General features: G+C 39.8%; 3 protein-coding genes and 1 long non-coding RNA gene across 5 annotated transcripts; 1 reads left to right on the top strand and 3 right to left on the bottom strand.

Annotated features, from left to right (window-relative positions):
* Positions 1–13,671: 13,671 nt before the first annotated feature.
* twsg1a (twisted gastrulation BMP signaling modulator 1a) lies at positions 13,672–33,469 on the bottom strand. The gene is made up of 5 exons (XM_038290894.1): positions 33,121–33,469; positions 31,015–31,167; positions 19,300–19,399; positions 16,780–17,040; positions 13,672–14,157 (listed from the first exon to the last, which is right to left on the bottom strand). Exons 2-5 carry the CDS (start codon positions 31,138–31,140, stop codon positions 13,976–13,978), a joined length of 669 nt encoding a protein of 222 aa, XP_038146822.1. The 5' UTR covers positions 31,141–31,167; positions 33,121–33,469; the 3' UTR covers positions 13,672–13,975.
* Positions 33,470–38,062: 4,593 nt separating this feature from the next.
* Positions 38,063–93,055, bottom strand: ankrd12 (ankyrin repeat domain 12). Of its 2 annotated transcripts, XM_038290841.1 has the most exons (13): positions 92,878–93,055; positions 63,626–63,739; positions 58,429–58,579; positions 52,008–52,079; positions 51,444–51,584; positions 49,613–49,816; positions 49,239–49,381; positions 48,985–49,132; positions 43,613–47,838; positions 42,623–42,721; positions 42,366–42,509; positions 42,187–42,282; positions 38,063–39,212 (listed from the first exon to the last, which is right to left on the bottom strand). In XM_038290841.1, exons 2-13 carry the CDS (start codon positions 63,683–63,685, stop codon positions 39,027–39,029), a joined length of 5,670 nt encoding a protein of 1,889 aa, XP_038146769.1. In that variant the 5' UTR covers positions 63,686–63,739; positions 92,878–93,055; the 3' UTR covers positions 38,063–39,026. The 2 variants fall into 2 exon arrangements, with proteins under 2 accessions (XP_038146769.1, XP_038146770.1); XM_038290842.1 differs by lacking the exon at positions 52,008–52,079 and having other exon boundaries at positions 92,878–93,054.
* Positions 93,056–93,178: 123 nt separating this feature from the next.
* On the top strand, positions 93,179–102,459 carry LOC119787186. Its single transcript, XR_005281300.1, has 2 exons — positions 93,179–96,520; positions 96,727–102,459. It is a non-coding gene; the product is annotated as an uncharacterized LOC119787186 (long non-coding RNA).
* On the bottom strand, positions 100,165–105,896 carry ndufv2 (NADH:ubiquinone oxidoreductase core subunit V2). Its single transcript, XM_038290845.1, has 8 exons — positions 105,740–105,896; positions 105,112–105,174; positions 103,990–104,052; positions 103,449–103,565; positions 102,521–102,689; positions 102,090–102,199; positions 100,424–100,500; positions 100,165–100,350 (listed from the first exon to the last, which is right to left on the bottom strand). The coding sequence occupies exons 1-8, from the start codon at positions 105,779–105,781 to the stop codon at positions 100,257–100,259; spliced, it is 735 nt and encodes a 244-aa protein (XP_038146773.1). The 5' UTR covers positions 105,782–105,896; the 3' UTR covers positions 100,165–100,256.
* Positions 105,897–106,295: the final 399 nt, after the last annotated feature.

Consider the following 106,295-nt stretch of genomic DNA (forward strand, 5'->3'; position numbering starts at 1 on the left):
AACAAAAAAGGAGATGTTGGCTGGCTGACCCACGGTGGAGAGTTTTTTCTTCATCCCTCATGGGAAATATTTGCATCTAGGAACAGAGGAGTGTATAGGAACATCATAAGGTTTTACTCTGTAAAATCCAAACTTTATTAAAACAAGAAACAAGATAAAACTGAATTATATTGCTTTCTTGGATGTTGTTGTCTCATTCCTGGTCTGATGCAGCTTCCTCACAGTTAAGAAAGGATGCGGTGAGAATCCGGAAGCCTACAGCTGCTCATTCTCCTGCAGGTTTAACATGACAGACATCAGTGCCAGATTATTTCGAGCCATTGGTGAGATTTATTTCATCGTTCTCTACCTGACTTCCTGCCTGCCTGATTGCATGACCTGTTCTGTCTCTTCATACCTGAGCCTACCTGACCCCTGCCTAATGTGATTTCCTGCCTGTCTGCCCAACCTGCTCTGTATTCCGATGATCTGATCCAGCCTAATCCCAGTCTGATCTGTAAGCCTGCCTGTTACAGGACTTAGATCTGTACCCTGCCTCTGCCTTGGGTTTCCCTCTGGATTCTCTCTGGACCTCACATCACCCCACTCTGAACCTGGACCTCATCTCTGACTATGGATTCTGGAAATCCTCACTGGACCTCTTGCTACTCATTGTCTTTGCAGTTCTGAAACCCTGTCTGTTCCCTAAACACTGCATACCAGGGTTCTCCTGGTCAGAGCGGGGATCGTTAGCAAGCCTACCAGTTTGAGCCAGTGCTCACTGTTCCCATCAGACCCTGGACTGTGAGAAGAGGATCCTGCCAGAGACGCTGATGATAACACCACCACCTGCTACAGTTTACCTTTTAATAAACTGTCTTTAAAAATTACCTATTTGTTCTGGCTAAATTCTGGGTCCCTATTCTCTGAGCATAACATCTACACTTGTTGAACTGATGTTCAGACTGGATGGTATCACAGCGTCACATCTTACCTGCAGCTCGTTTACAGCTTTGCTACATACCTGCAGTGCTGGACTTGGCATAGCCTCCTCCTCCTCCAGGGTTTTTGACAGTGCAGCAAGCTCCCGCCCCGGCAGCTCTTTCTTCAGGTTGCTCTTAGGGAACTCGCTATCCTCCTGTTGAAGCTGCAACATAGACTTAGAAGCATCAGCTTTGAGGGATGGAGGGGGGAGTGAAGCAGGATGAGGACAGTTTACCTCCTCAAAGGCCTGCAAGAGCGACTATATCTTCTTTGAGCTCATCTGAAACAAGGTCCTTCTCTGCGTAGAACCTCTGTTTGTGGCAAACATCAAAGTCATTAGTATTATCATCAGTGTAACCTTCATCCTGCATCATGATAATTATAAACATCATTCTCAAAGTTATCATACAGATCTCTGAGTCTAATGAACTTCAACTGGAATGCTAATATTTGATGGTGGGAAGCTTCCAAATGAAAGTTTACATGAAAGTGTAAACCCTGGGGAAACATAATTGTTTGTTAGCAGGATAGGGCATAAAACAATTGTGTTAAAGTAACTAAATGTAATGAAGTAAATGCGAAAAGCGGTTGCATAATTTTTTTCAATTTTTTCCTTTCCGTTTAAACTTTTGGTACATAATGCATGATCTAAACAAAGAAACAACTAAAACACAGACGGTGTAAGGATATTTTTGGTGGACTACTCTAAGCATGCCCAAGGAGGACGTCAAAGAAGCAGTTTAACAGAGAGGACGTAAAAATTATCCAATTGGCTCAGAAATTTCATTCAATACTTTTCTAATATGCAGTTATGCATTCTTTGGTGATTCAATTATAGAAATAAGTATTTTTAGATCTATAATTACATTATTTATGGCGACCTGGATCAATATCTGCTTGCACATGTGCAAGTGACAGGACCAAACAGAGGCCAGAAAGAGGGAATACTCTAAATAGATTGGTCATCATGATTGGACTACTTCAGTTTCTGCAAGGCAGATGCGATCTCCTTATTATAAAAGCTGCGCCGCCAAACAGATAAAACAACACTCTATTATAAAATAGATAAATAAATGAATGAATCATAAAAAAATAAATAATATAACACATAAATGAGTAATTAATACATTTTTTAATAAATTGAAGAAAAGCAAAAATATTTTAATTTTTTTTATTTGATGGGGATATTAATTTATTTAATGGAATATCTAGTGACAATTTATCAATAGCAGTATTTATCTAATTTTGAATTAAAGGGCTCTCCATACTTCTATAGTTCAAAGAGCCGCAGGCTGATCCTATATGAAAATAATTCACCAGCTCTGAACAAACAGTTCCCTTCTAAACCAGAGGGTGGCAGCAGTGATCCTCTAACTAGTTGACCTTACAGTACAGAAAGGCACCATTCAAATCAATATACTAACACTAAAGAACTAATTTTGTGTTTTTCTCATTAAGGAGTTGTCTATTTAATTAAAGATTAAGTGCTCAGCTCATTTGTTGTTTAGATTATTCAGAACCGTAAATGATTCACTTAGGCATCATAAATATATGTGCCAGTTTATTTAATCAGGGATTTATATGGTAAATGTTGATATTTTTTAAATCATTTTCCTATTTGTTGATACTGATTAGTGTAGATTTACTCAGGTACCATATCACCTATAGATAATATGGTTATAAACTTTTGGTTCTCTGGTCTTTATGTTCCAGTTAAGCCCAACTGGGACTTTTCCTGTTTGCATTTGGGATCCTTTTCAATTTCTCCAAGGGTAAATAACACACACACACACACTATTCTTGTTATATGTAGTGAGGGCCATGTGTTGACTCACACCTATTTTAAGTCATGCTTAACCCTTTGTTAAATTTTTTCATTACTAGTGCATATTTCACTGGTGAAGATTTTCAATCATCCAGGTCATAGTCATTCCAAAAAAGTTAAAAAACAATCCATTGGACTTTGTTTCCAAGTTTGAAGACGTTTCATCTCCCACCCAGGAAGCATTTTCAACTCAAAATGTCAGAAATAGCTTTGAGTTCGAGGCTTTATGGAGTGGACCAAAAACAGTGCATATTGTGCATTATGTGCAGTATGCGTATATGCAATTTTCAATATGCAAAAAAGTGCATATTTTACTCCAACCTCAACCAGCGTTCAGATTGTGATTACTGTTGAAGTCTCACCTTCCAAGAGGCCCTGATAATCGGGGAGATAGTCACCTGGTGTGTATGAGTGTGTATGAGCGATCACATCTGCTCAGTGGAACCAGGGACCAATCCGATCTCAAATACGTCCACTGTCGTCCCAGATTAGCATCTGTAAACAAGCAGAAGGCTGAAAGGTCATAATGGTGTCTACAGGTGTGTTCCTGTGTGCAATCAATATGAAATAGGCATATATCTTTAGGCCATGGCATATTGAGTTATGAGGAATTTAGGTTTCACCACCTAACTAACAATGTTGTTAAAAGCTTTACTGACAAATCTTACCTTACTGCTTGCATGTGCATAGCGTGTTAAGAATTGCAGCACCAAAACGGACAGATTTATCACTCCTATGAATGTGTTAAACATGTGTCTGACATCCAGTTGTGTTTTTGTGTCTAAAGGTTGAAGTGGGTCATGCTACTTCACAGGAGAGTGAAACACAAAAGGACAACCTGCATCTGCTCTACAGAATAATGCTTCAGAGACATGAGAGAATGAGAGTCCCCTCTAGTGTGTCCTAAGTTAATAGTAATATCACAGTTTTTAAAACATCCCATAATAACCGTCTAGTAGGAAGCAACAAAACAAAGGTATGCTCTGCTCCAGTCTTTATCGTCTAATCCCACAAGGTGAGAAGGCGTCCATGGTTTCATTTACATGCATACATAAAAAATGTTTTATTTAATTCTGCAATTTAACGCCTTATCCAGCAGATGGCGCCTCAGGCAGCTGCTAGTGTCACCTGTTTGCATTGCCTATGGTTAAAGGATTTGGTCAATTTATTTAAACATTAATTTGCTGTACACTGTATATTTATTAGCCTTTGACTGAAGACATTCTGTTCTTCAATGGCCTGATAAAGAGGAGCCTAACTGTTTGCCATAGTGTTCTTTGTTTTATTTAGAATTCTGATTTGTGAAATTTTACCAAATTTGATCTCTCATACAGAATGACTTTAGTCTTCCAGATCATGAAGTAAGTTTACATTTATCAACATGATTTTCATGAGATAGCAGCTAAAATAATAATATTTAAAACTAACAGTTATGTAAAATTACCTTAAACCAAAGGGAAAAATTAGGTTATAAAATCCAATTTCCCCATATTTGCCGACAACGCATTTTATAGTCTATATGGGACATTAAATCTAGTAACAAGAGATGTAAACAATTCTTTTTAATGTTATGTGTAAGTTAGTGGTTAGTGCAGGTTGGAATTCTAAGCTTCTGCTTCAGGAAAAGATCTAAACTATTGATTTAAAGTGTGCATTTACCGGTAACTATTTTTGGATGAACAAAAAAAGACTTATTCTAAAACTTTAATTTCTCCTGTTGTTGTAGAGGCAGTGGTGGACAGTAACCTATGTTTATTTGATTACTGTATTTAAGTACTTTTTTCGAGTATCTTCACTTTACTTGAATATTAATTTGGGGGGGACACTTATAACTTTCACATCACTACATTTCAAAGTCAAATATTGTACTTTTTACATCACTATATTTTTAGGAAGATACTTGTTACTTTGCTTTGTAATCTTCCTTTTTTTCTTTCTTGAAATGCAATTTCAACATGGCAGATAGCAGACATTAAGGCTCAGTTTGGACTCCACTGTGTTAGAGACGTTCCACAAATGTGAGAAACTCAGAGCAGTTATTATTGGTAGTTAATACATTTTATTAAGGCTTTAGTCTTTGCCATGTGGCCAAATTATTTAGTAATTGTCTCAAATCAGAGATGTTGTTTCTTTGTGATAATAGATTCAACCGTAAACCTCTATTCCACAGTGAAAGTGTGAGGAGAATCAAGACTCTTCTGTGTTTTTTTTTTTTGGTTTGTTTCGAACATGAAATGATTGTTTGTGGCATTGTTATGCTGAAGTTCTTTTACAGGTGGTGTAGAATCTGCAGCAGGTGTTTCTATGCATCAATACATCAGGTGATTTGTGAAAGTTACGAGGTTCTTTAAAATGAAAATTCCTATCTGTTGGGCTATTTTTGGCATCAAGACAATTATTCTTTTGCCACATTGCCAGACAGGAAACTGATAATAAAAATAATAAAAAAAATAAAATGAAATTAAAGAGAAAAATACTGATATTATAACATTTTGTTTGTATTTTTGACTACTTCAATGCATTTAAAAACATGTACTTTTAACAACTACAAGTAACTGTTACTTGTAGTTGAGTAAGATTTGACTGTGAGTATCAATTCTTCTACTCAAGTACTACCGTTGAGTACATTGTCCACCACTGCTTAGAGGTAGGTTTTCAGTTTTTGTGTTTAAATTTATGACAATAATGTTTTAACAAGGAATTGGCTCAGGAAAGTTTTGTCTTATTTTCCAATGTCATACATGTTCCAACGCTATTAACAACTCATACTTAGAGGTACTCTTTTTCCCTCTATTTATTTATGCCTTAAACGAGATGTGTGGACTATAGTTTATTATTTAAAGAACACTTCATCTCAATATTCACAGTGCAATGTGAGCCAATGCATCATCTCTTCATGTCAGATGCTAGTTTTTAAACCTCATGATGAATAAGTCAGATGGTTTCTCTCCTTTTTATTTGTGGGGACTTGGTGCTCATTCAACAAACCACAGGATGTTTGTCCCCCCGCTTTGTTCTTGTTCCATCTTCAATGAACCGCAGGTCCAGAGGAGGAAGCAACATGTCAATAGTTTTGTTATGGAAAAAGGCCAAACTTGTGCTGGCTGTTTTAGGGAGACAAACTATTTTAAGCTTTATTTTTTAACTAAAGCTTATCGATATCATTCAGGCTCACAATTGTTGTGAAAGATAAAAACATATAGAAGTAATTAAATAAAATACAGATTTTCTAAAAAATAAAATAAAATAAAAGGATGCCAATGCCATTTAGTTCACTTGTAGCATTTCTTTTTTCTTCATGTTTGATTTCATTCTTGGCTGTGCTCTTATTATTTAAAAATGTTACATTTCCTTTCGTGATTTTGTCCAGTGATGTTTATTTTCCCTTTGTGTCATAGACTGATAGAATAACCCTAAAGCCTATATTCTGACATGAATGCCTCCATGTTATAGTGTAGGTGTATTTTGTCAAACAAAGGGTGTTTTTTTAGTTCCACTGATCCATACCCATTTGTCACTACAGCGTCACTGGGGGCTGGTGCCTCTCTCCAGCGGCCAGTGGGCTAGGGGTGGGGAAAACTGATCGGATTGCCAGACCCTTACAAGGCAATGCATGTTTTTTTATACTGTGGGAAAAGGCCAAAATGCCTGGGAGAAGGCCACACATGCATGGAGAGAAATGTGCATTTCATGCAAGCGTTTCGGCTGCAAGGCAACAGTGCTAACTATTATTCCACTGAGCAGACCTGTTTTCACTTTCAGACAAGCCTTTTATAATCAATCTGTCATGTTACCATAACAAACTCTCACTGTTTTGTTTTCTTTTAAGATTTTATCCATGATTTTGCAATCTATCCCGCGGTCTGCGGAGATTTTAAACAGGTCTAGATCTTTTTGGGAAAGTTTACTTTTTGTTCCAGACTTGAAGATTACAGCAGGCTGTTGTCTCTGATGAAGACTAGCAGTGCTTTGCTGAAATCCTGCAGTTCTGTTTGCTTCTGGACCTTTAAAGCCTGCTTTCCTACCCTGAATAGTGTTCTTACTGTTGCCCCTGTGAAAGAAGAAAGGCCAATTGTTTTTTATTTTTATTTTTATTTTTTGGAGCAACATCCTATTTTTCTAACTTCATAGTACATTTTTTTCTCTCATTACTGACAAAAAACTTTTTACGTAGTTCTGATTTTTTTTTTTCCCTAACATACTTTTTTCAGTGAGACCCTTTGTGGTTTTTCCTGAAGTTGGGTTAATGCCAGGAAACTCTGACTAGAAAAAATGAATTTTAGTTCAAGGTGATTAATCAATACAGCAGCTTGCGTGAGTGAAAGGAATATACTGTCTTGATAAATCCATATCTTAAGCACACACAAACTATGCAACTAGATTAGAACATCTTTTTTTTCTCACTTTCCCTCAACAACTGTTTTTCATCAAAATGTACTGAATCTAAGTCCTATTACAAAGTCAAGAACATATATAATTGATTTATAATGTTTTAGTGTTCTCCTCTGCTCTTTTCCCTGTATGTACACCAACAGCTGCACCTCCAGTCATCAGTCTATCAAGCTTCTGAAGTGTGCGGATGACACCACTCTCATCTGACTTATCTCTGTTGTTGATGAGTCCGCCTACAGGTGGGAGGTTGATCATCTGGCCACCTGGTACAAGGAAAACAACCTGGAGCCCAATGCTCTAAAAACAGTGGAGGTGGTTGTGGACTTCAGGAAGATCTCAGCCCCAGCTATCCCCATTGCCGTCTGTGACTTAACATTTGACAATGTGGAGTCTTTCTGCTTCCTGGGAACTATCATTTCACAGGACTGAAAGCCGGAGCTGAACCAACAGAGGATGAACTTCCTCCAGCAGTTGAAAAAATTCAACCTGAATTTTACAATGATGGTGCACTTCTACTCCTCCATCATTAAACCCATCCTCACCTCCTCCATCACCAGCTAGTACACGTCTGCCACCAACAAGGACAAGGGCAGACTGCAGCGTATCATCCAGTCTGCAGAGAAGGTGATTGGCTGCAATCTTCCATCTCTCCAGGATCTATACGCCTCCAGGACTCTGAGGTGTGCAGGGAAGATTGTGGCTGATCCCTCACACCCCAGCCACAAACTATTTCAGTCACTTCCATCTGGCAGGAGGCTGCGGTCCATCAGGACCAAAACCTCACACCACAAGAACAGTTTCTTCCCATCAACTACCAGCCTTATCAACAAGGCCCACAACCCCCCGTGACACTGACGCTGCCTCTCTCCCTCCCCGTTCAGGACCTGGAAGCTACACCAACAAAGGATCTCCAGACATTCTGTGTTACATTAACCCACAATCATTATATTATATATAGTATTTTGTATGTTTTGTATTGTACTATACATTGCTGTAGATTATGTATTCTGTATATATATCTGTATGTATATATATATATATATATATATATATATATATATATATATATATATATATATATATATATATATATATTTTGTCTGCACCATCAACACCAAGTCAAATTCCTTGTAAATGCAAACCTACTTGGCAATAAACTTCATACTGATCCTGATTAGTGCTCTGGCTCAGGAGCAGCAGAGGAAAAATCAACAATTAAAGAAAATTAAAGAAAAAGAAAAAATTAAAGAAAAAAATATATATAAATGAATTTAATATTTTGGAGCAGGAACTAAGTCAGAGTGGAAGCACTGTTCCGTGCAGGAGCCCAGCCCAGAGGAGAAACGTGCTGAGAAGGAAGCTAAAGAGCATTAAAACAGAGACTCCTTAGAAATAAAGCTGCATTATTAGGGTCTCTGCGTTTTTGCTGTTTTTGGCCTGCGTGAACTTCCTGTCATATAGAGGAACTAATGATGGCTGGACTTACATTGATAGTTGATTAACAGGCTTTTGCTGAACTGCAATCATCAGAATCAGCTGTGCTAAAGCAGAGAAACATCTAAAACCTGCAGGACAGCGGCCCTCGAGGACCGACTTTGGGGATGCCTGTTCTAGCCTGCCTAGTGCGTCTGCAACAAAGCTAGTCACCAGCCTTGCAGTGGTCTTCCTCAGCCATTGCCTGTCCCTAAACCTCCGTTTCATATGGCCATGGATATCATTACTGGACCATCACCATCAAAGGGTTTCATCACCATCCTCACTATAATCGAGCACTTCTCCAAAGCCTGCTACCTCATCCCACTTTTCTATATCCATCCTCACTTCAGACAGCTCAGCTCCTGACTAACCATGTTTTTTGCCTTCACAGAATCCCTTGTGAAATCCTGTTAGACAGGGGTCTGCAGTTTATCTCCTGGGTCTGGAAGGAGTTTTGTACACCTTTAGGGGCCAAGACTGTTCTCAGTTCAGGTTTACATCCAGAAACAATTTGTCAGTCTGAACACATGAACCAGGAGCTTGAGGCATCCCTAAGCTGCCTCTGTTTGTCACACCCATCGTCTTGGAGGGCTGAGTTGCCTGGGGTTAAATATGCACATAATTGTCACACTTAAGTCCTCTCTAGGATACCAACCTCCGCTGTTTCCATTTGAATAGCAGGACAATGCAGTTAACTCCGTCAAACACTTAATTCAGCGCTACAGACAGTCAAGGGAAACAAATTGACATCTGAACAATTACAAAAGGGTTCCTGCTCCCCAGTACTTGCCTTGAAAAAAAGTCTGGCTATTAACTTGTGACATTAACCTCAAGGCTTCTAATCGCAAACTCTCTACAAGATCTATTGTTCCGTTTGAGATCCAGGCCGTGCTCAGTCGCACTGCATTTCCCCTTAAGCTGACAGAGCAGAAAATGGCTCTTTGGTTCACTTAATATTTTAGATAGTAAATAAAAACTATATATGATAAACTATGGACCTGTGTTTTCTGTCATTCTTTTGTTAGGTGCCCCCATTAAATAGACTGGTCCACCTTGGTAAATTTGACCTAGACTTTCCATTCAATGAGATTCAATGATTTTCAGTTGTGCAGTTTGTATCGAGAAATTTACAAAAAAAAATTTTTTTAATTACATTTTAAAAATGTATTTTCTTCAGAGCCTTGGTGTTATCATCCAAAAATGCTTTATTAATTCTTAATATAAAACTAGTGACACTCCTTCAACTGTCTTTTTAAAAAAAACTACCTTTGAAGTAATTGATGTTTGTTGCCTGAACCAGGTGCATCACATCAATCCAATTAAATCATTTACGCAACAGCAGAAACATCCCTACTTTTATGTTTGTAAAGTAAATCCACTCTGACACTGAAAGGTAATGTGACCCACTGGGCTGTGTGGCCATTCTGCCACAGCAGGACATGTAAAAAAAGAAAACAAAAAAAAGAAAAGCTCTGATGTTTGGATTACTTCAGGTTTTACTGCCACGCCTGAGCAACATAGTGATAAATATCCTCTGCATGGTGTCTGGAGGTGTTTAGACCAAGTTTGGTTTGGAGAATGTTTAGACTGTGGTATCATTCTGAGCTTAACTTCACTTTGGATTTCTTTTAAGGGATGGAGCTGTCAAACTGAGTTCTGAGTAGCAGGGCAAACTAAATTTGGTGAAACCATTTGCTATTCTGACTCATGTGTATATTTCCAAAGCTTTGTGGTTTGGATTTGGAGCTGGTGGTCATCGGGACATACGAAACAAATTAGTCCTCTGATGATCTTTTGTTGGCTTGGTCTGTACCACAACCACAGCTGCAGTGTTGAAATGAGGTCAGGACTCTATATAATAATAGTAATAAATAAAAGGGGGGACAAGGTTTCATTGTGCGCCTGCAAGATGAGTCTGTGCACATTGCATGCCAATTGGGAACATAATCAGTGATAGGGCATCCTGCTGCTTTTTGAAAATGTACTGGCACTACAAAGAGCATTTGTGTGCGGTGGGGAGAGATTGGCATCAGGGAATGTTTTCCTCTTGGCTTGCATGAGATGGTCATTGAGAGCTGAACACCTGTTGACCAGAATGAAAGAATAACAACGTTGTTTCCCCAGGAAATGATGCGTTTCCGGACCATTGAAACACTACGCTAGGATAAGATCAGCAGAGTAAGAAAAAAAAAAACTCCACTAACAATGCTACACGCTTTCGACTAATGAGGTTTTAATTAAACAAAATGATGACATATTTTAAGATAATCTTTTAAATGGGACCTGTTGATCAAAATTCAGCACCTATTTGTGCTTCTACTTGTGTCTCTACAGCTCCTAGAAACAAGTGCTAGGAAGAAAAATATCCATCAGTTTTTTGGCACTAAATAAATACTTTGTTGGTCTGTGGAAAATGAACCATTTCAAAACTCTGATTATCACACCACAACACCACCTTTAATATAACTCCAGCAGAAGCTGAGCTCCGCCAACACACCTTTGTTCAGCTGTTTTTACTCACTGATCTCTATTTATTCAATGTATTGCTGCTAGACTGATATAAACTGAGGTCTCCTGCCACCATCTTGGTATTCCCCACTTCCACAGAGTCGCGCAATAAAAATACCTGGAATATAATGTAATTACCATAACAATTTAATCAATGCGTGTATATTACATGTACATCATCAATTTAGCACGTTTGGCACAACATCAGATAGTGTAAATGTAATATTATTAATATCTGACTACAGTATTATGCTCCATTAACACACTAATTTTGTTGTGATGGATTTGCGTAATATGTTATAAAACATGATTTATAAGCTTCATACTTAATATGCAATGTGATGCGCTCATGTTTTACCTTAAATTACATTAATCTACTTATGCTATGAAACAGCAAGTGTGTGTCAAAGTGATGGATTTATCTTAGTATAGAGTACAATATTTTATTTCTGGGTGGATCATCTAAATAAGTGGTCCTCCTCATTATGGTGATATATTTATGTAAGGCCGTCCTATGCGCTCATCCCATTAGCTACCTTTTTCTGCACATGTGCACTTTCAGGCATATATCTGTGGTCAGCTAAGGTATCAGAAAGTCAATAGGATAGCCGAGGGTCTTAAGAAATAAAGAGTCTACGAAGAAATAAAGTGTCTACAAAGTGTATGAGAAGAAAAGAAAGGCCTCAGAAGAGGCAGATATATCCTTGAATGCTTTGCGTGGAGAGCTCTCCTCGCATGGGATTTGCTGTCACAGCGGCCAGCAGTCGCTACCCAACAGCGGTGACTAATAACAAAGATGGCACAGGGAAGTGATCATCTGTCCGAACGGTAAGTTGACTGACTTCACTATAAAGTCCCTGCCCTATTTAATGATTGAGAGATTTAGGGGTTAGGGCGGATGCTGGGACACTGTAAGCTTGTATGAGCTGTGAGAACAGCAAGTTTTAAACAGACCGTGTAGAAGGAGAAATAGGCTTGTGCATACTCTTGCACATGCATTTTTTTTTAAAGTGGAAAGGGCGGGTCTTTTAAAAATACCTTTAGGCGCCCCTGAAAATGAGAATGTGCTCGTTGTTCAATGCTGCGTCGCACATATTGTTTATATTCTGACCGGTCCAACTAGGGAGTACCAGTGTGGCGGCTATGCAATAGCAAAACAGAAAAGGAATTTTTTGTTTACTGAAAGATTTGCATTATAGCCAGGTTCTGTCCCCACTGTTCATTGAAAATCTGTCTTCTGTGTTTTGCTTTGCTTGTCATTTACATATTTGCCATTTAGCACAAGCTAACGCCAACAAAAAATGTACTTACCTTCCAGAATGTGCTTGATGCAACCCTGCTGGTTGTGTGATAGGATCCACTTCTTCTCTTTCTGGGTCTGTACCTATGTGCATCGGCTTACAGCCATTTTCAGGTGACATTGTGACCACTGAGGTGGGGAGTACAGCAAAATATACGCTATTTGCATAAAAGTGACAAAGCTCATTCTAAAAAGTTAGAGCTGAGTAGGTGAAAGCTCAATAAAAAAAGGTTTGGATGTAAATAATATTTTTGCTTTTTTCCTCATACAATTGGGTGTTGGAAAAAACAGTCATTTTAGCCAACTGAAGTATCTGTTTTACCTGTATTTCACAAATGGGTCACTAAATTCCATTAAAACAGTAAAATATCTAAATAAGAAAGTAGTGGATATGAAGCCCATGTCTCCAATTGCTGGAATCCACATAATGTTGTGAAAGACGAACAATAACTAAGGCTCAATCTGAATACCTCAAATCTTTATGCGTTAAAGACACTAAAAGCAATAGTGTGTCACCATAAGTGCCCTCTGAATAGTGCTGGCAGGAAGGAGCTAATACCAAATAGTGTTATAATAATAATAATAATAATAGAACTTTATTGATCTCACTTTGGAGAAATTTACCCTATGCATTTAACCCATGTGCTTGTGAACTATGTGACACAAACAATTATACATTTGTCATTTTATAATGGAGAGCTTTATCTGTTCTATACATTTGCATAACTTTTGTAGTTTTTTTTTTTCCAGAGGGCTGCAGTCCTAATTTGACCAAAGTCATGCATGACTATTAAGACGTCTGGAGGGCTGAAGGGTGTTTGGATTCAGGATAGCAGTCCAGAGCTCCTTTCCTACCCTGGATAGTGTTCTCACTGTTGACCCCATGGAAGGAGAGAAAGGATTAGAGCTAGGAATGAGAGCTAGGAGCTACAATTCGAGGCATCCTAAAATGGAGCCTTTGGGAACTCCATTTCCAAAGGGAAAAGGTAACCTTTTTCTAGTGATAAATGCGAGTGAGGTTTGGTACAGAACAGACATGTTGACTCGAGAACATCAGAAAACCAGACCCAGAAGATCCAAAACAACCAAGTTCTCAAGGTCCTAAATTAAGAACATCGGTTTCAGCGTTATATTGAAGAATCCTTCACAAACTGAAGGACAAGGGTGTGAAATTATTCGTAAGACCAACCTTTAAAACACAAAAAGCCATGTTACCAAATCTTTTCTTTATTCGGTAAAAGACTGGGATTTTGCTGACAATAATTGCAAAAATACATTATTCATATACACCTCTAGTAAAAAACACTATGGAAGACATATCTAAAAATATACAGTAACAGCAGAATAAAAAAATCCTTTGCAGGGATAGGAGAGGGAGGAGGCGGGGCTTATTTTACACGGTTACTGAGGAATGCTAACATATAACAGTCATAGGTTTCTCTTCCCTCAGTCCTCTGGTTCATACCAGACATTTGAAACCGACATGTACCCAGATATGAGATCGGTTCGGGTCAGAAAAGACAGTTCACGCACTTCACGGCCTTGCTGCCGTAGTCCAGGCACTCCGGACCGATGCACTGGCAGCAGGCGTTGTGAAACCAGCGGTACTTTGATCCTCCCATTGACTCACAGTACTGCTTGCACTGACGAATGGACACGCAGTCGTCAAAGTAAACCACAGTGCACATTTTCTCTGGAAAGAAAAGGAAGCAGGTTGAGTCCTAAATCCAGCAAAACATGCTTCACAAAAACACATAATTACCTTTAGCCCTCATTGTTTCCACTTTTACTTAATGGGTTTGCTGTAGCGAAGTGAGACCATGTGTTTTAGGTGGGTGTAATGAGCTAACTGCTCAGCTTTGTGGGAATGCTGTAACTTTATAATCAGCAGTGCTGGTTAAGGGGGAACATAAAAGACATATGAAAACAACAAAGCAAGGAAAGGCATCCAAACATGGTTTCATCTCACATAGTAAAAATGTGGAGCTGATGGATGGTCAGAGCGAGTCCAAGAGTTTCCATATCAAAGCCCTATAATAAATTTTTAAAAATCATATTTGTTTATTTTAAAGCTTCTTAGATATATACTAGCCTGCTTTGTTTTATGAGCCCTTAAACATTTTCAAATATATATATTACAACCAAAAGATTTTATTTAAGATTTTATGTGAGAAGTTTAAACAAAGTTGTGCGCACTTACAAGTGATGCACTGTTAGATATTTAGATTTATACTGTTTTGGAATAAGTCTCTACTAGCTTTAACTAATTCTTCTACAGAGAATGAATTTCACCACTGTAGGTCAATAAAGGATACTTATATTCATATTTATAAACTTTACTGCTTGTCTTTCCCTCCCTTTCCTATATGCATATTTAAAAAATAAAAAAATTATAAATCCACTAGGGGCTTAAATAAAGATTTTTAAATAGGTCTGGACTTTGATTAGGCCATTTTCAAACATGAATATGCTTTGATCCAAACCCTTGCTCTGCAGTTCTCCTCCTTCTTGTAGGTCAATCCCTCTTCTCGTCTCTGAATAGCTTTCTTATCCCCTAAAAGCCCCCACAGCATGATGCTACCACTAACATGTTGGTGGGGGGGTTGTACATCAGGGTGATACTCAGTATTACTTCCCTGCCTGGTTTTATCTGACCAGAGCAAACTCTTCCACATGTTTACCGTATCCCTTAGATGCCTTGTGGCAAACAGCAGCCTTTAATTTAATAAAATTGATTTTAACAATATTTCTTTTTGACAGATTTCAGTTGCTCTAATTTTTACAGCTGAATTTATCAAGTTTTTTTTTGTTCTAATTCAGATTTTATAGAAAACGATAATTTTAACTTAAATTAAGTCAAAAATATGTAAAATTCCTAAACTATGAATGTATATTGAACTAATAGGACATGGAATTTTAATTAAACCTATTTGAATAGACATTCTCATGCAGCTCTCTTAATATATTTGAATCCCTTGCCCTGTTTTTTATTACATGCTTTTCTGTGCCCCCATGAAAACATGCTGCCCCCTTCCTGGACCCCTGGTACATTTGGTCTAGAATATGATGATGAAGATTCTCAGTCACCCAGGTCATAGCTATTCCGAAAAAGTTGAAAAAAAACAATCCACTGGACTTGGTTTCCAAGGTTTGAAGACTGTTCGCTTCCCATCCAGGAAGCTTTCTCAATTCAAAACAGGGCCTTGTATTGCTTGGAAACATGCAAATTCAACCTCATGAGTGGGTCGTTTGGTTCTATTGTTAGCCTGTAATATCTGAAACCTGTCTATGATTGTGAAGGGTCGGTCGTTAAAGGGGGCATTGTTTACCTGGCTGAAGAGAGGAGGTACTCTGTTCACCGGTAATGAGGTGGGGTTTGGGATACCTGGAAGGAATCAACTCAATAACTGAATTGTAAGTTTTTGGAAGCTGGAATCTGAGTCCACCACCTCTGTTTAAGGTTGTTTTTTCTCTCTTGACATAGATGGCTTCCTTCCCGCCCCTCTCAAACCACCTATTTTCTCAATCCAGAATGTGAACATTCTGGTCCACAAGGTGTAGATGTACGGCAGAGTCTTGTCCAGAGGAGGCCGCTCTTCTGTGTTGGGCCATGCGTCTGTGGAGAGGTTGTTTGGTTTCTCCAATATAAAGATCAGAGCATTCCTCGCTGCACTGAACAGCATATACCACTCCGCTCATATTCAGTCTGCGGGTTTTATCTTTAGGATGCAAGGCCTTGTTTTTGGTCCACTATATAAAGCCTCATCTCAATGCAAATCCAGAGATTTTGAATAGAGAAAGCTTCCTGGATGGGAAGCGAAACATCTTCAAACCTTGGAAAGCTAGCCCAGTGGGTTGTTTTTTAAACTTTTTCAGAATTTGGTCTAGAAGTGCCACTGGAATTGATGACTGAAAGACATTATCTGCCTCCATTTAACTGTTTACTACAGTGTATTTAAAGACATTTCAATCAGGGGAAATGAAGAAAAAAAAATAAAAAATAAAAAACCTTTGTGGACCCCCCTAGTCTACTAGACCTCCAGTCTACTAGATAACATACATGGGAGACTGAATGTTTAAATGTGAGAACATATGAATGAAACAATAACTATTAAAACCTTAAATGCTAAAATTTTTCTATTTTTCTAAATATAGTGCTAATCTCTAGTTTGTCCCTTAAGATTATGTATTCCTACTAGTAAATATGATGGGGTAGTATGATGATATGTGTGTGTTTTTTAGCTAAAGTAATCATTCCTCCATCGTTTCATGGTAATGCTCTGTAAGAAAAGGTGAGAATACATTTTGTTTTTACCATGAGGATCAAAGCTGCTGTGGATGCTGTTCCCAGGCACCGACACGTTCTGGGGTTGGCTGTTAAGGGACTCCAGGAAGGAAACCAGGTTCTCGTGGTGCGTGAACTCCTCAGCCACGGGGAAGGAGACCACCATCATGTTGATGGGCGCATCGCCCTCCGTCAGGGCGCGGAAGAGCGAGGGGATGGGGCGGTGAAGCTCCTCCACCGTGCTCTTGGAGGTGGCGGGGGAGTCGCTGTAGTTCTTGGGGTTACACATCCCTGCAGAGAAGCATCAGGAAAAATAGAAATATATTTAAACCAGCTTTAAAAAAGAAGTGTCTTATCTCAGTTGATATAAATGAAGTGTTAAACCGGCCTTAACTAACAGTAGCAATTGTGAAAAAGTCCGCGCATCCCTAGATACAATTTTCCAACCCTGTGCAATGAGTCCAAGTGAATTACAGCTAATGGGTAAATCATTTAATGGGGGACGGAGTTTGACAGAGGATTTGGATTACAAGCCGATGCTAAAAGCAGAGCCAGAGCAGCTGTTTTAGATAAAACACACTCATGGGTCCTCTCTCCCTCACTGCTCCACCCCCCCCCCCCTTTTTTTTTTTTATCCAAGCTTCTCCAATGAGCCTCCTAAATCTTCCTTCCTGCTCTCACTCTCACTTCAAAGCAGTCAGAGTTTGGCACAGATAAGTTGTTTTAAGTGGAAAATGGACAGTGAAAACGGGGAGAAAACATAAATGAAGACGATATATTTGCTCTGAGCTACGACATTTCCTCGATGTGTTGTAAAAGGCCCGTCCAGTAAGAGAATGCGGCTCCAACATCTGTTTAGCAGCAGCTGCAGCAGCATAGAGTTTGGTTCTCAGATCGTTGTTCTTGTGTTCCACATGAAAGCATTTTAATAAAGCCTGCATGTCAGCAAGCACAGCTATATCTGTCAGTCAGAGCTGCTCACTGGTTTGCATCTGTGATCTCCAGAGTCAGAGAAGAACAGACCTCTGCTTGCAGTTAAATCATGTTTGTTTCGGTAAGCGAATCGTTAGAAACGTGTTGTTGCTGCAAAGAACCTGATGCTGTGTCAACAGAGTGGCAACATATGGGTTGCTAAAGCATTCAACTCATCTCTCTTTTTTTAATCTGTTGCAAACAAAACAGCAAAATTTCTTTTGAAAAAAAAACTGCAAAAAGATAAAAAAAAAAAAAATTGGAAAACAAAGCATGCAGAAATAGGGAGGAGCTGAATGACCTGCAAAGTAGCAGAAGGGAAAGAAACACAACAATCCTTCAACTAAATACACTGGAAAATAACAGCAATGAATGGGGGAGTGTTGGCGAAGTGGTTAGAGCAATGCGCTGATGCTCTGAGGTTGCAACCGTGTAAACGTCGCAAATACCTGGTTCGATCCCCACTGCCTCCATTCTGGGTCTCTGAGCAAAACTTTAACCCCACACTGCTCCCCAGGCGCCGCACAATGGCAGCCCACTGCACCCCAAGGGGATGGGTTGAATGTAGAGGTAAATTTCTCCAATGTGAGATCAGTAAAGTTATATTATTATTACGTTGCAGCAGGTCTTTGTCTCCAGTGGCGTTCTGCAGTAGAGCAATCCCTCTACCTACAACTGTTTATTTTATAGGATATAATCGCCAAAAAATGCAGATAAACATCCGTCCGTCCATCCAGCACATTTTTTCCTTTGCTAATGACTAAAAACTATAAAAAGAGACAGATTTCTAAAAGTTTCTTAACCAACATATCCTTTTGAATGAGATATAGTTGGGCGGTGTTGGTTAGAACAGTGCTCTTGTGTTTTGAGAAGGTTGCAAGTACCCGGTTCGATCCCTACAGCCTGCACTTTGGGTGCCTGAGCAAAACCCTTAACCCCACTCCGCTCCCCGGGCGCCACGCAATGGCAGCTACTGCTCCCCAAGGGAATGGGTTAAATTAAGGGATTTAGATACACTCTTCCAGATTCTAACTTTAAGATCTTGGGCTTATGTGGGCTGTATAGACTATTATATATGGTTACAGGCTCTTCTGCGGAATTAGATTAGGAAGCAAAACTCAAAGGAGGCAGGGATGGAAGGATGGAAGAGGATTTGTATTTGTAAATAGATATATGTCTTTGTTTACTGCGGTTTTTCAGACCTGTGAAAATGTCCTGTTACTTTTCCAGACTTCCAAGCATTACTCATACAAACATAGTCCTGCTTTATATATACATCTTCTAACAAACACCTGACAAAACATTTTCTTTAAAAGTTGCTCTATTTGCGGCTTGCTTACCTATTGCGTCTTTACCTACATCAATGATTTAAAAGGAAAAACTAAATAAACTATGCTGAATCCAATGTGATGAACCTGCATCTGGGTCTTTCCTCTCTGATGTTCGGTCAAATACTTTCCACCAGTAGTGTTTCATCAGCAGCAGGCTTTGGGCGCTGTGTAAAATTTTCCGACACCAAAATAGAGCTGACTGACCTTTAAAACCAACGCCTGTAACAAATAAGACTCCTGCACCTACCAACGCAGTCGCAGCACTCCTCCCAGAGGTTCCCCAGACACAGCATGCAGTCTTTACAGCAGGAGCAGTTTCCATCAGAGGGACGGCACTGGCACAGCTCCTGCAGGCGACACGTGGAAACATACGTTAGCAAAACACAACAGCACTAAGAAATAAAACAGACGGTGACTGTTCTGTCTGGATGTAGCAATACTTTGCCTTGTTTAAGGATTGTTAGAACATAGAAATACATTAAAACCCATTAGAGGAATGATGCATTACAAAACAGAGACAAAAAGGAAAAAAATCATTTAATCAACAAAATGGCATGAGCATAAATTCACACATTTAAAAGAAAAATGAACAATAAGACAAAAAGAAATAGAGAAACATTAAGAATAGCTAAAAGCAGAAAGTAACAATAAATAAAAAAAAATCAGCCTAATTTTCCCGCTCAATTAGAATTTAAAAGCCAACTTGAAAAAGGGTTTTTCACAAGGGACCAAAAACCATTGAAAGTCTCAGCCTTCCTCACGTTAAGAGGAAGACTGCTGGAGAACATCAACATCAGCTTGTTCTACTCGCGTCACAAGACGACTTCTAGAAACATCTACAAGCATCCGGAGTTCTGACCTCAAACCACTTCTGGGAGCATGCTGCAGTCAATTATTCTTCAGATAAAGAGATGCGTGACCAATTTAACATATAAATAAATCTAAACGATAAAAATCAGTCCCATAGGGGGTCATTTGCTCAACATGCCTGCTACACGTCAGCAGACCTGAAATATGGGCGGCGTAAAAAACGAAATACTCAAAGATTCCTGACAGCAGTACATGATAGACCTCAGTAAGGCAAGTTGATTTATTTCACACAATCCAGTACAAAGACAATTGAAGGTGATTTACATGAGAAAAAGAGGGGGAAAGGCAGAAAAAAGGAAATAAATATAAAAACAAAACAGTTCGACCACATGCTTAAACTAAGGATACCTCAGTTAACAGTCAAAGGCAGCTCTGAATAAATGCGTTTTTAACTTTTACTTAAAAGAACTCAGTCTTTCAGCACTTTTACAGTCTTCTGGGATTCTGTTCCAGAATAGTGGAGCATAGGAACTAAATGTTGCTTCTCCATGTTTGGTTCTGGTTGTGCAAACGAGGCTTCAATTAGTATCGCTCCATCCGACCCCATACAGGTTTTCATGTAGTTTCAAGTGTTAATGGATGATGTACTGAATGGTTTCCACTTTCCTTGATGGGAAGATAAATCTGAAGATTATCTGTTGATGAGACTTTGTTTCACCAACTGTCCACATATGTAAATAGAGGACCTAAAATGGAGTACCCCAAAATTCAAGGGGCATAAGCAGAGGAAAACTGACTAAACTGGACAGAAAAAAAAAACTCTTCAGTCTGACATGACTTAGAGTAAGATTCAATAACGCATTTTTTGCACAAATGCCATTTTGCACTGAACCACTGCAACTTGCACACTGTCTCTTATCCTCTGCACTGTTCACACTTTGACCACTGCTGCACTTTTTGTATTTTTCTATAACTCGTGCCATTGTGAAATATCAATGCAACGTTCATAAGCTGTATGTAACGCAATTTCGTTCTGTATGCACCCTGTGCATACAAAATGACAAATAAAGAAGTCTAAGTCTAAGTCTAAGTCTAATAAAAAACAGAGACGAGCTGACTCAGATGGGAAAATAAAACATGATCCAGTCAGTGTCTCCAAAGCAACAGTAAAGTCAAACGAGACTAAAACAGCAGTCACCCGAGTCTGCAGTTAAAAGCGGATCATTGAAAACTCTAAGAAGTGCTGTTTCTGTGCAGTGAAACGACAGCCAGGAGACAAGCTGTTCAAACAGGAAGTTTGTGATTAATCCATCAACAGAAAGGACAACCAATCGTTTTTTTTTTCCCAGTACACCAACTATTACAGTAGAGCCTTCAGTGGTACCAAACAAAGAATGCAAGACGACCACATAGGACGGTACCTCAGGTAAACATGAGAAGAAACAGCTTCTGCATCCAAGAATAAAGCAGGTCCAGACTTGTTCGTCTTCATGGTTTTTAAATCCTTCTCCCTTTATGGTGGCTCAGGTCTGAGCTGCGCATTCAGGAACATTTTAAGGAATGCTTGCTTTATATCATGACAATCTACTGCAGTGGGTAAAGCATTATAGACAACAAACATGTTCTCTACATTAAATACAACACGTCTCAATGAGGTAAATACTTCACTTCTTCATGTTCCCAAAACTACCTAACATTAAATTCATATACAACCGACTTAACTGCATAAACATAGCTGTAAAAATAAAGATTAATTTAGTTCAATTGCCTTTCAAGATATGAGAGGGTCTACTTGGGTTTTGGTCTCAATTTGTGGAATAAAACACAAGTAAATTTAAACAAAACCAGGATTTAAATTATATAATTGCACGTTGCAGTCACTTATCTAATCTGTTGAACTTCTTCTAAATTAAAGCAACAAACTTCTACTTTATTCGGATTTTATCTGATAGAATAAGTTAGTGCAGTGAAATTGTAAGTGTATCTAGAAATAGATCATATTATTTTTCCACTCATAAACCTTTAAATAAGATACCTATTCATTAAAAGAGAAGAGTCCCCGTGTGTGTAAATCCAGGCGTTCTGGGAAGAACAAATATCATCATGAGGACCAAAGCAGACCACCAGAAAGGAAGCTTTTGAAATGTTTAAATCAAATATAGTTAATAAAATGATACCTCAACCTTGACCATTCTACAGAGCTCTGTTCAATTCATTACCTTAGTATAGCACAGCTGCAATCTCATCAAAACTAGGCCGTACACCTAAGCTTTTTCAGAAGAGCAGCCAAGAGGCCCACTGTGACTCTGGAGGAGCTGCAGAGTTCCTCAACTATCCGCTGTACACAAATCTCACAGTATGCTGATGAAGATTCTCAGTCATCCAGGTCATAGTCATTCCGTATAAGTTTTAAAGAAAAAACAATCCTCTGGACTTGGTTTCCAAGGTTTGAAGACCTTTCGCTTCTCCTCCAGGAATCTTTCTCAATATAAATGTGTGGATCCGCAGGGAGTTTGAGTCTCATATAGACAAGGCCTTTTATTGCTTGGAAACATGCAAATTGAAACCGACGAGCAGGTCGTTTGGTTCCATTGTTAGCCTGTAATATCTGAAACCTGTCTATGATTCTGAAGGTCGGTCGTTAAAGGGGGGATTGTTAAAGGGAGACAGTCCCCCCCCTTTAACCCATTTAGGCCTAAAACGCCTGGAAAAAACACCTTAAAAACCTATGGCCGATTTTAAAAAATACCCCTAAAACCTGAAGTTTTTCTGTAAATTCAGCAACTGTGTCAACGCCTTAATTATTGATATCTCAGCTTCTGTAGCAGATAGAACTCAAAATATATTTTATCTTTGAAATTCTTCCAAAAAAAAAAATGTGAAAAGCAGTAATCAAAAAAAAAAAAAATTCAACCTTTTATTTTTTCCATATGTGATCAAGTCTTCATTGAGAATGTGCAATATAAAACGTTTTCAAAATAAAGAACAAACATTACATAAATAACTATCTGATGATTACTTATTAACAGTATTATTATGCATAATAATGCATATGTCTGTGTTATAAATTGCATACAACCTACCTCCAGATGGCCACAAATCTGTCCCGGGACATATTTTGGGGGAACTGCGTCCTGAAGAGAGGTTTACATACACAGCCCAATAAATGTCTTCATCTCCGTCACAGTCACGGGTGACCACTTTGCCATCTTTGCTCTTGTTGGAGTTTGGTTTGTTTGGTCACTGTACCTATTCGTCTCGGTAACTAGATGCATCCAAAGTTCTTCATTAAAAATATGCTCAAATGCCTGCAGCGGTGTGGCGTCTGCAGGCAAATCAACTTTCACTCCAGGTGTGCGGTTGAAAACACTCCGTGCATTGCGGTGGTAGTTCGATTGGTTCAGCGCGTTCAAAGTCATCATTTCATCTATACCGTCATCAAAGCCGACACACTCCTCAAAATCACTGCCTTCCGACAACTCTTCTCTGTCAAACTCCTCCATGTTTGCTTGAAAAAAACTTCTTTCTTCTTGCTTGACTTATATGCTCTCCCGGCGTCAATGGTAGAATGACGCAACAGCACCCCCGGCTTGAATGGTAGAAATGCGGTAATGCTTTCCCGGCCTAAATGGGTTAACGAGTGGTTTTTTTAGTAGATTGTTTTTTTTTACTTTTACAGAAATCTCACGGTGTAACTCAACACATGTCTTGGACCAAGCAATGGTCTGGTTAGAGGGGACCAAAAGTGTACTATCTGGCCTACAGTGAGAACACCACCAGGGGTTAAATAATAAACAACAATGAACGTCACCCAGAACATGTCATTCGCTCTGTGAAGCATGGTGATGGTAGCATCATGTTGTATGTGTGCCTTTCTTTAGCTGGGGTGAGAAACTGCTCAAGTTCAAAGACAATATAGAAAAAGACTGTAGCAGAGGCCAGCCTTCTATCAGGACTTTGTGGTGAACATAGAGCCAGGATCGGATCTTCAAGATTTAAGCTCCGAGGTGCTCTGCATTAAATCTGACTGAAATCAAAATATCTTTCAAAAAAATAGAGATATGTATTTAAATTTTTGGCCAGAGTAGGGGCAGGAACTTAATTGTCTAAATATAAAAAAGCTGGTGGAGACATACTCCAAAAGGTGTAATGAAAACAAATGTGGATCTAAAGCAGTGAGTCAGGGAGCTAAATACAAACATACTTTCATTTTTCAAAAATATACACCTCTTGGTGTTAGTCTATCGAATAAAAACACAATATAATGTGAGGACGGGTGTGTTTTTTAAACTGAGAAAACATGGAAAAGTTACAGGTGTGTAATTATATTTCCAAAAGTCTGAATATTTAAACCCAAAGTCAATTATTTCATAAATTCAGATCCACTCTTAGATCTGCAGCTGCAGTCCTTCTCAGCTCCTCAGTTTTGCTCCACTTTACCTCATGAGTCACATCACATTAGTGCAACTTCTTGTTAAACCAAGAAATTCAAAAACAAAGGTGCAGTCTGCAAAATGTGCATGACTCATAAAGCTACAAAAGCCTCTGACTGGAAGTAAGATCAAATAAAGTCTATTGACTGTTTACCACTCAGTCTAAATCACACAGGGATTGGGATGGTTTAAAAAACACAAACCTGTGTATTATATCTTAACTCTAAAGCCTTAAATTCAAGTCAGGAATAAACTTAACAAAGACAGAACATCTTAGCAAGTAAAAAATATGTATATTTAATATAACTTAACAATGTTAAGTTATATTAAATATACATATTTTTTACTGCTTTTTTTTTCATTTGCCTTGTAGGCAAATGAAAAAAACATTTTTTCAAACATTTTTTCATTTGCCTTGTAGGCAAATGAAAAAAACAACAACAGAGTGTATTAAATGTTTAGCTGGATCTGTATCTTTGGTAGATCTAAGCCCTTTTGAGCAGCAGGATCTTTTAAAAACAAACCCTCCTTTTCCCTCTCGACTCAGAGCAGGGAGCACATTCCTCCACGTCAAGGTCACGACAATAATGGGGGAGGAACAGGAGGAGAGAAGGGCAAGAAAACACCTGGAGAACAGAACAGGGCAGAGAGCTCCCCCTCTTAATAACAAGCTTTTCTCCTCCAGAACTGCCTTTCTCCCTTGTTTTGCCCCTCATTTTCTTCACTCTACTTTCTTTTTGGCGTTCCTTCTCAGCACTGCTTCTTTCTCATCTTCTCAGCAACCGTGTAAACACCCTCTCTGCAATGATAAAAGACTGAAATGACTCAGCTGGGAGGGATTGCAAAACCACACACGTCTCACATAATCACCAGCCTCTCTACCTCTAAACCTCTGATAAAGACTTGATCCCATCTCTAATTATAACTCTTGAAGCAGCATTTCAAGAACTCATAAATATTCCTTTTTTCTTTAATAGAGCAGACATGGATGTGTTGTAGGTTTGGTCAGGAAGGGCATAAAAACTTTGCCAGAAATCTGTGAGGCAGTCATATTGGCCGTGCCGGAACATCCGCCCTAATCAATATATAGGGCACTAAATAGTGCTTATGCCATTTTTAATGACGTCTAGTGGACGAAACAGTAGTGGACTCAAAATTTCCCACAGTGCACCTTGAAAAGTAGTGATCATCCATGGTCACAAGATGAGCAGATATATATCAGAATGCTTTTTGAGGAGAGCTTTTCTCGAAAAGCATTATGGGATTTTCTGTCATGGTGGCCGCCCTGGCCAAAGTGTGTCGCTACCCAGTAGCGGCGACAAATAATAAAGATGGCACCATGCGGGGAGGAGAAGTTAAGTGGCCAAAGGGGAGCGAAAAGTAGTGATCATCTCTCCAAATGCTCAGTTAGCTGAGTTCACTATTAAGTCCACTATATAGTCTCCGCTCTATAGAGTGATTGAGGGGTAAGGGTTTGGGGCGGAAGTTCATAAACAGCCATTAATAAGAATTGAACTTTATTCATCTTACACTGGAGAAATTTCCTCCCTGCATTTAACCCATCCCCTTGTGGACCAGTGGGCTGCCATTGTGTGGCGCTCGTGGAGCAGTGTGGCGTTAAGGCCAATTTATACTTCTGACGCATAGCCTCTGCAACTGTCAAATCTGTCGCTGTGCACCTCAAACAAATCCTGACTACACGTCGGACGGTCACAAACCCGCGCAGACCTCAAGCGGAAGTGCGCAGACAAAAAGCAGCTGTGATTGGTCCTTGGTATGACTTTCCGGGTATCTGTGTGGTCATCCTTCTCGATTCGGTGCCGGAGCGCACCATTTTAAAATTAAAAACCAAGGAACAACTACAATAGATACTCTAGATCCATCTCCTTGACCTTGATATCTTCCAGATGCGCCATTGTTGTTTAGGAAAATAAACACTCCCGCTGACACCGCGGAAGAAGTTCTCGTGACCATCCGCTGAAGTTCTAGCGAGTTCTTGAATAGGCCCCCCTTGTGCTTTGGCAGGAAACTGCTGTGCATCCCTAGAAATTCCAAACTGACAGTGCAGAAGCATAGCAGCAAAACTGGTTCGTGACCAGACCCAAGTGACATTTGATGTGTGCGGTTGTAGAAGTATAATCCGCCCTTTAAGGTTTTGCTCAGAGACCCAGAGTGCAGGCTGTGGGGATCGAACCCCGTACGTGGAACCTTCTCAGAGCGCACAAGCACACTGCTCTGACCACTAGGCCAACACTCCCCATTAACTTGCTTTGTCGACAACAAAAAAAGGGGGTAGCTGAAAGGTGACAAATAGTCATGTTAAAAACTGAGTACACCCCAACAACTCCATTTGATTGAATGGGAAACCGCTAGCTTGGTGCACTTAAAGAATTGTACTGAATGAAATTTCATCTTGTATACACCCTGTATGTACAAAAATGACAAAGTTTGTCTAAATCTAAGTCTACATATGTCTACATCACTGCATGAAAAATATAATCAGGGTTGCTTTCTTTTTCAGTTTTGTAGTCTGGAGCAAGGGTTGTGCTGTTGCCTTGCAGCAAGAAGTTCCGTGGTTTGCAAGACTTGTAAGGCTGTGTCCAATGTGTTCCCTATATACAGCACCCTATAGGGGTTATTTTGTTGCTCGTCACTCACAACTGGATTTGGAAAACATTTATTTTCCAGTCAACTCTGCTGGATGTGAAGCAAATCAAGAAAGTGATTTGTCACTGCTCTACTCTTGCTGTGATTGGCTAACAGCTGGAGACAGGTGCCACTTGGTGATTTATCCAATCAGCGTGAAGAATTGTATTGATTATCCCTACCTTGGATAATGGATAGTGTGTTGAATTCAAACTACACACATCAACCTGGCCAATGCCAGATTGGAGACCAGCACCCTTCCAGAAGCACTTATTATAAACGTTCCGCTCTCTCCTAAACAAAAAAGTTAATTGTAATCTTGAATGGAAAAAAAGGTGACAAATTTTGGGACTTCTGTTTTCTTGTTCAGTTTAGTTTTTGTCATCCTATGATGAATTTCTTTCGGACTTCCAGTTGAATATGTTGAGCCTAAGCAACTGAAAAATGAAAGGACAAACTATTCGGCACAAGCAGTTTCCTTGTTGAGACAGATTAGGTTATCTTAAAAAGGTCTTATTTGGCTTCTCTTGCTCTCAAGTGGAAACCCCAGTAATCAGTCAAAGTTCAGCAGCTGCAGGGACAGAAGTGCTTTGGAAAGTGAACGTGTGTCCTGAACGCTTTGAAACCTGCTCCCCCACACCACAACCCCGCCTGGCCTGCTCAGGTTGGGCTTCTTTGCACACTTCTCAAGTTCCAAAAAGTATAAACCCCCCCAAAACACTCACAGACACACACACACCTCCTCCTGACCTCAGCTTCACCTCCCTCCTCCGTGCTCTCCCACCCTCAGGGGTTTTAGAGAATCCAGACAAATGAGTGGAGGTGGCAGCAGAGCGTGAAAAGCGAGCTCTAAACAGCAGAGCCGACTAATCACAAGCAACAAGGACCATCTACAGAGCATCTGGAGGCGGAGAAGTTTCTCCTTCACCACACGTACAGGTCATCCTTCTACCCTCTGGCAATTAACAAGTTAGTGTCGACGGGTCGCCACAGCCTCAGAGCTCCTTACATTGATTAGCAATAAGCCAACTGGAAGAAAAGAAAGCAGTAGGACTGCTGATGTTTCGAAGAAATGGATTGAAGGTGAACCAATGAGGATCTAGCTGGCCAATACTGGCCCTCCTAGTTCCAAGTTTGGCCAATTTCAACTTCTTTCTTAGAAATATTGCATCCAAACTTGTCTGCGGAACGTTTTTGTCAGAGCAAACATTTTTTGGAGTTAGGATTTTGTTAGAACTGGACGATTTTGTCAGACAGACCCTGATCAGTTGAACAGCTGGTCAGAAAACTGAACAGAGAATCTCCTTAAGGCACAATTCTCTGAAAAAATATTCAGAACATAGGGCTGCAACTAACCAGTATTTTGCAAATCGATTAATCTGTAGATTGTTTTTTCAATTAATCGATTAATAATCGGATAGCCAAAGGTTCCTTAAAGAAGATTTTTTAGAAAATCAAACAAAGTGAAACTAGAACTTTCCACTTGAGGAGTTCTGGATTGAAAATATTGACAGAGACATTTTTTTTTTTAATCTTAAATGCAACTTGTTTATATATATATATATATTTTTTTAATTCTTGGCATAATTACAGCTCTAAGTGGGTTCCTCTGTCTACAGGTACGATTTACACTCTCTATACTCCAGTTAACTATGAATTGATTACTAAATTAGTTGATGATTATTCCATTAAGTGATTAATCCGATAAATTGTTTCAGACCTATCTGAACGTTGACATTTTTCCACATTTATATGGACTGACTTACAGGGGATTTCATCTGACACAAAGTAGTCAAAAAAATTAAGTCACTCAATTTATCTGCAAGCAAATAATGACTGAAGGCTGGAGCTCACTCATCAGTTTCCAGCTTTGTAGTGAAAACTTCGTGGAGATTAAAGCTTCAGCACCATCCCTGACAGGCTTCTATCACTTCAGCATTCTGCCACAATTTCCTCTGTGTGCAATGATTTGATGACCTGAGACTTTGTCATACTAACTAAACATTACATCAGAAATATGAAAGTTCACAGCACTCGATAAACTTTAGCAAACAATTACTGTTAAAAATGTTGCACACACTGACCATATAAACTCACAATGTATTGTGCAGCATCCGCTCCCTTAATACCGAGTGCCTTTTTCTTATATACGGGAAAACTGTATGAAAATTTTATAATCCCAAAAAGGTCGCCAATATGTTCACAGCACGATTAGGAAAATCTCTTCCAAGAATGAAAACCTACCAATATGGCCTTTGAAGAAGAGTGCCAGGGAAACAAAGTGAGGTAAGTAGGGATAGAGAGCACAAGCAGATAAAGGTCAGGTGAGACCAAATATTAGCATCACAGCCTTCATGCAAAACGACTCAGAGCAGAAAATAATACCAAGTATTATTGTGAACACACCATCCCCTCTTTGTTTAATGGTAGAGGCAGCATCATGCCGAGGGGCGACTTTGTTCAAGGCACAGGGAAGCTACTAAGAAGTCTCTAAGAGGTCTCTCTGTGTTATGGTCCAGTCAAAGTCCAGACCTTAACCCAATAAAGGGCATACAAAGATTGATTCTACTTCCACAGATAAATGTTTAACATTATGTCTTTTTTTTTAATTCTTTTCAATCATCAGTCTCTATCGCCCATGATTCCGTTAGGCTGTTCATAGTCATTTCTGGTATTTAATCATCTGTATTTTGTTAGACCAGGCGTGTCAAACTGGTTCCAGAAAGTGTTGTGTATCATCAAGTCATTATATTCAGATTGGACTCCCTTGATGAGGTGACTTGAGTCTGGTTTGCTATTGCTTGGTTGGAAAGAAAACCTGCAGCCACACGGCCCTTTCTGGAACCAGTTTGACACCTGTGTGTTAGACCATCACAAGCCTTTACATAGTCCAAGTCAGGCATGTCCAAAGTTGGTCCTCGAGGGCCGCTGTCCGGCAGGTTTTAGAGATTTCCCTTCTTCAGCTCAGCTGATCCTGATGATTGCAGTGCAGCAAAAGCATGCATAAAACCTGCAGGACAGTGGCCTTCGAGGACCGACTTTGGGCATGCCTGATGCAAGCGAACCATGCAGGGCAAAGACTTGCTGCGATTACAGCTGGAGTGCAGACTTGTAACTAGTTCTTGGCTGTGCTTTGACAGGCAGGGCACTTTTAGTAAACTATGTTTAGGCAGATCAGCAGTGTGCAGCTGGTGTATATAATACAGGGTAAACGAGGCAACAGAAATGACCATCCTGTGTTTTAAATTGGAGCCTCCAACTGCACTATTATTTCAAGCTAATTGTTGGGCTTCTAATATGGAGCAAAGGTCGTGTTTTGTGCAGAAATGCAAAAGGTATGATAGTTAGATGTTTGATTAGGGTGGACAAACAACAGCAGCTTTGCTTTAAATAAAACCTGCTATACTTTGCATCCAGAAATGCACACTTCCAGGGCAGGGGGTCAGTCTAAGCTACGAAAAGAAGATTGTGCAAAAGCTGTAGTTAAAAATATGATAATGGGAGAAAGAGGGCTACAGGATGGAGGAAAGGAGGCCAGCAAAGTCTGCAGCAATACCTTCTCTGATTGTTTGCTATCCTTAATTACCAAGAATGCATCAAACTTTCAGTGGCAGAGAGCCGCCTGTGCAGGACTGGATGTTGTCAGCGAGGGAAAAATTGCCATAAATCAAAAAAGGAACCTGGGCTTTAATTCAACAAGCAGCTTAGGTGGAGGTTGGAAAAATAAATCTCTGCTCCCTTCAAGAAAAAAAACAAAAAAAAAAACAAAAAACTCCATCTTGACTTCTCTCCTGCTTATCAAAGGAATTCATCAACATTCCTCCCTGCAGATGTTAACTTTCTTCTGGAATGATGAGAGCGAGTTAAAGGAAGCCCACTGTGAAGTCTTATGAGTATTTTTTTCTCCTGAAACTCTCATGGTAACTCCTCATGCCGAGAGAATCAAGAATGCATGTTTATATAAAACAGCTGCAAAGCCAGAGGAGAAAAGAACAAAACTGAATCCTCTTACTGCCCTGTGCTCGAGCACGGTGGAAGTGGACGTGCTCTGTGGTGTGGATTTAAGCCCTCACCTGGATGAGGCACTTGCTGACGTCGCTGGCGCAGAGGGCTTTGTTGCAGCCGGAGGTCAGAGAGAGTCCTGACAGGAGGAAGAGCAGAGCTGCTGTGGAGGGGAGGATCAGCTGAGCAGACCTCATCCTGACAGTCTCACCGGCACGCAACACCTTAAAGAGAGAAAAAAAAGAACATAGCCCGATTCTAATTCAAGAATTGCTTTTTGCCAAACAGTTCAGAAGCTTTAGGAGTCAAAGCAGCTAAAGTACAAAGAAAGGTTCTGAAAGATCTACATATCTGTGAATTAGAAGGAAAATACATGGATCTCTACATTTATTTTTCCAGATAAAAAAATCTGAATGGTGTCCTGTTTTTTTTTTCCTTTGTCCTAGCATGGTTAAGGTAGCAAAAAAAGCAGCCAACATTTGGACGCTCACGTCGACTGGCTGACCCGTTAAGGACAGCATTAAACTGTCAAAAAGCTCAAAAAGCATTCTGGATCATCAGCTAAAGGGAGGACAATTATTTGTGATGCCATTCTAAACACGCCATCTCTGTTCTGAAGCAAAGTGGTGGCAGCATCATGCTGTGTGGATGATTTTATTATTAATAATAATAAAATGATAGATGCAGCTGAATTCAGGTCAGAAAACCCAGGAGGAAAACAGTTAGAGGCTACAGACAACCTGAGAAGTTCACTTTCCAGCAATCCTTAAAACAAAAATACTTTAGTAATCCCAAAGGGAAATTAAATGTTGCAGTAACTGATAGGTTATTTTTTTAAACAGGTTTTGTAGGTGTTGATATCTGTAGGCAGGAAGGATCTCCATAAAGGATGTCCATAATATTCTTCCCTTTATGAAGACTTCTTCTTTGTAAAATAATCTCCAGACGTTCTAGAGGATTTCCTACAACAGAGTCGACCTTCTTAATTAGTTTGTTGAGCTTTTATAAGTCATTATCTCTTATGCTGTTACCCCAGCAGAGATCACACTCTCCACAACAGACTTCTAGAAGATATGTAGCATCTTACTGCAAACGCTGAAGGACCTAAGCTTCCTTAGGAAGTACAGTCTGCTCTGTCCCTTCTTGCAGACAGTTGTGTCTCCAGTCTAGTTTGTCGTCCAAGTGAACACCAAGGTATTTATACTCCTCCACCACCTCCACTTCTTCTCCCAGGATGTTAACAGGATTCAACTTGTTGCTGTTTCTTCTGAATCTCCAATCATCTCCCTTGTTTTGATGAAATTAAGGATCAGAATGAAAAAAAAAAACTACAGCAAGAGAAACAAAGGTGTCCCTGCTGCCAAGGCCGACAATGAATAAATAAATAAATGGGTGATTAGAGGGTTTAATGGCAAGCTGTTGAGGCAATACAGTCATTGAAACCAAGTCATGTGTTAGAATAGTATAGTCAATTAAAAACTGTCTGTGGAAAGACTTGAAAACTGATGTTTAAAGAGACCAAGACCTGCCACATTGTTTTTTATTTATTTCGCTTTTAATTTCTCCTTAAAAAATGTTATGGTGGCTTTCTAACATCTGGCAGTAAGAGGACTGTAACAGAATGAAAACTTCATTTCAGTTGCTTTGTGGTTCATTTAAAACTGAAAACATAGACCTGGGACTCTTTCTGTGCTAAACCAATCTCCTTGGCATCCATAATCTAACTTTAAATCTGAAAGGTCAAACAACGAGGGCTAATTGCCCTGTAAACGCTCTGGAAATGACTGCTCTGTCATGCAAAACACTCCTTTCTCCAAAGGAAAGGAAAGAAGGCAAAGAGAAGAAAAGGCCTGCAGTCACATCTCATTCAAAGCCAACGCTGCTGTTGTGGAGGAAATATCAATATGCGCAACACATCTGGCAACATCAGCTGCTTTCATCCATTTTCTGCCCGCTTTTCCAAACTCACCCTGCTCTGGATTTCTCTTTTCTTTTGTTTCCACCTAAATGCTCAGATTGTCTTTACTTCACATGAGGGAGAGAAACATGTGAGGGACATTAGCTCCCTCATTCCTCAGCGACTTTCTGTTTTTTTTTCTTCTTCTTCAAACCTCATTTTTAGTTTCACTCGCACGCAAACGCAACACCAGAGAATAAACAGAGAGCTTTGAACTCACCTGAACGCAGCAAAGAAGGTCTCAGTGAGTCCTTTGGAAAGAGACTGAGGTTGTTTTGTTTTTTAACTCCTCCAGGATGGTGATCCGTGTCCACTGTGTCCACAGGGCGTCAGTCTCTCCGCAGCACAAAGCGACAGGCAGGCGGGCGCCTTAAAGGCACACGCTCCATTTTCAAAGGGAACTTCTGCGCAGAGGAAACTCCGGGGCCCCTGGGGCCAAACAGATCCCCAAATCAGCGCACCGAGCTGAGGAGGATGATGCTTAATGAGCGACCTTAAAACCTCTCTGAGGAGCAGCGATAGGAGAAGCGTGCGTAAAACTCGCTCCAACACGTGATCTGGACTGTTTGCAGATCTGGAGCTTCTCCTCCCCGCCTGCGGGGCCCTTTGTCTGCGCTCCTATCAGCGGCTTCCTGGATGCGCATCATTAGGTGAAAAGGGGCCAACCTGGAAGCTGTGAAGCTGACCAGGCGCCCCGCTGAGCGGCGACCCTTGGCTCATTTGTAGCCCACGGACGCGGGGCAGTGATGCCCACTGAGCTCCACAGGTGCTCAACATGCAGCACGTCAGCCTGCAGCTCCAGCATGCAGGACATCAGCCTGCAGCTCAATCATGCAGCACATCAGCCTGCAGCTCAACATGCAGCACGTCAGCCTGCAGCGCCATCATGCAGCACATCAGCCTGCAGCTCCATCATGCAGCACATCAGCCTGCAGCTCAACATGCAGCACGTCAGCCTGCAGCTCCATCATGCAGCACATCAGCCTGCAGCTCCATCATGCAGCACATCAGCCTGCAGCTCCATCATGCAGCACGTCAGCCTGCAGCTCAACATGCAGCACGTCAGCCTGCAGCTCCATCATGCAGAACATCAGCCTGCAGCTCAATCATGCAGCACATCAGCCTGCAGCTCCATCATGCAGCACATCAGCCTGCAGCTCCATCATGCAGCACATCAGCCTGCAGCTCCATCATGCAGCACGTCAGCCTGCAGCTCAACATGCAGCACGTCAGCCTGCAGCTCCATCATGCAGAACATCAGCCTGCAGCTCAATCATGCAGCACATCAGCCTGCAGCTCCATCATGCAGCACATCAGCCTGCAGCTCAATCATGCAGCACATCAGCCTGCAGCTCCATCATGCAGCACATCAGCCTGCAGCTCAATCATGCAGCACATCAGCCTGCAGCTCCATCATGCAGCACATCAGCCTGCAGCTCCATCATGCAGCACATCAGCCTGCAGCTCAATCATGCAGCACATCAGCCTGCAGCTCCATCATGCAGCACATCAGCCTGCAGCTCCATCATGCAGCACATCAGCCTGCAGCTCCATCATGCAGCACATCAGCCTGCAGCTCAATCATGCAGCACATCAGCCTGCAGCTCCATCATGCAGCACATCAGCCTGCAGCTCAATCATGCAGCACATCAGCCTGCAGCTCCATCATGCAGCACATCAGCCTGCAGCTCCATCATGCAGCACGTCAGCCTGCAGCTCCATCATGCAGCACATCAGCCTGCAGCTCCATCATGCAGCACATCAGCCTGCAGCTCAATCATGCAGCACATCAGCCTGCAGCTCCATCATGCAGCACATCAGCCTGCAGCTCCATCATGCAGCACATCAGCCTGCAGCTCAACATGCAGCACGTCAGCCTGCAGCTCCATCATGCAGCACATCAGCCTGCAGCTCCATCATGCAGCACATCAGCCTGCAGCTCCATCATGCAGCACATCAGCCTGCAGCTCCATCATGCAGCACATCAGCCTGCAGCTCCATCATGCAGCACATCAGCCTGCAGCTCCATCATGCAGCACGTCAGCCTGCAGCTCAACATGCAGCATGTCAGCCTGCAGCTCCATCATGCAGAACATCAGCCTGCAGCTCAATCATGCAGCACATCAGCCTGCAGCTCCATCATGCAGCACATCAGCCTGCAGCTCAATCATGCAGCACATCAGCCTGCAGCTCCATCATGCAGCACATCAGCCTGCAGCTCCATCATGCAGCACATCAGCCTGCAGCTCCATCATGCAGCACATCAGCCTGCAGCTCCATCATGCAGCACATCAGCCTGCAGCTCAACATGCAGCAGCTCAATCATGCAGCACATCAGCCTGCAGCTCCATCATGCAGCACATCAGCCTGCAGCTCAATCATGCAGCACATCAGCCTGCAGCTCCATCATGCAGCACATCAGCCTGCAGCTCCATCATGCAGCACATCAGCCTGCAGCTCCATCATGCAGCACATCAGCCTGCAGCTCCATCATGCAGCACATCAGCCTGCAGCTCCATCATGCAGCAGCTCAATCATGCAGCACATCAGCCTGCAGCTCCATCATGCAGCACATCAGCCTGCAGCTCAATCATGCAGCACATCAGCCTGCAGCTCCATCATGCAGCACATCAGCCTGCAGCTCCATCATGCAGCACATCAGCCTGCAGCTCCATCATGCAGCACATCAGCCTGCAGCTCCATCATGCAGCACATCAGCCTAAAGCTCCAGCATGCAGCACATCAGCCTATAGCACAGGGAAATGCCACAGGGAAATAAATTATCTTTTTTATTTTTTTTTTTATAATAATACATTTTCGGGTTTTACATTTAACTTGATTATATTAAACTTATTTTTGGAGATAAATAAAACATTTTGATATAGAAAAATTAGCTTTCTACGGAAGAGGATTAGGGCCTCTGAAAAATTTAAAAAAGTTATCTGATTTTTAAATTTTATTTCAGTATAATATTAGAAAAAAGTCAGAATTCTGCCTTTAATCTCAGAATTCGGCTTTAACCTCAAAATTCTGCCTTTAATCTCAGAATTCTCAATGAATTCTGACAGCTAACAAACATGTTAGCATCAAGCCGTAGCCATGTCTGTTTTAGATACTAAAGTAGCTCTCTTTTTTTAATCACCTTCTGCTCTTCCATTAATGAAATAGCATCACCAGGGATCCCTCGGCACATAAAAAATCACCTAATTCTGTCATTTTCCACCAATGTGTTACTGGCCCTGCCAAACAACTCACATCTTTGTCAGTGAAGCTGAGTGCTCCCACAGTCTCTTCCTTAATGCTGCCCATCTACATTAAGATCCAAAATTCTGAGATTAAAGTAAGAATTCTGAGAAAAAAAAGTCAGAATTCTAAAATTTAATTCAGAATTCTAAGACTTCTATGAAAAAAGTCAAAATTCTGTGAAAAAAGTCAGAATTCTGAGATTAAACTCAGAATTCTGAGGGGAAAAAAAGCCAGAATTTGAAAATTAAAGTCAGGATTTTGAGAAAAAAAAGTCAGAATTCAGAGAAAAAGAAGTCTGAATTTTGAGACTTCTGTGAAAAAAATCAGAATTTTGAGAAAAAAAGTCAGAATTCTGAGATTAAATTCAGAATTCCTATTTTAAATTGAAATAATATTAAAAAAGCAGGTAACTTTTATTTTATTTTTTTCAGTGGCCCTGATCCTCTTCTGTGGCTTTCAGCTAAATATTGCTTTTCAAAATCTCCACCTTCAGAATGCAACTTCATCACTTCTTCAGTTTAATATCAAATCTGTGGGTCTAATTAATTCAATATTGTGCCAAAAAGGACAATTTTTTTATTAATTATTTTCTAAATCATATATATATTTAAATTTGTTAAAAAAATGCCTAAATTATATATTTGGCAAATAAATGAATGATTAAAGCTTTAAATAGCTACATAACTATTTAGCTGAAGGAAGTACCGGTAGGCTATTTAGGTAGATCTTTATAGCCTACATTTATATTTAGTCAAAAACGAATTTGCTGAAGCTCATTTTTGAAATGAAATTCTACATTTACTATCCAAATTAAATATTTGGTTATACATCTAGGCATTTTGAATATTTTTTGAATAATATTTAGCTGTTTCAATTCAGTTTATTTCTATAGTCCCAGTTCACAACACTTGAGGCACTTTACAGTTCAACCGGATCATAGAGTCAGATTGATTCCAAGTTTTCTATCTACGGAAAACCAGTTGATTGCATTGACTCAGACTCGAAGGGAATCCCTCACACTAAGCGTACTTGTAGCGACAGTGGAGAGGAAAAACTCCCTTTTAACAGGAAGAAACCTCCAGCAGAACAAGGCTCAGTGTGAGCAGCCATCTGGGGTTACAGGAGGTCTCCCTCGAAAAAGAGATTTAATCTCAAGGGACTTCCTGGTAAAATAAAGGTTAAATAAAATAAAGGAGACAGAACCAGATACAAAAAACAACTGTAAAAGGATTATGTTGTTATGTTTTATGAGGGCAGTAAAATTGTTTGAAAAGTAAATATTATTGTTAAAACAATTAAATGTTATTCACAAGCAAAATCCAGAATCGTCTGATTTTTTTTTTTTTACATTATACAGCAAAACATTTATTTTTGAGCCACAGGACCCATCTTTCATGCTATTTACAGCAGTCATAATCTAGGAATTTTGAGACAATGAATTTTGCTCATTCTAGCAAAAATAAATGTAAGGATTCCTGCTAAAAACTACTTACATTTAACAATAAACCAGTTGTATAGGTGTGTGTTGATGCCCCTCATCCCACTTCTCATTCCTTAGTTTCAGCTCATTAAAGCAGATCTGTTACACATGATCTTTAAATTTAATAAATTTCCATATTTTGGTTAAAAGTAGGTTACTGTTAAAAATTGAAAAACATTTTATTTTTAAACTATTTAAGAATGATTTAGATGATTCATGAACGTAAATATTATTCTTACAGGCTTGTGTATACAATGCATGATTTTGAATCTACTTTTATAGCATCTTTATAAGGATTAACCACACCACAAGTTATCCACCTGACTTATACACATTGTTGCCTACACTGACCCCTCCTGGCTGAGCAGGATACTACACACAGTCACTGACGGCTGATTTTCAGAAAACAACCAAAAATAAGGCCAAAGACAACATGTCATTTCACAACGAATAAAATTTATTCAATTATATATTACAAATATGTACAAGTCATGTAACAAGTAAATATTAAAATAGACATTTTTTTAGAACTATCGTTCAAAAGGCATTATGTTGAAAAAATAGGATTTGTTGTGATCTCACGTCGAAACTGTAAAAGTTTTTTTCTTTTTTTTTGTTTTGTTTTCTTGGAAGCCACAACAGACTTTAATGTGCGCAACACACACTATGGACAACACATGAGGAGTGAGGCCGCTAAAAGAGACAACGTTTGGGAGGAAAGAAAATCTCCAAAAAGCTGGAACACTTCTGTAAACCTCACAAATTTAAGAGTCCACGGTACAGCTTTGTAAGAGAAAGAACATCGCAACGCATGCACAGCATCAAAACTGCCAAAGTCGAAGAACACCAGCTGTGGTGTAAAGCTCCAGATGTGGAAGAGATGAAGGAAGAAACGACTGGAAAGAAAGGAAAAGGAACAGAAGCCAACGACAACAATGAGAACATCACGGACAAGAGGAGACTCGATATAAAAAAAGACGACTTTGGTCCATTAAAACATCAGACAGAACAGTTTACAATCAAAATATCTATTACTTTTTGTTTTTACAGGTTTAAAACAATAATTACATGACTATGTACAAATGCACATTTTTTATGTATAAAATAAGTTAAAAAATTAAGAGCACAGTCTGTACACAACGTATGAACACTTTGAAAACATTTGAAATCTTTCAGGTGTGACTGCTCTGCTCCACCTGGCCCAGTTTCTTCTTCTGCAGCCGGGACCCTGTTTTTTCTTTTTTTTTTTTGTCCTCATTTGACTCTTTAGAAAGAGCTCTGGAGTAAAAGCCACCTATGCTCTAAGTGCTCCTCTGTGTGATCGCCACATTCTAAGTGCTTCACATTTCCTTCTCTGTCCCTACGAAGACATCAGCCACAGACCCGGGCCGTTCCATGGCTCATATCGGGGTCAGGTCGAAGTCGTCGTTGACCTCTACTAGTGGGATGTAGAACTCGGGGATCTCAAAGATGCTGGTGGACTTGTAAGTGGCCGGGTCCAGCTCCTGCAGCTTGAGCTGCCACTCGAGACGCTGCACGGCGTTCAGAGCCGCCGCCTCGTGCTGCTGCCTCATCAGGAGACAAGTCTGTGGAGAAAAGGAATGTGATAATCTAAACCACAATCAGATCTACTGATCTATGATCTATTTAGCATCAGGAAACAGGAGCTGGACACAATGTCCAAAGCCAGCTTAATTAACTATACGGCCCTATTAAAGGAACACTAGAGCTGAAAAGCTTTTTATGGATTCAAGGAACCAAAGTGAAAATGACGAGACATCTGCTCCTTGTTAAACACCAACCACCTTTACTTCCAGTGAGACTAAATCATTGCTAAAAATTGCTGCTTTAGGCATCATAATTGAGATTGCAGTTATGCTAAAATAGTATCATAAATGTAATTTTACAACAAATTATTCAAAACACAGTAGAAAATATATATATTTTTTTAAAAGAGCTTCTTCTGTGACTGACTGCTGCACCTTAGGTGCACAAATGAGTGTCATCGTAGATCCTTCCTCCAAGCTACAGCTAAAACTTCCCCAGATCTGCTCCCAAGAAACTCAACCTTATATTTTTGGACAGTTTTTTTTCCCAGTTCTTGGGAATCTGTTTATGAAAAAATACACAAATATATTTCTTCGAATATGAATCTGCTCTACATCCGAGGTCTAACCCAAAGAGCCCTTTTTACCCCGAGCTAAATAAAAAACGTTAAGAGCCACAAATACTACATGGCCTTTAAAAAAAACAAAATTTATTGTTTTATTTGCAATAGAATATCTGTTGCCAATTTAAACAACAGTTTATTTGCATTTTTAGTTTGTAAAATAAGGGCAACGTGAAAGAGGAAACATTGATTGTAGATTTTGTTCTATAGGATATTACAGGTGCTGGTCATAAAATTAGAATATCATGAAAAAGTAGATTGATTTCAGTAATTCCATTTAAAAAGTGAAACTTGTATATTATATTCATACATTACATACAAACTCATATATTTCAGATGTTTATTTTGTTTAATTTTGATGATTACAAATGACAACAAATGAAAATCTCAAATTCATCATATCAGAAAATTAGAATATTGTGAAAAGGTTCAAAATTGATGGCCCCTGGTGCCACACTCTAATCAGCTAATTAACTCAAACCACCTGCAAAAGCCTTTAAATGGTCTTTCAGTCTAGTTCTATAGGCTACACAATCATGGGGAAGACTGCTGACTTGACAGTTGTCCAAAAGACGACCATCGACACCTTGCACAAGGAGGGCAAGACACAAAAGGTCATCGCTAAAGAGGCTGGCTGTTCACAGAGCTCAGTGTCCAAGCACATTAATAGAGAGGCGAAGGGAAGGAAAAGATGTGGTCGAAAAAAGTGTACAAGCAAGAGAGATAACCGCACCCTGGAGAGGATTGTGAAACAAAACCCCTTCAAAAATGTGGGGGAGATTCACAAAGAGTGGACTGCAGCTGGAGTGAGTGCTTCAAGAACCACCACACACAGACGTATGAAAGACATGGGTTTCTGCTGTCGCATTCCTTGTGTCAAGCCACTCTTGAACCACAGACAGCGTCAGAAGCGTCTTGCCTGGGCTAAAGAGAAACAGGACTGGACTGCTGGTGAGTGGTCCAAAGTCATGTTCTCTGATGAAAGTAAATTTTGCATTTCCTTTGGAAATCAAGGTCCCAGAGTCTGGAGGAAAAGAAGAGAGGCACTTCATCCACGTTGCTTGAAGTCCAGTGTAAAGTTTCCACAGTCAGTGATGGTTTGGGGTGCCATGTCATCTGCTGGTGTTGGTCCATTGTGTTTTCTGAGGTCCAGGGTCAACGCAGCCACATACCAGGAAGTTTTAGAGCACTTCATGCTTCCTGCAGCTGACCAACTTTTTGGAGATGCAGATTTCATTTTCCAACAGGACTTGGCACCTGCACACAGTGCCAAAGCTACCAGTACCTGGTTGAAGGACCATGGTATCCCTGTTCTTAATTGGCCAGCAAACTCTCCTGACCTTAACCCCATAGAAAATCTATGGGGTATTGTGAAGAAGAAGATGCAATACACCAGACCCAACAATTCAGAAGAGCTAAAAGCCACTATTAGAGCAACCTGGGCTATCATAACACCTGAGCAGTGCCACAGACTGATCGACTCCATGCCACGCCGCATTGCTGCAGTAATACAGGCCAAAGGAGGCCCAACTAAATACTGAGTGCTGTACATGCTCATACTTTTCATGTTCATACTTTTCAGTTGGCCAACATTTCTATAAATCCTTTGTTTTTATTGGTCTTCAGTAATATTCTAATTTTCTGATATGATGAATTTGAGATTTTCATTTGTTGTCATTTGTAATCATCAAAATTAAACAAAATAAACATCTGAAATATATGAGTTTGTATGTAATGTATGAATATAATATACAAGTTTCACTTTTTAAATGGAATTACTGAAATCAATCTACTTTTTCATGATATTCTAATTTTATGACCAGCACCTGTATTTTATATAAAAAAAATAAACACCGTTTCCAAGCTAATGACAAAAGATATGATCTAAAAACATATTCCTGATCCTTTAATGTCATTCTGTAGTTAAAAATTAAATTCAAATGTTCTGTTAAAAAACTGCTAACCCTTTTTTTAATTGCATTTGTAAATAAACTATATTCAAAAACATTTAGTTCTTTATCATTTTTACTCACTAATGAGAGCCATGGTAGAGGGTCCAAAGAGAGACTTTCGGCTCCGGAGCCACAGTTTGGAGTTTTTCTTTTATTGTAAATTAACCCTTGCTTTACGCAGTCTGATCTTAATCATCGTTTCCATTTATTTTTCAGTGTACCTGCATGCCTATATCTGCCTTTCACTTCAGTTGTTCGGGCATCGATAAAGACAGAAGACCCAAGAGGTCATTTAGCAACGGATCTGAACCTCATTGGAGGGTTTTTTAGAAAAGCAGCCCACTGCTTTAAAGATGATGGTCGGTTTCTCAAAAGGAAGCCGAGTGAGCAGCAATCAACTTTACTACTAAAAAAACACAACTAAAAATGTTCTCTTACCTTCAGTTTATCAAATTTGTCGTCAACATCCTGTAACCAGGACATGAACTGCCGGGCGTTGAATCTGTCCCTCACTGATGTTTTGCCATCATCATTCTGCAGAAAAACCCCAAACAAAAACAAATTAAATAAAAAAAACAAAAAAAACTTTTTTCTCATACACAGCTCATGCTGCCAACCTGGATGTCCTGAGGCATGTTGTACACTTCTGCGTCCAATAGGACAGTACAGGCGCTAAAAGGCAACGTCTGATTGGCTAGTGTTCTTGCAGCCCGGTAATGGACTCGGAGGACCTCCTGCTCATTTGAAACTATCAGCTTTTCCTGAGAAAAACAAACAGAGCAAATAAAAGGTCAGGTCGGTATGAGGGAGGAAAGCAAAACTGCAGCGAATAAAGAAGCAGAACTGAAATAAAATCAGATTTGGATCCACATACTCTTTCAATACTGTGCTGCAGCCGTAGCTTCATTCGGACAACCTCCTGCTGCTTGAACATCTCCTTCAGCGGCTCAGGAAGAGATGGAGGCGGAGTTATCTGTGGAAGACATCAGTATTATTCTACAGCAAAGATCTTTGTAGCTTTACCCGTGACAGATTCAGTTTCAAAATTAATGCTGTGCCTTGCTAAAGTATTCATACCCCTAGTATTGGAGTCACAAACAGGTGTGTTCCTTAAAAAAAAAACGAACCAAAAAATGTCGCCGCCCCGTCTGCAGACACTGTGCTGCACCTCTCCCAAATTGTAGGTGTCCGCAGACAGTACCCAAGGAAGGAGGCCTCTGAGTGGTCAAATCTACATCTGCTCTACACTATGTGTATTTCTTGTTTGGTACCTTACCGGCTTGTCTTGTTTGTATGCCCGCCATTGTAGAAAACAGCTTGTGAAAATTGACCAGCTAGAAGAGCGAGGTGCGCGAGAACGCTGGGACCCTTTTACCACCTGAATCCCTGCTCTTTTTCGCCCTCATGTCTCTCTGTTGTCACACAAACTTGCTCCTACTTCTTCACCGCCTCGGCCGTATCTAGACCCACAGCTAGCTCGTGATTGTCCCTTTTGCGTTGTGGCGTGGAATAACAGCGCAGACCACGCTTCAATATTGGGCATAAATCAAAAATGTCTGTGTTTTACCTGCGAAAAGCTAACTGCGACATACTGCTGCGGGAGTATAACCGTGGGGGAAATAATCCACATGTGATGATGGCATTGGTATTTAGCCACTGAATCAACAATTTGGACAAATACCTATAAAGAAAATTACATCATTGAACATCTACAGACGGACATCTTTTCTCATTGCACATGTGCGCTTTCATATGAATTTAGCCATAATTCAATTTAGGCACCAATGAGGTAAAAGGTTGTCATGTATTAAGAGGATTAGAATAGTCTGATGTGATAAAATCTGAGAATATAATCTGGACTCACTGTTGGTATGCAGAGTTTGCTGAGTGGGTTCCCATCCAGGAGGTAGGATCCATTAAAGGTGACATACTCATCGTAATACTGCGGTGGCTGGGGCGTGACGTTGCACAGCACTTTGCGCTTCTCTTCGATCTTCTTGCGGATGTGCAGGAACTCGTAGTACGGGTTGGCCCGCTCTGTCTGGTAGGGCTCTATCTCCTCCAGCTTCACAGAATCCACAATGGCTGCGAGGGACTGTTGGCACTTCTCCTTCTCCTGCTGGGCAGAGGAGCACAGCGGGGAGTTGGACGGCTTGGGCATCTTCCTCTTGCGGGGATGAGGGACGTGGACGTCCACATCCTCGTACGCGGGGCGAACTTTGAGCTTAGCTCCTGAGGAATCTGAGTCTCTGGCTCCAGACTGCGGTGAGGAGCTCCCGGAGGTATTGCTACTGTCAGTCTGTGTCTCTTCTGCAGCTGATGACTCTGTTTTGTCGTCTGCTGGTGTGACCGCCATCGGCTCTGAGGGGATCTCAGCTTTAGCGCCAGATGTTTCCTCTTTGCTGCCTTCAAGGGAAGAGCTCTCTGCTGCAGCAGCAGTGCAGCTCTCTGAGCTCTCCAGAGCGTCAGTCGTCTCCTCTGACTTGTGTTCGGGGGTTGCAGAGGACAAAGCATCCTCCATGGGACCATCAGGACATGGTTCTAGGTCCTCAGTTGAAGGCTGGGAGTTGTCTGGATCATCTACTGGTTTGTCTTCTTCAGCTGCTGGGAAATCTCTTGAAGCAGACGTAGGAATGTGCAAACTAGCGGTTGTAGGTGGACTATTCGCCCCCTCAGGTATTGGGTTTTCTGAACCCGTGTCCGTGTTCTCATGTGCAGGGTTCTCCATAGGTACATCATGATGGTCCGACACCTGCAGGCCGTCCAACCGATTCTCTGTGCTGGAAGTTGGTAGTGTCTCTGATTGAGGGGGGGACTCTGTGTCCATAAGGGCAGACTGTTCGCCAAATCCCAATGGCTGATCCGATTCTTTGCTCCCACATTCCTCCTGCAAGGTTTCCACTGGACCGGAGACGTCTTTCACTAGAGCAGGATCTGGGGAGGGAGGAGATTTCTGCTCTGTCAGAGAGGCATCAAGTTGTGGAAGCATCTGGTTTTTATTCAGAGAATCTCCAATAGGGAGTCCTGTTGCACTGCAGCCCTCGTTTTCTGTCACTGGATCAGCTGATGGGTTTAGGTTTTGTTGAATGAAGAGGTTCTCCTCGGGTTCTGAGCTCTCCATAGTTTTGGGTTCCTCTGCCGTGGTGCTGGTAAGGCCACACTTGGACGGATGCTCCATGCTATCAGTCTCAGCGCATGAGCTGGGATCCTCCTCCAGAACACTCTGGAGGTACTGGGGCTCATGCTTCCCCGGCAACAGCGTCTGGTTACTCTGGGGAATGTCTGGAAGACTGTTACAGTCTCTGTCGAGGGCGGACGGGGACCTGGCGGCTTGGATGACAAGGGAAGACTGGAGAAACGCTTGCTGGGAGTCGAAGGTCTCCAGGTTCAAGTCCGAGTCGTACTCCGCATGTCTGGAAGTTAACGTTGTGGCCTGATAGGACTCCTCGGAGCTCGCTACAGAGACTAAAGACACAGAGCGGGACATGAGGCCAGCGCGGTCACTCTCTGGCCGAGGCGATCTGCTCAGGCAGTTTTCTACCACAGAGATGACCTTCGCGCTGATGGCGGGTACGCTCTTCCCATCCAGAGACAGCGTCCTGTTGACGTTTCCGTCTTTCAGGTGTTTCTCTCTGCCGTGGGCGTCGGATGATTCCGAGCTTTTAGAGCGCGTCAGCTCTTTGTTCACACAGAGTTCTGGTTTGGTTTTGTCTTTGGGTTTGGACTTTCCCGCCTCGCACAGAGGCCGTTGTTTCAGCCTCTCCCGTTCTTTCTGCTTGATTTTTTCCAGATGTTTCCGATGCCACAGCTCAATCTCCTGGTCTTTCATGCTGAGCATTCGCTCAAAGCTTGTCTGCATCAGGTCGTCGTTCACCAGGCGTTTCTCCTTCGGCTTAGCGTCCCGGATGGCTGTGGGGGTTTTTGGTTTGCTCTTGTCGGCGTCTCCCTCGCTGGGCTTCGTTTTGTTGATGCGGACCTGCTGGGAGCGGTCTTTGTGCCTGTCTTTATCTTTGTGTCTGTCGTAGTCCCGCTCCCGCCGCTCTCGATCCTTCTCCGGCGTCTTTGCGGCTTCTTCCTTGGATTTTGTAGAGAAGACCTTGCCGCTCTCAGACAGACAGCTCCTCTTATCTTCTACCGGTAACTTTAGGTTGGAGCCTGATGAAATGCTGCCATCTTTTATCTTATCTTTCTTTTTCCTGTCACAGTCCTTTTCTTTCAAGCGTTCAGACTTGCTGTGATCTGTGGATTTCTCAGGAAGTTTCCCCCTCCTTTCACTGTTTGCTCGATCTTTTTCTTTGTGATCTGCCGTGTTGTACTCCCTGTCCTGCCGCTCTTTCTCAGAGCGTTTCTCGAGCTTCTCTTTAGTTTTCCTGCCATCTTCGTGCTTCTTTGCCGCAGATATAGATTTCAGTTTCTCACTCTCTCTGTGGCTTTTGTCTCCAGGTGTGAGGTTAGAGACGGTTCCTGTTCTGTCTTTTTCTTTCCAGCGGTCGACTGAATTCTGTGGCTCAGCCCTGTCGGTGTGCTCCAGTTTGATCTTTTTCTCCTTTTCCAGATGTCTTTTCTCCGTTTTATCTGGATCCTTTTCTTTTCCTGGAAGCCTCCTATCCAGTTTGTCACGTGAGGCCTTTTCGGACGGATCCAGCTGTTCCTGATCAGCTGTGATGGGTTTCTCCTCTGTCTCCTCTTTCATGCCGCTGCTCTGCGGCGACTCCTCTGAACTCTGGCCCAGTCCATGACAGTCTACCTTCTCGTCGTGCTCGCTAGGCTTGGAGTCCTTTGCCTTCTCCTCTTTCCCCACAGCCTCTCTTCGCTCCTTCTTCACCGTCTTGTCTTTTTCCCGTTCCTCTCTCGGCTTCTTTTCCTTCACAGCAGAGTGCTTCTCCTTTGAGTTTCTCTCATCTTTGACAGGAGAAGAATCAGGCCCCTTCTGGACTGAGCCAAGGTCCTCACCTTCCTTTTTCGCCATCAGAGGTTCGTCTGCCTCGTCGCTTTTAAAAAAGTTTTCCTTCCAGAACTCGCGGTCGAACTCCAGATTCCTGTGGCCGTCTTTCCTGGGCTCCTTCTGCCTGTGCCGACTGCGCTCGGCTTTATACTCTCTCCTGTGTTTATCTTTCTCCTTGTGTTTGAGTTTATGCTTCTTCACCACTTTTCCATCCAAATCAGTCTTCCATAAGACCCCTTCGCCGCTGTCAATACTGTTTCCTATCACGCCGTCCTTGCAGGGGCTCGAGTGGCCATCGTCTCCGTCCATGCTGGCGTCCTTCTGTTGATGCTTGCTCTTTTCCCTGTGCTTGCAGCCCTTGGTGCTGGAGCTTTCGGTGCAGTAATCTGCATCAGGGTAGTGGTTGTAAGAGCTGTCGCTGATGGACACCTTGGGGTTTTCCTGTTTGAGTGGACACTGCTTGTCTGCCAGGCTGTGATTCAGCTTAGGGGATTTAATGGAGGACAGATGGAAGAGGTGGACAGAGGAGTCGTCTTTAGGACTGAAAGACATCTTAAAGGAGTCCTCCTCCCGCCCCTTTTCGTTGCTCTCGGACACAGTAGCAAGTGAGAGGACTAAAGTTTTGCTGTTCTCCTTCCCGTCTTCCTCGTTTTCCTTGTTTTTGTTCTGGCTCTTGCTCTTCTTCTTCACTTTACCCTTGTCCTTTAGCTCGACATTGTCCTTTTTCAACCTTGTGTCCATTTTGTGGTTCTCTGAGCTCTGGGAGCAGGTGGGGGAGTTTCTTTTCTCTAACAGGCTCTCCATTTCGTCGCTGGAAGTGTCGGAGCTGCACTGCACACGAGAGCTCTTGGTTTTTTTGGACTTGGTAGAAGAGTCGCTCTTGCTGCTTTGCTTTCCCGCTACATGATTTCTTTCTTTGTCCTCCTTCTCCCGCTGCCTCAGCTCCCTCCTGGGGATGTGCCTGTCATTCAGGGCTTTGCTCAGGTCCTCCTCTTCTTCCTCATCTTTGAATTCATACTCGTCCATGCCTAGCACGGAGGACATCGCCTTTGAGACCGGTTTGCCATCAGATTCCTTTTCGGTGTCCGAGTCCTCCATGTTTTCGTCTATGCTGGACGGATTGACAGATGGAGGGTCTTCAGATTCTGCAGGGAGAGACAGGTGATAAATACAAGTAGGTAATATAAAGACCTACAGAAACATACAAGTCTGACTAATTTAGAAAAAAATTAGTAACTGGATATTAAACTCGGCTACGGACTGGACAATCGAGGAAGGAGCGCTGACTCAACGGTCCTCTTGTCATGGATGCCCTCTACAGGTTAGAGAGCCACAAATAGTCCTCGTAAAGAAGCTAGCCCAATGTTCTAATGGAGAGTTTAGTTCAAGGAAAAAGTTTAGCACTAAAAGGCAGCTTATGACAGCCTTGAGGATGAAAGAAGATCGTGATGTGAAGATTCACAGGAGCTGCAGCTGGATTCTGAGTAATGACAGTGGACCAACACAAACAGTCGACATGGCTAACCAATTAAAAAAAACAACAACACTGAACCTCAGGGATCTTTGATTCTGTGCCTCTCCGCCGTTTGCTAAAGACTCTAGTACCTTGCTTTTCAAATAAAACACATGGCTGACTTTAACCTGAAAGATTTTAGATCTATAGGGACATTACAGCCCCAGCAGGATGCTTCTGATTTTCTCTCTGGTTAAGAAATGCCTTTTGTGTCCATCTCTATCTATGGATCATGTCCTAATGGACAACAGTTAAGACACTTCTCTAGATTCAAATTATTTTCAGTGAAACTACATGTTGTTTTCAATTTACCAGAAATAATCATACTTTACAGAAAAAAAGTTTGTAATATATTACTTTTTGCAAGGGAATTTAGAGATGTTTCACTTTTCAAACTGAATTGTTGAAAACAAAAAACAAAAAAACTCTATATGATACACCAAATAACCAAGATGGCACTCTAATCTCGAGAAAATCCAAACAGCCCAAGCATCCAAATCAGTAAACATTTCTCAAAAGTAAGTTACATAATTTAAGCCTGTATATTAGATAATCTTCGAATAAAACTTGTATTTTTGCCTTAAACAACATTGAGATAAAGCATTTTAAATAGGATAATGGAGCTGTTTATTTGCTTTTTTAAATGCAAATCATATTCTGTTGGCAAAGTGTCCAACATACCTGTGTAAATCAAGGGAAAACTTTAATTGATTGATACATTTTTTGCAGTTCAATTCATCTATCTGCTGTTTTTTTTGTGTGGCATGGTGCTTCCCACCTGAGGAGCTCTCGTCTTGTTCTGACAGAGGAACCTCTCCTTTCAGCAGCTGCTCCAGCTCCTGGGAGTCAGCCACGTCCACCGGCCGCTCCCCGCGTTTGTTGGCTTGGAAGGCGTTACCGCCGTGACGGAGTAGGAGTTTCACAATCTGAGGGTTGAAAGAAATACAAGAGGATGTTGTAAGAAATCAAAGCATAATGCGGAGACTCATTAATTGAAAAGAGACAGTTAGCAAACTTCTTAATAGGTCTTACGTCTTTATGGCCACTGCTGGAAGCGTCATGAAGCGGCGTGTCGTCATCCAGACCCTGTGTGTTCACCTCTGCCCCTGCTGCTATCAAAACCTTTGCTACGTCATAGTAACCCAGATTACAGGCTTCGTGAAGAGGAGTCCAACCTGTGGGGGAACATCGGACCACTTAGAACAGCTGCCATTTATTTGGAGTTTATCCCCGCCATTTTCTCTCCACTAATGCAAAACGACACAGAAGTCGCCGCTGTACGAACTGACTGTTATCTCTCTGAGAGGCAACACATTTTTATCGGCGACTGCAGCACAGCCTCTCGTCATTAGCAGTCGTTCAGACGTAATGATGGTGTTAAATGACTACCTCCTGCGGCAGCGTACCTGCAAAGTCTTTGACATTGACATCGGCTCCCAGGCTAATGAGCTCTTTAACTTGCTTGGCGTCTCCGCGGATGGCTGCCATATGAAGGGGGGTCTCCCCGCGCTCGTTCCTCTTGTTGACTTTGTCCTTCTGTCGAGACGAGGCGCTGCTGGGGACCTTCTTCTGTATGGGCGTCGTCTGCGAGGGGTGGCTTGGCGTGGAGTCTGGACAAAGAATGAAGGCTTTAGCTGATTTTAAAAGTGGTGATAAATCATAGGCCTTCATATACAATTAATGACAAAGTCCTGTTAACAAAAATAAAATAATAAAAACAACTTTAGAAACTTATCCTTGATTTAGCCTGTTAATTTTAAAGCTACTCTTGGAAACAGAAACAACAATGATGTTCCCAAACAGTTGGAAACTGTAAATGGGGGCAGCTTCCTTTAAAAGCTAAACAACAAAGAATGAGCTCAGCTACTGAAACCGAACGTTCACATGTGATGTACACAAAGATGGCGATGAATGCGGCTAACCTGTTCTTGGTCCATTTTGGGTAATACCAGAATAACCATACACTTATTTGAAAATACATTTTTGACTAAACTTCTGACTTTGAAATAACTCAGACGTTTATATGCATTTCTTAATTACTCAGAATTGTCCTTTAAACAAGGGCCCTTTCCTAAATCCAGCAGGAGGAAAATTCATTCTTAACCTGAGCTATCATTTGACCTTTAAAAAGTGAACAGTTAAGGCGTGCAACAACGGCCCCGCCTTCATGGTTTGATGTTTCTTGTTTATGTAGTGTTTGTGAAACTGTGTAATTGTATTCCTGTACTTTTATGTTTTTACCCTTCAGCACACCAAATTACCCCCAGGGGGGACAATAAAACTAAAGTTGAAGTGGAACATTATTTATCTCCTTCATCCTTGCAATAGTTCGCAGACGATTTGGCCCATTCCTCCAAAAACTGGTGTAATGGAGTCGGGTTTGTTGGCCATATTTCTCCCCCTTTTTCTTCATCCGTTCTTCTGCAGGATTACAACACCTCCTAGAAGGGCTAAATTCTACCTTCCAGATTTAACTCGTAAAATGAAACTGTCTCCCCATGGAATCAGCAGCGGACCACTTTGGACCAGCAGACTGTGGAGTGGTGGAGTTATTGATAAAGACAAAGGCAAAATCCATTTTAAAATAAATCATAAATCAGAGAACCAAAAATATGTTGCATAAGCTAGTCTGGAGAAAGGTGTGTGAACAGTAGGGACACTTTCAAAGTTGCAATTCTTTAATTAATTTTTAGGTTTAGCGGCCCAATTTTTGTAAAGTGGACTGAGAGGAAAAGGGGTACAAGAGAGGGGGAGAGACATGCGGTAAAGGAACACAGGTGAGATTTGAACCCGGGTCAGCCACGTTGAGGACAAAGGCATCCGTATGTTGGTCATGTGAGCTAACCACAGCCACAACAAGAGATAGTAGACTGTGTGTGCGACAGTTGATGAATGGAATGATGATGAATGCAGAAAAACTGACCAACAGAAAAACTGGGTAAGCACAGAAATGGAAAGACAAATGGATGGAGTATTTCCAAATAATATCTGGGAATATTTTTTTATTCCTACTCATCCAGCCTTGGAAAATAACTAAAATCTAATGCCAGACTTTTCCCGGGACCCTGTGACTAAGACATCAAGAGGATCGTCATGCACTTTTTCTGGGAACTTGCAAACATGTTTCAGGAAATGTTTGTTGAATAAATGATTCATTCTTAAAAGATGTTCACAAGAATGAATCATGTCACAGTAAACACTGGTCAGGATGAAGTAAAGGTGAAAAGATCTACAGACCTGGACTGTTGGCGGTCATCTGCATGAGAAGAGCCATCTGTTTGCGCTCAGACAGCGGATACCCGAATAAAAGGTTGGAGGACTGGGACTTTCTGCTCCCAGGTTCCTTCTTCACCTTCTTCTTATCTGGTCCATCCTTATCTGCAACAGAGTCAAGAAATATATTTAAAACATGTCCTAACAGTGAGCTTTCTAACTCGACAGAAACTTTAGTGCAAAAGTGACACGTTTTCCTCCTCCTTGTATCTGTTAGACACACTGAGAAACAGATGACAAGCATGAGGTTTAAAAAAAAAAGAATATAAAACGAAAACAAAACAAAAAAACAGGCATTCCCTTAAGCCAGTCAAGCGTCGACGGTGCTCCTTAGGGCCCCCCCATCTCCAATCGGACGACTGTTGCTAGACATAGACATGCTGAGCTGTAATTGGGGCAGATGCAAGGCGAAAACACACACGTGCATGTGTGCGCGCGTGTTTACAGCCGAGCAGCAGAGCTTCTGACGTGACTGGAAGAGGACAGCAGGGAGGGGCGGGGGGCTGAGGTTTGGGCTGCAGCATTTACCTGCGTATATCCTGCAGGGGGGCACTAATCTCTCTCCCCAGGTCTCACTCGACTGGCCTGGGTCTGAGTCATCTACAGTGCAAAGCAGAGAGGAAGGGGAGGGAGGGAGGGAGGGAGGGGAGAGAGCAAGGGGTAGAAGGGTGGGAAAGCACTGCATTAACGCTCATGCTCTCACACCCTCCTTGTTCCACATGTAGTCAAACACAGACAGGCACAGCGGCACGCTGCGGATTATGAGTCATTGCAACACAGGAGGCTAGAGGAGGAGATCCAATCAGGCGGTCATTTACTCCGCTTCCTCCAGCAGCTGCTTGGGGGAGAAAAAAAACTGCTGGAGAGGAAAAGCCACCCTCGGAGCTAGTTTGCCTTTAAAGCCTCTGCAACACATAAATTACATTTAAATGAAAGGTTTCATTCTGAGGACCACACAATGAAAATCACAACGCAGGGCGCTGCTCTACAGGGGAGATGAAGGCTCACTGGAAGATCCCAAGATGCATGTAAACACTCTGTACTTACTGACTGTAAAGACAGATAAACTATACACAATGTGTTTTCTTTTAAGTTCAGATCTGATATAAACTGACATTTATGCTTCCAACTGGAAGATGGGAAATGAAATGAGTTTACACGACTAAGATGGTAAAATTAGGACGGCTATAAAGAAGAGCTGAAATACTTGTGGTGGGAAAATATCTCAGAAGTCCGTATTGTTTAAGGTAGCCTTAAAATTCTTCATCCTTCAGTAGGAACCAAGCAAACACTAAGGTTCTTCCGACATAATGTGTCGCCGTTTGACAGAGGGCTGAACCATGTAGGCCAAAACTTATATCACAATAGGTTTCTTATAGTGAATACTAAATCATTTAGCAATATAAACAAAAATAAAGCCTCAGAAGTACTCCAAAGAATGCCTGAACAAAATTTGGCAATCATTTTGAATGTCCACCAGTATAGCTTTTTTTTTTACAAATATTTGCTTTACAAATTAAAATGTATAAAACTATATAAAATCTGGAAAGTCAGTCACTGGCCAATGCTCTATTCATACACTATAATGTGCATTGAAATATACCAATGTTATACAATACATTTATATTTATAGTAGTTTGAGAACTTTTAGGCCAAAGCGTGCCAATGAAGAGTCTCTGATTAAGGAATCTCTTGGTCCTAAAAGTCAATTTGTAAAAAGGCACGTAAGCACAAATGTTTAATCCCACTTAACTCTCAACTTAAAAGGAGACTTGCACCGGTCAATTCAGATGATTTTCACGTGAATGCCGACTGGCCGTTCATTATGAAGACTACGACTTTTAAGCTCCGGTTCATGAGTTTCTCTCTGAGCGAACTCGCATCTTTGTCCTGCGCTTGGTCCTTATATGTTTAAGTCAGAGTGCCAAACACAAGGACACAAATCACCCAGATAACAGAGGGAAGAGGAGACAGCATTCAAAGCTCAGACAGTAGCAGCGGGGAATCCATTTGAGAACAGCAGGAGAGCGAGCTTTATAACTGGCGGCCAACCGTGCCCCCCTCTGGAGCTAAGGAACCAGAGCGGTAGATCAGAGGAGCCCACTGGGCAGACAGGAGCGGGGGAGATAAGGCAGGTAAGGAGGAGATCGGAGGAGAACTTCAGAAGTTTGGATAAGGTGGTCGAGAAAACAGCGGCAGGGAGAGGAGAGGCTACAGTTCACCGAGGCTAGCTAGTCTAAATGCGGAGAATCCAAGGAACACGGCGACTGAAAAAGTACCACAGAGGAAACAGAATACTGAGGATGAGGTAGAGGCTACTGCTGACCAGGAGTCAGACTGTAGTACTTTGGAGGAGCCTGCCAGGGAGAATGAGCAGCAGGAGGCTACGGCTAGTCTAGGATAACCACTAGAGCAGGGGCGAGCAATTCCAGTTCCTGGAGGCCGGTATCCTGCAGTTTTTAGTCCAACACACCTGAATCAAATGGCTTAGTTATCTCAGTATGTCGTCAGTTCCTCCAGAGTCTTCTCAATCATCTAATTATTGGATTCAGGTCTGTTGAACCAAAGGCACATCTAAAAGTTGGAGGATAGCGGCCCTCAGGAACAGGAATTGCCCATCCCTGTACTAGAGGCTAAGTTCTGGAGGTGGAAGAATGACAGCAGGGGGATAAGAGGAGCCTGTGGGTGGACAGCGCAGGGGAGAGAGGGCGACTGCTGCTCAATGTCTATGCTGCAGGTATAATGGCGAAACAGTCCTTCTAGGGCTAAATTAAATTGGCTTTTTAAAAATCTATACATAAAACTCTTAAGGGCATTCCTGTGTCAACCTTTGTCAACATTATTTCCTCTCTTTCATTTTGATTCAAAAAAGCTTGTCTCCGCAGACACCTACACAGTATTCAATCTTTTTCATCTATAACTTTGATACCTAACAATACATTGTCAATGCACATGAGAGAGCAGCTGAAGACTTTCTGGATTTGATGCTGCGATCGGCTGATACCGATTTTTGTGATTGTGTCCCAAAATCCTGACCTGTGCATGTCTATTTAACAGGAAGGTTTTAAACAGTGGGTGGGGTCTCGTTGGCCTTGTTTACTGTGATAAATAATAACATGATATGTAAACTGATTTTTTTGCATTTACTCTGGTTTTATTTTATTTGCGTTTTACTTTTCTTGATGTTTGGAAAAATTAAAAGGAAACAAAACAGTAGATATTCAAGTGATCACCTTTTCATTAACAATATTTGTAACCCAGTCAATTTTCAGAGCCATTCAATTAAAAAATTATCTCCATTAGAAATAATCTTATCAGTAAACAGAGACCACATGTGTTTCGTGTAAATTTCAGTATGAATCCAGCAGTTCTGTCAAAGCTGCAGCGGCGTTTCTTAGAGAACAAACATCACAGTGAAGTCCTATGCATCACAGCGGACCCGTGAGACTGAAAGTTCTGGAGGCATTTAAAGCAGGTTTAGGCTCTGCTTATTCCATCATCAGAAAACTGTGGCCGTTTCTCAATATGTGTACTTGTGCGTTCCCATGTGCTTGTGTACTCGAAGAACGTCAACCTCAGCCCTAGTACTGTTCTAATTAACAAGAAAAAGAAGACTAAGAAAGGACGAGGTCCCCGGATATTGGCCTTGTCACTACCCGATCCATCCTGGAAGCATGCATGTGCATGCGCTAACAAAACAATAAGACCTGGGTCGCCAAAAACTATATAATAATGATACTGAAAATACTTATCTATATACTTACAACATTAAAAAATGTTAAACTGCATCATATAGAAAATATTAAAGACTTGGAAGAAATGGATACGTTTTACATTCTCTCCATTGTACGTCATCGGACATGATCAGAGCATTGATCTCTATTTATTCACTGGACTGGTGATTGGCCAAATAAAGTGAAGCCAGCATCCACCATGCTAGTATTCCCCACTCCCACAGAGATGTGCAGTATAAATCGGCTATGGGAAGACATTCCACAGGTAATTTCACAGTCAGTGGACGTACCAACCAAGAAAATCCACATATATGCCAATGTATCCTATAGTATAGTATGTAGCGCAACATTAGTCTGGCTATCTTGGACTGACTCAGAGTCATTGACTACATTAGCCATTGACATTGTGTCTAACGTAAGACAAAAGAAAGTAGAGTAAATAGAAAGAAATTCACTGTGAAATGTCAATGTAGTAATTCATTATTACTCTATTGCATCTGATATTGACAGAAAAAAACATCTCAAACACTTGAGTCCTATTTTTTTTAATTTATATAGCATTACCAGACATGCAAGATGCATGTAATTATTATAATAACAATGTAATAAATACATGTACATCAGTTTAGCACTTTTGGCACAACTGTATTATTGTGCTCCATTGGCACATTCATTTTAAGAAACAGCAAGTGTGTGTCAAAGTGATGAATTTATGTTTATTTTAGAAGTCTTAAGTCCCCCTGAAAATGAGAACGTTGTTGTTGTTCGATGCTGTAGCGCACATATTGTTTACATTGCGACCGGTCTAACAAGGGAGTAACAATATGGCAGCCAGTGGCTTCACTTCAACCCCGTACTACCAACAGGCAATCAGCAATCTAGTGAATAAATAGAGATCAGTGGGTCAGAGCCGTCACATTAACGTTCGAAAGCATAAAGGCTCTCATTGAAGATTTTTTTTTCTTTGAAAGGATATTTAAGTGTTTTTTTTTTTTTTTTATGTATTACTTTTTTTTGTTTTTAGAATATGGAATATTTACGCAAACACAAAAATATTCAAAAGGAACCCCTAGCCTGAAAGACAAAAGCACAAAAAAGTAAGAAAAAGGGGGCGGTATTGCCAACCAAGAAGTTATTCTGTTGGCGCATATGCAGGACGGATTGTGATTCCAGGATTGATTGGGCAGTGACACCCATGCCTCTTTATCGAATAAGCATCAGAGCAGACTTCTCCGTTCTTGAGATCAACAACTGTCCTTCAGGAAATGTTCAGTCAGACTTCTGCACCTGTTGACCAGTATGTGGGGTCACTGCTCATGAGAAAGGTACTTTCATTTGTCTCTGACTTTTTTAAACAAAAACAATATTTTATTTTACTAAATTATCATTTAGTAAATTTGTATTTATCATGACTTTTTTCAGTTTTGTATTATTTGAATTACTAGTGTGAATTAATCATGTCTTCAACGGAAGGGTCTGTGAACTTTCGAGCATAACTGTATGCTCGAAAGTGAATTAGAGAGAAGTGAATTAATTTAAAATAAAAAGAAAAAGAAATTAGCAGAACTGATAGGCTTAGATCTTTTTCTAGTATTGGTTACAGAAAAACATCAAAAGTTGGGAACTTTGGTGTGAGAGATCAGGGGAACAATCATCAGTCCAAACAACCCTGGTAAACAAAGCATGGCAAAGTGCTGATGTTGCTAATGCTACGTCATGAACGTACAAACACACAGACACACACCCATGTCTGGTTTACTAGTCCAGCAGGGAATTTCCACTGACTTCCATTCATTTGTAGGTAAGTTCTACAACCTTACCATGACCCTTACCCTAACGGGTTTATACCTAATCCCAACCTAAATTCAATTCACACCTTAGACCTAAACCTAAAACAGCATTTGTACTCATGGGGACAAGCATTGGTCCCAACTAGAGCACTCAGTGCCCTCAATGTGCTATATTTTCTGCAAAATGGTCCCTGCAATGTAAGAAAAAAAGAAAAACACACACTGAATGAGCTCAAATTTTTTCTTCTCTTGAAACTGACTAAACATGAATTTAAAAATGTTGGGAGGATTGTTTATGTAATAATCAGCTTATGATTCTTTCACATAAAAAAGTCATTACTTTCCAACTGTTGTTCAGTCAAATTTAAATAAGTATACATCTACATAAGACAGAGTCCACATAGAGGAAGTCAGTGGATCAAAGGATCCATTTTAACATGTTTGGTATAACAACAATTTAGGAGGCAAGGTGATTGGGACCATTTTATAGATTTTACACTAATTGTAACATTTATAGAGCAGAGAAAATGTAGTTGTTCCATTACAGATGACTCCTGCCTTTTATTCCCTTTCCTTTTCTTTTCAGGCTCAACATATTAAGGGACTAATAGCTGTTAAAGCCAACCTATGTGAAGAAGAATAGTCCTCTAAACCCAATTACTGTTTTGCCACTCCAGGGCAGCATCAACTCCCATCAAGCATTTGCAGTAACAATGGCTCTCACTGTGGAGGGATTGGGCGATGTCTCTATTATAGAATTGCTTTAATTGAGCCATATTAGAGGAATACAGATCATGAGAGCTGGTTTATGATCTTACCTCAAAATTTCTGTCCGATTCTAATCGAGACTTTAACTAGACCACCACGAAAACCCTAATTCCTCTCTAAAACAAAGCCGCTGTTTTTTTTCCCCATTCAAGAAGTTGGTTCTGCTAGATATCTGCCATTAAACTAATTTCTATAACCTCCTGTTTATGACAAAAACTTCACACTGAACCAGAGGAAGCAAAGCAGTGCCTTCAAGCTACCATATCTTGTTGTTACTTATATCAATGGGAATATAATTAGTTATTTTAACATAAGGCCAGCTCTTGATGATTGGTCATTTAAAAAATGGATTTGTGTATCATTTTTTTTTGGTAAATCCGATCAAATATTCATCTCACTCAGTAACCAAAAAACACAGCTCCATTTTTGTCTTTTTTACCAGAAACATTGGAGAACAAATAATCATGCGCATCATCATAGATTGCATATGAATCAGTGCAGCTCATTTCAGCTTTAAAATGAAAAAAAAAAGTCTCTCAGTCAAGATTTGGACCTTCTTTAAATGTTTCAATCCAACTGAACAGGCTGCATTCAAATCCACCAGGTGGCAGTGTGAGGACGTGGCAGAGAGCCAGCTGAATGGCAGTTTGGTCTTACCAGTGTCTGAGTCCCGCTCCTCCGTCCGGGGCGGACTTGCAGTGAAGGAAAGCTTGCGCTTCATGGAAGACTTGGCTTTCCCTTCCTTTCCCAGCAATTCACTCCGATCCAACTTTGGAGTTTTGGTGAAAGGCGACAGCTTGTCTTTACTCTGTCAGAGTGAAAAACATGGTCAAAGGATTGTTAGATATTAGAGGGACTTGTAAGGCAGCACGTCAAACAATTACTGACTAAATTCAAAGACGAAAAATAAATAATGGCAAACAAGATGAACAGAAATGGTTGGTTTGAGCTTATAAACACCACTGTGAAGCTAGAAGAAATATGACTTACATCTAACAGGAGACACATAAATATCATCCTAATATTATGTCTGGGCAAAATAATCTCAGTTTCAGCTGCATGACTCCTTGAAGCTGTTTTTTTTTTTTTTTTTTTTTTTTTTTTTTTAATAAAAACTGCTGCCAAGTTAAAAATCAGGAGTGACCATGTCTGAATGGAAACAAATCTCCAGCTGGTGGAACTGCTGTGTCTAAATCATATAGTCAGGAGAAGCAACAAACATTCAGGATCATACAGATTTCACTGCATAGGGGTGGACAATAATTAGAATATATAATCTCAATATAATTTCAATTCCTCTCTCTGGTATCACATTTCCAATTACATGGCCGTCAATGATCACTCATATTGACGTCAACGTTTCCAGAACAACATTTCTAAAATGTTATATTGGAGGAGTTTTGTAAATATGGCAAAAACAGCAATCAGCAGTTTTCACAGGTATATGCTGGTCATTCTTGGCAGTCTTTCTGAAGCATTTATTTTATTTATGTTATTATCAAAATAATCAGAGAGAGTTTTCTCTTTTCCTCAGCATCATAAAATAATTCCCTAAGCAACACAGGCACCATGCTGTCTGGATTACATTACATTTTTATAACAAAAACAACTTTGTCTCAAGCAGTGGATTCCAAAGTCGGTTATTTAGGGCTGGTATCCTTCTGGCATATTTTAGGTTGGTCTCAGGTTTGACATGTCTGAATTAGGGCTGGGCATTTTTGGTTATGACAAGAATTATAACACTAAATTAGAATTGATGATGATAATAAACCCCAGAAACTGGGCAAATCGTCAGACTTATTTTTACTACTTCTTTCCATTGGGGCATTGACAAATTTGAAGAATATGAATAAATGGAGTTATTGCGAAATGTTTATTGATAGAAATCTTCATATAACTGGTGTCCTGAAGATGCTGGTTTTAAGTCTATATAATCTTAAAGAGTAATATTTGTAATTGTGGGCTTTGATTGCTGTGCTAAGTAAGTAGTAGTCACCGTCATGATACTATCACTGAATACTGCGATAATATTTTATTCCTAGTCTTAATCAAAAGATTCAGGATTTTCAAAGGCTGATGTAGATCCTCACCACAAATTAAAGAGAAATGAGGACATAATAATCAGCTGCGTCCAAGCAGGGAAGTATCTAATGTTACTATACAGGAGCCCTTGAGAACTAGACTTGACCGGTCATAGAAAGGCATCAAAGAAAGAAGTATAAATAAAGGAAAAAAGGAAATTCTGGTTGCGTGTGCATTGTGGACCTCTAAAAATAGACAAGTTTAGTCTTGCCACGCCTCGATGGTTGCAGTGAGAGAGTTTTGAGAATAGGTGGATGCTAGGTTCAGGCCTTAGTCTGATAGAAAGATGTATGATCTGGTTAAATTGTCTCAGTAAAGTGCCTCGAGATGACGTGTTGTGAGTTGGCGCTATATAAATAAACTGAATTGAATGCAAAGAAAGATGGATGGACAGACCTGGAATAAGGTCTGGAAATATTCCAGGACTGTGTTGAGTTGCATGCTTTCCTAGACCTTCTTAGGCTCTCAGCTGTTTTCAGCCAGGGACATTTCTAAAGGTTAAAGAAACTGGAGACCGTGATGTCATGGTGATGCATACACTGCATTGCAAAAAAGCATTGGGCACATCACCAAATCTTGAACCTGGATTTTCTGTTCATTTCCACGGCTGCATGTGTATAAACTGTGGTTGGGAACATGCATAGAATTAATTTGAGATGATGGAAGGTAATTACTATAAGATAATGGTAAACGGGGGTTCATCAATAATTTTAGCCCTTAAAGTAGAAATGGGATGTATCAAAGATGGGGTACATGGAAATGTAGGCGGACATATACTTTTCACAGTATATCTGTCGGTTTCAACCATTTTTAATTTAATAAATAAATTTTAATAAATGGAAACAAGTGGCTAAAGCAGAGTATTCTGCTAGGTGACTGATGCAGCATATGTCGGTTTCTTTCACCAGTTATCTGCAATTGTTAGTTACCAGAATATTCAGTCTAATTACAGTCATTCTCTAGTGCTGCTTTAAATGAATTAATTTCCACAGTTCTATCTTAATTTTGTGTAGAGAACAGGAGGCATCCGTGCACATGTTAAGTTGGAGACAGTTGGGAGTAACACAACCAAAATAATAAGCCAGAATGGTTATGCAAATAAATAGTACAATAACTTATTAGCCATCCGATCTGCACACAAAGCTTTCTCAGTCATATTTTTTTTTAACACTTTGGTGCAGTAAAATACATTTCTGGCAGTTAGAAAATGTCTGCAGTGTGGTGTGTCTTTGATCTCGGTGAAGAAATGTGCCAGCTGTGCAAAGGAGTGTCTGGCGATGTAGAGAAGAAGACTGCTTTAAGAAGCAGAATGCACTCCCTCCTTTATCTAGTAGAATAACTAAATTCTGTTAAGATAGAAAGAAAGAAAATCTCACAGTTTTAAGATAAACAGGATAACAGATCAGAAAAAGTGTTTAAGAAAAAAAAAAAAAAAAGACATGTTTAACCAAAATATTCTACCTTATCTAATAAGGTTTGCAATAACAGTCTGGGTTAAACAACCTGGAACCAAGTTTAAGTCACACTTTTAGGCTGGGATTAAAGATAATCAGAGTGTGTATGGAACTGGGACTGAGAACAGTGTGACTGGGATTGGTTCTTTTTGGCAACCAGATGTTGTTGTTGAAGTGAGGTTTGTATAAAATGCGGCACATTTCGTCACATTAAAACCACAAACGTCCAAGTATTGTAATAGTCCGACCAAAATCAGTGCATAACTGAGGAGAGGAAAACATCCCAGGCTTTCATAAGGAAACAAAACAAAACAGAAATGTAAGGCAAGCCTATTTTTTTTCTCTCTCTCTCGCTCTCTCTCAATACACCACCAGCTGCCATCGGAAGTAGGTTAATATGTAAAAGGCACTGCTTTGTGTGACTTAATCTCGGTGTTCATATGAAGGCCTCGGAGGTCTTCATAAAGAGCAAGCTACACAGCAAACAAGTCGACGATAAATTGTTTGATTGTAATCGTGTTTGAAGAAGCTTTACAAGGCAAAAGAAAAATTGAGCACTCTTTAATCCATCATTCAAAAAGTAAAAGGGGTGTGGCACGACTGAAAGCACCTAAAAACTGACAGACTAATCAAAAGCAGCCTAGAGACCCCTGTTACAGAGGTCCACAACTCAGGGGATTAGCTCTGTTGAGAAAACATATACTACTTTATAAGTATAAAAGGGAGTTTTTCCTCTCCACTGTCGCTACAAGCATGCTTAGTGTGAGGGATTGCATCAGAGTCAAACAGTCGATGCAATCAACTGGTTTTCCTTGGGTAAAAAACTTTTAATCAATTTGACTGTATGATCTGGTTGAATTGTCATGTGTTGTGAAATGGCCCTATAGAAATACATTGAATAGAATTGAAGTAGACCTGTTTGGTTTGCCCAAAGTTATACAGGTAACACAGAAAAATCACTGCATAAAGGAACCAGAAGCAAAATGCTTTTAGCAGTGGAAAATTAGCATCAAACATTTCAATGGATGGTGGCAGCATGGTGCGAGAGGGAGGCTTTTCTTTTACAGCTCTTTTATGTTATTTTTATTTCCATAACACTGTCACAAGTACAGAGTAACGAAATTAACTCTCTGCTCTTAACCCATCCCCTTGGGGTGCAGTGGGCTGCCATCGTGGGGGCGCCCGGGGAGCAGTGTGGGGTTAAGGGTCTCGCTCAGGGTCCCAGAGTGGCAGTCCGTGGGAGTGGGGCTTAAACTCAGAACCTCTGGATTCCAAGCGCAATGCCCTAACCACGAAGCCGCCACTCCCCAGAGAAAGTCAACAAAAAACCTGTTAGATGCTGAAAAAGGCTTGAGGTGGGGACGTAGGTTCACCTCCCAGCAGTTAGCAGCCGTAACACGACTAGAGCTATGATGTAAACGTTCAAACACCATCGGTTAGGGCTGAACAATTTTGCTAAAAAAGTAAAATTGCAGTTATTTTTCTTTTGATTTTCCTTTGCACTAACCGCAAACTTATAAAAGTTTTAGTTTAGGGTCTCCTTTTTCATGAAAACCTGCTTGTCCACGATCCATTGTTAAAGAACTTTACTGTAACCTTTTAGTGAAAAAGTGCTTACTTCTAGTTACATGCATGGATCTAATGTTAGCTGCAACTCTCTCTACAGTTCTGTGTGGCGGCAAACCCACTTTTTAGTTTTAAGTCTTAGTTCTTTAGGGAATCTGTGGCAAGTCCGGAAAACTGAGCTTTAGAAGCCTTCAATCCAATCTGAAATCTTTGAGTAAGTGAGTCTTTAAATGCGAAACTGGGTGATGCCTCAATACCAATATCACAGTCAGTGACTGAAATTCAAACCCCCGCTACTGTATCTCTACTGTAACATATCCAAGTTAAAAGTCCCGTCTTTTTTCTGCTTCGCATATGAGAGGATATAATCAACACTCTTCAATAGATTTAGTATTTGGATCGCTACTTTTACTCTTAATAAGGTTGGGAAAATCTAGTATTGGTGCAACCCTGATGCAAACCACAAAAGACGAGCAGCTTTAATTGCAATCAAAGGATTTTACCCGCTGAAGACTTTTGAAAGCTGCATAGAAAGCACACCTCACTTTTTATTTATAAAAAGAAAAGAAAATTAAAACCATGTATCATATCCTTCCACTTAATTATGTACATTTTCATTGTTCGTTCCATATAATATGAACTAACAGTAAAAATTGTTTTTAGCTTTTATTAAATAGTTTATCAGGAAATGAATGTAATTTAAGGTTCAACTTGAGGGAAAGAGGCGGATTTTAGTGATTGCGTTAACATACCTTCTTCCCCGCCTGCTTATCCACCATGGCTCCATCTCGGTCGCCCCCAGGTTTGGCCATGGTGCAGCACCGGACTAGCTTAGACGCCTACAGCACAGCCGGTTCATCATGCACCTAGGGAGGGAAAACACAAGAGCAGTGTGGTTAGATGAGCCTGACACAGTCATTCTGCCTCCTAACTAAAAGCTCTAGAACCAGACACCAGGAAGAGATCCTAGAATCACACACAGTTATAATCAAACTGAGGCGGGTTACACCTTTTCCTTACAGTAAAAGTCTGCAGGGGGAGTATGAAATGATACTTTCACACGTCGCGTTTCAATTTTTCTTTTTCTTTTTTTTTTTTTTTTAAATAGAAGATCAGAAGTCAGGGATTTTTGTTGAACTTTCCATTCCGCTTCAGAAGACGAACCTTAAAGATTAGTCAGGAAACAACCACATGAGGCTGCATGAATCACAGCTTTAGGGACTGTTGTGCCTCTGAGAGGAAAACGTCCCCCCCACACATGTCACTACTCGCTCTCGTCGATGTGACCGTCTTCCTCTCTGATGTGGTTTATGACAATGAAAGAGGAGTAGCAGAGTCGATGGGGTGCAGCGTAGGCTAACTCCACCAGCTGAACCTAAGCGAGGAGCCAGCAGAGCAGCTGTGAGTTTCCTCGTCACATGAGGGCTGCCCTTTGCAGTCATAAGGCTCTCTGCTCCACTACTTTGAATGAACTTTCTTTCGTTTTACAGTCACAGTTTCATTAAGCAGAAATGGTCTCCCTCCCTCTGTGATGAAAAGTCCCACAATGGGCTTAATTCTAAATGAGGAAACTGAAGAGCCTCTGATTAGTTGTAACAGAGCCACCGAACAGACTGGGAGAGCCCCGTTACTCAATATGAACTTAAGTTAAACCTTATAACGATTGATGGCTTATGATTCCTTTTCTAAGAAGCATGACTATACTTTTAGTATTTAGTAGGCAAAAGAAAATATAAAGAAAGATCATAAAGCAGCACATTAAACATCACTGCACAGGATTCACTCCAAACAATATTTAACTGACTGTGACTTGCTAATCGATTAATCTCTCAAATCTTTTGTCAATTAATTGCTTAATACTTCAATTGCAAACAGTTCCTTACAGGCGCTTTTTTACATAATTTAAACCAAGTGAAGCTTAGTTTAAATTCTGGACTTCTGCAGAGAGCATATATATGGACAAAAAGGGTTTTCTTCCATCTTAAATGCAAAATCTTAACATAATCTTTGCAATTTTGGTGGAGTAGCTGCTTTAACTGGGATGCTCTTTCAGCTAAAGTCGCTACAATTAAGTTAACATTGCTTCTAAATTAGTTAATTTACTACTAAGTATGTTGACGATTAGATCAATAATCAAATTAATCCGACTAATTCTTTTACTCCCAAATGAGAGACCTGAAAACTGAGATTTTGTCTGGAAAAAAAACAAACAAACATTATCTAACACTAAAGTGGCCCATTTTATTAGTAACTCATGCAGGGGGTCTGAGAAGACCTGTAAACTAAAAACAAGAAAGATATAAAAGGTAACTCAAAACTCAGCTAAGTGTTTTAATCAGGTTTTTTTTTTTTTTTGTATCTTAGCTTCTTCTGACTAAAAAGGAATTAGAATTTCTGACATTGCTTTTTTGTGCCCTTTACACACTTACAGAGAAAACTGGTACTTTTACAAGGTGGTAAGAACGCAGACCGGTTTTTTTTCTGATACAGTGGTAGTTCATACTTTACAATATTTCAAGTTGAGCACATTGATGCTGATTTTTTCCTCAAAAACATTTTTGTCAAACAAAAAGAACTAAACTAAATGATCCAACCAGGCCTGCCACTACCAAACAACATCATTATATTGTTTTTGTCCTAAGGGAGAGAACAAATTTCTCTATTGGCCCTGAATAGCTCTGGCCATGTTTAGTAATAAAACACAACAATAGTGACAACTTTCCCTTAATGTGACCTTTCTAAAATGTCAGACTATCATTTCTATGTAGCTCCAACGATAAAATCTCCCAGGAGCAAATCTCTTTCACATCAAAACCATTTTGGAGATTTTATTCGAAAGGCCGACACAAACTAGTACAAAATTATAAAGTCACTAATTAGAGTTTTAGGAGCTGAAAATACTTCAAAGTGATGCAGAAAATTCACCTTCTAGAGAAGAACATGCATACACAAGGAGCTTGGATGTGATGCAGAAAAATGGCTCAAAGTCCAGACCTGAATCATACTAAGAATCTCCACTAAGACCTGCTGTGAACGAAGGTCCTGTATCCAATCAGACTGAATTAGTCGTTTTGTAAAGAAAAAAATGGGATAATAAGGACATATCCCATAATAGTTCTAGCCAAAGCTGGCTCTGGAAATAAAAAGCTGAATACAGATGCATTCAACAAGTCTCAGATTATTATGTGCAAACACTAAAACCATGCAAGACCTTTTTGTTGGTGAAACCAATTAATGTCCAATAATGTCGTCTTCCAATTGGTCATTTAGATTTATTTTATAAATCGCCCTAATAAAAGCCTGCAAACCAAACCTCCAGTAAAAACACCTCGAAAACGATAAACCTTTACCCATAAATGTTCACAATCCCTCTATGTTTCACAGTATGTTATTATCATTTCTTTTTTTTCCTTGAAACTTAATACCATGTTGAGAATGAAAAATAAAAAGCCCATATAATCAACACTAGATGACGGTGAAAACCAAAACCTACCAGCCTGGCTAAACCCGTCATTATAGAAGCCATTAAGGAGGTCCGTTTAAATGGAGGGTCAACAAACGCACCATCATGAACCTCACATTCATACTGGACCATGGTGGGCTGTAGCATAAACAAAGCAGTTTTAATCTCTTGAAGCTTTTATAGGCTTACCATGAGCACAGACAGCTACACACCAGTACAGAGAGAGGAAAAAATAAAAGCTGCTGACTGAGATCTGAGATGATACTGATTTTCTTAAAAACAGAAATCAGGATGATTTTAGATAGGAAATGCCTGATCAGAGATCAAACACTAACCTTTTAGATTTTCCCTGTAGTTTCATCCATTTATCTTTGTAGTCAGAAGACATTCACTTCATATTTTAACTCCTTTAAATGTCTAAACCTACCCTCAGATGTCTGGTTTATTCATTTAACTATGCTGTACAGTGTACCTGTACCTGTGCTATCTAATAACGATCAATCTCTGGGACAAATGGAGCTGCAAGGAACCAAAACAGTTTGATCGAAGGAAACATCATCTAGATCCCTGGTCAAACTACTTTATATTACAGGGGACATGGTTTTACCAAGTTATGTTATTCACAAAGTTAAACTGTTCCAGTACACAGTTTCCCCCCTATTCTGCCAAGCATTGATTCATTAAGTCCAGCACTGGCACACCCTTGCATGTGACTACACAGTGTCAAATGTCCAAACTAAGTTATCTTAATGCCAATTTGTGGCCAAATTACTGCAAATGCAGAACTATGACGCTTGTAAATGTTAGACCAGTCAGTAGGGACATAATTCATCCATCCACACTAATCTACGATGAATGATTATTGATCAAGACTAATGAGCATGGATCCAGGAAATATGATGCAGAAAAAAGTTAATCCACATCATCAGCTTTAAGATGTGCTTTTATTTTGAAGTTTACAAGGCATGAAACTATAGTGAACAGACAATCTATCTTGTTTTAAAAGCATCACTAGGCAGCATAGTGATCGCAGAAACATTACTTGATTAAAATGGAAATCGTATCAAGTCAGACTTTGTAATATTAGCAAAAACTGCATCGTTATCCAAACAAAATGATATAATACTGCATCATGATAAGACTGGTAGTTTTACAATCCTAGAAAACTGGACCATTTTTGGTGGAATGTTTTTATAAAAAAAAATAAATGAAAGAAAATAAAAAGAAAATCACAGTAGAAACGAGAAGAATCCCCCTTCGACAAGAACCGTACTATATACCAGGAGGTGAAACTGATGCCAAAGATTCCCTGTAACTGCTGTTACTGCCAAGGATCTGGACCACAGAGATCCACTGAGAATCAGGGCTTCTGCTGCAGAGCTGGAAGGTTGTGCTACTCTGCACTATGTAAATATACATACAGTGAAGAGTTTTTTCTGTAGTACTTTATTTTGTTTAAAAATTTTGCTCTAAAATGAATAAATAGTTGGAAGTAAAGAACTGGCTGAAAATTTGGTTTGGTTGAATGAAGCAGGAAATAGACACAGTAAGAATAGATAGATTATACAAAATGACTACAACCTAAAAACAGTCAGGGTTAAGGTTTAGAATGTTTAAATTATTATATACGAGAATATAAACCCATTCAAACCAATTTTGAGTTGTTTGGATATTTTAAAATGATATTGTTGTTTCTGTTCCTGAAAGCAACACGAGCAGCAGTTGGAAAAATCCTCTCATGTAATGTTCAGAGTTAAGGCTGATCAGATGCATTCAGACTTTTTATCTCGATCACCAGTGATGTTTACATCCAGCTTGAGGTCCTTTCAGGTGAATAATTGCAGTCCGGAACAAGCCATATATATATTTGCAGGTTCTAAGAAATGCATATAGCTGATGCTAATGCTTGGTTCGGTCCACTTTTCTCTCTCCACCGTAGCTGCATAATGTTCCCAAATGGCGAAGTTAATTGACCGCTGGGAATCCTCCCTTATGCTATAGTGTCACTTTTTAACGTTGCCCCTCAGGGGTAACACTGCACACTTGTTTCAACATTTAAATATTCCCATACATTAAGGTCAACCTCTACTGTTCACACACACGTGTATCTAACCCGCAGGTAGGAACTGGATATTTTCAGTATTAATACTTGCAGTTACACCTCGGAAAAATGCTATGACAATGATACATTTGTAAGAAGATTGTGGCATTTGCTTCAAATAAAACAATTCTGCCTAATTTTTTGTCCACCACAGAGTTTTATACCAGCCACAGTCTGGCGGACAGGTATTTAGAGAACTGCCCAGCTGAGGCCAGTGACCGGTCATTCATTAGTCAGCAGATAGCCACTATGCAGCAGCATTGTCATTCAGGAAGCTGAAAGGCAGAACTAAGCAGCTTGGGGTGAGAAGATATAAAACTATATTAATGGGAATACTAAAGCAGCATGGACAGGACAGAGGCAGTCCAAAAAGAGGTAAAACCAAATGTTAAAAGGACTCCAATCTGGCCCAGAAAACAGAGAGCGGGGTGTGACTATAATTACAGAGGTATGTGGGCACGCACTAGGTTGGCATTTACACTCGCTGTGTTTCATGAGCCGCTTGGGGCTGCCTAAGCCCAGGCGAGCTTCGCCATTAACCTCAGGCTGTTTCAAGTCCAGATCAAACCCTGCCTTGATGACAGCTTCGGTTCACAGAAACTATAGCTATGATTTCCCTGGAATGGGATCTGGCACCAAGAGCAACTACTACCTGCTACAACTGATGATGATAATCGAAACACAGAATTACCACCGGCTAAAAAAAGCAGGGTGACTTACTATGAAGAGATGCAAAGGAGGCACTTTACCTCTGCAAGGTGGTACAATAAATAGGCAGGAAACAAGAAACACTGATATAAAGATCAATTACAGTTATGATTTCCCATCAAATGACAATAAACAGGGACAAAGCAGACTACTGGCAAAGTGCTATGTCTTAATCAAGGGAAGGTTTTCATTTTTGATGAATAAAGGACATTTACACAATAAAAGGTAATGAGTTGGTTACCAGACATTATTAATGTGCAGCATGCTTTAAAACAGTCTGAGAATCAAACTAGTTTTTGGTTTTTATGGTTCCTATGGTTTAAAATAGTTTATAAAAATGCCAGAGAACAAGTCATAGTGATGCAGAGCCTCTCCCCTACTTATTGCTGAACACATGTCTATACAGGATTGACCTTTCCCTTTTATTTCAACACAGACACAAATCTCTGCCTAGAAACATTTCTTTCAAAAACAGGCAGTGGATAAATGTGATACCCACTTCTTATCTATTGATAGGCGAATGACAATATTTGGCATCATTTGAAAATCAAACTAAAATTAAAAAATGACAGAACAACTCGGATAAGATCTTTCCCCCCTCAACTATTTTTCCACAGTGAAGATTAAGGAGATGCTGCATTAATGGTTCAGAATATAATTTAATGTAATAATAGTGTTTGTTTTAGCAGCACAACTGTAGTAGAAGCTGGAAATGGTAAAGGGAAGAACCTTTTTGATAATCAATACAACTTAGGGTTCTTTTTTATTTTTTATACAATATTACTCTACAATAAAAACAATGACATGTCCTGACGTAATCCTATATAGTCAGTTCCTGTTGTGGAGAAGTAAAATTAGCAGGGTTTATTCTTTATTCTATAAGGCAATAGAAGTACCATTACCCAAACCACAATGATCAACATGCTGTAATATTTATGTAGGGATTTTGTTTGCAAATAAAAAAAAAAGATCAATTAAATTGTAGCATTTTGAAACACTGTTATAATGTCAGAATCTCCAACTAGCTCATGACTACTCAGCTCATCCCCTCATAGATCAATGATTATCAATAAAATTCAATTTTTTTTTTTTTTTTACATGAAATTTAGACTTAATGAGCAAAGTATTATTGGTTTTAATTGGAAAAATCTCAGAACTGCTCCTGCTGAGTAATAAATATTATGATAAGGTCTAGGAAAATTATTCAGAAATACAGGGCCTGAATAATAAGGATTATGCAAACTCTTAAATCACTCCTGTCTTCTAAATGTGGACTATTAGAATAAGAATATACAAAATAAAAAGCAGGGCTGAACGAGGTGGCCAAAGCCTTTATCACAATATACTTCTTATTCCTGGTCGATACAATTAAACTGCAGTATTTAACCCAACAAAACAAAGGCTTCAGAAAGAATACCCCAAAAAGAATACAGGAAAAAACCCTTTGACAATTAGTTTATATTTATAAAATCACCAATATAACATTTTGGAAAATGTCTCTAAAACCCAGAAAATCAGCCAGTAACAAATGTTTTAATCATACACCGTAAAATGATAAAATAAATTCTAGGAGATTCTGGACAGTAAGGAGGAGTTTGGATTATGATATTCAGTATTCATCTTAAAAGTCATGCAAATGAATGAAACAGAAAGCTGTTTAAAAAAATGTATTTTTCTTTTTTGTATCCCAATTTCAGAAACATTCTGCTGGATTTCACTTAGACTATTAATTTTCTTATTTTTTCTGGTATTGGCTGGAATAAAAAAAAAGAAAAAAAAGCCATTTAAAAATTTTTTTGTGTGTATTACCAGGGACAGACAGTGACTGCAGTAATTCAGAGCAATGCCATATTAAAGGGCGACAGCATTTCCGCTGCTCCTATAAAGGAGAACTCTCTGTTCTTATTCATAACCTGATGTTCCTGCAATCTAACCTCGCTGGTTCCAAACTAACAACAATAAGAGACGTTTCCCCACAGCGCTGGAGCATCGTGGCCCTGATGGTAGACGGGGTGTCGGTGAGAGTCCTTGCTTGAATGTAGCCGTTTGGGGGGTGGGGGTTAATAGAAGTGGTTTGGATGCTGGGTTATGCTGAGGGGGGAGGAGGAGGGCGTGGAAAATATGCAATGTTTTAAAGAGGGGATGGATGGAGAGTGCACAAACATTACGGTAACCTGATCCACCAACTGCAGGATGGGACAGGGAGGGAAGAGGGCTAAGAATAGAACGGAGGCTGACACACAGCTCCAGTACGTCGCCCCCAGCAGCAACAGCCGCAGAAACGTTGCTCCACTACATCTTCCAGCGCGCTGCCTGCTGTGAGCTCTAACACAGCATGTGGAAAATACATGTGATATTCCCCCTCCTTGTTCTCCCATGTGGCTGCACTTAAAACAAGCTGCAAAAACTGGGTTAAAAATGAGCTATAGGTATAAGACAATGGCATGCTTAACAGTAAAAATAATAAGATGCAGGGTAAGGTATTACATCAGAAGCTAGGAAGATCTGCTCAAGGAGACCCAGTACGCCTGCTGCAACGATAAACAGCCAGTCACGTGGTAGCGGTCCTTCTGCTACCAGGCTAAATGATGGGGGAGGTCTCACTCCGCTGCACATACACTCCCAGCCTTTATCTCACTCCTCCTCCTCTTCCTACTCCGACTGCGTAATGAGAAGCAGGACAAAGCCAGACGCAAAGGCACGATTATGGAGACTGAGGGAGAGGGGAGCTGGAGGAAACAATAACCAGCAAAAAGATTCAGGTCGTAAAAAATCATACAGGATAAAGCAATAAAATATCCTGAGCTTTTTTATGAATCATATGAAGAAAACAAATTCTGTAGAGCAGGCTGAGAAGGAGTACTTAAAGGTGCAAAGCTCCAGAGAGCAGAGGATCCAACAGGAAGCTGAGACAGATGAATAGTCTTCATCTTATCAGTAATCAGAAATATTTCTAAAGATTACTGCTTATGATTCTTGATCCAGTTGTTGGATTTGTTAAAATTAACAATTTTTTCTGTCTGTTTCTATTCATTTTTACAATTGTTTTAGATTTTCTTTCATTTATAGACTTTATCTTCACAGAATAGCTGTTCCTGCAAAAAACACAATGCAGGAAGGAGAGAAGCAGCTGTGTCTCTGCTCTAAAGATAATCAAACAGTCCATTCTATGTAAATGACAGGAACATAAAGCAGTTTATGGCCAGAACCATTTCCTATCGTTTGGCCCGACCTGGCGTTCATACCCTCCCCTTTTCCGTACATGTGTTTTTACATTTGTTCCTTCCTTTCATAGCGAAAGGAACAGGTGCACAGTTTAACTTAAAATTAAATTAAAATAACTGGGCTATCTTAAATCTTCATGCTCTGAAGAGATCTGTAATTAAATATCAGTTACTTTTTTAATTTGAATTGATATAAAACAATTACTCCTTGAAATAAGGTAATATATTTCTGAAGACAGGCCATGCACACCCCTAATCAAACAGGAAACATTTTTAATGTTCTCCCCTCTGTACAAGTTTCACACAGGAAGATCATCAGTGTTGCACCACCTACTTCCTCCATTCCTTCTAAATACTGCAGCTTTCTCTGTAAATTATTGATTTCAAACATGACAGGAGGAAAAAGATCAATGAAAACCACTTTTGCTTCAACTATTGTGATTATTTTTTAACCGTGGGGTCTTTTAAAATAGCCAATATGCTGCTAGCTTTAGCCTTCAGATCCAAATAAAATCAATTTATACTGAAGAAAAATGGCATAAAGGATCTCTCACTTGCATATAACCTTTAAACACAGTTTCACTTCAGAAATCTCCCAAATGAACCAAAAACCACATGTATAAAGTAACAAGGGAAAACTATGGTTGTGTTTTTGTAAACACAGAAGTAAAAACACACAAATAGTTGTAATCTATGTACTGAAGAGGATTAGGGCCACTGAAAAAATAAAAGTTAACTGATTATTAAATATTATTGCAGTTTAATATGGGGAAAACATGTTTGTTAGCAGTCAGAATTCTGAGATTAAAGTAAAAATCCTGACTTTTTCTCATATTATACTGAAATAAAATAAAAAAATTTGTTAACCTTTTATTTTTTCAGTGGCCCTAATCCTCTTCCATATAAGTGGGACCTTAGATCACATTCATTTTAATCTCCAAAATAAGGCCTAAAATGGAAAGCAAATCATTAGGTGCAGCTCTTCTCTGCTCAATGCCTCGTCTGAACTGAGCACATGTTTCGACACAGACAGACAAACAGAAAAAGACAGTGGATCCCTGCAGGCGTCTGTTCACCTCTCACAACCCTAACCCCACACAGACAGGACACTCATCCAACCAGGATGCCTGTCCCAGATTTTGTTGTTTTTTTTTTGTTGTTGGGTAAACAAACGTGCAATATCACCGAGACTAGAGAGAAATGTCTGGTTTTAAATATGAGGGGAAAACTCCAGTATTTCACTGTACGGCTAATACAACCAAAACTCTACTGACGTTGATGATTGAAGGAACACAACTTGTCATTCGGTCGCTTTAATGGTCCTGCTGCTAAAACAACTTCAGATTGTACAAGTGCTTCTTTCAAACCACCTCTGCTCCATATTTTTTTCCAGATAATTAGCAATTCCTCAAGCTGTTTCACATCCCAGAAATAGTTTGAGCTCTGCCTTCGTTTTTGGATGCATAACTGAATGTTAAATACTTTTACAGCCTTATCCATCACTTAAAAGCGCCCATAAAAAATAAAAGAGGAACAGCTCGTGCCTCCAGAGAGAGGTTCCACACATGGTTTGTACATAAATCCAAAGCATCATAAAGTGCCTCGATGTTTGCACGAGAGATGCAGAGATAGGGTTAAGCTTACTGCTAGGAGAATAAAAAGACAAAAGGACAAAAAAAAAAACACGCCCATTTAACTGGTCAGGGAGCCTGAAAGCCTTAAGAAGCCTTCCGACGCTACTATGAATGTAGGTTAATGATCTGATACCCAAGCACAGGACATGAACAATGAAGCTTTTACAACTGATTATAGGTTAAAAGAGGGAGGGAGGGATTAGAGCAAAGGTTAGAACCGAGGCCTGGGTGATGCTCTCATATGGCAGACGGACCTCATTGAACCAATCACTGGAGATCTTTTGCTGCTCATAAAATGTTTTATGAAATTAGGAAAAACAGTAGTGGATGCAGTGTTTTTAGAAATGTATCACAAGAGTATATATATATATATATATATATATATATATATATATATATATATATATATATATATAAAAAATCGGAGGGTTGTCGGTTCAAGCCCCGGCTCCATTGTGTCCTTGGGCAAGACACTTCACTCTTGTTGCCTACTAAAGGTGGTCGGAAGGACTGGTAGCAGCCTCACTTCTGTCAGTGAGCCTCAGGTCAGCTGCTACAATGTGGTTTGCCATTGGTGGGAGTGAATGGTTGAATGACTGAATGTAGTGTAAAGCGCTTTGATCAAGTTCTCAGAATGATTATGAGACAGTGAGTAAAAATCCCAGAACTAGATAGATTTTAGCACAGACTTAGCTTGTGAAGCTTAGAGGAAGAATAATGCCGAGTTAAATCACTAGAACACCATACCTGCTGTTAAGCATGGGGGTGGGAACGTTATGCTTTGGGGCTGCTTTTCTGCAAACGAGAGGAGAGGACGGCTGATGGGTGTTAAGGAAAATTCAAAGGGGCCCCACATCTTATGAATTATAGCCCCTCCTTCCATGAGTGCAAGTATTAAAGAAATGTAGGAACATTGCTGAGTCTTTCAGTATGACAATGAATCCAAACACATCACTCAGACAATGAAGGAGAGGCTCTGTAAAAAGCATTTAAGGTCCTGGAGTGGCCTAGCCAGTCCTCAGACCTCAAGCCCATAGAACATTTTTGGAGGTGAAATAAAGGTCTATGTTGCCTGGCAACGTTTTTTTTTTTTTTACGTCAGGCATAGGCTGCTTAATTCATCAAGGTGTGACAGGGGCTTTAAATGAAACGTCTGACCTTTGTTAGTGTCAATATAACAAAGTATTAATTTGAACCTTTGTTACTGATCATATACTCATTTGCCACCATAAATTGCAAAGGATTTCATTAGAAAACCTACAGTGGTTTTCAGTTTCTGGGACTTTTGTTCTCTCTCTCATTGTGCACCTTTGATAAAGATTACAGACCTCATCCTTTTAAGTAGAAGACCTTGGAAAATTAGTGGCTAACTAAACACTTATTGGCAAAGTACAGATATGTGACCAAGAGTTATTCCCCTGCTGTGTTGAATTCCAGTCAGACTATGGCTCAGGCCTGAGCACGTGGCAGACATCTCCATAGGGCCTCGCAGTCCACCAGATTTGGACACTCAGAAAAAAGCTCTGACCTCTCCCTCCATGACCTCTGACATAACATTTTAAGTACTTTGACTACGGCCATATAAATTTCAGAGATGAAAGTGAATATAAAGACCATGAGCAACAGACCTAAAGACATTTAAAATAGAAAGGACCACTTGGATTGTTCCATTTTTTTTTTTTGTTTGTTTTACAAGCAACTATCCACACAGTTTGAAAAGTTTGGCTACAAGGGATAATGTGTCAGTTTTAATTTTGATAACCCAAACTTGACTCCATTAATGAACATCAGCTCTAATTATCTTTGATAGGCTGTCGATCCAATCATATGTGCGGCTCCCTTCGGCTGATGATGCTTCCAAACCCCTGTGTTGTCTCCAAGTCAGTGTTACGGTGTAGGTACCAGATCTGCTCGGGGCCCTACACCTGCCAATGACGTCACAATATGGCAACACCACTCTGACAAACTGTACTGCAGGCGTTTCTTAACAAGCAAATCTTTTCCAGAGTTTCAACTCATTACCTTATGTACGATTATTTTAAGTTTCATTGGCGATCTAAAGTAGCAGAAAGTAGAAAACAGTCATTCAGAGTCTTAAAGGAAAGTACTGCGTTCTAATAGAGTGAGCTCTGCCATTTCATAAGGTGACACAAAAAGTCTCAGTACGTTTTTGTTCTTTGTATTAGGATCTTAGGGCAGAGGATGACAATGGAACAGCTTAAAAAGGACTTTTGAGGAGATTTTAGAAAAAGAATAAAGCAGTTTACTTGTGGAAATGAACAGTTGTTGTTAACAAAGTTAACAGTAGCGTAGCTTAATATGGGTAGCTGACTGAGCTAAAATAGGCTAAACTCTTGAGGCTAACCAGCTCCTCCCTTCATACCGCAGTCTTGCAGTTACTTTGTTCACATAAACATGTATTTCTTTCAGTTTTGTTATCAACCAGGTAAAACTTCATAGGTCATTATACACACCAACACTACAGATGCTCCTGACTCGGCACATGGATGCTGCGTTATGGCTGCTGCGTCATGTTATTATCATGTTATATTGTCCGGTCAACCACAATGTTTTGCGTCATCGTGGCAACGTTCAGCCAATCATACAGTGCAACATAACTAGCATGCGCAGGGCCCGAGCAGATATGACCACCCAAGCATATCTGGTACCATCAAATATGTAATGGGTTATCTTTTATTTTGAACTATTCTAGCGTTTCCAACAAGGTTCCGCAAGAAAGCCAGACAGGCCAGAATCCAGGGCACAGAGCAGAGCTGACCCAGTCAGGCAAAATAACCTCCTAAATCTAAATTTCTAATAAAAATAAGAGCCGTTCATCTCTTTGAGGAAAAACAGAGTACAAAGAGGCATGAAAGGCAGACAAGGAGGAGACAGAAATGACTGTACTGCAGCCTGAAGGCAAACAAATGATGGGAGAGATCTCTGGCTTTGCTCATTTTTGTATTTCCTAATCAGTGGGAAGGGAAAATTAAAATTAAGTCCATGGAAAAACTCAAGTACAACCTGACAATCTTAGATCTGTACAAGATAAATTAAACTAGGGATACAATGAGATAAAACAAAATGGCCGGACATAGATATTGGTATTACTATTATGCCTGATGATCAACATTAACCCCATTTTTCCCAGCAACATTTATTAATTTGTATTTTTCCTTTTGTCACAGCTTTCTCAAGAAAATGAACTAGTTTCAGCAGTGGATTTAAGATGTTTGTTTGGTGAAGACTTATAATCCATAGGTTAGCATTTGAACATACAAGGAATATTACAATAAAAACTCTGATTTCTTCACTTTAGACTGATTTTTATTAAAGTCTTCACTTCAAAGCAGTTTTAAAAAAAACCATCTAAATTTCAGCAAAGCACTTGGGGCCACATTCACACACCTCCTCAAGCTCAACAAATAATTTGTCTCAATATTTTTTTTAATATTTGTCAAATTACCAACAAATGCAGCAACAAGTAATGATGCATGAAAATAAAGATGGACTAAATTCTACATATCAATTTCACTGTCACAGCCTCTGTATTTTTTAAATGTCTTTATAATTATTATTTTTATTTTTTCTGGCACTTTTCATGTTTTTGTAGGGTGACCTTGAGTGTCCAGAAAGGCGCCTTTTTAAATAAAATGTATTATTATTATTATTATTATATTCAGTCTGGGTCCAGCATCTGTAGGAAACGTAAAGAGACATTTGACTCACAGGAACCTCAATGCAGTTATTGTTAGGCCTGGTTACTTTGAGCTACTCTCTAGAAGTAACTCTAGTTTCTTAGAAGCAACCTTACTGCTAAATTCATGGCACCAGAGAGTGAATCGGGGCATGTTGAACCCTTTGTATTAGTGCTAAAAGTGACCAGCTTATTTCCTCTGAGTGGTTGTTTTTAATACTACTGTAGACACAAGAGGCAAGTAAGCTCAGATGAGGCTGAGGGCAAATCATGTCTTACTGAGGCTGGTCTACGTTTCTTTTTCTCAATACTCCATTTATGAAAACATGAAACCAAAGTGTGAAAACAGCCACAGACTCATGCAGCTCAAACAGAGAATCCCTTTCAACATTGTAAAGGACAGGAGTAAAGGTCACATCTCAAATGATTATGTGAAACCGACAGGGAAGGGATTTCCCCCAAAATGACCTTGACTATAATATTAGGGATTAGTTGGACACGGGATTTTAGACGAGAAATGTATAACCATGAAGTAAATTAAACTACCACCAGTCCAGCTCTGGGAATCACATTTGGCTTTATTAGAAACAACCGATAACCACTTATAAACAGAGACCTCCGACATCATCTGGCTAAGTCCATCTCTGCACCAGCGCTGTGCTCACACTGAGCCTGGTTCTGCTGGAGGTACCTTCCTGTTAGAAGGGAGTTTTTCCTCTCCATTGTCGCTACAAGCATGCTTAGTATGAGGGATTGCCTCCGAGTCAATGAGTCGATGCACTCAACTGGTTTTCCTTAGATAGAAAACTTTTAATGGATTTGACTGTATGATCTGGTGACTGTAAAGTGCCTTGAGATGACATGTGTTGTGAATTGGCGCTATAGAAATAAACTGAATTGAATTGAGTTGGTTGGGCAATCTCAGCATAAATGTTTTATAATTAGGTAACAACTTTATGCAAAAAAGTGTTTTATAAGGTTTCTTGCAGGCAGCAGGTCACTATGCAGCCAAAGTGAAATTAGGCTGATATGCTAATTTTTAATGTTAGTAATGAGAGCGGAAATGGGTGTTCTTAAACACATATACTTCTTTATTTGTACAAAATACATGAGAAAGCGCTAAGGACAGCGTGAACCCCCTGCTTTCAGACTCAACCATCAATAAAGTTCTCTAATCAGGTCTCTCCAAATTCAAACTTTTATAGCTTTTGAACCATATGGAGTAATATTAAAGTTCTGGGCTCCATGTAAAGAATACACTCTCTAGTTTAAACCTGTACATTCTGATTTACTTCTAAGTGCACTGCTATGTATGCGGTATGCTTCATAAAACAGCTCTGAATGTAAAAACCAATTCCTGCCTGGATTTTCTATGTGAAAATAATGAAGAATTGTACTGCGCTTTCTGTAGACATGTGGACATGCCATGTTGACATTGAAATACTCATATGTACATGCGCTGAAAGTTCCAAAGCTGCCCCTCGGTCGCAGGCGGGTTGTTTGGAACTCAAAAAACTTTAAGAGATTAACTCAGACGCATTCTGAGCACTTGAAGGAAGGTGAAAGACTGAAAGAAACTAAAAGACGACAGCATTCCGGTTCAGAAGGATTTCCAAACAACTTGGATGGGAAATGCTTCTCCCCAAAACACAGCATAATTTCAGTGCCGGTGCATAGCCACCACTGTTCCCCGAGCCCCACCATAGCGGATCAATGTGATGTCTAACTGGGTCAGTTTGACAGTTTGGAAATGACGAGAAGATATTAAGATTGCCTCCCAAACCTGGAGTAAATATCGAAGAAATAGGAGTGGGCTTAGTTGGCAAAGAAGCAAATGAGAGAGAAGATATGGGTACAGCAGACAAAAAAAAAAAAAAAAATCCAGCTCATTAACAGTCCAGGCGAAAACCCTGCTTTACTTCTGCTTTATTACTCCTCTAGGGTTCCTACAGCATAAGGCAAGTTAAATTCAAGACTTTTTAATGCCACTTAAAATGAAAATTTAAGACCAACTTGACAATAATCACAAGAAAAACCTGGTTGCAACAAATTTACCCCAAATGTTTATTTTAACATAAACCATTACTTTTAGATATGTTTCAAATTTTGAAAAACTTTCCATAGGAATAAAGCTAAAACCAAACAAATAACATTTTTAACAACTACTGAACTGAATTCACTAAAGCCGGGCATACACTGTGCGATTTTTTCAATCGTTGTACGGAGGTACTGCTCACATGGTACGACTAAACCCTGCGGATAGTCGTACCGTGTGAGCAGTACCTCTGTGCAATGACTGAAAAAAAAAAATACAAAATCGCACAGTGTATGCTCACTAACTGCTCACAATGTATGTTCGGCCCGACACTCTCATGCGATCTATCTGCTCACACTATACGACTAAAAACCACGTCGGACTGAGCACTGCAGTGAGATGGTGCTACTCGGACTCGTCTATCCGGAAGCCAAACAAATAGAAGGGGATTATTAAGCTCACTATAGTGAAACGATCCGCCTTGGCAATTTGTGCAATTTTGTGCTGAAAGCCCCAAAAAGAAAAGGCGACAACATATTTAGAAAAAGGACATGGCTGAGCCTGAGCAAACAAGGCTACTAGGGTATTTCAATTTTACAGACAGAACTACACTTCACTCATTGCATCCCCGCCATGCTGCTGTGTTTACAGAAGCATCCTTGTTTGCGCATGCGCACTGAGCGATTTGCCCACGACGGTCAGGAGAAAATCAAACATGTTTGTCTGATCACCACAACGCACGATCAGGCTGAAAGTCGGCCCGATCGAAAGATTCTTGCACGACTGGAAAATCCCCCCCGAAAATTGCAGTGTACGCCCGGCTTAACTTTGTTTTGTTCCGTACTCAATCTCTGGACTTTAATTAGTGGCATACCGGCAAACATTTTCCTGAGATTTGGTTCTACTAGCACTGTTGGTGATGAAAGAGACGCTGTGGAGGCGTTGCAGAGACAAGGGTGGAACAGAATGGAGAAATTCCTGATGCTTCTCTATAACTTGTTTCACGCTTCGCACATGTGTCACCACTGCCTTGATTCCAATCATGCTTCATCTACAATCCCTGATAGTGTTTTTAGCAATGCAGAAAGCTCTTGGATGGATAGCCAATTTTTCGTTGAATTTAAAACTTCCCCATGTTGTCCAGATAAAAAGTTAGTGGCACAACACGCCAAGGTCCAATCGGGACGGAACCAATAATGATAACAGCGAGCGGTTCGGTAAATGTAAGAAAAATATTGTCAATTATTTTATTGTTTGATATGGATTACAAATAAAGTCCTATTTATGGTGCGGTGACAATTTTAATACCTAAGAAAGACTGATTTAAGACATTTTAATACCAATTAAGGCCTTGATTTTATATTGAAGAATTCAATGCCTTTTAAGACTTTTTAAAGGAGGGTACCCTGTCCTCTTATATGTTTTATACATAAGAGGAGACTGCTTTGGTGATACAGTGCCACACACATACAAGCAATCATACATCTGACATAAATAAACTTGGAATACATAAGAATTTGATGTTGCAAATAACTCTTCTTCCACAGAGTGGAAACATGCACAGACATGGTTAAAGGAGAATTAACATTATATAGTAATGAGAGCAAACTGACAGTGAGAAGTGAAACAAAAATTTAAAAACTATATAAAAATATCCTGGGTTAGGGTACTGTTTAATCTACCATCAATAGAAAGAGGTTTAAATGTTCCCACTGAGAGGAAATCTTATAAATCCTAAATAGGGCAGTAGGGTTCTCATTATCAGACAGCATGGCCACAAATGGAGCCAATGTAAACAGGATATGACTGCCTTCTTTGGCATCAGCAAATCGAAAGCAGCTCATGATCGAAGAACGCATGAACTGTCATGAATCGTCAGTCTTTTGCTTTCCCTATCCAACATGTTTATTTTCCCCATAGTTCATTCCAAACAGAAATCTCTCTAAGCTTTTCAAACAAATACACAAAGCCATCAGATCTCAACAAAGCTCCTCCTGTTCTTTCTGTCCCCATGCTACATTAGCAGTCTTGTAGAAAAGGTCACAAAGTCTAAAACAGTGAGCCTCTAATCACAGATATTGAACTCAACATGCTGCATAAAAACACTGTTCTGCACATATTTAGCAAATGGCCTGCTCGTGTTGTATAATAAGCAGGCTCCACCCTTTAACACACAAAAACAAACACACTAGGCCTTCCAGGACACATTCGGCTAATGAACTGCAGTCAAGATTTAGGACTGGCCGGACCTTTGCTTCACTGTAACGACACCTTTAACTTTCAAGTCTTGTTTGAACTGCAGCCCTGTTCACGTAACGACTGGCTGAAGTGAAAGTGAAGAGTGGAAATAAAAGCAGCATGAAACTGAGGAAGCAGCTTATTTCTGCCACTGTCGCATACTGTTTTTTTTCACTACCTTCCAAGTTCATCCTTCTACCCGGTCGATTTAGAACCACAAAAACCTTTAACCATCTTTGGCAGCTCAAAAAAATATTACTCAAAGCTTTACTACTTTGAAAGTGAGACCAGAAAACTGACCGTTTCTGGGGTTTTCCCTGAATGCATGACCCTGGTTTGATTGCTGAAAACATGAAAAGAGGAACTATACTCACAGTTTATATAAGAGGAAACCATGTTTTAAGTTACAACTATTATTGGTGATGAAATGTTTCAATAATACTTTAAGGAATTCTTTTGAAATAATTTTAAAACACTATTTCGGTTAGTTTTGCTCAAACTGCACAAAAAATTACTCAGAGACATTCTCTTTCAACCATTTGCATAATATAATAATAATAAAAAAAACATTCCAATAAAAATCTACAGTAAAACCAACAGTACTGAAAGCATGTTTGAAATGCTTTCCTTCTCTCTTAGAGGCATAACAACATGCAGCTAATTGGCTGCAAACAGCCGTGCAAAAACACTAAAGGAAAGCATACCGACGCTATAATCTATCTGGTCAAAATTACATCTAAATTACACCTGCTGTGTTGAAAACCAATCACCTGAAGTAGATCATGTACGGAGGGAAAACGGCTTGAGCTTATATAACTGCAGCTTGGTCATTACTGTGCCCACTAAGAGGATTACAACCTGTCTGGTCTCTGGAGAGGATATTGCATATGAAGGCCTATATGTGTTGCACTTATACAGTGTCGTGTGGAGGATATATGGTTACATTTTCCAAACGACTGAATTTTCATTGCTAAGTTTGCCTGGCAAAAAAAACCAAAAACACAATATAAACAAAACAAGCGATATTCTTATGCACCCTTAATACATACAAACCTTAAAATATTTTTAGATGCATTCATATTTAGATAAGGTTCTTCGTTAAAGCTTTACGTTAAAGATTTTTCAGAAGTTAAAGCGCTAAATAATGCCACTGCATTTCTGCATTCATGTTTTGTTTTTTTTGTTTTTTTTTTTACATGGCAGAAAAATATCAGATTTGATCAGAGAAATGAATGCTGGAATAAAATTATCTGGAATAGTAAGGAGATTTATTTCCAGATTAAGCCCAGCCCTTTAAAAAAATTCACATCTGTGCCAGCTGGAATAAACATCAGGCTTTGACCATGCCACTGTCTCTGGTTTAATCAACTTTGCTTCATTATAGTAACAGAAATGATCAGCAATTTAAGAGGCAGCCTTGATAAGATCTTCTGTCCAATGTGAATGTATCTACGAAAATCAATAAGAAAAGCTGGAAATCATAGTATAAATTGCCTAAATGTATGCTTAAAACCAATACCTGCTAAAAAAAAAAATCATTCCAATTTCATGATAGAAATGTAAGGTTTCATGATTTCCATCCTTTTGAAATTCTAATTTGCTTCTGTTTCTGAAGTGTCTCTGCAGTGGCGTTACGGTCCAGTATACGCTGCTGCCTTTAGCTTCAGATTCTAATGAATGCAATGCTCAAAGTTCACCAGAACAACTACTGTCCAGATTGTGCCTAGGCCAGTGTGTTGGAACGATGAGAGCTAGAAAAATAGAACCACATCATCACAGAAATAATTTCTACTTCAAATATCAAGCTGCACAACTACAGGTAATATGCAAAAGGCACATAATGGAAATGATAGCCTGTGCAGATCAACAATATTGACACTGTTGATGTGCCAATTAAAGCCCATATAGGAAACAGCCTGGCTGATATTCATTTTTTTTAGCAGTTTCTGTAAATACTGTGCAGAGGACCGAGTAGGATTTGTTTGTTTTTATGTTTTTAGATTTACCGTTATCGAGCTGCTATCTTCCTCCATCTTTATAACTGGCTGCGATGCTTATTGTTTTTATGCAAGCCTTGCTTTTGGCCATGCTTGAGTGCTACTGTGAGGAGGGGTACTAAAAATTCATATTGGTAAGTTGGATGAATTGTGTCCAAAACAGAGGAAGTGCTGTAGCAGTGAGACAAAGGCAAATAAAAAGGTTGAGGGGAGGGTCTACAGCCCCACAGCAGACAAAGGACGTGTTACATCCCGCAGCAATGTATGGGTGGTTTCAAAACATCTATATAAAATCTGTCACCTTCTGAGGTAGTAGACCTAAATTACGCTTTGAACATCAACCAAAAAAAACAAACAAAAACAAAGGGCACAATTAATATTTTTAGATATTCAGTCTCTTTTCTACACTATTTTCTGACAAAATGTGCTCCAAATCCAGATTTACACCCCAAACCAGCAAAGTGGTTCAGTATTACACACAGCTGAGTTAATATATATCAGCCTAAGAAAGCAACTCTAAAATGAGTCAATGCATTTTACAGAAAACAAATGCTATGTGTCATCCTTCTGGCTTTCGGCTAGAGGGGCACATCTAATTGTAATTAGCAAAAATAGTGTCTTCTATATCTCAATATTAACTGCTTGGATTCAATATTTGGCAGGTTAACACATTTCCTCGTAACCTACATGCAAATTACTATGCCATAAACATTTTGGTCAGTTTTAAAATCAATTCAAAAATACTTTATTGATCCCACAGGGAAAACAAATGGACGATGAAATGCCCTAAAGATTCTTAACTGATGTTAAGTTTTATTGGCTGACATGCAGATGTTTTTAAGAGCTGGGACTTCAAATTCAGAGGTTTGTTAAAAGAAAACATGGTGTTTACTCTCTTGCAATAGAAATTCCAATCAGATTGCTTAAAAACAGTGCAAAGAAAAAAAAAACTAACACCCACCCAATAATATTTCACTGCTGCTGCTTACAATAATACTGAGACGGTCAGAAAGACACTAGAGAAACATCATAGAGGCTTAAATCACATGATTAAGATCTTTTCCGTCATTTCCATAAATGCAGTGACATTTACTTTAATAGATGCAACACCTCTTGAATAACTACCAAAGAAACTAAAGATACAACAATTTGGTTGCCAAGGCCAATACTGGAGATCTAACCTGCAGGTTCCTATTCTGCTGTCTAAGGATTATCTAAACAAAGTAGTGGTTTATAACCAAAACAGAAAATGAAGCAATTCCGTAGTTAAACAAATGTATACATCAAAAGACGCCATTTCTTAGCTTTAAATTACGAACTAAAAAAAAATGTATTTGTGAGCTGCTTGTAGTCAGCCGTGAAGATACAAGGCGGAGCCTCTTGTACCAGTTTAATGATAAATGTTGAATGTTACAGTCAACTACACCATGCACCTGGTTTTAATCCAAAGCTGACCTAAAAGTTCCCACTTCTAAAAGACTCAAAGTGCAGAGCAGAGGGAGTTCTCCACTGCTTTATGAACGGCTGAACCTCAACACTTCATCTGCCAGGCCCACTGCCGCTAGAGCTGATAGGTACAGAAAAATAAGCTGAATGTGTTTCAGATGATGAATGCTTAAGATGAATTTAGAAACAGGAGTGTAAACAGGAGGTTTTGAAATGTAAAAGCAATGCAGTCTTTAAGACATGCACAAAATGTTTAGATATCACATAAATTGTATTAAATGTGTGTCCCTTAATTAAAATATGTAGAAATGTATTTTCACTTGTATGAACTTAAGTACAAGACATGACTTATTGGTGCTCATCTATTTTTTTCTCATAAATGCCCAGCAGCCTTTTTTAACCGGTAAATAGTCTTAGACTAACTAGCTACCATTCATCCCACCCTTTAACCCCTGCTTACAAATACTGAAGTAGATCTACCCATTATATCAAATCACAATTATAATCAAAATATCAATATTTGGTAAGGTGATATATTAAATATATCATGTACTCGATGTCTGCTTGATAATAACATGTATTTGGCAAATTGTTGTAACAGCTGGACTGGAGGGAAAGGACTGGTTTGTATGAACCTGTTTCTTAAAAGGAAATAGTAAAAACCTTTTTATTATTTGAGAAACACATTCTCAAGTGAAGTACAACACAAGTAGATTTGCTTTACAACTAATAAGAATTAAAAAAAAGTGCTCTGATAGCTTAGAGAACCACAATATACAAAAATAAACTTTTGGCTGGATTCATAGTTTTTCAAGATGGAGTTTTCGTTAATTGCCATTTGTTCCGTTTCTTCATCTACCAGTACACTCATCTTAGAGAAAAACCCACACTCCTGTAAATATATGTTCAATGAAGTGGATAAACTGGTAAATCAACACAGGCAGAGACAACAATAATAAGACAATCTACGCTGTGTGCAGAGACAATCCTTTCACACAAATCCTTCCTCAATGCGTCTACATTTTCTACAAAGAATTAAATATGAAGGCTTTTTACTTGGCCAATATCTAAATGGTTGAGAAACTAAAACGCATTAAAGAAATTACATCCAAAGCAGCACAATAACTTACAATGACTTTGTTTTTTTAAATAATTACAACGCAAAATGTCAGATGTTCATATTACAGTGAAAAAACTAATGCAACCATTTTTGACATGACTTAATCATATTTAGTTACTTTAACACAATTGTTTTATGTCCTACCCTGCTAAAATGAAACAATTGTGTTAAAGTAACTAAATATGATTAGGTAAATGCCAAAAGTGATTGCATTATTTTTTCAGTGTACTATTAAAGTTCAGTGTTAATTTGATCCACCATTGTCCCCTTTTTAGCTTATAAAATGTGTAAATAGCAGTGTAGCATTCATTTAAATTATATAACTGGCTCGAAGATAATTGCTTGAAACAAAAATGCGGACTAAAGGGCTGGTTATCCTCCCGCAGCACTGTGTCGCAGTGAGCTTGTCGCAGGTATGACGCAGACATTTGCGCTATGTATGTTCCATGCCACAACACAAAAGGGGAAAATCACAAACTAGCTGTGGGTCTAGACACGGCCAAGGCGGTGAGGAAATGGGGGCAAGTTTTTTCGACAATGGAGGGACACAAGGGCAAAAAAGAACAGGGATCCAGGTGGGAAAAGGGTTCCAGCGTTCTCGCACACCTTTCTTCTAGCTGGTCCAAATTCACGAGTCGTTTTCCCCAATGGCGGTCATACAAACAAAACAAGCCGGTAGGGTACCACACACGAGACGCATAGTGTAGAGCTGATGTAGATTTGACCAATCAGACGCCTCCTGTCTGCGGTCACTTACAATTTGGCAGAGGTGCAGCAGTGTCTGGCTGAAGGGGGCTGGGACGTCTCTGCGTTCACAGCGACAGCTACGCAGACGACCTATTTTCAAAGTATAAATCAGCCTTTAGTATGTCCAAGAGATTCTTTTTGTTTTTAAGCCAATTTATTCAAGATGTAAATGTGTGTTTTACCTGAAAAACATCTCAAAACTTTATTGGTTCTGTTAGTAGAGTTGAGTATTTATATTTAAGGCTCGAAGTACACCAAGACTCAGATTTATTAGCAGAATCAAAAAGCATAAACGTAAACAAAACATCAGCTGATCGACTACTGGCCCCTTTCCCAATACTTTACTTTTAAAAAGACGATAACACCCTAAAGCCGCAGTGGACAGAATGTGGATCATCCACTATAACAGAACCCGTCTGCATTAAGGTCAATCTTTTGATAATGTATAATTAAAACAAAATTTCCTTTTGTACACACTCTGTGTATACAAAATGACAATAAAAATGTTGTCCAAGTCTGAAAGAGTACCTTGTTGTCACAAAAAAAAAAAAAAGCCATACTAACGACCCATTTCTGCCGAAAATGAAAGAAACTGCTGCAATGAAAGCTGCCTAGCAACATGACTTGGATTAAAATATCTCAAAGTGCAATCAGCGTGCCCGGATCTAAAGAAATTGAGGAACAACGCAATTTACAAAGTTATTGACATCATTCTGTCTAATAATAGTTAAAGGCACACTATGCAACATTTTTCAGTTAATTAATGTGTTCCATAACGTTATGGATGATTAAATGATTCATTTCAGGTTGAACAAAGGTATTCTCGGCCACCCTGGTGGTCTGTGGGGGAAATACTGCACTTGCAACTGCAGGAGCACCGACCCGCACCCACAGGCTCAGAAGTCTCGTGAGAGTCAGTCTTGCTTTACGGCGAGAACTGCTACACGCCCCCAGTTAAAAGCATTCTCGTTGCTAGCACAGTGGCAATCTTTGTGCAGTTATGCTACGTTCACGCAGCAAAAGCAGCAAAATCACATCTGCTGCTTCCTTTTTGCTGCTTGTACCAGTTAGTTCTGACGCGCGGCTGAAGCAGCTTTGCTGCTCTGGCTGCGCGGTGCAAAAGTGTGTCTGACGCGCATTGGGCGGAGCTTCACTATCCTTTCTCTGCCTTGCAGCTATATTTGCTGTGATCAGTGGGAATAAAGTAGTTTTAATATGTGTTTAAGTGAGAAACTACACCTGAAAACGTAATCAGTGCCGTCAGTTCATTCAGATTATTATCCTGCCTTCAATATTTTTTCTGTCGGAGCCGCTCAGACCCCCACATACCAGCGGGGCGCCGACAGTATGGATCCCTTCATCAGCAGAGGTTCACCGCGGCAGCTGGTAGGTGTTTTTCATCTAAATAATCCAAACTGCATATTCTGCCGGCAGATTTCTGCATTTTAAGTTAATTTAGGCGTCAATAAACTGTTTAAGAGGAGTGATCATCAGCGCTGTGTCTCTCTCCCTGCGTTAAACGCACCCGACGCGCTGCTTCAGCTGCTCAGACGTGCTGCGCCTGGTGCTCAAAACGCGCCGCTGGACCTTTTGCTGCGCCTTGACGCGCGTCAACCATTGACTTTGCATGTAAACTCGCTGCTTCTGTCGCGCCAGCTACGTCCAGTGTGAACGCAGCGTTAGTCATTCGCTGCTAAGCTCAAAACAACCGCGCCTGGCTTGACAGAGAAACCAGGAGAACAGCTGTGCATATTTACGACAGTGCACTTTTACTTTCGCCGTCTGGAGGGAGCCTCACTGGAAAATCAACACCGGTTGCATAATTATTCACAACCAGAGAAAGGCTGGAATATGGGGAATCTTTCCAGGAACGACCTGCTTACCAGAAAAGCTCCAGGAGTGCATTGACAACTCATCCAGGAGGTCAGAAAGTAACTCAGAGTAAACATTAAGGGCTGTAGACCTCAGTTGCCCCTTGTAACCTTGCTTGACCCAATTAAGTAATAGAAAATAATGGCCTAAAGCCCTCTAAGGTTGGAGGGCTTACCCCACGGAATGCGCCAACACATTGGATCATCCGTAGAGTGTCCACGCCCAGCTGCCGCTGTTGAACACAATCATTCTAGCCAATGAGAGTGGTTGCACCTGGCGCGCCGCGGAGTGTTCTTGAAAGCATCCCAGAGGCATGGTCAGAAGGACTCTTCCCTAAAATATGCAGCTGCTCTATATTTCAGACTTGAAGCAACAAGTCCTCGTCAATCTAGATTAGAGATGATAGTTCAGGCAGGAAATAGGTTGCCATAAGATGATACCAGAAATGAAGAAAAGCCCAGCCTGAAGGGTAAGGTGACCAGATAAAGAGCAGGCATGCGCCACTCCGTTTGTACTGGCCACTTTATTGTTCCATTTAAAGCCTGCATGTGTATACTACTATACTGCGCTGTGAAGAACTCCTAGGGTGATTCGAGTCCAACCGCTCCACTCTGAAATACTCCCGGTGGAATCGGGCGCTTGGCAGAATCAGTGGCGAGGACGATGACAAATGTTTTCAGTAGTATCCCGGGGTTAGGCTGCTTAGCTTTAAGACCTCTTGACTTGCTCAAATTTTGATCTGTCGCAGAAAAACTTAGAGCAGAGTGTATGGCCAATGGTTAATGCCAACAAACAACCCCTGTTCTGAATGATTCCAAAGAAATCACTAAACAAAATAAAAGATAAAAACATCTAGATTGGCCCTTATCATAATCTAGACAAAATTCATCTAAGAGTTTGTGGTATGACCTTAAAATTGCCGAAATTTAACCTACACTGGTTATTTCTGTGTGAAACTCAATTATTTTTGATGATTTCAAAAAAGTTAAAAAAACAATCCACTAGAATTTGCTTCCAAGTTTGAATATGTTTTGCTTCCCATCCAGGAAGCTTTTTCAATTTACATGTCAGAAATAGCGTTGAGTTTGAGGCTTTATAGAGTGGACCAAAAACAAAGCCTTGTTTTGGCTTAGAAAACATGCACATTTTTGATGAGGTAAATCATTAGTGTAACAAATCCCACACTCCTTTTCAAGCATAAACTTGAAAAGTAGGCCTGGGCAAAAAATTGATTCAATGATTTAATTAGAATTTTTTTGTGGCCGGCAAATTTGAAAAAATGAAAATATTTTTTTTGTATAGGGCCGCAATTTTGGCTCCCCAGAGCTTCTGTAGCAGGAGTTATACTCCCACTGGTGCAGGTCGACAAGCGAAATCATGGCGGTGAACGTGAGAAGTTACAAAGCTCGGCTAGAAGCCTAGACTGGAAGGTGATTAAAACAAACATACAAAAACATAAACTGGAAACGTTTGTGGAAGCTCGGGTAATTAGCAACACAGTTAGCATTAGCCATAAGGGTGGGACTTTTCTGATGGTAAAAACCATACTTTATGTGGCGATTTTCTCACCATGGAATGTTTTTATTATGAATATGCTGGATTACTTTTTATCTATGGACCCTTAAGGAGAAATGGAATATAAACAACCTAGGATTGGACTTGTAATATGGCTTCAGGAAAGCTTCAAAGGTAGGAAGTCAAAGCTTAATTTTAATTCTGATTTAATACGCTGCTATATCTTTATTAATTGTGCTTTGGTGCTCACTGTGTCCAAACACTGAACTTAGTTGTTGAATTGAGGAGAATCTAAGCTTTCAAGGATGTATAAACATGTCTGTATTGGTAAAAGTTTAACATGTGTTATTTTCAAGCGCGCTTCTGTACTTAATGTAGATATGCACAACGGAGCAGCAGCAATCAGGTGGATATTAAGAGGTTTTAATAAGTTAGGAGGGGGAAATCGGATATAGATCGTAATTCGAATTAAAAGCAAAAAAATCTGAAATTTCATGTTTAGGCCATATCGGCCAGCCCCGTTTGAAGGGGTCATATTAGAAATAAGACTTATAATAAAGATGACAGATGCATCAATCAGGCTTTCAGGAACATAAATACCGTTTTTTAAAGGCACAACTGCCCAGCAGAGATTTTCTCTGTAAGGACTTTAACCAATATGAACATATTCAATTAAATCAAATGGAATGAACTTTAAAATTTGTGCTTATGGCCTCGGGATACATTAAGTTGTTTTGAGCCTAAAAGGGAAAAAAATGCAAAAAAAGGAAATGCATGATTGGCATTTAAGCTTAAAAGCATAAGTCACTGACCTCTATCTGAATTTTACTAACGAAAAAAGGGTGTTTCTTGATGCATTTACAAACCAAAAAGGAGGGAGTTTCCAGGCTTATTTTTGACGCTTTTAGCAAATGCTGGGGTATAAACCTATATTCAATTTATCAACCATTATAGGAAAAAAATTAAACCCAGCGATTGAACGGCGTACCGACTACAGTCGAAATCAAGCTCTTGTATTTCTAAGACAATGAAAAGAACAAATGCCCTCATTCATGCAGCTACATCTGCAGTCATCTTTGTAAAAGCCTCCTCTGGTTTACACAAGACCTTATAGTAGATGTTAATGTTCATTTTGACAGTACTAAAAAGGAAAAAAAAAATACATTTACCTCCCATTTGTCACATTAGACTGCAAGTTTTATCTAAATTTTGAGGTATATATCCATATTAATATGTGAAAGTGAAATCTGAAAGCTTTATGAAATACTAATTCACACAGATGTTTTTCATCTATTCACTTTCCTTTATAGCTTTATGTCTACAATCGGATTGATCGTTGCCTAGCCAGTCCTCTAAAAGAAAAAAAGAAAACAGACAGCTTTTGTATGAGGCAAACACACCCCCAAGATGACAGAGTCGCCAGCTCTAGGAGGATCAGGCTCCTAATTACTTCAACTAAGCAAGTTCCCTGTGTGTATCAACAAATCCTATTCCCTATTACACCAGACCTGATGGTGATTATCTCCAAAAAAAGGGGAATTTAGTAAATAAACGGCGGCAAGATCACTGCAGACACCAACACCCATTTCAGGGTTTATGCTGCTCTGCTTTCTTTTAACCCACTGAAACCTGTTACCAAGAAATTCTCCAAAAATAAACCTTTTCTTTTGTTTACATGCAACGGATAATTATAGAATTTAACCTGTAGCCGTTCATATATGAATATTAAGACGATTGCTGCTCTCTGACAACCTAAGCGTGGTCTTGTAATGTTTTAAAAGGCAATAATGAACATAGAAAACATAGCATGCTGGAGACAAAAGCCCACTGCAGCCCGTTTTGCTGCCCTCACAGCGTTCCCCCTCCCCAGCCTTTCCAGCCCGTCACTGCCTCGCTGACTGACTGCCTCTGAAAGCAGCTGCTACGCTCCGACATTTTCCTACCTGCTCCCTGAACCCTCGCTTTCAAGCAGTCCGCCACGACAGAAAAGAAAGACACTAAAGTAACTCGGTCTAGATGTCATAAACTACTCAATGTGTGTAAGGCACGTGGCGCACAACTATACAGAGCCCACGCAAACACTTAAACGTTCATTTTCGCACGCAGTTTACGTCAAGTTAGCTCGCTGTAATGTAGCCAAACGGCTAACTGGGATTTCTACTCAACATTGATCCAAAAAAACTATCAGGAAACTGCCTCGCGCTTACCTTCGACCCGGATCAGACGTTTCTACCGACTCATCCACGTCCCGCTATAACTTAAAACTACGTAATATTAACAGTTATTTTCTAAATATTGTAGCGTTAACTGTAGCCTACGGCTGTGTGACGTTCATCGCTGCCTTTGAAAACATCGCAGCCGTTCGTCTGTCGTCCGCTCCCGAGAAAAGCCTAGCAAAACACGCAGGGGGCGCCACGATTGGACGAGACGAGTCACGTGACCCACCCCCCGAGTCCCTACTGAGTTTATAAGACCTCCGTCTGCTGGAAAGAGCCTGGCTGGGTATGTGTCAAACGTTTTTTTTTTAGGTGGTATTTTGTCGAAGCTGTGAGTAAGTCTCACTTTTTATAACTTTTAGTGTTCTTTGTTCGTTAGCGTTTTGCGAATTAGCGGAATGTTAAACGAATACACATTTTCCCCCCCCTTTTTAATCGGGCGAATTCGTATCGAAGAGAGGGAGACAACGACAGGAATGGCCGCTTGACGTCATCTTTTCCGCTGCTGTGCCGCTATCAGTAGGAACTTTCTCGAAAGATGGCTGCTTAGGTTACACAATAGATATATTTAATAATGTTACAGCCGGATGCTTTTACTTTGGGCCCAGCGCCAACGACTGTGTGGTGCTGTTCTCGTTTAATGCCCGCCATTTCTTTGTGTGAATGAGTCAGCTTTGAACTGGTTGCGCAGTGGCATTTGCATCAGGGCGGACTCAGTGCGCATGCGTCGCAGGGCATAATGTTGCAGATCAGTCTAGAGCAGAGAGGTGGGGGAGGGGGACATACTGAGCAGGAAATAAGCCACCAGGGTATTAATGTAGAGCTAAGAAAGCAGTGACAAAAGTAGTATTACATACTAACACACACTCGTGTTAACATTTTAATTAACAGTAATACCAAAATAATCATATTTAAAGTAGTTCAGTAGACCGCATAGGGATAAATACAAAAATATAAACATTTCTAGTGATCATTTGCAACAATTGAAAAGCCAGAGGTTTATTACACCTGTTACCATGCATCCAAAAGGCTGCATGGTTAGAAATGACTACAATTAGCCCACATTCATTCATAAATTCAGCCAAATTGGCATTTATGTACAATAAAACCCAGAATTTTCTCACTCCTACTTCCATCCCCAAGAGAACAACCAAAAGGCTGCATCAATGAAATCAAACCAGTTTCAACAACATATTATGTGAATGTTGGAAAAAAAAAAAGAGTAGGGAAGTTTATGATTAGGCTTATTTTTACTAATTTTTGAATATTTTACAGTGGAATCTGCTTATAATGGTCACGTTCGTCCAGAGGCAATTTTAACACTATAAGCGGTTGATTACTATATGGGAATTTACAGTTATTTCACTTATTTTTATGCAGAATATCATCTAAATGCCATTTGTCTGGTTTTTCAATGAGCAAAATGAAATGAAATGGATAGCTTCCGCATCTACTGAATTTTATTACAGTACCATGTAAGTTTAATTACAGTGTTCTGCGCAGATATAACTCTGGTAGCTTGGTGCAGCTGGTGCATTTTTTTTTACAAGTCTGAAGTTTGAAACAAACATACAACAACAAAATAGAAGATAACTGCATAGGCTACAAAAAATTAAAGCTAGCTTACCCCTGTTTTGTGTTGCGGATCTGCTGCACCGCATTAAGAAATCACTTCACATATTTATTTATGGTTCCCTGGATCAGAGTGTTGTCCAACACCGAGTTCACTTCTTTTTCAAAACGATCTTAAAGGTCAAAGTTTTGGAAACCAACATGCAGGAGACCAGTCTTTAAAATGCAAACTGCATTCCTCAGCTCTGGAAGGGAATACAGTCTCCTCTTCTTCATCGTTCATTTCCGGTCATGACTCGCAAGCTAGTTCTACTTGTCCGGTTGTCAACTTTTTATGTGAGCTAGCTAGGCAGAAGCAGACGCCCAGAAAGGAATCTTGGGAGTAAAAAAATAAAATAACTAGGCTACACGTAATTTTTAAAATTATTTTGGCACGTTTACATTCATAAAATAGCCAAGAATGACACTATAAGTGCATTTCTTGATTACTATAAACGAATAATTTAAACAGCATTTGTATAGAAATGATTCTGTCCCAAGCCTTTTGAACACTATAAGCGGTTCATTACATTATCCGTGACCACTATTAGCGGATTCCACTGTATCACCAAACCTTTTTGTATGCTCTTTGACAAAGCTCTGAATTCTATGAGTAAGTTATACATGTTTTATGTTGTAAGGGTGTAAAAGAAAAACTAAACTGTCTGCCTCTAGTCTTAAGATCCCCTCAGATTTGCTGTTTGTTGGCTACAAATGTGCTCATATAAGCATTATTAATAACCTAACTGGATTCGGACGAAATTTGGTATAACATGACAGAAATCTAGTGTTTTGTTTTTTTATTTACAAAGTTTGACCCTTCGAAATTCTGAATGCTGGAGTGTTGTGTTATGCATCTCCAGTGTGCGAGTTGACATGGGGTGCTTTGCTTTAAGTAGTTTAAATTACGTATGTTTATCTTCATCTATTCTTCATCTATTCTTTTTTTTTACTGAAAATATACATAAATAGAAGAGAAATAAAAGCAGGCTTTCTGGGTGCAGTGTGGTGGAAAAGTGGGTGTGAACCTGTAAACAAGGGACACCTGCTAACTCCTCCTCAGATGACGAAAAGAAGAGTGCATACATAGAGCATGACCAGCAGCTATTGCAGTTTTCTCTATATTTTATCTTGAAAACACCAACAAAAACATGGTAATCTAGTGAGTGCGTGTACCCATGTCTATGGGTGTATCAACCGAAAAGGAAGAAAAAACAGCATCTCATTTTATCGCTTCCCTAAAGACCCGGGAAGGCAAGTGAGATGGGTGGCTGCTGTGAAGAGACAGAGCTAGCAACCAACTACAACTAGCACAATTTGTAGCGATCACCTCTTAAACGGTGAGGTATTCTGCTCAATTATTTTGGAAGGGATTTTTTTTTCATTTAGAGAGGTGTGGAAATTCCGTCCGATGTTAGTTAAAAAATGGAAAGATTAATCGTTTACCAAGTGTGCAGGGTTTCCCCCAGTGTATTATAGTTCGCCAGCCTTTCCTAAAAAGTAAACTTAAATATTTGTGAAATAATTGCACAGGTTATGGTAGGTAAGGTCTGAAGGTGAAGGGATATCTGGCATTTGGTAGTCTTGTATCATCAGAAACAATCTAGCAGGGAAATTCTAAGGATCCTGGACCACAACAAGAGAACTTTTCGCAACATAGCACTGTATTAATTCCCCATCTGAATGTCAAACATATGTAGGCAATGTTTGGTTGGGAGATTCGCAAATCATTTTGAATAACATCAGTCTAGTAAATGTCTCGCTATATTATTGCGATGCACGTAGGTGATTTTATGCCATGGCGCAAACAGACAGCAGTCATGTGATTGCACATTATCTGACACAACGTCACATAATCGCTCACTGGTTTCATACTTTACAAACGTAAGCCAAGAAGCAAAAATGCCACACAAAAAAACACTGTTTAGGCGGCTTTGGACATGATCCTGAACCAAGTCGAGTCTTGCAACTCGGGTGGGGAAGACAGACCTTCAGATGAGTTCAGACTTTGACATTTCTTCTGGTGAGCATTCCTAAACATCCAATTTTTAGTTGCTGATTATGGTAGTTATGTTTTAGGAAAACATAAAAAAAATATATCCTGAACAAATACAGAAGTGGCAAACTTGAGATATTTAGGAATTATAATTCAAATCATAACTTTTGTCTAAATTTGTAAATTTTCATTGCTCATATCATTCGGATATTTCATGACTCATTTCAATACAGGTGAAGAGACCTCACCACCACTTGAAAAGAGAGGTCAATTGGTGACACACATCAGGCCAACAGAGGGGGAAGATGGCAGTGTGGGCCCGGAAGAAGAGATCGGGAAGCTTCTCCTTCAAAGTAAATAAAAATGTACGCCACAGAAGATGGAGAGCAAACAGCTTTAGTCAGAAGACCTACAGAGCTTCCGCTGCTTCATCACCCTTCGCTCCACACTGGAGGACAGTTGGTTCAGGATTCATGACATAGCAGCGTTAAATGCCCACGCGCTCCATAAGGCATGCACAGGGGTGCAGGAGAAACGGGTGGACTTCCTAGTGGGAAAAGGGCGTTTCGCCTGGTGAACCTTTGGTGCAGCAATTCACGCCACCATGCGCTATGTTGATTGTTACAAGCATACATGTGGTAAATGTAGGGAGGAGCTGGTAAAATGCCAAGCATGCTCAGATGATGTAGTGTTGAAGGACAGGTCCAACCCATGAACAATGACATGTCACCATCTTGGTGATATATACATTAAAGATAACTGTATTTGAACACCCTGCTCTTTTGCAAGTTCTCCCACTTTGAAATCAAGGAGGGGTCTGAAATTGTCATCGTAGGTGCAACTCCACTGTAAGAGACATAATCTAAAAGAAAACATCCAGAAATCAAAATGTATGATTTGTCAACTATTTATATGATACAGCTGAAAATAACTATTAGAACACATGAGAAAATCAATGTTAATATTTGGTACAGTAGCCTTTATTATTAATGACTGAAGTCGAACGTATCCTGTAGTTTTTCACCAGGTTTGCACACAGTGCCGGAGGGATTTTGGCCCACTCCTCCACACAGATCTTCTCTGGATCAGTCAGGTTTCTGGGCTTTTGCTGATAAACACAGTTTGAGCTCCATCCAAAGACTCTATTGGGTTTAGACTGGCTAGGCCACATCAGAACCTTGATATGCTTCTTACAGAGCCACTTGTTGGTTATCCTGGTTGTGTGCTTTGGGTCATTGTCATGTTGGGAGACCCAGCCTCGACCCATATTCAATGCTCTGAGGGAAGGAGGTTGTTTCCCAAAATCTTTCAATACATGGGCCCGGTCATCCTCTCCATAATACAATGCAGTAAACATGTCCCATATGCAGAAAAATGCCCCTAAAGCACTACCACCCCCATGCTTCATAGTAGGGATTTTGTTCTTGGGATGGTACTCATCATTCTTCTTCCTCCAACCAAAAAGTTCTATTTTGGTCTCATCTGACCAGATGACTTTCTCTCATGATTTCTCTGAATCATCCAAAAGGTCATTGGCAAACTTAAGACAGGCATTGACGTGTGTTGGTTTAAGCTTGAAAACCTTCAGTGCCACGCATGATTTCAAACCATGATGTCTTAGTGTATCACCAACAGTAACCTTGGAAACCGTGGTCCAAGCTCTTTACACATCATTGACCAGTTTCTCTTGTGTAGTTCTGTGCTGTTTTCCTACCTTTCTTATGATCAATGAGACTCCACGAGGTGAGATCTTGCATGGAGCCCCAATCCAAGGGAGATTGACTAATATTTAGCTTCTTCCATTTTCTAATGATTGGTCAAACAGTGGACCTTTATTCACCAAGCTACTTGGCAATTTCCCCATAGCCCCTTCCAGCCTTGTCGAGGTGTACAATTTTATCTCTAGTGTCTTTGGACAGCTCTTTGGTCTTGACCATGTTAGTAGTTTGATTCTCACTGATTGAATGGGGTGAACAGGTGTCTTTTTTCAGCAAACGACCTCAAACAGGTGCATCTAATTAAGGATAATAAATGTAGTGGAGGTGGAAATTGGGAAGGCAGACTAATAGGTCTTTGAGGGTCAGAATTCTAGCTGATAGGCAAGTGTTCAAATACTTATTTGCAGCTGTATCATAAAAATAGATAAAAAAAAAAAACCATACATTGTGAATTCTGGAATTTTATAGTGGACATGCACCTACAATGACAATTTCAGACCCCTCCATGATTTCTGAGTAGGAGAACTTGCAAAATAGCAGGGTGTTCAAATACTTATTTTCCTCACTGTATCTGTAGTCTTATTGCACTAAATATACTGCAAAGGCTGGTGTATTTGCATTTTTCTTAGTCATTTCAAAAAATGACATGTTTGAATCTTGCGCTTCAACAATAAATCTATGCAAGGAATTGTGTAAAAAGTGTTTAATTTTTACTACGCAAAGATTTATTTTTTTTTTTCAGTTGTGCTCACTGTAAATATCATTGCTCATACTCTGCTAAACTGGTTATGCCTGAATGTGCATTTCTGAAAAAGGGTAACTTAATTTCATCAACCTGTCATTTGCAGAACCATGGTGTCCTTCACACCAGAGTTACGATATTAGCTCAAAGCTAATCTGGCGGCACTCTGGGAGTGGACGGTAGAAAAGCCAAATGGCTAAACACAATTTATGTTCTTTATTTTAAAGGATATTACAGGGAAATACTGCATTTAAGGTAATGGTTATATTCCAGTAATTATTTGGAATTAGGCATACAAGCAGACAAATATGTTTGCCAATGAATTTTGCATTGTTCAAAAGTTAAGTTTGAGCTGGTTCTAAAGAACTGGATTCATACATAAAGGTGTGCTGGCATGCTAAAACACAACAAAACAAATTGTGGATTTTTTCTCTTGTGTGGAATGCATAGTGATTGCTTGCAGTTATAAGGACTTGCTGCTTTTATGAGGATTGTTTCTTCAAGCATCTTCTCCTAGATCCAGACCAGAGTATCACTGATATCCTACAAAGTCAGAAGTTCAACAAGTTGGAGTCTCTGACTTAAATGTGATGTCTCAGATACGTTCTGCTGGAGTTAGGCGAGGTTAGAGGCCTGGAAATGGTTCCAGATCCTTCCTGCCAAGGAAACCCACAAATTCTGCTGCTCAGAGAATGGTAGTGATGGGCGGTAATAGGCATCAGGCCTCCCTTAAAGAAATCTGTTTCCTGGTTTGATCAAGGAAATTCATATCAGTGGCTCTCCCAGAGGCACAGAAACCTTTCTGGTGACAGTGCATGGTGATGTTCCATCATCCTGGTGGAGCTTGGCTGCCTGGGCACCAGTTTTATGGTCCAGGTATCCCCTCATGCAACCATGGTAAACTGATTAATCTTATTTGCTTAATTCCTTTTATCTACATTCAAATAATGTTGAGGCTTGTTGCTGGATATCTATTTTTCATTAACTTGGTGCAGTAATCTTCCTTCAAAAATAAAACTACTCAATTAGTATTTATACAACTTAAGGAAAAAGAAAATCAATGAAATAAATAGGTAATCTTGATTTAGGGTGTAGGTTAATGTATTAGAATGCCAGAACAATTTGGAAAAATTGCCCTAAATATAAAGTATTGAGTGTTTGAAGACAAAAGCTTGTAATGAGTAAATGTAGGAAACACACTTGCAACTAAACAACAGGTAAATGAACATTTTATTTACACAATATGTTTTGATTTCAATAACAGCAACCTTCTTAGTACCACGTATAAGAGGCACAGAAATATTTACAGGTCTGGTCTCACACCGAATCCTGGTCCTGTAGGAGGTTCTGTCAGAGAAGTCAATCCACCTGCTGGCTCACAAGAGAAACGGCCACTCCTACAAGATAAACAAATTATTATTAGAAGATTAGAAAGTGGAAATTTCTTGATTGGGTGTTTGTTGTTTATACCTAGGCCCAGGTGGTGGGACTCGTCCTGCCTTCAGTTCATCAATAATATGCTCAATATCCTTTGGTGTGAGGTCCTCCTGAGGGGGAGAAATAAGCATCAATCCGTTAGACACTGCAGTTGTCAATGTTGTTACTGTAGGGAAAAATAAGGCTATCCATGTCATCTCTATAGATGTATCCCTAACCTTGTGTGAACCCCTAGATGTTGCTGCTCATGGGTTTGCTAAAGGTCGGGTTCAATAGGACTCAAACCAAGAAACTAAGGAAAGAGAGCTAATGTTTCTGCAAAAAAAACAAAACTAAGAAAAGTAATTGGTGTATTTTCAAAAATAAAGTAAAACAATGCATGCTGATGTTAAAATACAGGAGAGCCATGGCCTAGTGGTTAAAAGGCAGGGTGTTTGGGTTCAGGAGAGGCAGCAAGATCCCAGTTTATAAGTCTGCAACCATCAGTCTCCTAGCATAAGCGTAAATCTGATCCAATGCTGCTGTTAGCTGCCCACTGCATCCTTAGGATCACTGTAATGTACAACTAGATAGGACTAATTACTGTAATAAAAAGCATTAGATAAAACAAGAGCCATATCAAAATCTATTTTTCTTCTGTTAGTCTAAAACAGCTAAATAGAAATATTACATTCTTTATCAACAAAACCTTAAAAAAAAAAAAGATTATCTAGTGGAAAACCTGCACATTACTTCCCGATCTCGAATAGAAATAGGATGTTTGCTTCACATTTTAAGCTCTTATACTTTTTTGCTTTAAAATGTTTTCTGTATAACAGGAAAGCTGAAGCTGCTTTTAAAGTTCACTAATTTTTATGAAACTGACAAAGAAATATGTATAAACATCTTTTCTGAACTGGACATCAAACAAAATCAAATACTTTCAGCATTCCGTATCTGAGAAGGTGAGGGAATCTCATTTTTTTGTTAAGTTTATGACACATTCACAACGGAGTAGAGAACATTATGCAGATGAATTGTTCAATTTAGCAGAATGAAGATAATTATTATGAGATGAAGCCAAAAAATAAAAAAAACAGGTTTGAGCAAAAACTGCTATCCTAGTAGCCTACTGCTCCAATGCAGGAAGCATTTTAATCTAAAAAGGACATTGAAACCTGTCTGCTTTACAGTTCTATTGGATGTATAAAAACGTACAGTAAATCTTTATCAAAAAGGTAACATTTTAAAACTCTAGTCTAAATACTGGCTTACCTAATCCTATTACCTAGAAATTTCATTTAAGAGCACAAGTTGCTCACTAACATCCCAGAACGACCACTGCTTATGTTATTAATAAGATCTCTTAACTTTTGTAATCACATTTCAGCAGTTTTACAACAACCTTCAGTGTTTTTCAGTTTTTTTTCTCCTTAAACTGTGGTTTATTTTAGCTAAGCGTTCAATTACTAATTTCCCCCCAGTGGATATAACGGCACAATTATTCAGAAAACATGTTGTTAATGTCACATCTGCCTTAAGAAGCGAAACTATTTCTTGTTGATTGCGTGTGGACTGCAGCGCAGCTGAAACAGCGCTGGTAGCTGCACTCACTGCAGGCATTCCTTACAAACGTATTTCTGCTTTTAATCTAATTCTGTTAATGTAGTTAAGAGTGTGCAGCAAGGAGGCCATCTGCGCAGAGTGGCCCAGCACTCACATAATAGTTGTCATTTATCTGAACCATTGGGGCATTCACGCAGGCGCCCAGGCATTCCACTTCTATCAGAGTGAACATCTTGTCTGGAGTGGTTTCTCCAGCCTTAATACCTGTTGAGAAAACATAAGGTGGGTAGAAATTAAAAGGGAAAATAAATTATGCAGATTATGAAAGCATGTAATATCTACTTGACTGTAAGTAAAGGAAAAGAAAAACTAGCATCATCTTCTAAATGTAAGGCTGAACTTTGGTTTCCTGTTTTGTTTCTTGTAATCTTGTTTGTTGCCACTACTTGTTGAATACCATTTAGATTTACATGTTTGTAAAAACCTTAATCTTGTTTATAAATTATTAAAACTGAGAGTCTGTAGTCTTTTGAGTTTTCATGTCTTTATTTGTTTTGTTCTTAAGTTGAAAAAGTCCTCCCTTACCCAGCTTGGTTTGGATGGTCTCCAGAATGCTGTCAGAGTTGCAAAGCATGCAGGGGGTTGTTGTGCAGATCTGAATGAAGTATTTTCCCACAGGCTGACGGAGGAACATGGTATAAAATGTTGCCACTTCATACACTCGCATCGGCGCCACCCCCAGCACCTCAGCAACCTGAACAAAAACAATTAGCTGCATTCAGAGGGTGCACTGTTCAAGTTAAAACACCCATAAAATGTGAATAAACTAATTTGAACAGCTTATTAGAATAAAAATCAACAGCAATAAAAAAGCTTTAGAAATCCGGTACGACTTGGTCATTATCCAGACTTTGGGCAAAAAAATTAATTATTAAGTATCTGGATTTTAGCTGTGAAAGTGAAGGCATTGCTAAAAATGTCTAAAGCTTTGAACTTTTTTTTCCATTAAAAAATATATTTACAAAACATTTTAATAAGGTAATGGACAAAAGAACAAAAATTTGTCTAAATGAGAGAGGAAATAATTCATAACCCCCCCCCCCCACACACACACACACACACACACACACACAAACACACTTAAGCAGAAAACCTTCTCTAGTAGCCTTTAGCTTTGATTAAATTCTGTATTTTTGTGCGTTTTAAATTGTAAAGTGATGTCATTTTCAGAATTCAGAAAATATTCTTTAATCTGACATATCTTTAGAAATCTAGCTATTTTTAATATATTTTGACACAAAATAAAAATGCTCTGTTGCTTTAAGTTTAAATCAGCGGTTTTAATTAGTTTTGTTGTCGAAGGCGATTTGTATATTAGCCAAATGTGGTTCAGGGGTCTACCTCTGATGGGATCAATCTTATTTCTGCTAATTCTGCCATAACAGAGACACAATCAGCTGCCAAGATGTTATTAGAGAGCAGAGCATAAGAGGCTTTGGGGAAATGACTGTGCCTTGTTCATTGCAGAGATGGGGAGCCATCCATGCTGCCTTTGGGCCAAATCCAAGACCGGGATGGTGGCTGCTTGCTTGTGTCCTTCGGGATACATTGAAAGGATTGCCTCAATCCTCTACGAGTGAACAAAAAAAAAAAAAAAAAAAAGAAAGAAAGAAGACAGCTCTTTAATAAAAGTGGGTTTAATCTAACAAATTCCAAAGGTTTTAAAAATGCAATGAATTCCAACTACATTGACATTTTCAGTGCTAAAAAGCCTCATATGAATTATCCTAAGAAGAATTATTGAACACCTAGCAGCTCTGTTAAAAAAATAAAAGTTAAAACAAAAAAAGCATTACTGTTCATTGTTAAATCAGTAAAGCTAAGAAAAGCAAATATGAAAGGTCTGAACATTTATTTACAGGAGCTTTAAAAAAACACAACAAAAACATATATAAAACCCCTTGGGGTAAAGATCAGACTTGCTCTGCCAAACAAAACTAAACCACATCAGTGCACCTGTCAGCTGTCCCGCTGAACAGAGAAGCCAGCCATACCTTTTTGTTCTCCGCTGTGAACTCGAAAGGAGTGTCAGCATTGTTGTCAGGCGTATCTCTATGCTGAAGGAATAAAAAATACTAAGTTACAAAGAGTTCAAAACACAATAACTGTTAGTTTTTAAGTGACAATATTAAGTGTTCATTATCCATCACATAATTAAGCTGATATCAGTTATTTTTTGTACAAAACATGGCTGGTTGGTTTATAAAAGATTAACCAGGAAGGCGCCATAAAAACACAGAGAGGAAACAGGTGTTTTTCTTTAATGGCAGAGAGGACCCGTAACAACTATTATTTCTGCTTCTGCACACACTGCCCCCTTGTGAGCAGCAAATGGCCTTTGTGAAACCTTTTATTGAAGGGAAGTGTCTTTTAAAATTAAACGTTACCCTAACCACTTGAAATTAGTTGTTTAAAGCATTTCTCAGCTTTTATTACTGTCGAACACTGAATACAGGAACAACTTTAACGAATCTAACAATAAACCGATTATAAGCTCTTTATACACTCAGAAAAGAAGAGGAAATGACTTTCTGGCAGGTGATCCGATTTCAAACCCCATCCATCCAGCTGTTTGTTTGTTTTTTTTAATCCAAGTAGTTGTCAGATTTCTCTTAGCAGAAGAAATAAGCAGCCATATTAAGAAATGCTTGAGTGCCAGTCAATAATGTTTACTGCTTGGAAAAATAAGGAGCAAATGGAAAGATGAGTACTTCTTGGAGGATTTTAGTAAAACTGTGGTGCGGCGTAAAGCAGGTGTTATCATTTGTTACAGCTTTCACTTTTGAAAGTAGTACTGCTCATTTAATATTGGAAGTATTGAGGGATGAAATAGAGCACACTATTATGTAATGTACAGAATGTACACACATTGCAGCTGCCAGAGAAATGTCTATTACCATCACCGAGAACCAAGGAATTAGAAAAAAAAGAAAATGAGAATATGTCATAACAGTCTTCTTGAATACACAAGGATCAGATCCACAATGACTAGAAATGTGATTAAGTTGATTACTTTAGCAGTTTAATTGGTGTTCATCTCTATAATCCATGAGAACCTATAAATTAAATGATATTCTAAATCAGTCTTTGCATGTTGATGTGGGACGTAAACTGACCACAAAGATTCCTCCAGCTCCAGCTCTTGCAGCAGACCGATGCAGACCCCTGATCTGCCTGGCCTGCAATACAGATGAAAAAAAGTAAATCATAAGTTACATATAACAGTGAAATTAACATACACACACACACACATGTATATATCATATATTGTCTAATTGTGCTAAACGAGTTAGTGGCCTTTTATGCATCTCTGTAGAAAGCAAACATTTTAATCTACAAAGACACGATGACTCTGAATACTTTGATAAATATACATATATATGCTAATACTTTGCTAAATCAACACAGCGGCTTATTTCAAGACTAAAAACTCCCGTTTAGCTGCTATTATTATGATTAGATGTCAGTATTTGTTTTTATATGGAGTCTACCTACAATTCCTTGCATTTGAAGTAAAATAGGCTTTATTCGGTCTTTTTTGTCAAGTTATCACCTTTTAAATAATAACTGACATGTTGAAGCTAAGCTATCTGCTACTGTTACCAAACACTCCTTAGCCTAGCCTAGCCTAGCTTAGCGGCCCATGCTAGGTGTCCTTGTAAAGAGTCACTGCTCTTCCACTCCTATCTACCTGACCTAAGGTTCCTGACTGAGACTGTCAGCATGCAAACAGTATCAACGTACCCCCTGCGAAACAGTAGCTCGGAGAGCAGAAGATAAAAACATCCTGGAGCCTCAGGTTCGTGTTAGCAGCAGAAGGACGTGAGTGAGGACGCAGTGGAGGAGATCAACGCCGACGCTCGATTGGCTGGGTCTGTGACGTCAGATGGAGACGCTGCACTGTCAACTAAATCGATACCAGATTCAAAACCGATGATTGACCACCACTTATTAAAGCGACGTTTCATATCAGTTATTATTTATAATACCCAGTGGCGGTTCTAGACCAAATGTACCAGGGGGCCAGAGTGTTTTCTTGGGGGCACAGAAAAGCGTTAAATAAAAAATAGGGCAAGGGATTCAAATACATTAAGATGGGTGCATTAAGTGAAATTTCTATTCAATTAGGTTTAATAAAAATTCTATGTCTTATTAGGTCAACGTACATTCAGAATTGAGTAATTTTACATATTTTTGACTTCATTTAAGTTAAAATGACCGTTCTATATAAAATCTGAATTAGAATTCAAGAAAAACTCATAAATTCAGCTGTAAAAATTTTAGCTTTTTTAAAAATTTG

The sequence above is a fragment of the Cyprinodon tularosa genome, unplaced genomic scaffold, assembly GCF_016077235.1.
Source record: "Cyprinodon tularosa strain WSP-4 unplaced genomic scaffold, ASM1607723v1 ctg29, whole genome shotgun sequence".
Lineage (NCBI taxonomy): Eukaryota > Metazoa > Chordata > Actinopteri > Cyprinodontiformes > Cyprinodontidae > Cyprinodon > Cyprinodon tularosa.

Bases quoted from the DNA above. Each gene is read 5' to 3' on its own strand.
- twsg1a (XM_038290894.1), bottom strand. From the start codon at position 31,140: ATGAGGTCTGCTCAGCTGATCCTCCCCTCCACAGCAGCTCTGCTCTTC. The intron at 19,400-31,014 runs GTGAGGGCTTAA...TGTCGCCTGCAG, and splicing joins TCAGCAAGTGCCTCATCCAG to GAGCTGTGCCAGTGCCGTCC. The intron at 14,158-16,779 runs GTAAAAACAAAA...TTTTCTTTCCAG, and splicing joins CAGCAGCTTTGATCCTCATG to AGAAAATGTGCACTGTGGTT.
- ndufv2 (XM_038290845.1), bottom strand. From the start codon at position 105,781: ATGTTTTTATCTTCTGCTCTCCGAGCTACTGTTTCGCAGGGG. The intron at 105,175-105,739 runs GTACGTTGATAC...TCTGTATTGCAG, and splicing joins GAGCTACTGTTTCGCAGGGG to GCCAGGCAGATCAGGGGTCT. The intron at 100,351-100,423 runs GTATAAACAACA...TTTATCTTGTAG, and splicing joins GTCCCACCACCTGGGCCTAG to GAGTGGCCGTTTCTCTTGTG.
- ankrd12 (XM_038290841.1), bottom strand. From the start codon at position 63,685: ATGGCCAAACCTGGGGGCGACCGAGATGGAGCCATGGTGGATAAGCAG. The intron at 47,839-48,984 runs GTGGGAAGCACC...CTCTCCCTGCAG, and splicing joins ACAAGACGAGAGCTCCTCAG to AATCTGAAGACCCTCCATCT. The intron at 42,722-43,612 runs GTGAGTCCAGAT...TGTCTTCCACAG, and splicing joins GCAAACTCTGCATACCAACA to ATAACTCCGCCTCCATCTCT.